Here is a 142020-nt window from a genome sequence, read left to right as displayed (position 1 = left end):
ATTCATTCATTGAATCCAGGCGAAAGATTTATCATCTGGGATTAAATCCCGAGTTATTGTGAAGTAGGAAAAAAAAAGAGATGAGATTATAGAATGGAAAGATTCTCATTTGTGAGCTTGATAAACAAAATCTTATGAAAGATGTAATTACCTCTAGGACTTTCTGCTCAACAGATCTTCCCCCAGTTGAAGCTCTTCCACCCATGTAGGCCAAATAATGCATAAGCTGTTTAGTGCTTTCAGTTTTACCAGCCCCGCTCTCACCACTGACCAAAATCGACTGACTAATACCCTCATTAATCATAACTCTGCATCATGAGATGAGCCTTATTACAGATTTAAACAATACATAACAAAATTAAAAAATAAAAAATAAAAACTGTGTTTGATCATTAAATGGGATATGTTGATCCATTACCTGTATGCAGCATCAGCAACAGCAAATGGGTGGGGACTGAGCTCACCAAAAGCTGCACCTTTATATTGCGCCATCATATGGCTATCATAAAGATGCGGTAATCTTCTAAAAGGGTTTACAGCAATTAATATGTTCCCTGTGTAAGTCTGGGACACAATAACAATAATCAGGTTCATTTACATTTACTTTTTACAGGAAATGACATAGCAGATGCTTTCAGGTAATTAGCCAGATAGTAAGAAGGCCTTTGAACTTACATAAATTTCATTAATATCATATCTAGATTTTAAATTACTTAGAACCCCTGGTTCGTGCAAATAAGCAAGTTTAGTCATATCATCCACTCCGCATGGAGGTGCTTCCGCGTCCTTGGGATAAACATTTGAAGTATTGACAACTACCTATAGTGCAAATTCAACATCAAAAGGTTAGAGAGGGCAAACTTAGAAAAGCTTGTTCCATGCAAGGAAAACAACAATCAAGAACTTTACAAGTCCATCCATTAAAATGACAAAACATCCTACTTTAATTCCATTATAGAAATCATCTACTACACATTAAAAATCAAGATAAAGAGGTCACCCCACCAATCTCACAATAGTCATTATACAATAACACATAATAAGTCCTACATATGATCTGTCACTGTAAGAGTTCTCACCCTCTTCCCTGTAGTACAGAGAACATCAATGTTTTCCCCATTGACTCCAACAACTTCTCCATCAATCCAAGCATCATCTGGGTCCTCCACCCATACAACAGAACCAACCCCTAAGCTTGCCAGAACAACCTACAGATTACAAGCATCAGCAGTCGGCACTTAAGTAATTTTAATTTCGTACAACTAGAAATTCGACAAGTAAATATTGATAGTAAGAGTCTGCTCTTGTTGCAACCATTAACGCATGTAAATGCTACAAGTTCATAAAAATAAAATGGGGACTCAGATTTAATAATACAGCGTATGTTATCAAAGACAAGGAACTTTTGTTTGAAGCTCTACGAGATTAAACTGTCAACCGTTGGCATACATAGTGGACATACTTGATTTAAAATTTGATAGTTAAGAAGAACTAGTCAATGATATCTAGCTAAAATTAATGAAAACCAGCTAAGACACTATTGTAGTTACAATATCCATTATCCACCATACTTGAACTATTCACAGCAGAAAGATTAGCGGCTGCAGTACCCAAAAAAATTCTGACAATATAAAAGTCTAAAAATATATGGGTAGAGAAACTTTAATATGATAAGCAGATAAGTTGTATTTCGCGCAGCCTAAGTTTACCACTACATTTGACTTTCAAAAGTAAATCAAAACTTACTTACACGATGGCAACACATAATTCTTCTCCCCTAATTCTACCCGTGTTATTTTCCCTCATAAATAATAGGGAAAGAGAATTAATCTCCAATTATATGGTGTTAATTCCTATCTTTAGTAAAAGCCGATTTTAGAAAGAATGCCTAGTGATCTAATATATACACCTTGATCCTAAACGTGAAACATAATCAAATCTAAACTTAGTTGAGCTTGTCTTGCTAAATCAACTCTAACAATGCTGCTCGTAATGACTAAAACATATTGAAGTGCACAAATTCAACCCTTGGTCAACTAATATTCACAGTGCTAAACCTAATCAAACTGAATAATCTTCTGCAAAACAGCAGCTAACAATGTGCATCTACAAAATCCTAATATACATACATACTATCGAATCGAACTAAAATCAAGTATAAAACAAACAAACACTAACAAAGTCAGCGACAGTCAATCCAGATTAAACCTAATTACACAACGTATACAAACATATATGACAATAAAAAACTTAAATTAAATCAATAATCAACAAATACAGCAATACAAGAAGAGAACAAATCACCATTTCTCAGCAACTCGAATCGGATCGGAAACTCTCGGAATTTATCAACCAGCTTCCGATTCGATCCGACTACTTCCAGTACTGGCCAAGAACTTAACTCAATCAATTCAATACATCTGCAAACAAAGTGCCTCCCCTCTCTCTCTCTCGTGTTTATGTATGTGAGTAAAGGCTAGTGGGATGAATTGATGGGAGAGATTGATTGATTTCAATTAGTAATTGCTGTTTCTCTCTCGCGCGCGCTCTCTCTCTCTCTCTCTCTCTCTGTCTATATCTCAGCTAAGCTAATGAAGAGATTTCTGTTTTTGCGCGTTTGTTGGTTTCTCGTCTTTTTCTTCTATTTTCCAATTTTTATTTTTTAGTCTTTTGTCATTCCCTCCCACGTTGTTCGGATTTGGTCATGCTTTAGGTTTAGCAACTCATTATGTTAATTAACTCCATTTTTTTTTATTCACTTTACGTGTCCTTTTTTTCACTTTACGTGTCTTTTCTCGCTTGCTTTTCTTTGTTTTCAAATTTTGGATTTAATTAATTTTTTATTAAACTAATTTTTAACATCTCAACGCAGGTAAACCTAATGTTGTTAGCATTATTAAGAACAAAATGTGTGGTAATCGAATATTAGGTTGTTTTTTTTTTTTGGCTAATACACGGGGCAAAATTAAAATCTTCGTTACCTACTGTTGGTGAGGTATAAATAAAGATTAAATACAATTGTGGAATGTAATTTATTGTAATACTCATAATATAATATAGCCAGTCCAGTAATAGTAGGTAAAATCATCATTTATATCTTGGTCCCAGCATAACGTACATGATATGGCTGTATTCTGTAACACAATTTTTTTTTTGAATAGTGATACTAAATCAAAATAAATCAAACGATATATTTTGATACTTTCTCTGGTAATACGCTTTATTCTACATTATGCTCTTCTTTCGAAAAGTAATTTTAAAACCTAGAATTAAACAACTTCCATAAATATTAAGTGAAGTTTAAGGAATAAAATTACGCTGTTAATAACGTGAATTAATCGGACTCACTCCTATATCTCCTCCGTGATTTGGGCATCTGCGAGGAAGATGGTTAAAAATGAATCTGTGTTGAGGGGTCCTCTTATGATTTTTTACAGGACGGGATTACAGGGTGATCCTTGTTACAGCTTGCAATTTACAAGTGACAGCCGACGGCACGGGACAGGGTTCCTTCGGTATCCTGAGAATCTTGAATGCATGCACACTTTAAATAATGTACTTCTCATTTTTTTAAGTTATTATTTTGAAATGTCACTCTCATTTTGAAATGTCCCTCTCATTTTTTACATTAATATAAATAGTAAGTTTTTTTCATTATTACACTCACTATTTTCCCCTACTATATCATATTTAACAATTAACAATTAAAATTACTATTACACTCACTATTTTTTTCCACTATCTCAAATCTATTATTAAATATTAATAAATCTTGATCTCCCTGTCACTCTCCAATGTAAAGAATTGAGAGGGACGGAGGGAGCAGTACCAATTTTGCTGACAATAATAGAAAATTTCAATGTGGCCTGATTATATTTTGATAATTTTAAAATGTGATTTAACTTTTATGATTTATTTTTACAATGTTCATAAAAACTATTTATATTTTAAGTTTATACTCAAAATACGGTCAAAATTACTGAAATTGCAACATAAATATTTGTTTTTTAGGTCATTAAAGTTGCAAAGGACGGTCATAGCATATTGTTTGCAACTTAAAGAATAGTTTTCAAAAAGGCCCATTGTGTTTTTAGTGTTATTTGTTTTTTTAAAGTAAAAAAATGAAGCATCGATGCAAAATAAGATAAATTGTATATAATATTTTATTTTTTGGTGAAACTTTTATCCGAATCAGAAGTATATGATAGACAAGACTACTAATTTTTCGACAAAAAATGTGAGTTTTGTGATAGATAAAACTAACAATTTTTTATAATAATACAACTACACCTTCAAAATAAAAATTATTGTATTATGAATAATCAGTTCAATAGTTTTTATTTAGAGACTTCATTACCTATATACATAATTATATTTATATAAGTTACATGTTTATAAAAACATACTAATAATATAGAAGTTATTGATATATAATTATGACATTATTTTTAAGAGAAATTATCAGACAATGGTATTTAATTGTTGAGACTGTGAAACACAAACATGCGCACTACTTAATGAATATGTTAATACTGAAAGAAAAAAATAGCTCCATAATAAAATTTATATTGAACTAACTGAATATTGGGATAATTCGCAGTGATATTTTTGGCATTTTAGAGTTAACTTTTTCTTATATCTTATATTGAAAATAATTTTAAAAATTATATAGAATAATGAAAGACGATTTAACATATCTCTTCTTGTTATTAATTTTAACATGTTCTATTCATTATCCTCTATCTCTGTTCAGTCATGTCACTTTTCCTACAAATAGAGAAACAAAAATATAACAAATGATTTAACATTTAACAAAAATATAATCATGACTATGTATTGGTTAGTAGAGTGTTTACTTATATTTAACATTTTCTTAACTGGCAGAAACTTAAATGAAACTGATTTATGTGAAATTTGAACTAAATCGTACTCTACTTTTCTAAAAAAAGAAGAAAAGAAAAAAGCAAGATGGGTCGTTTGGTTCGTGGGTTTCTGGAATCAGGTATGGGGTTTGTCCATTCCAAACCCATACTTGTTGTTTGGTTGAGAAAAACAAAATCTGAAACCCATACCTTAAACCCCCCAAGGTATGAGTTTTTGATACCCAAGTGGGGAGGTGGGTATGAGATGGAGGTATGAGATACATTTTTTTTTTTATTTTTTTTATCTCTTTTTAAGTAATGAAATATTAATGTTTGATACAAAATTAAATCAATGATGCAAAAATATATGACAATAATAATTTTGAAAAATATTTTTAATTAATATATATTATTAACTTATTTTTTATAAAAATTGTATATATTGATTCCAGCACTCAACCAAACACATGATATCAGATATGATACCTCAAACTCATACCAGCTTAACCCGATTCCTCATCTCAACCCGATACCACTACTCGAACCAAACGACCCCTAAGAGTTTCCCGGATAAACACTTTCAGCTGACCCATTACTCAATTTATAGGCCTTATAAGTAGACGGGGTGGGTTGATCTTTTGGGCCTCCATGAATCTTACACAATTTGCTTGAAGTTTACAACAATTTTAAGGACATGACACTGATGGAGCAGATATGAACTAAAACCTCTCTCTATCGTCCCTTTCTTTTTTATCAGGCTCCCGTATGCTAGCCCCTACTCCCCTAGTTTGTTTGATTTAATATTTCACGAAAAGATTCTATTTATAAAAAAAAGATATTTATATATTATTTTTTGTATGTAATATATTGATTTATTTTACAATCATATTTTATATGTGAAAACAATAATATATTCACTTATCACAACTGAAAATATTTTAAACCACCTTGTTGTGTTGGAGTACCGCTCCCTCCGTCCCAACTGGTTGTATACAAATAGTTGGGACCCGTAGACCAAGAAAAAGTATAAAAAATAAGTAAAGTTAGGTGAAAAGTAGGTAAAATGGTGGGACCCATTTATTTTTAATTATAGATTTGAGATAGTGGAGGAGAGTAGTGGGTGTAATAGTGTTTTTATTATTATAGAATAGAGATAGTGGAAGAAAGTAGTTGATGTAATAGTATTTTATATTATAAAAAGTTACTATTTTAGATATGTCTATAAATGATGGTAGATCTCAAAAAAGAAACGGTATACAATTGACGGGGACGGAGGGAGTAATAATTTATCTGTTTTTTCACCGGACATTCAACCTTATGTTGATCCAGTAGATTCAAATATTACATAGCTCTGTACATTTTGTTTTCTCGATAAGAGCGGAACCAAAAGTATTCAAATGAGGTACCTGCAAATTTCCCTCCTTTACTTGCACGTCAGAACAAAGACTGCACAGTATCGGCGCGCGTGAAAGAGAATGGATTCTTTAAACTAAAAAAAAATGTCTTGTAAGAACAGAAGTGTTGAAAAGGCTGCACAACCCTCGTAGAGTAACTTTTTGCCACTCTTCGATGTGGAAGACCAAGTGTGTCTTGTTTATACTTCCCAAGTTCAACACACACGCTCACCTATACTCCCTGGTCTTCTCCCTATTATGTCCACAGTTTACGCGCTCATGTCCCATTTTATTATCCGATCACAATCATCGTTTGTTGTTTTATTTTGAATGAATCAAAATTTTAAATTTTAACTTGTTTAAATTTTATAATAGATGGACTTTCTTTGTGAAAAAAATTGCATTATTTAGAAAAGACTTATTGCAGAAATTTCAGCTTAACTTGAGTGTTGATAATAATTTAAGTTTATTTTCTCAATAATTATTGTATAGGAATTTTGGTTTGATTTAATAATAGTATTATTTTTTCATATTCAATGAATGGAAAGTCTAAGACAAATAAATGTTTAATTTAAGACTTTCATTTTAAAGTTAATTTATTTATATATAAAGGGTGGATATAGAATAGAACTTTTGTGGAGGCAAAACTTAAGAATGTACCGTTGAGGTTGCAAATCTGATGGTGCAAAATGCTCGAAAAGAATACGTTTTAATGGTTTACTAAGTATATTATTCACTTATGTTAAGCAAAAGTTTAGAATAAAATACACAATACACAGACAAACAAAACAAGTATTATGTTTAGCTTTTGATGGATAAAGAAGACCATCATTTTGAATAAAATCTACAGAAATTATAGGGGTTGTTGGCACTTTCATCTTTTAAGTGCTTTTGATTTTATTTTTTTAAATTATTTTTATTTTTTACGTAGTGTTTGGTAAAGGAAGGAGAAATGGTCTTTTTGGATTTTGGATTTTTTAAGCGATAAAAGAAAGAGAAGTGTTTTTTTTTCCAAAAGTTGAAAATGAGAAATGTTAGGCTTTTATTGGTCTTTTTAGTGATTTTTATTTTCATATGAAATTTTTAATACGTAATAAATTTTATTTATTAGTTAAATTTTAATAATTTGAATTTTTTAAATTTATAACCTTAAATTACCAAATACTCAACTGACTCATAAATAAAAATTATCCAAACATTTATTACTTAATCAAGTTCATTTATCACTTATAACCCTGTTTTGAGAATTAGCTGTTAGCGGATTGAATTAGATGTTCTGACTAACTGATTGAAATAGTTGTTTTGGCTAGCGGATTGAATTAGCGGTTTCGTGTATAACTGTTTAGTAAATAGTTGTTTTTTTAGCTTTTTATGACACACATCAAAACCACTAACCCAAAAAAAATTTTAAAGTAGTTTTTTGAGACCAAACCTCTGTTTCAACTTTCAATCGCCTAGCTATCAAACACTATGACCCTGTTTGGGAATTAGTGGTTAGCGGACTGAATTAGATATTTTGACTAACTGATTGAATTAGATGTTTTGACTGTAGGATTGGATTAGTTGTTTCCCGTAAAACTGTTTGGTAAATAGCTGATTGATTAGTTTTTTCTCAAACAAACCAAAACCTCTAATCTAAAAAACTCCTCAAAGCAGTTTTTTCAAAATTAGTTTTTTGGACCCAAAGCTCTATTTCAATTCCCTAACTACAAAATACTGAAATTAGCGGATTCTAATAGTCAAACCTCTAAACCACCTTAAATCTCTAATTTTTGGCCAAACCTCTAACTTCTAAACAGGACTTATCATTAGCGGATTGAAATTGTAAAAACTCTAACTCACCCCAAACTTCTAATTTTTACCTAAACCGCTAACTTCCACACACGGCAATAATTATTTTTTTAATTTAACTAGTTAAAAAAGCCGCGCTTCGCGGCGGCGTTATAAATTTTGATAGGATTTAGTATTATAATAGCATAAAAATTATTTTGAGTCATCTTACCGTTAAACATATCACTAATAAAAAAATATTATAATTAGTAAAAAAAAATTGTTTAAGTGGCCATCCTGTCAAACACAATTTAAGAAAAATTAGAAGACTGAATATAGTTTATATCCAAAATTTAAGAAAAATTAGAAGACTGAATCGCGTTTTGCGGCGGCGTTATGAATATAGTATTTCGAGTCACCTTCCCGTTAAACATATCACTAATAAAAAAAATATTATAATTAATATAAAAATTTGTTTAAGTGGCCTCTTGTCAAACACAATACTAATAAAAAAAATTGTTTGAACCGCCCTTCCAAACAATATTAATCAATAATTATATTAAAATTAAATATAATAATATAGATAAAATTTAGTTTGAGCCGCTCCCTTATCAAATACAATACTAATAACAAAATACTATAATATATATATTAATTTGAGTCACCCTACCATCAACACACAATACTAATAAAAAATTATTATTATAATAATAAAGTTGAAAATTATAATCGGATGAAAATTATTTTAAGCCGTGGTCCTGTTTTAATAGAAAAATATATTATAACTTAAATAAAAAATTGTTTTAGCCGTTTTCCCGTCAAAGATAATACTAATTGAAAATTTATTAATGTTTACACAAAAATTAATTTGGGCCGCCCACCCCTTAAGCACGATACTAATGAAGAATCATTTACATTATGATAAAATTATAATTATTATTGGATAAATATATCCAATTTCATAGATTTTAGTTATTATATTTTTCTTTTAATATTCCTGTTTCTTAATGGTTTAGAATTATTACTCTTTTCTTTTACGAATCCTATTTTTTAACTACCTAGAAGTTAAAACTTAATAGATTTTTAGCTATTATATTTTTGTTAGATAACTATTTCTTAACTATTTAGAATTATAATTGTCTTATGATTTAGCTATTTTATTTATTTTCTCTCAAAAATTAGAAAAATTAAATGATGGATTTGTAGAAGCGCCACATAAATATTAAATAAAAACAAAAAATTACAAAAAAATATATTTTAACTTATCACATTACAATTTATATATAAAAAAGTTGATTTATACAGACTTAACGTAACACACAACACATTATTTATTTTTAATATCTTCCCGTGATCGGTCCCAAATCTCGAACGAATCGCAAGAACATCTCGTGACGCATATTTAAATTTGACATAAGACCATGGAAATTGCATAGAAGATTTGGTTTACAGTTTCAATTAAAATCAACAAACGTCGTGGATGTATTCATAATACTGTAAAAGTTTTATAAATCAATAATGTTGGTATCTCTAAATTTTATTTATTTATCAAAATTATTAATTAAAATTATACTACCACCAGAGACGGAATAAGGAGGCATCAGGGCATCATCCCTAAAATCTCCTTTTACTTCAATCTTGTGTATAAAATTAAATTTCAAAATTGAAAGTAAGAATGTACTTCTTTAATAATTTATATATAAATGTATAAACAAAAAATAAGAATTGTATTACTTTTATGATTCCTAAATAAAAAAAAATATTAATTTAAGAATCCTTCTTCAAGATTTTAGAGTATTACTTAAAAATCCAATAAGAAAAGAATTGTATTAACTTTAGAATTGTATTAAATCTTATTTTGTGAATTATAAAAATAATTTTTATCCGAAATTTAAGAAAAATTAGAAGACTGAATCGAACAAACCGCGCTTCGCGGCGGCGTTATAATTTTAATTCGAATTAATATTATAATAGCATAAAAATTATTATTTTTAGAATCCAATAAAAAAAATTGTATTACCTTTAAGATTACTAAATTTGATTTTTTGAATTATAATTTTATTTTCTATTCAAAATTCAATAAAATTATAAGATTGAATCCAACTATTATCGAGATTGGTTGCAAGTCCATGCATACTATTTGAATAAGGTTGTGAAGATCTCATAGATGTTTTCATGATAGAGAAAAATTACAACAAAATTTTAATAAAAAAATATATTATAACTTAGATAAAAAATTATTTTATTCACTTTCCCGTCAAACATAATACTAATAGAAAATTTATTATTATTTAGATAAAAATTAATTTGGGCCCCTCCCCTCAAACACAATACTAATCAAGAATTATTTACATTATGATAATTTTACAATTACAATTGGATAAATATATTCAATTTCATAGATTTTAGCTATTATATTTTTCTTGAAGATTCATATTTCTTAATTGTTTAGAATTATCTCTCTTTTCTTTTAAGATTTCTATTTTCTAACTACTTGGAATTTTATAGATTCTAACTATTATACTTTGTTAAAATTCCTATTTCCTAACTACTTAAAATTATATCTCTTTTACCTTAAAAAAAAAAAGGAATTATATTTCTTTTACAATTACTATTTTTAGCTACTTTACCAATTTTCTCTGGAAAAATTAGCAAAATTAAACGGAAAGTTTCTAGAAACTCCATATAACCTCCCGCGTATCCTCTCAAAAATCATTTATAAAATTAGGGAATCAATTTTAACAGCTTCTTTCAGCACAGTACCAGTAGTAATCACTACTATCAATTGAGTAAAGAAAGGAAATTAGGGACGGGGTTTGACGAAGAAAAGAAAACGGAAGAAGCTCCCGGGGGTGGTGGTGCGCCGGCGGAAGAAAATCGGAGGGCTTACCCTCGATAGGTTAAGCTGTAGAATGGTTAATGGTGAAATTACACGCTTTAAACTTAAAACTTACGTCTCCCAATCAATTCATGCGGCCTTGAAAAAAATTGATTTTTTATACATGTTTGATACAAATTTGTATTATGTATTTGGAAAATTTTAATAAATAAAACTGTAAATTCTATTTTCAAATTTAATAAAATAAAACTATAAATTTGATAATTTTTGAAAATAAGAATTGTGCTTCTTTAATAATTTGTATATTAATGTATAAGAAAAATATTAAAAATAAGAAGAATTGTATTACCTTTATGATATTTAGAAAAAGAATTCTATTACTTTTAGAATCCTTTTTCTAAATTCTAGAGTATTACCTTTAGAATCCAATAAGAAGACTTGTATTATCATTAGAATTCTTGAACCTCATTTTTTTGAATTATAATTATATATTCTATCCGAAATTTAAGAAAAATATTAAGATTTTAACTTATTGCAGCTGCTAAGAATATATTATTTATTAATTATTTACTTTAATTGTAATATCTTTCCCTTGATCAGTCTCAAATCTCGAAGGATCGAATCACAAGAACATCTCGTAACGCATGTTTAAATTTGACCCAAGACCATGGAAATTGTATAGAAGATTTTGTTTAAAATTTCAATTAAAATCAACAAACACGGTGGAAATAAGAATTGTACTTCTTTAATAATTTGTATATTAATGTATCAATAAAAAATTAAAATTGTTTACCTCTCTGACTCTTTTTTGAATCCAATAAGAAAAAAAATTGTATTATCTTTAGAATTTTACTAAACATGATAATTTGAATTATAACTATATTTTCAATCCGAAATTTTAGAAAAATCAGAAGACTGAATCGAACAATTCTAGAGACTTTATATATATATATATATATATATATATATATATATATATATATATTGATTATAACTATAATTGGATAAATATATCAAATTTCCTAACTACTTAGAATTGATTATAAATTTATAACTTCCAGAAATAAGAATTGGATTTATTTTATGATTGTCATTTAGAATAAATTGAATCCTACTCCTTTTATGTTTCATAAATAAGAAAAAAATTGTATTATCTTTGCAATCTTCTAACAAAAAGAATTGTATTATCTTCCCGATCCTTTTACCTTTACTTGAACCAAATATTTAGATTTCAATTTTATTTTCAATTCGAAGTTTAGTTAAAAAAATTATAAGACTGACCTGCAAGAAGGAGTATCTTCGGATTAAAGTTGAGTTAGTGCTTTAGGTTTTATATATAAACAGAAGAACACAGTGATATGTGAAGTTAACTCCATGGACAGTGTGTTGAGTTATAAGACTAAATTAAGAATAAGAATTTTACGTATTAGCTAACAAATTTTAAATATAAATAATATTTTATCTATGATCGGTAGTTGTTGTTAGTTGAGTAAATATAATCTTATCCTTTTTATGATCACTGAATAAGAAAAGAATTGTATTTAGAATCCAATAACAAAAGAATTCTATTACATTTAGAATTCTCTAAACTGATTTTTCGAATTATAATTTATAATTATATTTTATCTCCGAAATTTAAGAAAAATCAGAAGATTAAATCGAACAATTCTAGAGACGCCTACTTTCCTGTCAAACATAATAATAATAAAAAAATATTATTATTTAGGTAAAAATTAATTTGGGCCGCCCTCCCCTTAAACACAATACTAATAAATAATCTTTTTTATAAATTTTGATACGAAATAATATTATAATTCCATAAAAGTTATTTTCAGTCGTGTTCCGGTTAAACATATCTTCAATATATCTTATCGAAAATAAGAATTGTATATATTACTTTACATATCTTAAATATAAATTGTATTTTATTTATTATTATTAGTTTGAATAAATAAGAAAAAAATTGTATCATCTTTAGAATTCAATAAGAAATACTATTGTATCATCTTTAGAATCAATATATATATATAAAGGAGGATGCGAGCGTCTCTAGTTTAATAAGAAATACCAAATAAGAAAAGAACTGTATCATCTTTAGAATTAAATAAGAAAAGAATTGTATTACTTTTAGAATTTTTGGACCTGATTTTTTGAATTATAATTATATTTTATCTCCGAAATTCAAGAAAATTTAGAAGACTGAATCGAACAATCTATCAAGAAGCAAATCTTTTGAACAATCGACATATCGATTCCTTCTTGCTTTCTTATCACAAAAAATAAGATTGTTTTTAAGAGAATGTTATGGTTTGACTGTGCTTATGAATTAGTGTCTCACAATGTGACAGTACTTATTAGTTAGTTATATACATTGATTATACCTAAAATTTTCGTTAGGATGCCACAAGAGACAAAATATTGATTAGTTGAGAAGTTGTTAGCTAGAGTTTTGAGTTCCACATAAATGCTAAAGATCTTGCGAGAAAATTCTAAGGTTGGTTCACTTGTAAGTGAATGGAATGAAATTTATATTCTAAATTAGGATTTATTACAGAAATGTACATAATTTTCATTCATTCAATCATTCAATTTCAAACTATTTGAATTAGAACCTACCCAAATACTCTCATTACACTTTTTCATCATGTTTTCTTATAATCTTCGTCATAAAGAATTTACATTCACTCATATTCGGTCAATATTTTCTCATACATTTTTTCTTTTCCATATAATTTTTTTATAATTTTTCATTTCATTTTTTCCATTTCATCCAATTCAACACAACTCAAGAAAATCTAGTATCCAAGATTTTCAAAATAAGGTTTGCAGTTTGCTTATTTTTACTGGTAGTGCTATTATAAATTGTTAACATAAAAACATATAAAGACTTGTGGCGTTTAATCATCTGACTTTTGTTGGAAAACTATTTATGGGAGAGGGAGGACATTCAAATTTATAGGATATAATCAAGGTCGGTTTTGAAAAGAAAAAAAACGACACACTATATTTCATAAGGGTTTTCGGAAACTCGCTGGAATGTTTAGTTATTCAATGAATACTAGTTTGTAATGAGCTATTTTTAATAATTAGGTCAATTTTATGTTATTCTAATATTAATAGTATAAATAAATTTTAAATTTTAGTTTTATATTAAAAATGTGGTTATATAAGGATAAGGTGTGTCTTTCAATAATAATAATTTTTAGACACCGGGTCTTTTATTTTATTCGAAATAAATAGATTTAAAAATGTTTTTGTATTAATATAATTTTATTTATTTTGTTGAAATAAATTATTAAATTCAGGTTTCTAAAAATAAATACAAATTAAGTAAACTATATAATAAATTTAATATTTAAATTATTTAGTTGGAATATAGTAGATTATGTATTAAATTTAGGTCAAATAACTATCAACAACCAACTAATCAAAATTTAGGTCATCAGTTGCACTCCAACAACCAACTAAACAAAAAATTTAATACATTGACTTTTCTAATTTGGAAAGATATTAAAGACCCGTTAAATTTAGGATATAATCAAATTATGCTTAAAATGTGATGTGAAAGGATTAAATTTTATACCAGATTTTAGAATCTTACCGTTTTTAGCTTTTACCTTCAAGAATGATTAACGTCTTGAATTACATAAAACGATATTTGGATTGATTTAAATTTTTATTTAAAAAATTGAAAAAAAATAATTTGTTTATATAATCGTAAAAGATCTAATTAAAACTTTGATCAATCTTCGAACTCAAAGTCTCTTCCTAGACTACCAATATCAATATAATTTTAATATCCGCTGGCACTAGATTTTTCTTTTTATTGAAACTAGTGAAAAAACAATGTGACAGTACTTATTAGTTAGTTATATACATTGATTATACCTAAAATTTTCGTTAGGATGCCACAAGAGACAAAATATTGATTAGTTGAGAAGTTGTTAGCTAGAGTTTTGAGTTCCACATAAATGCTAAAGATCTTGCGAGAAAATTCTAAGGTTGGTTCACTTGTAAGTGAATGGAATGAAATTTATATTCTAAATTAGGATTTATTACAGAAATGTACATAATTTTCATTCATTCAATCATTCAATTTCAAACTATTTGAATTAGAACCTACCCAAATACTCTCATTACACTTTTTCATCATGTTTTCTTATAATCTTCGTCATAAAGAATTTACATTCACTCATATTCGGTCAATATTTTCTCATACATTTTTTCTTTTCCATATAATTTTTTTATAATTTTTCATTTCATTTTTTCCATTTCATCCAATTCAACACAACTCAAGAAAATCTAGTATCCAAGATTTTCAAAATAAGGTTTGCAGTTTGCTTATTTTTACTGGTAGTGCTAACATAAAAACATATAAAGACTTGTGGCGTTTAATCATCTGACTTTTGTTGGAAAACTATTTATGGGAGAGGGAGGACATTCAAATTTATAGGATATAATCAAGGTCGGTTTTGAAAAGAAAAAAAACGACACACTATATTTCATAAGGGTTTTCGGAAACTCGCTGGAATGTTTAGTTATTCAATGAATACTAGTTTGTAATGAGCTATTTTTAATAATTAGGTCAATTTTATGTTATTCTAATATTAATAGTATAAATAAATTTTAAATTTTAGTTTTATATTAAAAATGTGGTTATATAAGGATAAGGTGTGTCTTTCAATAATAATAATTTTTAGACACCGGGTCTTTTATTTTATTCGAAATAAATAGATTTAAAAATGTTTTTGTATTAATATAATTTTATTTATTTTGTTGAAATAAATTATTAAATTCAGGTTTCTAAAAATAAATACAAATTAAGTAAACTATATAATAAATTTAATATTTAAATTATTTAGTTGGAATATAGTAGATTATGTATTAAATTTAGGTCAAATAACTATCAACAACCAACTAATCAAAATTTAGGTCATCAGTTGCACTCCAACAACCAACTAAACAAAAAATTTAATACATTGACTTTTCTAATTTGGAAAGATATTAAAGACCCGTTAAATTTAGGATATAATCAAATTATGCTTAAAATGTGATGTGAAAGGATTAAATTTTATACCAGATTTTAGAATCTTACCGTTTTTAGCTTTTACCTTCAAGAATGATTAACGTCTTGAATTACATAAAACGATATTTGGATTGATTTAAATTTTTATTTAAAAAATTGAAAAAAAATAATTTGTTTATATAATCGTAAAAGATCTAATTAAAACTTTGATCAATCTTCGAACTCAAAGTCTCTTCCTAGACTACCAATATCAATATAATTTTAATATCCGCTGGCACTAGATTTTTCTTTTTATTGAAACTAGTGAAAAAAGCCGCGCTTCGCGGCGGCGTTATAAATTTTGATGTGAATAGCATTAAAATTATTTTGAGTCATCTTCCCGTTAAACATATCACTAATAAAAAAATATTATAATTAGTACAAAAATTTGTGTAAGTGGACATCATGTCAAACACAATACTAATAATAAAATTAGTTCGAACTTCCCTCCCGTCAAAGACAATATTAATCCATAATTATTATTTTTAAGATAAAATTAAATATTATAATTTAGATCAAAATTAGTTTGAGCCGCTCTCTTGTCAAACACAGTACTAATAAAAAAACATTACAATTTAGATATTAGTTTAAGTCGCTATACTGTCAAACACAACACTAATAAAATTATTCTAATTATGATAAAATTAAAGATTATAACTGGATAAAAATTAATTTGAACCGTGGTACCGTTTTAACAAAAAAAAATATATTATAACATGGACAAAAAATTATTTTAGCCACTTTCCCATCAAACATAATACTAATAGAAAACATAATAATAATACTAATAGATAAAAATTAGTTTGGGCCGCCTCCCGTTCCCGTCAAACACAATACTAATCAAGAATCATTTACATTATTATAAAATCAATATATGATTCCTATTTTATATATCCTATTTTATTTTGTAATTATTTTGAACCGCCGTTTCAACAAAAAAAAATTATAACATAGATAAAAATTATATTAGCCACTTTCTCGTCAAACATAATACTAATTGGAAAATTATTATTATTTAGATAAAAATTAGTTTGGGCCGCCTCCCGTGCACGGCAAACACAATACTAATGAAGAATCATTTACATTATTATAAAATCAATATATGATTCTTATTTTATATATCCTATTTTTTTGTTAATTATTATTATTTTATGATTCCTAATCATTGGTTAAAACCTAATTTTTTAAATATAATTCTATTTCTTTTAGGATTACTAAATAAGAAAAAAATTGTATTATCTTTAGAATTCAATAAGAAATACTAAATAAAAAGAAAAAGAGTTGTATCATTTTTAGAATTCAATAAGAAAGGAGTTGTATTACTTTTAGAATTCTTGAACCTTATTTTTGAATTATAATTATATTTTCTCTCCGAAATTGAAGAAAAATCAGAAGACTGAATCGAACAATTCTAGAGACGCCCGCATCCTCCTTTATATATATATATTCAATAAGAAAAGAGTTGTATTACTTTTAGAATTCTTGAACCTTATTTTTGAATTATAATTATATTTTCTCTCCGAAATTTAAGAAAAATCAGAAGACTGAATCGAACAATTCTAGAGACGCCCGCATCCTCCTTTATATATATACTAGCTTATAGCCCGTGCAAGGCACGGGAGCTTTTTAATTATTTATAAATTTTTAAAATATATTTTAAATGGTGTGAAAATTTAAATTTATAAATAATAAATTAAAATTATATGTATCATGCCAAAGTATTAAATTCTTTCTATCAAATTTTAAAATTTTTTAAGTAGAATATGTGACGCCAACTCCTATTAGATTATATTTATAAATATATATTTTATATTAGAATTATTATACTGTGATTCAAATATTTTTCTAAAAATTTTTATGGTTCGAGATTAAAATTGATAAACACAATTTATTTTGAACTAAGAAGATGAATCATAAACATGCAATAAGATAGTAGAATTTGTTTTGGATTAAGAAAACGTTTTAGTATTCGTTCCTCACATAAATCGGGCATATTAATTTTAAAATATATTAGATAAAAATAATTTTGTGACGGTGCGATTTATACGATTATACAATTAAAATTGGTAGGAAACATTTATTTTGGATTAAAAAAAACCTAAAAGACATGAAAGACAGAATTTGTTTTGGATTTAGAAAAGAATTATAAACATGCAAGTAGATATCAGTTTCCTTATAGAACAGAATTTAATTTTGTTCCAATCTAACGGTGCTTATTTGTTCAATATGAGATCCAACGGATGATAAGCTTTTGGACCAGAGGACCATGCGACCAAATTATCTCCCTTACGCTTATTATATATAAGTATATAATATTGATTGATTGATTGATGATTGATGATTTAAGCATTTAAGCCACTTCAAACGGCCGGTATAACTCGTTTTTATTAAAAAGATAAGCAGAAAAGATGCACAAACTGGGAAGTGAATATATATACGTATGGAGACCGAGTACTCTGTACTCGTCTATTCGAGTAGCATCCAACAGTATTCTTGCTATATTGAAGCTAGCCTACAAAAGGCTGCAACGTCAAGTCAAACTAATTCTTAGCTTAATCTGGATTCTCGCCATTTTCAGTTTCTGATTACTGTATTTTAGAGTAGGGTTTGTCTGGTGTGTGCTGTGGGTACATGTTAAGCATCAAATTCTATAAGTTTTTTATTGGTGTAGTTGGTGAATTTGCAGGGGTTCACCAAGAAGTAGGAGCCAATAAAAATCCATTAAACTTATAGAATTTGGTGCTTAGTGGGTGACTATGAACACACACTATAAAATCCGTTTAGAGTATGTACCAGACAAGAATTCATCTATTATCTATACTATACTATAAAAAGCCAACATAGGTTTAATTTGTAGTCGTACAAAATTTTGGTTAGGTTTTTTTGGTTCAGTCATGTTTTATTGAATTACCCATTTTACCCCTACTAAAAATATAAAGAATACTACTAACAATCGATCTCGTATTAGATTCTAAGCCTTAGTTTTACAATCAGCAGCAAAGAATATCACGGGTCCAAGTATCAGTCTCCCTCTCCATCACCAATACACTCGCATTCGCCTTCTGTCTCTGTCTCCACCTCGGCGGGTGCTTAGTAACTTTATTAAACAGTTGAAGCATCAACAGAAATAATAAATTATCACATATTAATAACAAAACAATATTTATATATAGATAATAAATTATAAAAACTAAATTTTCATGAGAAAATATAATCATTTTTTAAATAAAATTCAATTTATTAATATTAATATTAATATAGTAATAAAATGATGTTAAAATTTAAATTAAAAATAATAAATTACGAATTATATAACCGCCCGTGCTTCGCACGGGTTAAAGGCTAGTATATATAATAGAGCAAACTTAAGTAATATAATTCGAAATGCCTAATTTGCCCTTACTCATTAAACATGTATTTATATATATAAAGGTCATTATTGACTTTGAATGTTAAGGTATTTATTGGACATTAATGTCTAATCATTAATATACATTAAATTACTTCGTAATTAAAACTCCAATACATATGTGTATAATATATTTATATTTATGATTTAATAATAAATAAATAAATATCCAATGTTGTAAAAAGCGGGAATTTGAAAATCGGGAATTATTTAGAATGATTAATACGATCACTATTCAGAATTAATTTTATTTTATATATGTAAAAATAGTAAATATATATAATAGTTTTTCAAAATTTAAATTTCCCCCACAATTTTGTAAATTTTAATATTCAGCCTGAATTTTAATCAATTAATTCAATTTTTCCCCAATTAGTCATCGATTTTAACTGAATTTTGCCCGACTCTATTATATATCTAATAAAACAATAATGAGTAATTTAATTCGAAGAGACTAATCTGTCCTTACTCATTATAAATAGATTTATATACAAAGAGGTTATTATTGATGTTTCATACTAATCTATTTCTTAGACATTAATATTTATTCATTAATATACATTAATTATTTTAAAATTAAAACTCCAATACATAAATGTATATAATATTTATAATTATGATTTAATAAATAAACAAATAAATAAATAGCCAATAAAAAGCGGTAATCAGGAAATCGGTGATTAATCGAAATAGTTAACATGATCATTATTTGAAATTAATTTAATATTATGTATATATAAATAATATGTATCTAATCATTTTTAAAATTTTAAATTTCCACCACAAATTTTATAAATTTTATTATTTTACCCGATTTTCGTCTGATTAATCCGGTTTTGACCAAATAATCATCGATTTAACCGAATTTTACCAAATTAGATTAAAAATATATTATATAACTATATAAAAAATACAACTCAAAATATTAATATTATTTTAAATAGTAATTTTATTCATGCTATAAAAGGCAATGACATGGACACAACGGGAATCAGAAAATCGGCTATTAATCAGAATGATTAATAGGATCATTAGATTTAATAATTTAATTATATCATAAAATTTTAAATAATGTTTATTTTAATATATATCATAATAATGAGGATATGACTATATATAAACATCAACATAATATGACTTAAAATTTAAATAAATATAAAATTTCAATTTGAAAAAGACGAACAAAGATATATAAAATATATTAAAAAATAATTTAAAGCAACCCGTGCTTTGCACGGGTTAAAAAGCTAGTTAAAATAAAGATGTAAACGTGTTTGTTGAAATTAATTATTTCAAAAAATAATCATTTTTTAACTCAAAACCGACAAAGATATAAATTAAAACATATTATTAACGATTTTTAATATACATTTTTTTGTGGATTTTAATATACATTTTAATCATATATCAATCTAAATGAAATTTTATCAACTCAAACATCATTAACAATAATAACACATTTTAAATATAAAAATTCAGTCACGTGTAAATGACACTCCTCTACCATTCTCTTTAGGGGTCGTTTGGTTTAAGAAGTGGTATGAGAATAAAATGAGAAATCGAGTTAAGTTAGTTCGGTTTTGGGATATCATGTGTTTGGTTGAGTGTTGAGATCAATATATATAATTTTTTTAAAAAGTAAGTTATTAATTAAAAATATTAATAAAATTATTATTGTTATATATTTTTGCGTCATTGTTCTAATTATGTATCAAATATTAATATTTTATTATTTAAATAAAAACAACAAAAATAAAAAATGAATGCATGCCATGCCCACCTTCTCACGTAGATATCAAAAACTCATACTCCCTCCGTCCCAAAAAGCTTTTCTCGTTTGATATGTCGGGACTGTTCATAACATCAAACAAATGACTAATTTACGTCTAATCTATAATACTAAATATAGTCATGAGTGATCTTGTTGGGTTCGTATTTACGAGTACTTTAATATAGTGAAATTTTTATATTTAATACTAATATAAAATTAAAGATATTAATGATCAAAAGTGTGTATTGGCAAACGTGAAAAGGAGAAACAGGAAAAGTATTTAGGGACGGAGGGAGTATATTTGAAGATTTAAGGTATCAATTTGAGATTTTATAATACTACGAGTTTGAAATGAACATAACGCAATTCCAGATACCCACAATCAAACGAGCCCTTGAAATGTCTTTTATGTGTCACCTAGTACTCATTTGGGTGGTAAATGGCTAAATGCATTCAAGTGGGTCGGGACAGTGTAAAAAAACAAACATAAAACGTTTATTTCACCTAGAAAACAAAGAATCTAAGGGGTCCACGTATGAAACCTTAATAAAACAACAATAAATCAATAGAGTAACATTAAACAATAAATATATCGAGGGCACACAATAAACACTAAATTCCATAAAAATGGGCTGTTTTGATTGGTGGAGTTGATGTGAATGCAGGGGGCCATTCACATTTATTATTCACCCACCAATCAAAAGGAGCTATTTTTATTGGAGTTAGAGACTATTGTGTGCTCTTGGGCACACCATAAAAAATCCCTAAATATATTTCGAAGCAGCATAAGTTCTGAAATATGGTTGGGCGCGTGTATATTGACTGCAAAAGTGCAAATGGCAATAAATGTATATTCCCTCTCTTCCTTACATGTAGTATCTCCCACACAAAATCTATAACCATTCTCTCTCTCTCTCTCTCTCTCTCCTGCTTCACTTCACTCCCCTCCATCTTCTTGAGCCAAACGTTGTCTCTCATTATCATCTCTTTCTATTTTCTCTCTGGAAAAACACAAAACCAAACAAAACAATGAACAACAACAAACAAAAGCTTGTAGTGGAAGTGATAGGAGCCCATAACTTAATGCCAAAAGATGGTGAAGGATCATCATCGCCATTTGTTGAAATCGAGTTTGAGAATCAGAGACAAAAGACGCAAGTCAAGTACAGAGACTTGGACCCTGTCTGGAATGAAAAGCTTGTGTTTTATGTCAACAATGTGGCAGATCTTCCTTACAGGACTATTGATGTCAATGTTTTTAATGAGAAAAGGTCGAATAATAGTAGAAATTTTCTGGGTAAAGTTAGGGTTTCGGGTTCAAATGTTTGCAGAGAAGGCGAAGAGATTGCACAGCTTTTTACACTGGATAAAAGAAGCTTATTTTCTCATGTTAGAGGTGAGATAAGTTTGAAGATTTTTTTGTCAAGTTCTGAGCAAGTTAAGCATGTTGTTGGTGAAGGAAATGATGGGTTTTCCAAGAAAAACAAGAAGTTGCAGCAACAGCAGCAGCAGCAGCAACAAGGGATGGCTATGGCAGTGAAGCAACAACAAATGGGGCAAGATAATAAGGTTAGTAATCAAAAGATTCAAACTTTGCAAAACCCAAAAGGTGAGAATCAGAATAATGGTGATTTGAAGCCTGTTATTATTACTAATGTGCCTGTTCAAGTTGGCTCCGGCGCCGGAGCCGGTGCCGGAGGTGGGTCCGGTGGTGGTGGGGTTGGTGGGTTTGGGGTAATCTCAAATGGGTCAAGTGAGTTTTTGCTTAAAGAGACTAGACCTCATCTGGGTGGTGGATCTTTGAGTAAAGATTCAACTTATGATCTTGTGGAGCAAATGCAGTATCTTTATGTTAGGGTAGTGAAAGCTAGGGAACTTTTGGGGTTTGGTGGTGGAGAAGTGGTTGCTGAGGTGAAATTAGGGAACTATAGAGGTATTACTAGGAGGGTTGGTCTTAATAATGCTGAATGGGATCAAGTGTTTGCATTTTCAAAAGATTGTATTCAGTCTTCAGCTGTTGAGTTGTTTGTAAAAGAGAGGGATAAAGATGATTTCTTGGGGAGGGTTTTGTTTGATTTGAATGAGGTTCCGAAAAGGGTTCCTCCAGATAGTCAGTTGGCACCACAATGGTATAGAATGGATGATAAGAAAGGTGATAGGTCGAAAGGGGGTGAAGTTATGGTGGCACTTTGGTTTGGAACTCAAGCTGACGAGGCCTTTTCTGAGGCATGGCATTCCAAGTCTGCAAATGTGCATATGGATGGTTTATGTTCGATAAAATCAAAGGTGTATCTTTCTCCTAAGTTGTGGTATTTAAGGGTATCGGTGTTGGAAGCTCAAGATGTTGTTTTGGGAGATAAAGGTTCATCAATGATGAGATATCCGGAGTTGATGGCAAAAGTTCAAGTTGGAAATCAAGTTTTGAGGACTAGAATAGCTCCAGCCACTCCTAACAGGAGCCTACACAACCCATTTTGGAATGAGGATCTGATCTTTGTAGTTGCTGAACCATTTGAGGATTATGTGTTATTTTCTGTTGAGGATCGGGTTGGCCCGAACTGTGATGAGGTTGTGGGGAGAGTTGTTCTCCCACTTACAAATATCGAGAGGAGGTTGGATGATAAACCAGTGGCATCAAGGTGGTACAATCTCGACCTTCGCTATAACAATCCAAATGAGTCTAAAGCTGTGACTAGATTTTCGTCCAGGATACATCTTTGTGCTACACTTGATGGGGGTTACCATGTGCTTGATGAAGCTACAATGTATAGCAGTGATGTTAGGCCCACAGAAAAACGGCTTTGGAAGCCTCACATTGGGGTACTTGAAATGGGGATTCTGGGCGCCTCTAATCTTATGCCGGTGAAGATCAGAGAAGGCAAAGGAGGCTGCACGGATGCTTATTGTGTTGCTAAGTATGGCCAAAAATGGGTGCGAACTCGTACTGTGGTGGACAGTTTAACGCCAAAATGGAATGAGCAATACACTTGGGAAGTGTTTGATCCTTGCACTGTCATCACCATTGGTGTGTTTGATAATGCTCGTGTTGACAAAAATTCTGCCACCGCTGCTGGAATTAGAGATTCTCGCATTGGGAAAGTTAGGATCCGATTATCGACTCTTGAATCTGATAAAGTCTATACTCACTCCTATCCACTGTTAATGTTGCATCCTTCTGGTGTGAAGAAAATGGGGGAGCTTCATTTGGCTGTTAGGTTTACTTGTGCTAATATGCTCAATGTGCTTCAAATCTACACAATGCCTTTACTTCCAAAGATGCACTACGTTCACCCTCTGTCTGTGAATCAGATAGACAGCTTAAGGTATCAAGCACTGAATGCCGTGTCATCAAGGCTCAGTAGAGCCGAGCCACCTCTGGGTAGAGAAGTGGTTGAATACATGCTTGACCATGACTCTCACATGTGGAGCATGAGAAAAAGTAAGGCAAACTTCTTTCGCCTTATGAACGTACTGTCCTGGTTTGTCGCCTTGAACAGGCTAATGGATTCAATGCGGAACTGGCATAAGCCATTGTACTCAACCCTATTTCTCATCAATTTTCTTGTCCTAGTGATGGTCCCTGAACTCATCATACCAACAATATTACTGATCCTGGCTGTTATGGGTCTGTGGCGATACAGAACCAGGCCACGCCAGCCATCTCACATGGATACACGCCTCTCCTATGCTGAAAGTGTCTACCAGGACGAGTTAGACGAGGAGTTTGATTCATTTCCAACAAGCCGAAGTGCAGAGGTGATCCGAATGAGATACGACCGTCTCAGGAGTGTGGCAGGAAGGATCCAAACCGTCGTGGGAGACATGGCTACTCAAGGCGAAAGGCTTCAGGCTTTGATAAGTTGGCGCGACCCAAGAGCCACATTCTTGTTTGTGATCGTCTGCTTATTGGCTGCTTTCGGGTTCTACTTGGTGCCAATCAGATGGGTTGTGGCTCTTTGGGGACTCTATTTCATGAGGCCACCAAGATTCCGGAGCAAGTTGCCCTCAAGAGCTGTTAGCTTCTTCAAGAGGCTGCCAACTAGAGCTGACAGCATGTTATGATGCACAAACCAGTAGGAAGGTTTTAGTTAGTTTATGATCTTTAGTTCATGATGTTTAGGTTATTTCTGTCTAGCTCAGTCTAGTTAAGCCGAGCTATGACATGCTTGTGTATGTTGCAACCTTCCTTGAATTTTAGCATTGCTTGTGATTTCTTCATTTTGCTTGGGCTTTTGTTGTCTAATTTATACAAGTAAAAATGGGTAAATTTAAGCTATAAATGTCCGAGATAAACCAGTAACAAGTTGCGGTCTCTGGACCGGTTTATACTTGCAAATTCCTGATGGTAACCCCATTGCATAATAAACACATGAAAACCAATATAAGAAGCTTTTGCAGGAGCAATGGAGCATCAATGGCAGTTGTCAGCTTGACTGTAAAGACTAGACATATATGAGCTGTTCAGAATTTTACAGAAAGAAGAAGGGCAGTCACGTAAAATCCGATCGACTCGTCAACTCAGAATATACCGACTTTTTTAATCAAATCGGAATTAATAAATGAGTAAAATATTTTTTAATAATTAATTAAAGATTTTTAAAACATCTCAGAGAGCACAATTTTATTTTTGTTTTTGAAATGTACAGACTTTTTCCATCAACTTATTATCCATACTAGCCTTTAACCCGTGCAAAGCACGGACGCGTATATAATTCTTAAATTATTAATTATAATTTAAATCATAACACCATTTTATTAGTATTTTAGTATTAATAAATTGAATTCTAATTAAATTATATTAACCAACTGATTATATCTTCTAACGGAAATTTAGCTTTCACAATTTATTATCTATCTATAAATATTTTTCTAATATTGATATGTGACAGTTTATTATTCAATTAATTTTAAATCAAAATTTTCATATATCATATATCTTCATATGTTATGTGATGGTTCATATTTGTAATGAAATATAACATGTTAGAGTTAAATTTCGAGTAGAATACGTTATAATTAAAAAGTAGCGTTTTCAATTATTTATATGTATTTTAGACAAAAGATATTCAAAATTGTATATTTATAATTAGTTATACATTTATTTATAAGTATTTTTTAATATTAATATATGTTATTAACAATAGTTTCACCTTTTTTCAACTAATTATAAATTATATTTAAAAGATATTAATATACATCAGGAGTGTTTTTAGTATATGAAACTGTTTAATAGATATCTGCATGTTGCAGACTTTTAGTTTTAGAGGAGTGTACCAAACCAAAATTTTGTACGACTACAAATTATACTATTTTTTATAGATAGTATAGATTCCATAGATCACAAACGTATTGAGATGTTTGGCGTGCAGAGCAATTATTACAACTTTGCACAGCTGCACGTAACGTAACTATCTCAAAAATGCTTTCTAAAGTCTTGGCTTCATTCTGTACACTCTACATCATTTTTTAACTTGTTTTGGCAATCAAACTTTACAATGGAGTATACAAATTCTTTATTTCAGTCAGGGACATAAAGGCAACACGTTTTTGAAATGTAACAGAAAATAAAATGATTTTCTTTTCAATTTGATATAATATTATAATTTCAAAATAAAACATAAAGAATAAGATAAAAGAGACAACAAAATATATCAATCTCAGAGGTACTGTTTTTGTTTCTGTGTTGGAATTTGCAGCAGGAATAGATAAAACATGGAACACGAGCAGGCAGGATTAGTTTTGAGTTAATAGAAACAGGAAAAGAAGCATGAGAAGGACACTAGACTGCTGAACTATATTAACCAACCATAAAGAACTGCTCCACATTTTACTTTAACCAACCATAAAGAATGCTACTCCAGCTTTTTTACAGTTGTATCGATCTGACTCTGATTTCTTCACAGTTTTTCAGGGTTTGAGATTTTCCTCCAACTAGTTTTCCCTAGCCTTGAGTATTTATTACAAGAACACTGTTATTGACTTGACTCATTTAAAGTAATCTGAATTTTGAAACAGGGATCCATGTTGTACAGTAGAACCCAGGACTCAAAGCATCAGCATCTGGTTTTGGTATTTATTATACATGTACATTGTTCTATCTGCATTCTGCAGCATGGAGGCTTGATTTATCATTGTTTGATAAAAAAAAATAAAATGCAATGCACCTTGTATAACTAACCAGAAACAAAAGGCATGTCTTAATTGTTCTATATTGATAAAAGTCTATAATGAAAAAAAGGAATGAGAGATTGTGTCAGTCGCTCAGTTAGCGCCCTTTGGAGCTAAAATGAGCCAATTCTTCCGGACATTCTTCGCAGTTTAGCTTCAATTTGTGCTAAAAAGGTCAGGTCTAACATTTTGGGTATTTTAGTTTCAAATTGTGCTATAAAAAAGGGCCTACACCCTAATTTCTGTACACTAACATATTTCACAGGGAAAGAAACTCTCTACATAGAAGTTTTGAGGCTTCCATGCTAGACAAGGTTCGACAGAATACCATGTTCACTTTTGCTTCGCTTTAATCTATGAGATGATGGCTTGCTCCGAACTGTCCTCAGCGGACCTGACATATTCTCATGTCTGATAGGCAAAGAAAATCTGTCTCTGTTAAAACTTGAGGTCGAAAACAGTCGTTTTTCAACTTCTCCAAGTGAACCCGAGCTATACTCCATTGTTACGAAAGGAGTGGCACTGCCATAAGTTAATTGGGGGGACAGTCCACCAGCATTCCACCAACTGCTATCAGAAGTAACAAAATCTCCTTTCAAGTCGGAGCCTATAGCAGAAGAGTCTCTCTGAGTAGATAACTCTCCACCAGTTTCATCTGAATCGTTATAAATCAGCTTTAGAGCTTGCACAACTTCTCCCATGAATGGTCTGTGCGTCACCTCAAGGTGAATACACATGGAAGCAATGGCAGCCACCTTTGCCATGTCATCAAATTCATAAGTTCCGGCTAGGGTGGGATCCATCAATTGCTGCAATCCTTCTTTACTGGTTAGTAGTGTCCGAGCCCAAGTTACAAGGTTCTCTTGTCCTGGAGGCCGAGACATGTCTACAGGTTTTCTTCCAGAAAGAAGCTCCAACAGCACAACTCCATAGCTGTATACATCACTTTTAACAAGTAGATGCCCTGTCATTGCATATTCAGGAGCAACATACCTGCATATAGAGTTACCAATTACCGCAACAGAAATATCATTTTCCAAAATATAAGTGTGTGTGTGTGTGTGTGTGTATTGGAAAATAGCAAACTAATCCATATCAAAACAACTATTTAACTTGTGTAACACAACTACTTGTGAATGTAAATGTACCCGAAAGTTCCCATGACTTGAGTAGAAATATGAAGACTTCCTTCTGTTGCTTCCCTTGCCAGCCCAAAATCTGAGACCTTAGGGGTGAAATCATCTTCTAAGAGAATATTGGCGGTTTTAAAATCTCGGTGGATTACTCGCGGGTTAGAATCTTCATGAAGATAAGCTAATCCTCGTGCTGCACCAAGAGCAATCTTTAAACGTGCATCCCAGTTAAGAGGTCCGGTACTCTTGTCTGCACCTGCAAAATAACAATGAATATGATACTATAGTCATTGTCAAAAGCTCCTATCACAACTAATCCAGAAAATTATGATTCGAAAAACTCTACACATTGTTTACTATGGTGGGAAGAATGGAATTGTTAAGAAAAATGCATAATGTAAGAATTAGCCTCTTTTTTAATAACTTTTTCTTTGTTTTAGTAATTTGAAGCGAAGACAGCAGGAAGCTGTATATTTAACTAGAAACCAGCATAACACAAGTAAGAAGTTAGGGATACGAATAACTAACCATGCAAATGAGACTCAACACTTCCATTTGGAACAACTTCATAAACCAAGCAACGAGTGTGCCGTTCAGTGCATATACCAATTAATTTCACAAGATTGCGGTGATGCAATCTGCTTAGCATCTCAATTTCTGATACAAAATCACGATCTCCATTAAGGTTATCCTTTATTAACAGCTTCACCGCAACTTCAGTCTGATCTTCCAAGACCCCTAAATAAACACACCCAAAACCTCCTTCACCTAAAATCCTTGTTGAGCTGAAATTGTCTGTAGCCTTTACCAGCTCTGCCAATGAAAATTTCTTAACAAAGAGCATAGAAGTAGGCATGCCAGAAACAGGGGAGGATGACGCCGAACTTGTGGCACTACATAGCATAGATTTGATACCTGCAACAAATATAAGCAACTTTTTTATTTTATTTAGACGGATCCAGTTAATGCAATCAAAGCATTTGTAAGGAATTTATCCAGTCTTAGCATATTCTAAACCTGCGATAACTATCACTCAAGAAATCCAAGTTTTGTTGGTTCTATAAGCAACTAAGACCATTCAACATCCCACGATTATATAACATACATACGAAGCATTTAGTATATCCACAAGTAGACACTTAAGACACAAGTAAATATGGTTCAATATACATAAAAAATCGGTAATTAAGGACTTGAGAGTTTATACTGTCAAATCTGGACTCGCTACGTGCATATATGCCCAACTTCCATGCAAGGACGCCGCCAGAAAAACAGCACTTTTGTAGACCCAACTCATTTTTTTTATGAAACTACATATAGAATAGCACAAGGACACAACAATTGGAAGTTTGGGTCTCACTTTTAATTATATGTGTGTGTGTGTGTGTGAGTGAACCTTTTACATTTTGGCCTTCTAATTAATTCACTGTTTTTCAAGTTTTTCCATGTGATTATTAGCAATTATTGTACAAGGATTTGAAACCCATGTATGGTTGTTTGGTTGTATTTTATTCATTATGAGATTCATTAGTCGCTGGCCATTCTCTTATACTGTATAATATGATTCCACCATAAAAAATGCAAATGCACCTGCCAATGGTTGCAACTTGCAACCTAGCAGCAAACACTGGCGTGATTGGAGGAGACTGAAAGAAAACTGGTTTGCTACTATATATTAGACAAATTATAAGAGGAAAGGGTGTCAAGTGCATTGAACAATTCTTTCTTTAAGGCAATATATAATCTGATAGTAATAGACATTAATGACTTGCTAGGATACATGTCACAACAAGCAAATTTCTAGGTGGCTAAGTTATATAGTTGTCAAAGAACTCTCCTAGGTTTTAGTTACTTCCATAAGAAAAATAAATATTTCTGCATCAATTTCTTAACAAATTTCAGATAAATAGTGGCCAAGATTTACTTTATGATATTAAAATCATAAGAGGCAGTACCATTGTTACTAAAACAACAATACAGCTTTTAATATTTCATAAATGAGACTAGAAGGCATACCAGATCTCTTATTAACAGATGAAGTAGTGACCGGACCAATAGAATTTGATGGTCTGCTGCCCTTCCTGTACTTTAATATGATAAAAATGGCTCCTGTGAAGGCTAATACAACAACAAGTGCAGATGAGGAGACGATCCATATAGTCCTTGCATCCATCTTTTGACGTTTGTCGGAAAATTTTGCTGTAAGAGGGAACTCATGTCCAGAACTTACCCCAATTGGTGGCAATGCAGGAAGCCCTGATTTTTAAATCTTTCAGACAACACTGTAAAATACTATGAGTGCATAATCTAACAGAAGAGACATAAGGATGTACCTTGGTATGTAATGGATGCCACATCATAATTACCAAATAGAGTTTGATTCAGAGGAGCTTTATTTTGCCAAAATCTTTCATAAATTAGTGTGGCGGTGGTATTATCAAATCTGTCCCCAAGCGGGACCAAGTTAATATCGATTACAGTTCTTTCCTGATTCTGATGGTCTGCATTAGCTCCTACAATAACCACTTGGCTTTGCAAAAGATATGTAGCTTTGGCGACCTCTATCTCTAGCTCGTTAACTACAGGAAAGATGGCCAAGAGAGATACATAAAAAATGAGCCTGATTTTCATGGGTAGCACACAACTACACGGAGAAATAAAGGGATTCGAGGTGAGCGGCTCCAAACATTTTATATCACAGCCTGCAAGAATTGATATGAACATGATAAGAACTTGAGCAATTTTGAGGATCAATTAAAATGATAGGCAAAATGAGAAGATAAAAAAGAAAACACAAATTATGTGTGTTTATTAAGACAAACCAGATTCACAATATTGTTCTCTTTCAAAGTAATTATACACAGTTTTCTAGGGTGGGATTTTGATCAGTGACTTAGTATATACTTTACTTGGTTTCAATATCACCTAGCACATGTTACTTGGCATGACTTATACATGTACTCTTATATAAGTGTACAATTATAGATACACATAAGCCAGTTTAGTTCAGATTATCTTTCTAATAAATAAACTTAAATATAGTATATTTTTAAAAGAGTCAAATATGTATATATATTAAATTTTCAGATCCCCACACACACACACACTCACTCTATTCCAAAAAAACAGTGGATTTGACTTTTGGTATGTACTTTAAGGTAAAAAGAAGTTATTCCCACAAATTATATTTAAAATTTCTTTTTTTGCTATATAACTATTTTTAGTAAAATCTCTAAAAAAATTGTGAAGGCAACTTTTGTTTGCACCTGAATTAAAGTTACTCAAGATGGAGGTAGTATCTTTCTTAAGCTTATTGTGAACAATCACACATATTCAATTGCATTTTACATGATATTATATTATTTATCATTTTTATATAAACAATCATATACCACTGCTATGAAAATATTATTTTATACAAATAGTAGTTATGCATCCTTATAAGATATTATGATTACATTATTTCTAGAGATAATCTGTGACACTATATATAATTATCTTCCATATGTGTATAATTCATAAACAATCTGTGGCAATTGAGGACTTAAATCAAAAGGTATGAATAGTTCAGTGACTTCAGTTGGTTTTACAAAAGACAAACTCTGGGGGTTTTGGCTAAAATCGGAATAAAAAAGCAATAACTGGGATTTCTTTAGTAAGAAAAAAATAATCACTGTTTCATGAATTGCATCATTTTATGATGCTTGAATGAATCCTGAGTTTTACGTTTCTGATGGGTGAAAAGAACCTTATAAGCTATAAATTTAAAGTGAACTCACATTCTATATAATCTATCTACTTTTTCTATTTCACAAAAAGTCCAATTTATACTTTCTCCAGATTTTAAACAAGAACCCTAACCTGTGTCTCATTTCTCAGAAGTATATAAAGTTAATCAAATGTAATCGCAGAACTAATTATCATTTCATATTCAAGCCCCTGGAACTCCATGTCAGACTACCACATAAGCAAAAGCCTGCTTTTGTCAGTTAAATTTTAACAAAAATCGACGTCTATCAGTTGAATGTCAAAGGAAGGACCAAATGACATTTTAGTGACGTAAAAAATTGCTTTTTTGTTCAGGGACTTGAATAAGAAAATCCTAATAGTTCAGTAACTTATTAAATAAATTTTCCTTTCCTTGAACCTTCATTCTGTGCATCTCCATTCATCAAATTGAGAAAGACCAGTTAGATATACCTCAATATTGTGGATTTTTCTAGATTTAAACACACCAAAACAAAATAAAAAATAAAAAAAATAGCCTCACATACCAATGAATTGCACAAGCCATAGCAAATCAAATTGTTTTTAGGGATTTTTTTTGATGTGGGGAAAGAGATTTGTGATCAATTGTAACAGTAAAAACTACAAATTAATTAATTTGCATCACCTGTATATAATATATAATACCAGATAAAGGGAAAATAAATTGAATCGTCCATGAATTATTGGCGTTTTATTGTCCTGGGTCCATGATTTCGGGTAATTTAACTTTTGAACTTTTCAGGTTCAGGTCCTTTCGTCCAAAAGATTTTAACGCTTATGGGGGCAGGTTGTTTTACATGTCATTTATGATTTGGACAAGTTTCTAACTTCCTATAAAAATACAAATATTACATGGAAAACAAGCATCACAAGCTACGAAAGCTATTCACTTGAGTGTTTTTTATACCTGATACATTATATTTCTAAACATTATTAAAAAGGGGATCTAATGTGAGGATGTGTGTGTATGTACTGGTATCTATATGTATGTGATCTGGTGTGTTTGAGAAGGATGGATGTAGAAAAGGGGGAGAGTACTAAACATTATTAGGAAGGGATTTAGTGTGAAGATGTGTGTGTATGTAGTGGTATCTATATGTATGTGATGTGGTGTGTTAATTTCCCATCCGAAAAAGATATGACATGTATAAATAACTGTCAACAAGATTCTAACATCAGGACCAAATCTCTGGGACCAGACAGTAAAACAGTAATAGTTGAGGGACTATTCAATCTATTTTCCCACAAGGTAAAAGACTGTTTTCACCATGAAGTCTTTATTATTACTAACACCATTTGTGTGTCATACCAAAGATAGTTATGTGGGTATGTGACGGAAAACAAAAAAATACCTAAAAACATATTTTAGTCATCAAAGCGTCCTAATTCAAAACAGGGCTGTCAAAGTGCTACAAAATTATAACAGTCTACTAGACTGCAATTTACTCCAAAGATAAGTTATAAGTTATTTGATTAATGCTGGAAAATGGCATCACAAATACTAGAAAGCACAACAGGGTCATACACAATCATATAATTTTGAATCACGATTCCAACCTTTAAAGGCACTAACTTGATTTTTCTTGTGGTCTAATCTTAAGACTGAACCTTAGCAGCAAGAAAGATTACCTGGAACAACTGATGGAGATGGAGACACTGGTCTAGTATTTGCTCCATGGTGGTGATGGCGGCGTCTTGGCAAGTTCTTATTGCTTGGACCAGCAACAGGTCCTAAAAGTAAGACATTTCGACATATATGAGAATTAAGTGTTATTAAACGCGCATTGCGTGCTGAAGCACAAAGGCCTTCGGGAGCATAATCGCAACACACGTATTGATCAAAGACAAGTAAATCGTAAATTCACACACACACACACATATGGTATATAATGTAAAACAGTATAAATTTAGAGATAATTTTAGATTTATAAGCAAAACGGAATCGTCATTAATGATACACTAACTAAACTCGGCACATTAATTAAATGTCCAAAATAATTTAGATTTGAAGTAACAATGTAGGGCATAGCTAAATAACTATTCTTCATCTTCATACAACACACTCAATTTCTGATATATAATCACAAATCACAATGCTATCAGTATATTTAGCCAATAGCTTAGTATAATCAGTGATATATAACTATGTATAGCTTTGTATATACTGATCAGTGATTAAGGAACAATTGAGAAATAAATATAAGCATGAACAGGGTGTCTAATCAGTATATATAGTATATCAGTGCATGTATGTGTAGTATAAAGTGTGCATATATATATATATATATATATGTATGTATGTATGTATGTATGTATGTAAGAAGAGGTTGGCTGTGTTTTATTCGCGCCGCATCTCGAATAAGCGAGTGCTTATGCGCATTTTTGACAACACTCGTATCAACTAATCAATATTAGATAATGATCGTATAAGTACCTTGAGACGTAGGAGAAGATGATGATGCTAAAGGTACTGGAAAAGGCTTAGCTCGCCATCTGCGAGGAGCTCTTTCTGGAACAGCTGAAGCTCTTACTGATGTCAAGTGCACTGCAATAGTAGTAGGCGGCCTCAGGGTGATTAATATAAAAGATAACATTCGAATCTAAGTCTTATATACAGTTTTTCATTTATTAAAAATAAAACATTTATGAAAGAAATACTATCAAGTACATTGAGCTATATTATTGTCTTCATCAAATGAATGCTTTAGGTTGCAGAATGCAGGTAATATATACTTCTTCTATATGGAAAGAACACTCTTTTTTCTCTTTAAGCTGTCCTCTCATAGTGCATACAGGCGATTTACGAAGGCCCTTGGTGATAGACTTTTATAGTAATGTATTGATAAAGACCGTAGTAGTACTAAGACTGATTACTGAATATTAAAATACCCTAGACAAGATCTTTTAAGTTAGCGGAACAATTGCCCTCAAAACAGAAAGGAAAAAAGGTCCAAGTAGATCTCTCACACTCAGTATATTATTAGCAGTTATAGCTCATAGTTGTTCACAAATTAAATGAAATAAAAAAAGTTTCCTGACACTTCATTAGGGCCAGAAGATCTGGCCAAATGCACAGATAGGTAGGCAGCTCATCTTTTATCAGGTACAAGCATTAAAAATGGAAAGCCTGTAACTAAACGTGGATATTTCATTGTTAAAACTAATTAAGCAAAAGAAAAACAGGGTGAAAGTGTTATATCTAATTCTAAGATGTCATTTCAACATATTGTTCAAACTTCAATGGGCAAAAGCTCCAGAAGTTTTACATAATATAACCGCCACCCATACTGTTATTCAAAGCTTCGCTATGTTGAACTTGCTATTTTCTCCACAATTTGACTCATTCTGAACAATTACATGAAAATAAGATATGCATACATCCAAACAAGGACAATATGCAAGACAGCTATAAGCAGATTCCCCCATCAAGAAAATAAAATTGTTTCAAATTCTTACTTCAAGGTAATAAGCAGATTCCCCCATGAAGAAAATAAAATTGTTTCAAATTCTTACTTCAAGGTATAATGTCATTTAGTAATAGTGATAACAGTTTACTAAATGAGAAAATAATGTTATTTAGCCTGCAGAATATCAACACAACTTTCCACCAAGAATTGTGTGCAGCATTGATTTAGGAGAAATGTTAACTCACATATCAAAGGAAATGGAAGCATAAAGATGTGCAAATATAAATTACTAAGCTTGCAACTTTACCATCTTCAAAAATGAATTCTTTAACATATTCTGATCGCGAAGGCAGTACAGAAGGAGATGAAGTGATGTGATGAAAAGAACGTCCTGTCAAGTGAGATAAAAGAAAGATTTGTGTCAAACGGAAAGTAAGAAAATTATATCTTGTATCAAGAAATAGAGACAATATTTACTTTCATATTTTTGATATAGCATTACAACTACTGTTTTCTTCAATGTTCATATCATGTGGAAAGGTTATTCAAGTCTATTTACAATAGGTTAATTGACAAACCAATATGTTGACCACCTACATGAAAAGCTTACAAGACAAGTCTTTGTAAGAAACAAAAAAACAAACATATTTATGCAGGATGGAAGCAAACTGACTAATACAATGTGCACTCTGTTAAAAACTACAGATAAAACATAGACCTGTATAATTGACAATATCAATAGAGCAAGTCCAAGAGTGTCCTAAACTAGTGTCATAAACTAGAATTTAAGGCATTTTATATAAATGAGTCCTCCAACAATGTCCTAGTGGTGCCTTAAAACACTAGGACATCCACCAAGTGCCTCATTTTTAAGACATCACTAGGCATGCCCTATTTCACTCCAATCAATGAAAATTTTCTTTCCCTCACTTAACAGTCAAGCTTTCAATAATCGTATCTCAAATTAATGGGTTTAAGGGTCTCTTTACCTCAAAATGACAATTGCCTCACAAAAATACCATAAGTCAAAACTTAAGCCTAAATTAACACTTGGCACATTGTAATATCGGATAGACAGTTGAGACTCAAGAGACTTGCATATCACGTAAAGTGATACAATTGATAATTATTATTTTCTATCGGAAAGATACACATATCATATATGTACATTTCCCAAATCTGCATCTACCACGTTATGTGCATCTCTCATATAGGCAAGTGGGAAATGCATAGCTATGCGCAATGCACAATGTTTTTTTACCTTTGTATCAAATTTACAATCCTATCACGCGTAATTAATATATCATCTGACACCCTCCCTCCCAGATTGTAATCTTTTGCTCACCATGGGTTCAAATTACGTTAATTAGGTCATTTTTTCATATCAAAACTCCAATTCCAAAATTAAAACAAACCAAAAAAACATATTAACACAAAACGAAAACACATCAATTACCAAAACTAGTACAAGGCAGAGAAAGCACAAAAACAATGAACAACAGCAGCAGCATTGGAGTAATCAACATTTCTTTCCTCCACACCATAATTCACACACACCATTCTTCTCAAAACATTCCAAACTCAAAACCCTTTCGCCGGAATTTTCTAGGGTTCCGGCAAGACTCGATTTTTCCGACAATTAGCTCATAAAAATCAAACCTTTCCTATCAACAACTGGAAAAAAGTGAAAACCCAGGTGAAAAAACAAGAATGCCAGAAGGGTTTTACGGATCCATCTAATGTGGGTAAGATCTGATACGCAAAAAATACTATAAACTGTAAGATCTCAGGGGGGGTTTAGAGAGAGAAAACGTAGAGTGAGATCTTGAAGTAGAGCTAGGGAGTGAGATTTTACAGCTGTTGGAAAGCGGGAAGTAGAGACAGGAAATGAAATATAATATTATATTCTTTATTTTAATTTAGTATATTTGGATACTTTTTTATATTCTATGGACTATCTTAGACCCACATAATCCAAATCTTTGTTGCCAATTTTTCAAATTTGGTGAGATCATGCTCTTTTCGAAATTATTTAATATAGCAGTTGCGAACAATGATCAGATTTACTTGTGATTTTAAAACATGGTGAATTAGTTGATTTATCTGATTAATTGTTGGTGGTTTAATTTCTAAAATTGTTTAATTATATATTAATATTGTTTTCGAATAAAAATTCATATTTTATATTTTTTAATATATTTAATCAATATCTTAATTGGTTATTTTGATTATTTGCTTAATATTAATGTTGTGTTCGGTTGGGGTAAATGGAATTAAATGAAATATAATGAGTATAAATAAAGGAAAATAATAGAGTGCAGAAGGGAGGATTTTGGAAAAATGAGTTAGTGCAAAATTTATATGATAAGATTTGGATAGAAAATAAGTATGATAAAGAATAATACATTTTCTTACAAAATGAAAAGTTTGAGCTCTGATAAAAAATGATGGGAATGGAATGGTGAAATGCAGTGTTAACGGAGGAATTTGGTAGTTAACAAAATTCGAGGTTTGTGACCGGAAACAAGATCTATGACGGTGGCTAAGTGGTGGTGATGAAATTTGGGGTGGCTGAGATTAGAGTTTCGAGTTGCCTCCACGTGCTCTCAACTCGTGTCCTCTTTTTTTTTTTTTTTTACAGATCAACTCGTGTCCTCCTGATTTGCCTACGTACCCCTATATTTATAGAATTATAAGGGATCAAACATGTACATAGTTCTTTTCTCCTAAAAAATCTAATAGGATTAGGACTCCCTTTCTGTTGTCTTCCTCCTGAAAACGGCCCAATACGATGAGGCTTAGACTTGAGCCTTGTAGACTCTCGAGCACCCAAGACTTACCCCAAATGCAAGGACGCTTCTCTTACCCCAACAGGGACAACCCGCCAGACTACAAAAATAGCGTCTTGTAGGGCGTATCTTCGAGAAGGTTTCACAAGCTCCCCGACAAGGACAACTCGCCAGACTACAGAGCAAAACCTCCTCCAATCTTCATTCTCTATCTCTCAAGAAGAGCAACTCCTCAGACTATAAGGTAGAGTACTCGACAAGTTAACAGTAGAGCCCATATACATCTAAGGGCGTCCCCAGGCATAATATGTCTCCTTCACCCTTCAATCATTGATTTTGTTCATGGTTAAAAATGTCTTCAATATCTTGGTCCGCCCAAATTTTACGGCGTGAACACTTGGAGCCTGCTCTAATTTCAAAGTTGTCAGTTCATTATGGTCTTCTTTCATGGCCGAATCTTGATGATTAAAGTTCATATTTTTGCGTATATATTTTTGCGTATATACTAGTTCAAATCTCATTGCATTCGCTTCATTTTCATTTCCGAGCCAAACACAACATAACATGACGGTGCATCAATCTATTGATTAAGCTGGTTCTTGCCTTTCAGATATAGTATTGAATTTAATATTTTAATATAGCTTACTAAATAATGCAAAAATTTAGACTTTCGAATACTTGATATGTTAAAAAATTGATTTGGCGTATTAAGAGCATCTCCAACGGCGTTGGTTATAATCGTTGGCTAAATTGAACCTGTAAGACATTATGTAAAATTTGCTGAATCTGTAAGACATTGTACCTCAATGGTATTGTCTATATTGGTTGGCTATAATGTAAAAATAGAATGTTATTAATATTTTAGTTTGTTAAAATAAAATATATCAGTTTAATATGGTAATAAATGATGTGCAATCATCCTACAGATTTCTTACAGATCTGTAGAGGTTCGACAAATATAGCCATCCATAGGAGGTTGGCTAAAATTATAGACAACAGGTCCACGTGGTTGGAGTATGATTTTTTCAGTAGATTGGCTAAATTTTTTATATTTGGAATGCCAACTCATTTTTTAGCTAAGGGGTTTGTATGGTTGGAGATGCTCTTAACGCAGTGTGCACTTTACTGTCCAGGCCCGAATGTGATATGCTATAACATGTTTTTTGATTTTTCTTAAATAGTATTGTTACTAAAACATACTCCCTCCGTCCCACCCAATTCTTTACATTGGGTGTGGGCACGGAGGTTAAGAAATATGTATAAAGTAGTGGAAAAGAGAAGGAAAAGTGGGTGAAGTGGTGGGACCTATTGATTTTTAATATATAAAAGGGAGTTGGTGGAGTAAAAGTAGTGTAAAGGGAGTTGGTGGAGTAAAAGTAGTGTGAAAAGGAAGAAAAAGTTAGAAAGTGATGGGACCCATTAACTATTTTAGGAAAGTTTTGTGATGTAAAGAAATGGGTGGGACGGCCAAATAAGGAAACGGTAAAGAATCTGGTGGGACGGAGGGAGTATGTATTTAGGTTAATTTTTCTGTTCAATTTAATTTTTTTAATTTTAAAAATTTAATTAATATATTTAACAAAAACTATATTTAACAAATCTACAAAAAATATACAATCCAAACACCATTTATTTAAAGTCTATACTATATTATTAATATTAAAATATCAAAAATTTTGATTAAAAAGTACATATCATTTTTACATAATTTTATCATCACAATAAAAATAAATATTAATATATATATATATATATATATGTATGTATGATAAAATAAAAATTATTATTGTATAATTTAACAGTGCATAGTATGTACGGATTTAAACGTATACTATTTTTTAACTCGTGCCATGCATGAGTAATTTATAATATTTATTATTTTATCATATGTATTTTAGTTTTAATTATTTTTATCATTAATATAAATTTATGTTATAATAATACATGTTTTTAATTAAAATAACTTTTAAATAATTTATAAACATGTCTGTGCTAATATATTTCTTTAGATGTTATAAATAAGTTTCAATCAACATGTTGAGTAAGGTTTTTAATAGTTTAACTGAATACTTAAATTTGTTTAGATCATACATTAAAACATGTTTTAAGTCAAGAATGACGCGTGCGCAAATATCCACTAACCAAATTTTTAATAATAACATCGACTAACCAATTTTTTAATAATATATATTTAATAGTCATAACTTTAAACCTGTGAGAAGCAAGCTAGAACATAATTTAAAACTTTTTATTTATAAAATGTCATTATATGCATTTAAAATCCAACAATAGCAGACGGCTTAATGTCTAGTTTGAATAAATCACAATTGAAGTTCATGACTAGGTCTCTGGGATCAATTTCTACTCCTTAAAAAACTACTACCAGGAGTAAAGACTTTGGTCAAAATTTTGCGTTATAGGCAACCTCAATGAGGGGAGCTGGCGAAGTTGACAGGTTCCTTTGACTATCAAAAATTATTCACTTCTAACCGCTGTTCAACTTTTTAACGAGTACTTCAACAACTAGTATCAATTTAAGCCTCTCGTTTGTACAACAATTTTTAATATTAATATTATTGACAAAAGAAAATGTTATATATGACATTCCAACAATGTGGACGGCCCTCTGAGAAAAAAACAAGCCACGGACAAAATGAAATATAAAATGTAAAATGTATTATGTAGGGAGTAAAAAATAAAAATGCCATGACTTTAATCTTTTAAATGCAATTTAGAAGAAATTGCACAGTCCAATTGTGCCAAACTGATGGTCCATTCATAAGTTCTAATGTAACAGACTAACAGATCATTAAAAACTGCTGATTGAAATAATTTGATATAAACAATGAACTGTAGATAATGGTCAAGATATAGAAACTTCACCATAAAAAGACAAGAAAAAACCTCAGTGGTATACCTTGCTTTGTGCAATTAAAACTCAAGAGCTATCTAAACAATACTATCTAGCAATAAGAAGATTACCAGGGAATTACAATAATTGAAGTAGCTAGAGCTGGTTTACTGGTTCTGAAGAAAGACCTGCATTCTATAGCAGAAAATCAAATGAACCATCATTCGAGCTTCCGTCAAAGTAGGAGTCAAATTCACCAAAAGGCTCAGACTCATCTAAATAGCCCGTGCCTTCAGGTTGGAAGTTTTCTGCTTCGGGCTGTTGGCTGATGTCGTGACTTTTGTTTGGAACCCAATTTAAGTCTACACCTGAAATACCAGTATCCACAAAATTGCTAGTTTGATATTGTTGCTGAGAAACATCCTGGAAACCATCTGCAGCATGGTTAGTAGGACTATAGACCGGAGATTCTGAAGATGCTCTATTTCCAAAGCTGTTAGTTCTGATGAGCTGTGAGGAAACTCTGGATTGGACTGAATTTTGCCTCGAAACCATTCCTCCAGCATATGCCTGATGATATGGTTTTTGAGGTTGTGAAGTTGAATTCACTAAGACATTGCTTGTTTTTAACTGGCAAGGCAACAGAGGTTGCTTAGGCACTGGATTCATATAAGGGGTGCCCACATCTGGCTGGGAGGATAAATGGGGTTGTAGTGGAGGCTGAGAAGCTATGAACTTTGAAGGTATTTTCTGCACATATTGTTGAGAGGAATGCTGGCAATTGCTTGACTCTGTATACTTTTCAGCAGATCTCATTGTAATGCTCTTACAAGGTGCTGCCACCAGAGCAGGATTTCTTCTGTATTTATATCCATGGGCGTTGTTTAAATAACCACTTTGTTGAGCGGCTGCCAAAGCAACCCCAGATGATCCTCTCCTCTTGAAAACAGCAGCAGGAACATTAACTCGAGGACCTAAACTACCAACAGTCTGTCTTCTATCGCTTACAAGAACGTTGTTGGCAATGTTGTGTAACTGCAGCGATGTCAAATTCGGTTGGAAATTATCTATAGGCATAACACTCCCAGATCTTTGGCCTCTGATACTTGGCATCTTATTAGTTGTTGAGCATGGCTGGATTGGTGCCAGCCTTGGGGCCTGAGCTTGGGATGTGCGGCATTGTAACTGTGATATTGGTGCTGGCTTGGGGACCTGATTCTGGTATGTACTATATTGTATAGTTGAAACTGGTGCTGACACGGGGACCTGAGCCTGGGGTATGTGGTATTCTATCTGGGGAGTTGATGCTGGAGACTGGTTTGTTGGCATTGGGGTACAAGGAACTTTAGGAACAGGCAAGTTAGTTTGGTGACTTTTCTTTAAGCTATCTCTCTGTTGGTTCCAGAAATCCTCCTTCGCGGTGGCATGACAATGGTCACTAAAGGAATTGCCAGTGCCCCATTGGAGACATGGAGCCAGTGAATCACAAACATAACAATGACACTGTAATTATAAGAATGTCAGATTTCATATGCAAACTGAAAATGATATAAGTGTAATAACTCAAGACTATATTGAGAAAGATATAATTACCTGGTTGCAGTACTGTTCATGAGGCGTTGCCGTGAAAGAAAATTTAGCACAGAGATGTCGTGGATGAGGATAGTCTCTACATGCAACCTGTGATCAGTTCATTGTTAAGGCACGAAACCATTATCTGGACACATCATAGATTATAAATATTGAATAATCCTCAAGAATGGACAATTCTACGAGCTAAACAACAATATGAACATCAAAAAGCTGCCAAGAAAAAAAAAGAATATACAATTTCTGACAGATATGCAATGCCAGAACTAGAACTAAACAAAGTCATTGACTTGTAACAATCAAACAACAAACTAAGGACTAATATCAGAAAACAAAAATACATCAATGGTTGTGGACAAGGTATCATTCCTTTCCAACGTGCAAGTCTCCAATATGCTATTCAATCAAGAGAATAATCGATCATAATTCTAGACATGTAAGAACAGTAAAAATTCGATATGCATCGATATACAAGCTGGAGTACTAAGTTGTTGACACCAGCATTAACATGTATATAAGATGATGAAGTAGAACAAAAAACAACAAAATAAAAGTAATACTAGTTGTTTACACTACAGCCCTTGGCATTTGAGAACAAACTATACTTTCTTCAAGTTCCGTTTCCCATTTTATCACTCCCGAATCCCCCATATCCTAAAACATTCCACTTTCTAAGGCCAGCATTATTCTATGACCATCAATGTTTTCGAAACTCTAATCGAAAACCTAGATGAGAACTAACAAGGCACTGTTTCGATACCCCCTGCCCTTCACTCTGAATTGCTAAACACTCACAAAACATTCATACATAAATTAACACATGAAGCAAAAACAAAATCAACAACATAAACATTCATAGTAAGACCATATAAACTACACATGATTTCGACAAAAAAAAGACCATAGTATACCTGCCCCGTCTCCCCAACAACAATCAGCTCATCAGAATCACTTTGGGTTGCATCATCCTGAGTCTTCAAGCCTTCAACAGCCTCAACTTCCTTATCAGGATCACCATCCAAAATCACACAATCATCATCATCATCCCCATGATTGAAATCTTTGACATAATTATTAGTAACAATTTTCAACTTCCTGTCCTTTGGCTTCACCACAACCTCACTAACAAAAACCACATCATCGGAATCATCATTGAAAAAGTCCTGAATCCATTTACAATCCTCAACTCTATCACAATCATCATCATCAGCCCCTATGTTCTTTCCCCACCCCACATCATCATCAGAACTCAAATCAAAAACCACAGCGTTTGGGTCCATCAAGAATCATAAAGTTGTGACCGTTAGCCCTTTATCACTCTGTCTACACTGAAACAAAAATAAACGAACAAAAACCACCCCAATTAGATTAAACCCCAAAATCTCCAAATGGGCATCTCTAAATTGGATAATAGATCATTTTAATATCAATCCCATAAGAATATCAAGCAAACAATTTCATATGATAGAGAGAGAGAGAGAGAGGTGTCTGAGGAATGTAACGGTTGAACACTAAAAATGAGTTTGTTAAAAACAGATGAGAAGCCCCAAAAGAACAATGGGGTGTTTGAGTCGGTGTTCATACATACAATACATGTATGTATGTATCTAATAACCTACGTATGTGTTTTTTTTCTTTGTATAAGCTGTTGAGGTTGTACTATTTTATTATTCTACTTATTCCTGCTAATGGTGGGGACCCCACTGTTTGCTTACGTCTGACTTTTTTGTGGTCAGAAGACTCGTAAATACGCTGAGAAATAATAAAAGGCCTTGTATATAGGGGAGAGCATGGGCCGGTTCGGCTCGGTTTTTGGATAAAACCGGAACCGCAACCATATGTCTTCGGTTTTTAAAATCCAAAACCGCAACCGCCGGTTCGGATTCGGTTTCGGTTCTAAAAGTCCCGGTTCGGTTTTAATCGGCTCGGTTTCGGTTACAAAACCGACAATTATAAAATCTCTCAAGTTTGCTTTTGATATAGCTAGGCAACTCAATTTATAACTTTTATTAATAATTATTTAAACTCAGAGCAATTTTAAGATGAAGTGTTTTATAACAGATCATGGCGACAGAAAGAAATTACAATTCTTTCTGCTCTGAGCACTGGACTACAGAAACATAAATGTTCTCTTAAGGCAGAATCATATAATGCTTGTAAATTGGACCTAAAACAAGGAAGAACCTCCCTGTGCTAATCACTTTTAAGAAATGCAGGGGAAAAAAAGAGTAGACCAACCATCTAGCTTGTTAATTTCAGAATTCAATCATCAAGGTCCAACAGAATTTTTAAATTTGATATTTTAAGTAATATTATATATATATATATATATAATATTTATTATTTAATTATTATTTTCATAATCGGTTCGGTTCGGTTTTTATCGGTTCGGTTGGAAGGTATAACCGGAACCCAACCATGTAAATCGGTTCGGTTTTTAATTTTTCGGTTTCGGTTTCGGATCGGTTATATTCGGATCGGTTTTCTCCGGTTTTCCCCGGTTTCGGTTCGGTTTCGGTTTCAAATCGGTTTTTTGCTCAGCCCTACTTGTATATACATGTTAGTATTCTACTAGTTTTTCGGAAATAAACATTAATCAAATGGATTCTGTCAAAAAAACATTAATTATATGGATAAATATGTTGAGATCCTATACTTTGCTAGAGCTAGGCTCCACCCGGTAGCGGGAAAAAACTGATTTAGACAAAAAAAAAAATAAAGTTATTTGAACAAAAAGAAACGAGATGTTTTAGATAAAAAAAAAATTCGATAACCTTCTCATATGAATCAATCGAATATTCATTACGTAGTATCTTGAAAAAGGCTTTTCCGGTTTGAAATGAAATGGTTCAAACGATTCTGGAAATTATTGTTCTCATTAGATTATTCGTATCTATATGCAACCGGATCCAAATCTCTGGATCTCTCGGTTCGAAAATGTATTTGCACTACACATTTTCAAATAAAGTATTTTATACAATAGCTAGATAAATAGCGCATAACAAAACAATACCTAATACTCCTCCGATTCCCATCACATGCATTTCCAATTATGAAATTCTTGAAAAAAGAAGATGAATTAAAATATAGCTGTTACACCAAAACTTGGCATAAAAAATCAATTAGATTGTCCGAGTGAATAAATCATCCGATAAAACCTGATCCAATGACTTTTTGTGCATCTCTGATCGAATGTATAAGAAACCCTAACAAAAAAAATTTATAAAAAACAATAAGATAAACCGGGTATCTTGAAAGTTTACACTTTACAGTTTACACAAGCATCGTGAATGAGTTGGATGGCAAAATGTTAACCTAATTATTCGTCGTTAAGTTATAAAAAGAAATTTACCCTTTGGATATCCTTTGGAGGTAGTATAAGGCTGAGTAAAGGTAGTTGGGTTTGAAATAAAGAAAAGTGTAGGTTGTGTTTCAGCGATCAAATGTTATATTCGCAGACTACACAAAAACAGGCTTCCAGTTTCCAGCACTGGAAGTCTGGAACCGGACGTTTGCTCCTTTAATATCCCTCTCAGTAGCGGTATTATGTTTAGATATTCTGTTCTGAAGATGCACAACAATAGACTCTGCAACATTACCCTGAGATTTTAGGCTGAATTTTACGAGTCTCCTTTTAAACATCTTCGAGAGTTTGCAGCTCCTAACCTTGTGTTTCTCCATGCATTCCAAGTGACATACCTGCGCTGTAATCAAAACAATTCAAATATGATACATAAAATATCAATGATATACCGACGCCAGCAAGAACTCTTGTATGCATTACTTCTTTTTAAACTAATATATTTTTACAAAAGTGAAAGGAACAGAAATTATAAGTTTACTCTCGTGCACTTGTGTTTATCCTGGTGAATTTACTTACAAAATTCAGACTTCAGAGACACAAACATGATCCGAGTGTACAGAATTCAGACACATAAATTGCTTGTTACAAATAGATTACAAAATTCCATAAATATAACTTCTGACTAACTTGCTATAAGTAAACTGTTTGTCTATAGAGCAATTCAGTGCAAGGCAGAACTAAACTCGACACGTTACAACAAATCTTGAATTATCTGGATATGAATAGGTAATAACTCTCCTGAGAAAACTCAACAGTACCAAGCCATGTACGCTAAAGAACGAGGATATTATACCAAGATTATTTCTCATCTTCTTCAGAGTCCGACTTTGCGAAAACTGGCTCAGGCTGCGTTTGAGAATATGCTGGAGCTATAAATTTAGGATCTTTCTCGGCTGCATCAGCATATTTCAGGATAGCTTCTCTTGGATCTTCGTCCATCCATGTCTCTTTAATAAGGCCACCTTGCTGCAATAGCAACTTTATGTAAGTCCATTTACCAGATTCAAAAATAGTATCTATTACAGCAAGGAAACTATGGATATTACCTTGAGAAGATACTGAGTTAACAAGCTTCCCTTGGTTGTACCAACCCTGCCACCATGCCCAGGCCCGTTCATGGGAACTTCAGGTTTATGAGACTTAAGTGGGTCCTTCAATATCTTCTCACGCTGACGTTTCCGGCTTGGCTGGTCTCTAAATAAAGGTAGTGCATGCGGGTTGTGGATCTGAGGCTCAGGCTGAAAATCATCGATAGATTTTTTCCTAGGTGCACGTGCTACACTAACAAGAGCTCCTCTCTCGCTGAGGGATGGATCATATAATACATGAGTTGCCCCATTGTGTTTGTCACCTACAGTGGCAAATACCTGTAAAACGAATGAAGAGACCCTAAGTTAAAATATATTCATCCGAGTATGTTTCTTAGAAGATCTTCGGTGATAAAAGGGAAGCAAAATAACTTAAATGACTTCTCTAAATTTGATAAGATGCATTATAATTTATATTTAATTTCACAGTGAAAATGTAAGTGATGTTCAGGGTTTTGTGCATCTCACCTGGTTTAACTTCGGGTGCCAAGCACATTGCACAACACTATATGTTGGAGATATTCCGACCTTAGATACGAGTTCAAGTTTTGCACGATCATAAAAGCATAGCAAGCCTCCTGTAGTGCTATCCCTTTCAATAGATGTTCCAGTCAAGAAAAGTTGTTCATCAGGACTAAAAGCAACATTACATTGTGGATAATTATTGGGAAGATCCTCTATTACACGGACATGCTCCTTCATTTGGCGCAGATCCCAGACCTACAATGGTCAACAGATAATGCCAAAAGAAAAAGAATTGAGATCCCCCTCAACTAAATGAAGATTGTAAAGAAGTAAAACCTGCTTCGCAACTATATTACATTAAACATACCTTTAGTGTACAATCGAAGCTTCTTGACAGCAGAGTTTTACCATCACTAGAAAACTTAAGACAAGTAATATCATCTGAGTGAGCTGCAGCGACATAGATATCCGGCCTGCTTCCCCACCCAGGCTTAAGATTCCATATCTGAAGAATGTAAAATACAAATTTTAGAAAACTTAATAGCATATATAGTCAAGTCAAATAGAAATGCATTGAGTAGTACCTGTATTGATCCATCTCCAATACCACCAGCAATACACTTTCCGTCACGATTCCAAGCACAGGTTGTAACAGGAGTTCTACCAGGTTTTGAAAGTCTTGGTTTAATAACCTAAAACATAGTTCGTCATTTTGAAGTTAAATTTTCTGCACACTTCACCGATGCTATAAGGCCTTTTGTAATTTGCAAATACACAAGAGTAATGGTATCAGTTCCACTTCCAAAATACTACCACTTTAAAAATATATATTTAAATTTTCATATATAACCCACTTACAAAATATTTGTGAGAAGATCCACAAAAAATACTACTCAACATAATAAGAAGTGCATAATTTGCTACTGAAACTGAGCTCGAATAGGACCAAGAGCAAATAAGACACTATACATTACAGGAGACAATTTTTTTAAATTGGAAATCCATATTATTAACCTTGACATTATGGCATGTTATCGATGCATTTTTCAGCATGATTTCTATGAACTCTCCACCCAAAACCTCCCTAATTAGCATATACTGCTTACTGATAGTGATTGAAGGTAAGGAAGCCAACAAAAACTTCTGATTGGTCAATAAAAATCGATTTCAATGCTCTCTTTTTTCCCTCCTTCCAATTATAATCCACAGAAGATATCCATTGTGCTACTCCCCTCTCTAAACTCCACGCTTGTTTACAACAGTTGTTATGAACAAACGTTATAAATTTCATTGGACTTTGATGTAATTAGCATAAGCCTTTACATGTGAGTGATGGAGAAGTGATTGAGGTGGAGAGCATGTGATCATCACATGCTCTCCACCTCAATCACTTCTCCATCATATTGTATGTGAGACATCACATCATACAATATAATCCTGGTAAACCGCCTCCTAAAACCTTGAGATTTTAGGAGAACTGGTCACTCAACATGGTATTAGAGCTTAGGTTGGCGGGCGCGAGACGAGTTCGACTCCCTGCCACCCCCGATGTTCTCATAATTTATATGGATATGAAAAAGCAAATTTATTCCTAAAAGACGAGCGTCCGTGATCCACTTGAGGTTTTTGGAGAACTGGTCATTAATGTGTCTAAAACGTAAGCAATCCAAACATAACAGACAAATAAAATTTATTGTGGCCGATCCACTAATTCTGAGCTAGCTTGCAGGAAACTAAAAGTACACACAAATCGGAAAAGACAAACGGATACCTGCTTTTGGGTCTTAAACTCATTTACATCCCATATACGCAATGAACCATCCTCCGATGATGTCAAGATAGTCTCTCTTTCTTTGGGATGCCATTCCCCACAAGTCAGTCCAGATATGTGGCCCTTTGTGTTTTTCAGGTCACGAATATACATGTCCCCTTTCACAAACTCGCCCAATGTTAATCCATCCCGGTCATAAATCTGAAATAATATAATAAAATATAATTTAATCTCCAGCAATCTGAAACTGAAATCAAACAATTCATATCTCCCCCATACGCCATACCCAAAATAATCTGTTTATAATAATGAATATCAATATAAAAATTATCACACAGAGAAGTAAATTTACCTTTGCCACCGCTGAACCACTAACACACAAAAACCGATCAGCAGTAGGACTCCAACTTAGACTACGTACTTGGTGGCCTTCAAATGGCTCAAGCTGTCTAAATGATTCCAAACGAGCATTCATCCCTTGAAAGTCATACATTCTAACTGTGTAATCGTAACTACCTGATAGAACTCTGGAACCTGAATGATCAATAGCAAGTGCAGAAACAACCTGGCAAAAACATAAATCCAAGATTACACACAATATACTCATGACGTGTGTATTGTACACACAACAATATCAGAATCCCTTAAAAAAAATCAACATAAACACCTCAACTGTATCCCTAACTTTTAACAACTTATATTTCTAAATTACTCCCTCTGGTCCACAATATAAGTCGTTAGACTTTTTTCACACATCTCAATATGCTTTTAACTACACAGCTAAAATTTTTATTGAAAGTTTTCTTCTTCTTCTTTTTTTTTTTTAATATAAGTGCACAAAATTTTAATTCAAAAAAGGGAAAGACGATATAATATTAGTTTTTTCTATTTAGTCAGAGCATGCTAAATGTGTGCAAAAATTCAAGAGACTTACATTGCGGACCAGAGGGAGTACGTCTATTAATCTAGCCTAGCTTCTTTACACCTATTTATAATTTTTTTTATCCTAAAAGAACTCTAGATCCTGAATCATAACTAGCAACACCACAATTATGCACAATCATGGATGACCAACATAAGCTCAATCTATCCGCTAACAATGGCACCTTAAATTGAATTCTTAATCTTTTTACCCACCAAAAATTTCTAAAGTTGATCTTTTATTCGTATCACGTAAACTACTACATTTACTTTTTTCACATCAACTCATACAATATATACATAATGCTAAGAAAGTACAGAACTGAATACCAATCCTAGCGTGACCTATTAACACAAAATCCACGAAGTCATTGCCTCTTAATTTAAGCGCAAACACAAACACCTTTAAAAACCCTTGCATTCCTAAATTGCGGTTCGTAAAATTCGCATTACATTAAATTATACTGTTAATTACTTTTATCAACTAATATACACACACAAACACACATGTACACATAACGAGAAATACTCACTTTAGTGTGACCTTTCAAGACAATCTCATTGTTCAACGGAATCCGATACCGATTCACTCCACCTTGATCCCCATCTAAATCATCATCTTTATCACTATCCGATTCCATCACACCTACCGGAGGCCTCGGAGGCCCAATCTCCACCTCCTCCTCCACCTGACTAATCACCGGAGGCCTCGGCGGCCCAATCATCTCACCATCCTCCTCATCCCCATCCTCATCCTCCTCCACCACAGTCCCTAAACTACGCCTCCCTGGGCCAACAACCACATCATCACCACCACTCACACTCCCCCTAGGGTTAGGGTTAGGTTTCTTTTTGAGCGAATCAAGCCATGACTTGGAGGAAGAGGACAGAGAGGGGAACGGATTAGCCTCTTTCGAAACATTTTTCGATACGTCGACGGAGCGGAGAGTGGATTTGTGGATGGTTTCCAGAGGGGTTTGTGATTTGGATTGTTTGCCGAATGAAACAGGAAAGCTAGCTCGCATCCCGGAGTATATTTCTTCGTCGTCTGGTTCGTTTTGCGACATATTCGCCTTTGGGATTCGAGTAATTGATTTAGTTGGAGGGAAAATTGAGGGGTTTGATTTGAATTTATAGGTTTTGATGAGGAGAGATTGGCGAAGATGAAGATGATGAGGATTTGGGGGTGGGCTCTTTGGGCTCTGGAGAGTTCGGGTATTTTCTTTGGGCCTGGTAAGTGGTATATTTGTTTTTTTTTGCATTGTCACTGAAATCTGGGCCGGTTTGACTCAAGTTAAAGAGTGATTTTTACTTGATTATATATAAAACTTATAAGTGAAAGAATTTTAATTTATATATATAGATAAATTATTTGATATTTATCAATTTTTCTGATATAAAAATTATCAAAATAATATAATATAATAATTATTTTTTAAAATAATTATTGAAAATTGACTTATAAGTTGCTTACATAAACGATATGAATAAGTGATTTATAAATCCAGCCAGACATCTTTTTTATAAGTAAATAGTCTACTAAACTCATCCATTTACCTTATTTAAAAAAAATAATTTATCTCAAGTGATTTATAAGAAAAAAGGGCCCAAATAACATAATTTTGGAGTTTAATGCCCTGAATAACAGATTTTGTGAAAATGGCCCTCAATAACCAATAAAGACGTTTTACCAGTAGCGTTTTATATATATATGGGGGAACGCTAATGCGTTAAGCGTTCAGAACTTTTATATATAAGGTTGAACGCTAATGTATTTAGCGTTTATCACTTTAAGGCCCAAGCCCAAGACTAAATCTAATTAATTAATTTACAATCGTTAATATTTAGGGTTTATGTTTGATTAATACGTACTGTATATTAAATTAGCCGACGGTTAGGGTTTAGGATTGAGGGTGTAGGGCCGGTGGGCCCTACTCCCTCGAGCCTAAACCCTAATTAATGCGAGGCTGAAGGGCCGAAGGTCCTAAAACCGAGAAACCGGCGGAATAAATTAGTTTACAAAAGTTAACATTTAGGGTTTAGGTTTGGGTTGTAGAATGATTAATTCGTACTGTATATTAAATTGGCCGACGGTTAGGGTTTAGGATTGAGGGTGTAGGGCCGATAGGCCCTACTCCCTCGAGCCTAAACCCTAATTAATGCGAGGCTGCAGGGCCGAAGACCCTAAAGCCGAGAAACCGGCGGAATAAATTAATTTACAATCGTTAACATTTAGGGTTTAGGTTTGGGTTGCAGAATGATTAATTCGTAATGTATATTAAATTGGCCGACGGTTAGGGTTTAGGATTGAGGGTGTAGGGCCGGTAGGCCCTACTCCTCGAGCCTAAACCCTAATTAATGCGAGGCTTCAGGGCCGAAGGCCCTAAAGCCGAGAAACCGACGGAATAAATTAATTTACAATCGTTAACATTTAGGATTTAATTTAATAAAATAATAATTAGAAGGTAAATTAGCCGTCGTTAATATTTTAGGGTATATATTTCAATTTTAGAATGATTTATTTATACTTAGAAAATATTTTAAAGAGACCACAAAAACTAAGTCTATCAAGAAAAAGGGGGGGAGGGCACTAGGTTATAAGTTAAAACGCTTGACTAACTAGCGTTTGTATAAGCAAAATAAAAGGCCCAACAGGCCCACCAAATTCAAACGCCAATGTAAGTCGCGTTTGTTTATTTTTTTAAAAAAGATAAGAACCTTAAACGCTATTAGGTGTAGCGTTTTAAGGGTTTGGAAAAATTTAAATTGCTAAGACGCTACACGATGTAGCGTTTTGGTTAAAAAAACCAAAACGCTACACCAGTAGCGTCGCTAAATGTTAGTGAGGGCCATTTATCGGGTATTTTGTTATTTGGGGCATTACCACCTCAAATTTGGTTATTTGGGGCCAAAACCCGATTTATAAATTTAGCCAAACATCTCTTTTGTATGTTGTAAAATATAAAATAGTTTACACAAGCTCACCCAATATTTTATCTTTCAAAAATAATTTATTAAATTTTTCAGAAATAAGCTATTTTTTCGGTATCATACATGATCATATGTTCTGTAGACTGAGCACATAGTAGCCAGTGTACTGAATTCTCATGCACACAATCCCACCCTACTCTGATTGCCAAACAGGGTTAAAGTAGTAGAACAGGATTCTTACAATTGTTTAACTAAATATTTAAAATCATTTTAGTTGATCGAATATATATTTCCAAATTCCAAACCGACTTTTTGGTAACTAAATTTACTGAATCAAATATAAACAAACAGCAAGAACTGGAAGCTATAGAATTAATATTCAGAATCATTCATCCACCGCAGTATGGTAATTGGTAATTAAGCAAACACATGAGGTAACAATAGAAGCCTAGTTACATCAGAACACAGCATTAATAACAGTATCAAAAGAAACACAGCATTAATAACAGTACCAAAAGAACTAAGTAACAAATCAACTACATTCACAAACTCATCCTAGTGCATAATGTCCTACCACCTGGTCCTTGAATCTTGATCTTGGAACTCCACAAATTTTCGAAAACAAACATCGATCTTAAATCCCCCCGTGCATGTTCTTGTGTGTAGAATCTTCTCAACCGCAAACAAAGTTTATAAGCTGCTTTCATTTTGTCGTTTCAAGAATGGATATGTGCAGAATATATGGTTTATCTAAATGTAGGCCAAGAATCTTGAATCTTGAATCTCGAAAATCAAACTTGTGGAGCAGGGTTCCCAGCGCCTGCATTGTTAGCAGCCCGGGGCGATCTGAACAGCGAAGTGAGCCGGCTAACTCTTGCTTCAAGCAGGTTGGCGAAATGAGGGACCTGACGGAGCTCATGGGTGTGGAGCCTAAGGTGGATACTCAACTGAGTAACTGACCCACGGTGATTTGATCGGCCACGAATCGGTTCACCTCATTGGACAATACCATATACGAGTACGACTGAAAGGGGAAGCGTTGGCGATGAAGTTCCAGGAGTTGAATGCACACGCACGCCTTGGCGATTTTGATGAGGGCAGAGAGTCGTTCTACGGGGGAGTTGTGAGGTTCGTATTGGTCTAGCACGAGACGGTTGTAGACTTGGAATAAGTCGTGGTGGCGGTCATCGAAGGTTTCGCGGATCATCTGCCTTCGTTGAAGACGAGGGAGATTGGGGTGGTTGTTGAAGTGGAGTGCCATTTCGCGAACTGCGTCGAGCCTTCTTGGGTCGTTGAAGAGTCTTTCTTCCACGAGGCGATTGACATACGAGATCACGTCCCTCCTGAAATCTTCCAAGTTAAAATCTTCCATTTTACGTACCCGAAGATCGATCAATGCTCAAGAATGTGTGTGTATTTGTCGTATAAAACGAGACTAAGAGAGAGATAAAGATATATATAGAGCGGGGAGAGTGGGAGAGAGAGAGAGCAGAGAGAGATGGAGAGAGAGAGAGAGCGCGGGGAGAGAGTGGAAGAGGGAGAGAGAGAGAGAGAGAGAGAGGGAGAGCGCGAAGATATGAAATTACAAGAACCCAAGAACCCAACGCTATGCAGAGTATGTGTTATGAAGCGGTGTAGAAACAGAGAAAGAAGAGACCGAGAGGAGGAGAGTGGAGATATGAGATGCCAAAACTAATAACAGCCCATAATATATAGAGGAGTCAAATTATATATCCACGCGTGTGTGTATTGTGACATCCAACTGAAACAGTTTCTTCGTAACGACTAACGGGTACCAGAAGGCGGTAATATGAATATTTTATATTGATGAGGCTCTGATCACTCGAAAATGAACTATCACGTGGATTTAATTTGTATTTTTTTTTTTTTTTTTGACAAATGCAAGAAGATTTCATTAACTTGAATATAATACAGCCGGGACAAATCCCCAACTGCCGATACAACCAGGTGGTAAAACAAATAACATACTAAAAACAATTAGATGATTTGTTTCCTGATCGTTTAACACATAGAATTTAAAAATTCTTGAAACTAAAAACGAAATCAAAGACATCCCAAATGATCCAAACTGCACCAACATCTCTGGAAATAGTACCATCGCAATTGACCGTATCACGTAAAACCCATTGTTAGCCCAATGTTCAAAAACAACAATCGTATGAATTGAGATTGGAGAAACGGCACCACAGCTATCTACATGCCGGACACCAGCTATAGACATGCCGAAGGCACCCCAGCTATCTACATGCCGGATACCAGCTATAGACATGCCGAAAGTGTAACCCCGTGAAGAATGAACAATCTTTGATTGTGAAAGGTGAGCTCTTGCAATAATCACCACCGTCTCAGAATCAATACAGTCTTTGCAGATCACCAAAAATATCAATAAACTCGTTTTCAATAGATCCAACACCAAATGAACCCAATCACAACCAGACAAAAACATAACAAAACACTCCAAAAGGAGAGACAAGACACACACTCCAAGAGGAGAGACACACAAACACCCAAAAGATTGGGTTTTATTGAAAGGAAATTAACGAGAATAAAGAAAAAATGAAGGGGTTGGGGCTTTCCACCGGAGAAAACCAGTGGAAGCCCCTTGATTTACTTGAAAATGCACAAACCCTAGATGAGAGGAGGAGAGGAGGGAGGCCACTGATGTTAGATGATAAAGGTCAGATGGATTTAATTTGTATTTTAATTATATCAATAATAACTTATAAATTAATATACTGCAGTGTGACTTTTGATCTTATAACCTAGGTAAAATATCAAAAAGCTGGCGTAAAACATCTTAGAATTTAAGGAAAAAGTAATTTTGAAGTTGTTGGGCTCAACTGAAAAGTAATAACTTTATATGTATAACAAATAAGTATCTAATAAAAATGGTAGTATGTGATTTTAAATTATTTAACGATAGTTAACTTTTATACAAAATTTGTATATTGATTGGAAAGGAGGGAGTATCATTTAACACCGATGCGATTAGCCTCTTGAAATAGCCGATCATCACGGTTTTCATTATAAAGAGTAACAAGATAACCAAACCGCTAGAGTTAATACATATACACTCCGTTTTGCATCAGTTTATTTTCAATTATAATATATTTATCAATATTTAGTTTTTACATACATGTAAAAAACAATAAAAAAAAAAAAATCTCCCTAAATCCAAACTTGAATAGGATTTTGGGTTCCAACCTGATTTGCACCAATTTCTTCTCTAACGCTTTCAACCTTGCAGTCCGTGTAAGTGATGGTTCTTGATTTCTTCATTCGTTTCTTTCAACCGTGTCAAACATCACCGATAATCGAGGAATGTTTAGATAAGTCCCTGATAAGAAAGCCACGAGCTAATGTATTATATTTATATTATATCACACACCATTTTATATATTGTGCACTAAGCCGGGGTCTCACGGAGACAGCCTCTCTACTTAAAGATAGAGACATGGTTTGCGTACATTTACCCTGCTCTAATCCCGAGTTCGTTTGATTTAAAAATAAAATAAGAGTAATTGACACTTTGCACCCCACAAGTTTAAGCGCTTTTACGATTTAGTCCCAAACAAAATTTCTTGTCAATACGCACCCTAATGTTTAAAAAGCGATTCAATATGCACCATTTTGACCATTTTCCGTCAAATTGACTAAAAAAAATAACGACTGTAGGGATAAAATAATAATTTTATATGGAAAAGCAGTAGAAGGAAGTCAACAAAATTACAATTTTACCCCTGCGGCATTTAATTTTAGCAGTCAACTTGAGGAAAAATGGTCAAAATGGTGCACATTGAAGCGTTTTTAAACATTAGAGTGCATATTGACAAAAAATTTCCTTTAAGACCAAATCGAAAAGCTCTTAAACAGGGTGCAAAGTGTAAATTACTCGTAAAATAAAATCGTTAGCATTAGTTAATCATTAAAATGCATCTAATAAGCTTTCTAATATTCCATTCTATCTATAAACTAGTTCAGAAACCGCGTGTTGCGGCGGCCTATAAAAATTATATTAATGATTTAAAATTAGTATTTGTAAGATAACATAATTGTGTGGCAGTCTATAAAAATTATATTAATGATTTAAAATTGATATGTGTAGAATAAAATAAATTTTATACTATAAACATCTCGATGCAATACAATTATTAATATATAAATTACAAAATCGGACTATAATTCATGAGTGAAAAAATGAAAATAAATTTTTACATATAATTAACGATTTGAGGCATGACGAATCTTAATTTTAGTTGTGTGTTTTTTTTAAAGTAAGCATGTTTTTCACTGACATTGTCATTAATTTTCAAACACTACTTTTTAGACATATACACCATGCCCTACATGTAAAAAGCATACGGCTTTTTAACAGAACTGATGATTGATGACATCTAGCCATATACATTGATTGATCAATAAAATAGACAGTAAACTTGTAAAAACATAAGTGCGTAAAAGTCAAAAAGATATTGAGATGAAAATCCGAAACCATCCCTAGTTTTAATAGGGATAAACATTATGTTCTAGTTATACGAACATTAATCATGTCGGGACGTATGAAATCCAATCCATGCAGGTGTATATTAGTGACTTCTTCCTCCAAATTCTTTGGATTGATTATCCATAAAAACATCAATTTAAATTAATAAGATAACAGTCTACTCCCACATCCGAAAAACTCTTACTATTGTCAATGAATCATCTCTATCGCCATTCAAAACATCGTATAACTCATTATTGTATTAGATGGAGAAGATAAATAGGCAAAAAAAAATTGTTATAAAACATATTCGCCCCCTCATTATATGTGTGGAACGATAGCTTCACAGGATAAAACGGGTTACGATGTCGTTGCATAAGAATCACACCACATTGAGATAGAGAGAGAAGGTTGTGTTTAGATGATCCAAAACCCTACAACTTATAGGGGTATTTATAAGTGCAGAGAGACTTGCGTGCTAATCTTTTCCAAAATTAAATAATCTGAAACAGAATCAAATTAAAAAACTTACAAACTACTATATTCTATAAATAATCTGACAGAGAGACTTGAGTGCTAATCTTATACATAATTAAATAATCTGAAGCAGATCAGATTATAAAATTGCAAGTTACTATATTCCATAAATAATCTGAAATAGAATCAGATTAATTTATGCCAGGATATATACCATATCAATTAATCTGCAACAGAAAAAGATAGTTTTTATTTTTGATATTTTTCATACAAAAATTCCAGAAAATTAGAAAAATAGAACGGAGCTATCTGAGAGGCGACACCTACACGCCCCTCGCTTCTCCTTTATATAAGTATATTGATGATTTATTATATAAGCACATACTCCCTCCGTCCCTCCCATTTCTTCACACTTTCCTTTTTGGGATGTCCCATCCAATTATTTACATTTCAAAACTTCCCCAAAATAGTTAATGGGTCCCACCACTTCTTCACTTTTCTTTTCTTTTCACACTACTTTTACTCCACTATCTTCTTTTTATACATTAAAAATCAATGGGTCCCACCACTTCACCTATTTTTCTTTCTCTTTTCCACTACTTTATACATATTTCTTAACCTCCGTGCCCAACCCAAACGATAAGAAATGGGAGGGACGGAGGGAGTATATAATTAACTAAGAGGTCGTTTGGTTGACAGGATTTTATGCAGCTATTCAAAATACCTGGGAAGTGATGACCTACCTTGTTGTTTGGTTTACCAAATACACGTGAAATACAATTCATCAGGAAGTTCTAATACCTAAATTATACAGGAAGTAACTTACCCACTCCCCCCTGGTAAGTCACATTTCCTGCATCCACTTATATTTAATTTATATGTAATATACAAGTAAAAATACATATCCTATATTAAAATAATAAAGTAATATATTTAATAATTATAATTAGTTAAATTTTAATTATTATATTTATTATTATGTCCTAATATATTATTATGCTTACACACAATAATAATAATAATAATAATAATAATAATAATTTATTATTATATTTATTATTATTATTATTATTATTTATTATATCCTGATAAATTATTATGTTTATGCATAATAATAATAATAATTAGTTAACTAGATTTAATTTATTATTATTATTATGTTTAACTGAGAATATTATTGTTGAATTATACTTCTTCGCCCTATAAAAATATAGAATATGTTTTTTTAGTTTAACAAAAAAATGTTGAGAAAATTAAAATGTGTTAATAATATTTTTGTCAGAATTTTATAAATATAATCTAATGTAGAGTGAGGAATAAGTTTAAATAATTAGTTTGTTTAATATTTTTATATACAAATTTTTATATAAAATATGTCGTAGACCAATATTATAATAAAAAGGAGGAATATAGAGAATTTTGTAATAAACAAAAGGATATAATAATTATTTAAAATGTGTTAAATAATAAATTTATGATTTAGTTAAAAAAATATGATGGAGGAAGTACAAAATGCCCTTTCTGTCAACCAAACAAGTTTGCTGGACTTCCCATATAGTTTCACTGGAGGGGAAGTATAACTTTCTTAGGTAACTTACTTCCCCCGTTCAACCAAACAAGCACTAAATAACTTGAAAAACATTCCTCAGATCCAAATTCCAAACTCAAAGTCCTATTCTATTCTCAATCGAATACATAAATGAACAATTATAAATAGCACTGCCTAAACATATTCCTCCTAACTCTTCCCCTCTTTGGTTCCACAGCTCTGAACACACACAAACACACACTACACTTAAAAATGGCTAACGACGATTTCTCCGGCGCGTCACTCCCATCCCCAGGCACAGACGCATCCAGACGGCGCGTGGTATACTTCTACGAACCCACAATCGGCGACTACTACTACGGCCAAGGCCACCCAATGAAACCCCACCGTATTCGCATGACCCACAATCTCATCGTTCACTACAATCTCCACCACAGGATGGAGATCATCAATCCTTTTCCGGCGGGCCCCGCTGACATCGGGAAGTTCCATTCGGCCGATTACGTGGACTTTTTAGAGTCAGTGACGCCGGAGTCATTACATGATCATGAGCATGCTAGACACTTGAAGAAGTTTAATGTGGGGGAAGATTGTCCCGTGTTTGATGGGATGTTTAGTTTTTGTCAGGCGAGTGCTGGTGGGTCGATTGGAGCTGCGGTCAAGTTGAATTTGCGGGATGCGGATATTGCGATTAATTGGGCTGGGGGGCTTCATCATGCGAAAAAGTCGGAGGCTTCTGGGTTTTGCTATGTTAATGATATTGTTCTGGGAATTCTTGAGCTGCTTAAGATACATAAGGTAATCTCTCTCTCTCTCTCTCTCCCCTCTCTATCTCTCTCTCTCTCCAGGGTTTGATTTAAGTTGGGATTTTTAGGGTTTTTGAGTTCGGAGTTTTGGATATATTTTTAAATATTAGATTCATGGTTGACAAAACGGGTCATCGATTAGGGATCTGTCAGCAGGTAATCGGGAGCAATAATTGGATACATTTTAATATGTAATAATCAATATGCTAACCTTATTTATTATAATACATGTCATTTGAGAACAATTCATAGGGATTGATTGGACTTTTAACGATCAAATTGGCGATTAACTTTTTAGGGATGACTTGGGGATTTTTCGAACACGGTTAATATTGTTTTATTTGATATCTTAATGATATTGATCTTGGTATTTTGAGCTTATCAATGTGTATCGGGTAATTTGTGTGTATGTGTGCATGGTGCTCTTGTGTTTGTGTGCTTCAATCCTGCTTATCTGTCGGTTAAAGGTTTTATTACGAGGGTTTTGAGTTTGAGCTTTTGAAGTCTTGGTAGTGTGTGGCAAGTTAAATTGCTGATTATATGTGAATTAAAATAAGAAAATAAAAATAAAAATTGGGGTAGGAGTATTTGATGTGGTCTAGTCTGTTTATTTGTTGCTCTGATTTTTCTTAGGGTTTTACTTTCTAGGGATTTTGAAATTGTAAACTTGGCTTAATGTTCATACAGTTTTCATTATATAGTGAAGAAGTATGAGCCATTTGGAACATCGGATTTGAACCTGATCAGTAGAAATGGGAATGACTAATGAGACTGCGCAACGATGTATTAATATTTCATTTCCATTTCCATTAGCCGGCTTCAAATGCCATGATCCAAATTCCCCCTAAATGAGATGGAAGTTGTGTGTCTGCATGCTCCCCTGTCTCCTTCCCTTCTGAACTGACAAGGATGAGCGGAATACCATTAAATAGTTTGCTAATATTGTTTTTCTTGTGAATATATATACTTTACTATTGATAATGCATCATGGAATCATGATTAGATTCTGCTCCTTGCTAGTCAAAAAACAAAGAACAGTTTTTTTACAAAACGCCTGTTTGCATCTTCTAATTTATCTTTAGATGTTCAATTGCCATGAAAGTTTGCTCCAACTTATTTTCTAAAGAGCATCTTGTAAGATTCTAGCATGCATGCCTTCCAATCTGTCAATCATATTCATGCCATTGGTAATAGCTTGATCTATTTGTTCTGTAACTGTATATATGATTACTACTGTCTGACACACTTGGTTCTTTTGCGCAGCGTGTGTTGTATATAGATATTGACATTCACCATGGAGATGGTGTAGAAGAGGCATTTTATACAACAGATAGAGTAATGACTGTGTCTTTCCATAAATATGGGGATTTCTTTCCTGGAACCGGGCACATTAAAGACGTTGGCCATGGTCAGGGCAAGAATTATTCCCTTAATGTGCCACTGAATGATGGCATTGATGATGACAGTTTTCGGGAACTATTTCGACCAGTAATTCGTAAAGTCATGGATGCTTACCAACCGGAAGCAGTTGTTCTGCAATGTGGAGCTGATTCATTGGCTGGTGACAGGTTGGGATGCTTCAACTTGTCCGTAAAAGGTCATGCTGATTGTCTACGATTCCTCAGATCTTTTAATGTTCCTCTAATGGTTCTGGGTGGGGGTGGGTATACAATGCGGAATGTGGCCCGATGCTGGTGCTACGAGGTTCTCTCTCTCTCTCTCCGTCTCTCTCCCCCTTACACACACACTCACACACCCACAAAATTGCTTTTGAATCTTAGCCATTGAACCCATGTGTTCTTTCAGACAGCAGTTGCAGTTGGGGTGGAACCTGACAATAAATTGCCTTTCAATGAATACTTCGAGTACTTTGGCCCAGATTACACACTTCATGTGCGACCGACTCCTGTTGAGAACCACAACTCACCCGCTGATCTGGAGAAAATCAGGTATTTATAGATGCCGTATTTATTGATGTTTATTTAATTTGAGTTTGTACTAGTAATTGTACTTCTAGAATGTGTCGTTTGGTATAATGTGTTATTATTATTATTCAATACTCTCTACAGCTAAACAACAGGCGTAATAGTATTGTTTATAGACTGAATCTTTAAAAATTAGAATTAGTGCTTCGTGGAATAATTGTTCTTGGAGCACTGTTTTTCCTGTTATTTCACTTTTGATTTTGATGCAGTATTCCCCCTCTTCAAGTGTTTATTATATGTATACAGTTTCTTCTCCAGTTCTTCCTTCTCCACGTGCTTGTCCACCAAGGATAGGATTTCATGATGTCAGTTTAATCATTTTGTATTACATTGCCACTGCAGGAATCTTCTCCTTGAACAGATTTCTAGATTAACTCACACGCCCAGTGTACAGTTTCAGACAGCACCACCGGTCACCAGAGTTCCAGAACAGGTTAGTAGCACATGTTTGTGCTTAAACGTTTTACTTCAATTTTAGAGCAACACTTGCACTGTCTTTAGGTTTAGATATTTTAAATTCTACTTAACTTTTTGTTTTTAACTTTGTATAGCCGGAACAGGGGATGGATATTAGACCTAAACCCCGTATATGGACCGGGGCCAGCGAGGACTGTGAATCTGATGCTGAAGCTTGAATGCTGATCCAAGTTTAGGTCATATGTTGACGCGAGGTGCGCCGTTTACTTTTATATTGTTTATTGTTTTAGCTGTTCCTGTTGCAAGCATAAGCTCCAGATATTGTGAGGTGATTTTGTATGTGCGTTAATGTTCTATAAATGCTATGTGGTATAGCAACCTTGGTTAGGCGTCTTTATTAATAGAAGACTAGTCATATGACATGGGGGATACATTAAGACATTAAAAATTAAATTAAATTTGCATAATAATATGTATAATTATAATTTAATATTTTCTACCCCAGTGTTAATAACATAATTATGATAATAAGTCTCGACTTGTGTATTGTTATATAAGTTCAACTTGTTACTTGTTAGAATCATAAATAATAAAAGTATATATTATAAACCTTCTAAAAAAAGGAAATAGAAGACCTAACTTGCCTATGCAGATTGCCTATCAAAAAAACATCTGTATTTCAATTAGTGGCCTTAATCGGAAATTAGAATAATGCTGTGGATAAACGGAGTTCATAGAATTTCACAGTTTAGATGTTGTTACTCATCATGCCTGAAAAGAATATTAAAATTGAGCGTATTTAAATTTATTCCCTCAATTGGTGCAATTCTAACAAATAAACTATGTAAATTTATTATTGATTTCTACCAATGCAAAAGGAAACTGGACATCAATTTGCGAACTTATATGAAATGGAATCAAGCAACTCTTTCGTGAAATTGACTTTTCTTTTCGACACATGTCTATGTGATTCACAATGTTGTGGAACACTTCTGTCCATATTCAGTGTTCTTTTGTAATTTTCATGTTTTTTCTTTTTTGGATTTAGGGATGTTGCAGCTGCATGTGAGGAAATGCTATATAACGCGCATCCACATTGCTAAATCTTTAAATCTGAATCGCATCCTGCAAAGAAATTTTAAATCACAAGATATTAATATTTGCAGCAGCCGTGTCATCAGTTATACTTGTGATGTTCTTAATCCTTCTGTAGAATTTCGTTAAGAGGTGGAAATTTCACTTGCACATGCCATGTAAAAATCTTTTGTAGCCAGCAAGGGTTAGACAACTAATATTTAGAACATAGGCATCTTAACTTGCAAGGTTACTGAGATCTATGGAGTTCTATCTCCTGGAAGTTCTATTCATTAGTGCAATATACAAAGAGTTGTAGGTTCAATTGTAGTAGGCCAATTATTTGCACACAATTACTCTTATTCTTCCAATTTAAAAAATGCTGGGATTTGATATCATGCAATTACTGGTAAGTGGTAACTCATATTATAAGCTAATTTATCATGACAGATCTTCTGCATGGTCAGTTATTAAACTTATCACTGAAGTCATTTAATATTATCAAGTTGGTCACACTTTTTTATGAGGTCTTAATAGGTTAGCTAAAATGAATTAATGACTAAAATGAATTATTACTACTAGATTTAATAAAATAAATTAATGATTTAATAATATGCAAGCACTCACTCTATCACACGCACCAAGCCATCACAATCCACCTTCACTATCTTCCATTCTCCACTAGCTAAAAGTAGAACCAATTATGCATTCAACATCATCATCGCTTTTTGTTTTTTCTCTAAAGGAACAAGTACAATGTGCAAATCCCACAACCCCATGAATTTACCATGTTTACCACCACTTGTTTAATCCTGTCCAAGATCCCCTTTTCTGTATGACATGATAATGTTATAATATTGGCTTTAATCTCTGCGTTACATTGGAAATATGCTATTCCACCTAAGCATGTCCCTCGCATTCTATTTTTCATTTTAAAACCATTTCATGATTCCATTCCATAGACTAACCAAAAAATTACTCCACAATTCAACGAATCTCGCTATGACATTTTGTGTTCAATTCATCACAAAAATTTATCATCTAACCGAACACATTTCAAACCTCTAACATGTATTAAACCGAAATGAAATAAACACGAATTTAAAAGAAAAACATGTAATTGTGATATTCATACCTCTAGCACGTATAAACCGAACCGGAAAATACTCAAACCGAAACTGAATAACTCGATCCGAAATTCGAAACTTGAAGGAAAACATGTAATTGTATTCATGTCCGCAGTCGAATGGGAAATCAGTGGTTTAAACAGCTGCAATCAACTAGTTTCCAAAAAGGCCACCTTTTTATTACAAGAAGATTTGTTTAGATGTCCGTGATATTAAGGTACCCCATTAGAGTTAACACTCACACGGCACCTTCCAACAAACTCATCTCACAAACCAATGTACATAGTTTAAATTTGGTACTGTTACTTTCTTTTTTTATTTCCCATATTTTATATATTTCCATATAAAATGAGTACGTATTTTGTTTGTTTCTTTAGATTATGCAGGTTTATTTACTCTCATCACTGAAATTTGTAGTAGGGTAGCAGGTTCTCAGTGAACGCTTGTAAATTTGTGTGTCCATGTTATTACAATTTACACTCGTGTGTGTCTCATTATTTGCCTCGGCATTCTACATGGCTCACTAAACGATTTTCCAGGGAAAAGCAATATAAACCCAGGTCAGGTTTTTGGATTTTATGTAATGGGTTTCTGTTAGATTTTGATTTTATGCAATCAGTGTTTGTCACTTTATGTAGTGTGTGTAAAGATGGCATGGAGAGAGGAGAGAAAAATAGACATGGGCTTGCAGTGATATAATTTGAACAATTGTACTTTTTTGAATTGGTGATGAAATTTGTGTTTTTGTTTGCATATGTTTTTTGCAGATTATCTTTCCACTAGGGTGTTTATGTGTTTGCCACAATATATGTAATCAAGTACACAGATGTTGAAATGCTCTCATGAGATTGGATCTTTCTTGCTTCAACAATATTATATCTGTATATATGCTGAACCAGCTTACCAATATCAATCACTTCATTGACATCAAGATTGATATCTGTAATGGGTATCAGTCTTTTGCTTGATACAATAGCTGATATATCATCCAAGAATAGAAAATATTCGGCGAAGATCAGCCCTTTGGAGACTCTTGAAAGATTGCCTCTATTGGAACTATCATCAATCTGCATCAACTTGACACTGGTCCTAGTGTTACTTTTCATTGTGTCAGCGAGACAGATAGTTGTGTGCCTTGGTCGAATTCGAGTTGATAAAGAGGTTTCTAATGGGAATCCAGTCCCAATTAGACGCAGTCCTGATGCTGATATTCAGAAAATAGTAATTGGTAGATGGTATAAAGCTGCGGCCTTTTGTTGCTTCTATGTTTTGTTTCTGCAAGTATTGGTATTAGGTTTTGACAGCATTGGTTTGATAAGGGAGTCCACAAGAGGGAAGAGTATAAGTTGGACTCTGGTGCTCTCACCGGCAGCTCACAGTTTAGCTTGGTTTTTGCTGAGCTTTTCAACACTTCACTGTAAATTCAGTTTCTCTGAGAAATTTCCATTGTTGTTAAGGGTTTGGTGGGGATCATCCTTTGTCATATGTCTCTTTACATTGTATGTTGATGGGAACAAATTCTTGAAGGAACGCTCAGAACATTTGAATTCTCATGCCATAACGAATTTTGCGTTAACCCCTGCTCTTGCTTTCTTAAGTTTTGTTGCAGCCAGGGGTGACACCGGTATTCAAGTATATAGAAACTGTGATCTTGAAGAGCCATTGCTGGTTGAAGAAGAAGAAGCAGGGTGCCTTAAGGTTACGCCTTATAGTGAAGCTGGTATATTTAGTTTGGCCACATTGTCCTGGTTAAATCCGGTTCTTTCTTTGGGTGCAAAAAGACCACTTGAACTAAAAGACATTCCACTTCTTGCCCCAAAGGACCGTACTAAGACAAATTATAAAGGTTTAAATTCCAACTGGGAGAAGCTAAAGGCTGAAAATCCTACAGGGCAGCCTTCTTTAGCTTGGGCTATCCTCAAAACGTTCTGGAAAGAGGCTGCATGTAATGCAATTTTTGCAGGGTTAAACACCTTAGTTTCATATGTCGGTCCATACTTGGTTAGTTACTTTGTGGATTACTTGGGAGGGATAGAGACTTTCCCTCATGAGGGGTATATTCTCGCAGGAATTTTTTTTGCAGCTAAGTTGGTGGAGACCGTCACTACACGACAGTGGTATATCGGGGTAGACATTTTAGGGATGCATGTCAGGTCAGCTCTCACAGCAATGGTTTACAGAAAAGGGCTCAGGCTCTCGAGTGCAGCGAAGCAAGGTCATTCCAGTGGAGAGATTGTTAACTACATGGCAGTGGATGTTCAAAGAGTTGGGGACTATTCCTGGTATTTACATGACATATGGATGCTTCCTATGCAGATTATACTTGCGCTTGCTATTCTCTACAAAAATGTTGGGATTGCTACCATTGCAACATTGATTGCCACCATAATTTCCATTGTTGCCACTATCCCATTGGCAAGGTTTCAGGAAACTTACCAAGACAATTTAATGTCTGCTAAAGATGAAAGAATGAGAAAGACTTCTGAATGTCTTAGAAACATGAGGATCCTCAAGCTACAAGCTTGGGAGGATAGGTACCGCCTGAAGCTTGAAGAGATGCGGTCTGTGGAATTCAAATGGTTGCGTAAGGCTCTATACTCGCAGGCATTTATTACGTTTATCTTTTGGAGCTCTCCTATATTTGTTTCAGCTGTCACTTTTGGAACTGCAATATTGTTAGGGGACGAACTTACAGCAGGTGCTGTTCTTTCTGCTCTGGCTACCTTCAGGATTCTACAGGAGCCTTTAAGGAATTTCCCAGACTTGGTTTCAATGATGGCTCAAACAAAAGTTTCCCTTGATCGAATCACTGGATTCCTACAGGATGAGGAGTTGCAGGATGATGCCATCACATGCTTACCACGAGGAACTACGGATGTGGCAATAGAGATAAAAGATGGTGATTTCTGCTGGGATGTTTTTTCTTCAAGCCTAACATTGTCAGGCATACAAATGAAGGTGGAAAAGGGGATGTGTGTGGCTGTGTGTGGCATGGTTGGCTCGGGGAAATCAAGTTTTCTTTCTTGCATTCTTGGTGAGATTCCCAAAATTTCTGGTGAAGTAAGTCAAATATCTGTAATGTGGTTTTATCATTTTTGAGTCTGATTTGCTGTCTTGTTGCTTCTGTGTGATTTTTGGTGCTGTTTGTATTCATAATCCAAATTTTATGTGTTTTTCTCTTTCAGGTTAGAGTTTGCGGATCTTCTGCTTATGTCTCACAGTCAGCTTGGATACAATCTGGAAATATAGAAGAAAATATTCTATTTGGTAGCCCAATGGACAAGGCAAGATATAAGAGTGTTATATATGCTTGTTCGCTGAAAAAAGATTTGGAGCTTCTTTCTCATGGAGATCAGACAATTATCGGTGACAGAGGCATAAATTTGAGTGGTGGCCAGAAGCAACGTGTGCAGCTTGCCAGGGCACTATATCAAGATGCGGACATCTATTTGCTTGATGATCCCTTCAGTGCTGTTGACGCACACACAGGTTCAGAATTATTTAAGGTTAGAGTTCCTGTTCCTTATCTGCAGTCAGTTTTTCAGTTCAACAAAATAGGTTGCTAACTGTTTGAATTGGACTTGCAGGAATACATCATGACAGCATTAGCAACCAAGACTGTAGTTTACGTAACCCATCAAGTTGAATTTCTGCCAGCAGCTGATCTGATACTGGTACATTATTTTGTTTCCGCTATATTCTGTATATAGCCTTAAATGTTATGACCAACACTGCGTATAACATAACCTAATTCTTTTATGATTGATGAATGCCTTGTCCTTCATGACATTGATTTGTTGTGTTGACCACTGGTATGTAATATCAGAATTGGACACAGAACGGTGGGAAGAAACCATACAAATTTTAGGTAAGATAAACTTTGTGAACTTTTTTTCAAAATTATAAAATGACTTTTAAAATTCTAAAAATACTATATCATCACAAAACTGTAAAAGTTAGGAAATAGACATGTTGGAGAGAGTGTAAACCCTAAAAAGTGAATTTGAACATAGACATGTTAAAGGAGAATCTTAGCTTCTTGAATACAGTGTCGACCATCTTCTATACACAATAAAAACTTATGAAATATGAAGTGTAGAAGGAGAGTAATAGTTTGCAGGATAGTTAACCACAAAAAAAGTATGTGAAAGGAAAACAAAAATGCACATATTATTACAATTATTTCAGGCTTATTGACATCGTTTTGGTTCCTGGAATTACTTTTATTTAATTTATTTCACTTGAATTTATTGTAGCAGTGCACTGGTTGCTACTCCTAACATTTTTATCTAGATAAGTATTGATTGTCATGCCTAATGTAGTCACCATTGGCATCAATCCTATAATGCAGGTAATTAAGGAAGGCCGTGTCATTCAAGCTGGCAAATATGATGAACTACTTCAAGCAGGGACTGATTTCGATGCCCTGGTTTCAGCTCATCACGAAGCTATAGATGCCATGGATATTCCCAATCAATCCTGTGAAGATTTCGATGATGATCATCCACTTGAAGGTTCTATCCTCTTAAGTAAGAAGTGTGAATCAATAGGAGGTAATTTGGAGAGTTTGGGAAAGGAAGTTCAAGAGGTTGGGTCGACCTCGGGTCTAAAACCGATCAAAGAGAAAAAGAAAGTGAAACGGTCAAGGAAAAAGCAGCTTGTTCAGGAAGAGGAAAGAGAAAGAGGGAAAATCAGCATGACGGTGTACTTGTCATATATGGCTGCGGCATATAAGGGCTTACTGATTCCTCTTATTATCCTGGCCCAGACATTATTCCAGCTTCTTCAGATAGCTAGTAATTGGTGGATGGCTTGGGCTAATCCCCAAACCAAAGGGGACCAACCAAAAACTAGTAACATGGTGCTTATTGTTGTTTATATGGCCCTTGCTTTTGGGAGTTCTTGGTTTATATTTGTCAGGGCCGTACTAGTGGCTACATTTGGTCTTGCAGCTGCACAAAAATTGTTCCTACAAATGCTCAGAAATGTGTTCCGAGCACCAATGTCTTTCTTTGACTCAACTCCATCTGGTCGAATTTTGAATCGCGTGCGTATTACTTGCTTCCTTTTCATCTGTTTAAGTTACCATACCTGGTACCAAACTACTTGAGATTTTTTCTTAAAAGCTTGAAGCTCAGTTTTACACTTCTTGTTAACATACTCAACAGTGGTTCGGTAATCCAGTTACCATAGTTGTGTCATAATCAAGCCTGTTTCTTTGTGCTTTCTTTATACTTCTTATTGTCAGCTCACTCTCCCGCTTCTCGATTAATTAAATTTTCCTTTTTCTTTAGTAATTTGGTTCTACTCTTTGTTTTTTAATTATCAGGTATCAGTTGATCAAAGTGTAGTGGACCTTGATATTCCGTTTAGACTAGGCAGCTTTGCATCAACAACAATTCAACTTATTGGTATTGTTGGTGTCATGACTCAAGTTACTTGGCAAATTCTGCTTCTTGTTATTCCAATGGCGATTGCTTGTTTGTGGATGCAGGTAAAATTTTAGTCTTTGTGAAGTTTATTCCATCAGTTCACTTAATGTCTGTCGCCACATATATGCATATATAATAAAATGTTCTAATGCAATTTCGAGAATCCATTATTTTACGCTAATGCATTTGCGGTATTTTTTATATAATTGTTTTCCGAAATGGGGTAGTAGTTAAAACAAGAAACTATGTTCAAGCCGAATTTATTCATGCCATCGACATTGTTCTGTTGGATGTATTGTAAAACATTAATAAGGATAATGAAAATAATATAGGTAGAGGCGTTTTTTTTACCATCATATGCTTTCAGCTGTAATAAGCAAATTAACTATATAGGCCCAAATTCCAAAATTATCTTTCTTTTACTTCAAAAATTTTCAGGATATTCACTTGCCGCAGTAATCCAAATTATTTAGGGGTTGCTTATATAAGGAATATAGACCCAGCTAGTCTGTTAATTTATCCTCCACTATTTTGGTGATCTGGTCTACTTTATAAAAACAGAGGTCTGCCCTTTACAAGTTCCTTTTATCTTGCGTATTTTGCATCTCACTATCTAATATTAAATCATAACTTGTCTGGAACCATTTAAATTTAATGTATATTGTATGTGTGCAGAAATACTATATGGCTTCTTCAAGAGAACTGGTCCGCATTGTCAGCATCCAAAAATCGCCAGTAATCCACCTATTTTCCGAGTCAATTGCTGGAGCAGCAACAATAAGAGGGTTTGGGCAAGAAAAGCGATTTATAAAGAGGAACTTATATCTTCTTGATTGTTTTGCCCGTCCATTTTTCTACAGCCTATCAGCTATTGAGTGGCTTTGCCTACGTATGGAGCTTTTGTCAACGTTTGTGTTTGCATTCTGTATGGTTATACTAGTGACTATTCCACATGGGAGTATCGATCCAAGTATGTTCTCCATTTCAGATGAATTTTTTGCTATCCAAGTTTCAAAGAAATCCTACCTGTTTAACTTGACCAGTCATGAAATATATATAACTTATATAAGCTGTTACCAGTTGAAATATTTAGATACAAAAGCTAATTAATTGCATGTATACTTGATGATAGTTCTGAATTCTAATGATAGGTGTTTGCTATGCAGGTATGGCAGGCCTGGCTGTGACATATGGGCTCAATCTGAATGCACGCTTATCTCGGTGGATCCTTAGTTTTTGTAAACTTGAAAATAAAATTATTTCTATTGAAAGGATTCATCAGTATTGTCACATCCCTAGTGAGGCTCCACTAGTTATCGAGGATAATCAGCCCCCAACCTTGTGGCCGCAAGAAGGAACAATCGAATTGATAGACTTAAAGGTATCTTTTTTTACTGAGTACATACATAATTAAAGTGAAAGATGTATGCACTTTAAGCTTGATTAATGTTATTGCAAAATCAGTTCTTTCTAGAGTTCAGAGTCCTTTGGTGCTTTTTTAATGTCTGAGGTTTCTTTGTTTATTCTCTACCCGAAAGACATCTGTTCCTGTTTTGAGATATAGTTCTAAGGTAGTTTTGTAATATTTGAACCACCATATTAATTCTCTACCTGGAAGACAACTTTCCTGTCTTGAGATAGTTAAAACAATGATACCTCTAATCACTCCGGGGACAAGAATTTTATGAACGTGAAGAGGTTTCCTTGGCTCTTGTTGAATTTTATTTAAATGAGAAGCATTGTAAGTATCATTCTTATTCTGCCAGAGTAAAAGGAGTTACTGGAACTGTTGAACAAGCACAAACCAACTACAGTGACGCAGTAACAAATTTTCACTTTTTGGTGACATTACGAATTCTGTGAACGGATAAATAGTCACCTATTTAATTAAGTCACCAATATATTTAGAGGTTTTCCACAGTGGTCTTTGGCTGAAGGTTGGGAAGCGGGGGGGGGGGGGGGGGGGGGGATAGAGAGCTGGCATGTGAAGAGGATAATTAGTTGGGCTTAAATTGGTGGATGTAACCGCAATGTGGTTGAAAGCCTCCTTTGGCAATTGAGTTAGAAGTAATCTAGCGGATTCTGTAATTTCAGGGTTTGCAGCTTGATTCTTCCTATGTTTGTCTTGGGTAAGGGAGATAAGCATTCCATGGAAGATGATTCAGAAATTCACGTCCAGTGGAAGATTTCTTTTACTCTTTCTTGGAATCGTAGGGAGTTCTCGAACTTTTGGAATGGGGGTTATGTGCCAGAAGAATCTGGGAATTGGCACATGTGTTGGTTATATTTTGACTTGTTAGCAGAGCTTTTGCGACGATCTTCTGGTGTAGTTGTATAACTGTATACAATGGGTGATATTATAGCAAAAGTTTTTACAATTATAGCAGGTTAGAATTCATAGATAGGGTGGTATGAGACCGTATGCATTAGGTGGGCCTTATGCTTCGAAAGGAAAAGTTAGTTGTGATCATATAAGAGTTGTGCACTTGTACTTCTGAGCTTACTGTACTTATGGCAAAGAAGCATTCACAGGTTATGTTATGCCATTTTTTGATTTCAGAGTTAATTTTGGTGCTTCTTTTGAGGTTTGGTGGTGGCTGCCCATAGAGTTTTCTCTGTTACTGCAGGTCCCGCTGGGTGAGTTCTTCCGGAATCTGGACTCACCTGCACTTTAGTATACTTTGCTTACACTTGGATGCCTGCCTTTTAAATAAAGTTAATATCATTTTTCAATTTTGTGAATACATGTTTATTGATTTCTTAAAGTCATCGTATTTGATATAGATACAGTACCCAGCGATGCATGATTTTATCATTATTTATGTATATAAAAATTTGAAGGATAAATTAAGAAAAAAAGGTAAGAAAGATGAATTAAGGTGCAAGGGAGAGAAATAGTAAAATGTCATAGATATGAGAGGAAAGACTATGCTAATAGTGTTTGGCAAATTGAGGAGAGCTTAAATGATATTTTAATCTAAATTTTGTTTGGTTATAATTGCTTCAATATAATATTTTATATAATATATATTTAATTTAAAAAATTATATATCAGCTAGATATTGAATATTTTATCTATCAAATATACATTTTATTACATCTTTTGAAATATTGATATATTTGAAAAATGAATTAAGAAAAAGTAAGTAAGATAAATGCAGAGTAGCAAGAGAGAGACTTGGTGAAATGTCATAAACAGGGAAAGAGAATATTATAAGAGATATTGGAATGTGGAATGTGATGTCAGCAATTGAAGAAAAACTGCTATGCAGCAGAAATGATGCGAGCTGGTCTTTGTTTTAGTTATATATGTATATAAATTATAACGGAATCATCTAAGAACTCTATTTGTCAGGGTTTTAATATTAAATTTCGCTCAGACAACAGCTTATCTTTGGGATTGGGGTTGAGCTAGAAACTCTATATGGATAAATGTATCTAGTCACTGCAGAATAGTCAGTCAACATGATAATAAGCAAGAGGGCAAGAGGGTATTTGGGTAAGCTAGTTATATTTTGACAAGGCTACTACAAAGTATTGAAGTAGGCTATTTGTTTTCTGCTCATTGTTCATGTTTTGTTGAACAACTATTCTTACCCTGATGTCACCACGCTTAATGCTTCTCTGCTTGTATGGTTCCACTATGCCCTAAAAGAGGAGGGAAGGTATAATAATGATTCTTTGAGACGACATAAGTAGTGTACAATTAAAACAAAATAACAATTGCAAGTCTTGTAGCAGTTCATTTAAGTTAATAATTTTAAAGAAAGTTAAAAGTTGATTGCAATGACTTTGATATTATAACTGAGATATTCTTTTTATTATTCTCTTCATATTTTAAATTTATTCCAAGGTATAAAGTTCATTCAGTGTCAGTATATCACAAAGACCTAGCTATATGAATTATGATTCTCAATTTTTTTTCAGAAATCTTGCACTCTTACATATGTATGTTTTTTTTTGTTGAAGTGTGTTTATAGTTAAAGATTTTCTACAAATGTATTAAGAAAGTTTATTATCAGATGATATATAAGTATGTCATGTTCATGTAGGTTCGTTACAAAGAGAATCTTCCTGTGGTGCTTCATGGTGTGAGTTGCAAATTTCCTGGTGGGATGAAGATTGGAATTGTTGGACGTACTGGAAGTGGTAAATCAACATTGATTCAGGCACTATTTCGCATGATTGTACCAGAAGCGGGCAGTATTGTGATAGACAATATCAATATATCAACAATAGGTCTTCATGATCTTCGTAGTCGACTGAGCATAATACCTCAAGATCCAACCCTGTTTGAAGGGACCATTAGGGCGAACCTTGATCCTCTAGGCGAGCATTCAGATCCAGAAATTTGGCAGGTACCCACATATGTATATATATGTTGTTTGTTATATTTAGCTTTATTCTGTGTATTTATCTGAGCATCACTCACATCCATGAGGTCAGGAAAAATTATTACTAACCAAAAAGAATCATTTCCAGCATAAACATGGGTATTTTGAAAATTTGTAACCTATTTTGTATATTAGTGGTATAATTTTAGATTGTTTACTGTTGCATGAGTAATTATTTGTTACAGTGTCCCCTATAAAGTCTTTGATTTTGATTAGGCACTTGATAAGTCCCAGCTTGGAGAGATAGTTCGACACAAGGAGCAAAAGCTTGACTCGCCAGGTAACCCATCTGCATATATATGTCTTTCTAAGTTTTCCTTAAAGGTCAGACCTTTTCATGTTGCATTTCAGACTTCATGACTTTGTTCAGCTAACTTGTCTTTTAATTTAACATAAAATGCAGTTTTAGAAAATGGAGATAACTGGAGCGTAGGACAGCGCCAGCTTGTTTCTCTTGGCCGAGCCTTACTCAAGCAGGCAAGAATTCTGGTTCTTGATGAAGCAACTGCATCCGTTGATTCAGCTACAGATAATCTCATCCAGAAGATTATTAGGACTGAATTTAAGGACTGTACAGTGTGTACAATTGCTCACCGTATCCCAACTGTTATCGATAGTGATTTGGTTCTGGTTCTCAGTGATGGTACACATTGTTTTTCCGTCATTCTCCCTTCTCTCTTGTAGCTATTAAACTCTATTCAACACAAGCTTACTGAAAATTGTGCAAAAATTTCCTCGTGGCCATGTTGTTAAAGTTGAAAGTCACTTGTCACAAATTTCTCCACAAGATATAGTGGCTGGCTAACCACCTTTTTCATTGCATATACCTTGCAGGCCGAGTTGCAGAGTTTGACGTTCCAGCTCGATTGTTAGAGGACAAGTATTCCATGTTTTTTAAATTAGTTTCTGAATATTCGACAAGATCTAGCGGAATCCCTGAATTTTGATTTAGACAGTGTGCAACCTAAATCCAAAGCATCAAGAGCAGACTCCAAGTGAGGTATGGGAAGGAAAGTACAGCTTCTGCATGCTGCTTCATCTGGTTTACTGAAAATCTAGGAAAAGGCATATTGCAACGTCAAAAACCTTACAAGAGGAATGTAGTTTCATCAGTCTGACATGACACGGAGATATAACACAGTCGGGCATTTCTGCTGCATATGTAACATAAATAAGTAGGAGGTTGATATGGGGTTGGTAACAAATACAGAAAAGTAGACGAGGGACACTACAATCTGTATTGTAACTCTCCAAATCATGTCTTTGTACTAATAGTATGCAGTATGGTAAATTTTGTAACGAGCCTAGGCATTTTAGATGTTTATCTCATGTCTTTCTTTTAGTGAACTTATTTCCTCTATCTGTAAGCAAAGAATCAGCTTACAGATTATATAACTTTTGTTCCGAACCCCAATTTAAAGTTTTACATATTAGTCACTTAAGTCTTGTACTTTTCTTTGAAGTTTCATGAAATGTAAATTGTTAAGTTTGTCAACTTTTTCTCAGTGTGTTGAGCTTATATCTGAGTGCTTTATTAAACCTAGAGGGAAAAGTAGTACTTTATACAACACCATGGGATCTCTTCATGCTCACTGGTCTTATTTCCAGAAAGGCCTTCTTTTTCAAAAACTCCTACTTTCAGATGATCAAGAAAACTTCATTCAGGGCTTTCTCGACAGGCTTAAGGATTTCCTTAGTTATTCTTGCTCTTTTTTTCCACTCGCAGGTCGTCTTGATATCAAAATAAATTCTTAAAAATAAATTATAAAACTATACTTTGTAGTAGCATTAGAGTGCGTGCTGCCTTCCGGTGACTTCTGGTAAACTATACTTTGTAGTAGCATTAAAGTGCGTGCTGCCTTCCGGTGACTTCTGGTTCTCAGTACCAGTATGTATTATCTTATATCATCTCCCTTCCCTCTGGTAGCTATAAGTATTCAACATTTGTTTACCGAAACTTTCAAAATTTTTGTCTGGTGGCTGTGTTTTTAGAATTAAAAAATTTCACTTGTCACAATTTTCTCCAATGTGGGTCTGGCTAACCACCTTTTTCATTGTATGCACATTGCAGCTCCAGTTGCAGAGCTTGACTTTCCAGTTCGATTACTAGAGGATGAACATAATCCATGTTTCTTAAATTAGTTTCTCAATATTCGACAAGATGGCGCAGAACCCCTGAATTTTGATTTGAACATATGAGACCTGTAATGAAAAAGCATCAAGAGTAGACTCCAGGTGAGGTACAGAAAACTACAGCTTCCGGATGCTGTAAAGCAAGTAGTATTTCTTACAAAACTTTATGGATCCGGATATTAGTAGCATACGTTCAATAGAAAGAAACCGTTGGATAGTTTAGCCATAAGTTTTCGATGTATATGCAGCTACAATATCATTTCGCGAAAAATTGACTCTTTCTAGAGTTGTTCATTTAGCGGAAAAATGACTCTTTCTAGAATTTTTCACGTCCAACGCTTTTTTTTTCCGCTGGTGTGTATGCTGGTATATTAGTATGTTCAAAATTTATTAATGCAATTCAGTTTTTGTGATAAGATCAGTTTCATATAGTAACAATAGTCAATAAGGTCACCATCATGTCTTTGCATCATTGGTGAATCATTTTGGCCTTACTCTGACCCCCTACAAACCAACAAATCACAGTGCCCAGATATACCAATCTCTCTACGTTTTTTAACATTATCACCATCACCTACTGGCCTGCATTTTTTACAATTTTTCTTACAGCACCACCAAGTTCAACATAAACAACAGTCAAGAAACTCAACTCATTCTTAAACAATAGTATCCATTATGGATCCTCAAGTTGAGCTTATTTCTGAGTGCTTCATCAAACCATCAAATATAGAGGGAAAAGAACAAGTACTTCATAGAACACCCTGGGATCTTTGCTTGCTAAATGGTCATTACATCCAGAAAGGCCTTCTTTTTCGAAAAACCCCTCTTTCAGATGATCAAGAAAGCTCAATTCCAGGTTTCCTTGAGAGGCTTAAGCACTCCCTCTCTGTTACTCTTGCTCATTTCTATCCACTTGCAGGCCGCCTTGCTACCCAAACACGCGAAAATCCACATTTGTATGAGGTGTACATAGATTGCAGCAACAGCCCTGGAGCTAAATTTGTACATTCCAAATTGAATTTATCCGTGTCTGATATCTTATCACCGGCCTACGTGCCTTCCATTGTCCAGCATTTCTTTGATCATTACAAGGCTGTCAACCACGACGGTCACACCCTGTCCTTGCTAACAGTCCAAGTGACTGAGCTAACTGATGGTATCTTCATCGGGTTCTCATCGAACCACTGTGTGGCCGATGGCACCTCTTATTGGCACTTCATCAACACTCTATCAGAAGTGTTTGAGAAGAAAATTGACAGTGAAGCAGCAAAAATCTCGCGGCCGCCTGTTCTTGAAAGCTGGTTCCCTGATGGACAAGGCCCTTTCTACAACCTCCCTTTTACTCATCATGATCAATTCATTAACAGATACGAACGTCCCGAGCTCAAAGAAAGAATATTCCATTTCTCAGTCGCTTCATTAGCAAGGATCAAAGCAAGAGCCAATGCTGATTGTAAAAACAGAGGCATCACTGTCTCTAGTTTACAAGCATTGTCTGCCTTGTTCTGGAGATGTGTTATACGTGCTCGAGGTTTACCACAGAATCATATTAGTATCTGTAAAACATCGGTGAATATCAGGTCACGGCTAGAGCCAGCCCTGCCACAAAATTATTTTGGCAACGGCATTCAGACAACTGGAGCCGTGACTACAGCTGGTGAGCTGCTGGAGAATGATTTAGGCTGGGCTGCCATGCTATTAACGGAAGCTATATCTAAACACGACGACAAGGCTATACGAGAGGGCCTTAAGAGCTGGATGCAGAATCCTGTTATTTACCAATTCCAGCGTTTAGTTGATCCTGGCCTGGTTATGTTTGGGAGCTCCCCGCGGTTTGATATGTATGGAAATGAGTTCGGGTTGGGAAAGGCTGTGGCGGTTTTGAGTGGACATGATAACAAGTTTGATGGCAAGGGGACTTTGTATCCGGGGAATCGAGGTGGAGGAAGCATAGATGTGGATTTGTGCCTGCTTCCGCATTCCATGAGTGCATTGGAAAGAGATGCTGAGTTCTTGGATGCTCTCAATTTTTCATGATGATCAAACCTTGTAGTGATAAAATTTCATGTACTGGCAGTCTGCACACTGTTCTAGTCTAGCCAATGCTGTAATTTCGAGTTGGAATCCGAGGTTGTATTCACTTGGATAGAACCGTTTATTACGTGCAACACTTAGAAACATTTCGATATTAGTTTGTAGTTGCAGGGGTGATAATTAAACCAGAGCCATGTCCATGAATTTCCTGCTTTAGAGCAAGTCCAATGCTAGATGCTATATATCTATTGCTATTGCTATAATATAGCACCAAAAAGTGTTTTTTGTTTCTAAAATAAAATTTGCACTCCAATACTAAGTTCTAGTTTCAAATTTAACCAACTCATTAACTTTTACCTAACTTCCATAAATTTTATTAACGGTTTTTCTAGTGTGTGCCCACTAAGCACCAAATTTTATAAGTTTGGTGGATTTTGATTGGCTTATACTTCTTTATAATGATGGACCCCCTGCAAATTCACCAACCACACCCATCAAAATCCACTAAAATTATAGATTTTGACGCTTAGCATATGCTGATAGGCACACACTAGACAAAGCCTTTTATTAAATAACTCAACAAATTCTCCCCATTTTCACAAATTGTCACCATTTTCTTTTGTCTGTTTTTTCCCAGACTACTCCAATGAGCAACTTAAAAAAAAAAGAGTTCAGCGAGGAGATTTCAATGATTCTTCAGATGGAGAGGAGTATGTCATGTTGCAAGCATTGATGATCAACTACCACCACCTAAACACTTCTACTCAACAACAAGGAGGTCATAGTCAGGCGCGGATGCAGATATAGGCGGGTGGGGGCACTCGACCCCACTAGGTTTTAGAATTTTTTAATACATTTATATATAACATATAGCTGGCTGACTAAATAGGTATTATTTTAATCTTTGGAATTAAAAATGTCTTAAAAAAAATATTCACTCCGTACTTTTTTAGTTGTCACATTTCTATTTTTATTGGTCAAACAGATTGATTTTTTTACCAAATATTACAATCGCTCTTACATTATTTTAAAAAAAATTCTTTTGATCAATTAGACTTGTCAAAATTAAATGTGACAACTAATAAGATAGTGAGGGAGTATTTTGGCCCCACTTAAATTTTTGGCTAGCTCCGCCGCTGGTCATAGTAGTTGAAATAATGTACAACTAAGATAGCAGCTGAAATAGTAGTTGAACATAAATATAGTGCAATAATTAATATAACTACATTGCCTCCAATTTCTAGTTATTAATGATGTGGCAATATGAATGGATCCATCCTTGATTTCAAATATAGAACCAAGGATGCATCTATGCATAGATGCATCCAAATATAGCACCCTTTAGAGTTTTTTTTTTCTTTACTTTTGATGTTATAATATAGCAACCAAGTATAACATTGCATTGGAATTACTCTTTCAACCAAAAACCAGTTCTTCATGAAACAAGAATAGACAAAATTGGGCTTTTTAAGCAAGCCCACTCGAGGAGTAGTTCATATCTTTAGTTAGTTCATTAACACACTTGGTTTTGGGCTACCAATTCGAAAGCCAGTCTATATCCGAGCTTGAGCCAGACGGCCCAGACCACACGTCTACATCCAACGTGCTCCATTTTTGACTTTTCAATAAATCACCCAACAAATTTTGATTGAAATTATATGTACTATATATTTAAAGAATAAGAAAATTTGTATCAATAAAAATATATTTAGTCTATATTAATATGTAATTTTCAATTTTCGAAATATTAAATATAAATTATAGATTTTGATAAAAAAATTGGTCAATGTGGTTATTGAAAAGTCAAAAAAGACATCTACATAATTGCTAATTTTTATTTATTTGATTATTTTTTTAACTTCGTCCCTTAATGGTATTTTAGACTGGATATAAATGACTATATAAAGGGGTAGCCAAAATTTTCCTCCAATAAATCAAATATTATACTCCCTCCGTCCCATTTAGATGTATACATTTGTATCGGGCACGGAGACTAAGAAAAGTGTATAAAGTAATGTAAAGTAATAAGAAAGAGAAAGAAAAGTAGGTAAAGTGGTGGGACCCATTAATATTTAAGTGATAGATTTAGAAAAGTAGATGAAGTTAGTGGATGAGTGAGATTTTTATATTATAAAAATTTACTATTTTAGGAAAGTTTTGAAATGTATAGAATTAAATGGGACATCCAGAAAAAGAAAGTGTATAGAAATCAGAGGGACGGAGGGAGTACTATACTATCAAAACCGAAACATTAAAAGTTTGGTCGGCCGGTACCTGGGCGGAGTTATGGACCTATTTATATAATCAAGCATTCTTTTGAACTAAAACTATTATCTTTTTTATATTTTGCGTTGCACATGTTATAAGCTAATATTTATAACACCCAAAACACAAAAGATTTCCGATGCAGTAATGTCAGAATTAAAATGTAATATAGTTATTTTTCCTAAAAATATAAATTTAAATATATTTTTTTAGTTTCAATAAGCGCATACCAATACATTGCTACCGCAACATTTTGCCTCGACTCCAATTGTTTCGAATAAGAATTTGTTAATAATCTGTGTTTATACAATCTATCACTCTTTTGAACAATGATATCCTAAATATTTCAATCGAATATAAAGGTCTCAAGTATTATTTTATAATCAAAAACACTAGACCGTTATAGTATTCATTATTCATCTCTCTTTCACTTTTTAATGTATTAACTTTTAACATCTAAACGCTATTTCATGTAATATCTTCTTAAAAATCAAAATATTGGATCGTTCAACATTAGTGAATTGTATTTCGTGTCATTTTTCATCCTCAAATTTTGAACATTAATCTAACAAATTATGATATATGTGAACTCCAAACTTTTGTGGGGTATGTGTTTTGGGGTAGACTGAAAAAAAAAATGTCCCACAAGTGGTGCATGTGCAATCAGCACTCAGTATGATTCCCCACAGAATCCCCATGTGCACCACGTAATCATTCATCATTCATGCCCCTCTGCTCTCCCTTCAATTATCCATTTCAGATACTCTCTCTCTCTCTCTCTCTCTCTCTCTCTCTCTCAGGCAGAGGGGAGCTTCCCTACGAAGCTGCGGCTTCACATGGTCTCCAATCCATCACAACACAGCACAGAACCGCATACAATTTATAGTTTTATCTTTTTCCACATGGAAACATGTGAAAGAGTTTGCATCTTCTTTTCTGTTTTTACACAGAGATCCTCTTGCTGCATGACAATAATTCCATGAAACAATAACTGAATAACAATAACATTATCCTTGAATCCCTTCATAGTTGCATTATGCAATTTTACATATAACTAAACTTTTTCTGTTTCTATATGCATTCTACCTTAATATTACAAATTACCAAGTTAATGACAAGGCAAAAGTTTATCATTTAAAATCTGAATGCTAGTTTACTTATATATTATGACTAGCATAATATTTGTTTGATTGTGGACCTAAAGATGAACATTGAGTAGTCTTAACTCATAAACCAAACATCTTTGTCATTCTTGGAAGCTACACTAAATTGGGCTACTACAAGGATTAGTATTCTAGGAATGTTTTAACAACTGAGTTTAGCTTATGCAGCTTTTGGGTACCACTAAAAGTGCACAGTGCACCACCTTTTAAGAATACATGTACTAATTCAATCTACTCTGTCAAAAAGCACAATCACAGTTTGCTAGCTAAATGGCCAAGATATATAAAAACAACAATTTAATTATTGTAATCCAATCAAAATTATCAAATTGACTAATTGAAGGAGAAGAAACAATGTACCAGTATGGAACAACACATTCTCTCCATGTTTCATGTCGGAAGTCATTTGAATAGTCCAAACCTTACAGCATTACTTGCACATTAACAGCTCCTGCAAAACCCAGGATCTCATCAGCTTTTACACAATTAACTAATCCATAATTATTTCTGCTTAAATCAAACAGAACCAACACTCACACAAGTATATTAACAACTCACTCCCCAATCTTCACTTCATTACTTCTTTTTCAACTCAGTACTTTCTGTATCCTCAAAAAAAACTCACCTGGGATTTCTTCTGAGAGATGGTCAGTGATCAGTTAATGATACAAGGAAATAAGCTGATAATTTGAATTTATTGGCAATATGAAGTGGCAATTTACCTGTCTCTTCTTGTTATTCAACTGTTACATTTTCTGCAACAGTTTTAGTCATGCTGAGGTGGTTGGGAAGGTTGAGGTTGATAGTGAAGTGTCAATTTTACTATCGATAAAAGAGAAGCTGATTGATCCGTTAGATCAGCTGAAAGATTGGATATCACCAGACAAAGGTATACAGAACAGTTCAGTTCACTGTAAGTGGACTGGAGTGAGCTGCAACTCTATTGGTGTGGTTGAAAAGCTTGATCTTTCCAACAAGAATCTTAGTGGCATTGTATCGAGTGACATTCAGAAACTGCAAAGTCTCGCTTTTCTTGACTTGAGCTGCAACGGGTTCTCATCACCATTGCCAAAATCTTTATCCAGTTTTAATGCACTCAAGATCATTGATCTCAGCCAGAACAGTTTTGTAGAAAGCTTTCCACTCGGGCTAGGGAATGTTGTTGGCTTGACTGCGCTGAATGCTTCTAGTAATAATTTCTCAGGCTATCTTCCTGAGGATCTTGGAAATGCAACCTCCCTTGAAAGCCTTGATCTCAGAGGAAACTTTTTCGAAGGTTCCATCCCAAAGTCTTTCAAGAACTTGGGTAAACTGAAGTTTCTTGGTCTTTCAGGTAATAATATCTCTGGCAATATACCTCCAGAGCTAGGCCAACTTTCTTCATTGGAGAGTATTGTCATCGGATACAATGATCTTAGAGGCGAAATCCCAGCAGAGTTTGGAAATCTAACTAATCTCAAGTACCTTGACTTGGCCGTTGGTAATCTTCAAGGTGCAATTCCACCTGAATTGGGGAGGCTGGAGCTACTTGATACAGTTTACCTGTACAACAATAATCTTGAGGGTAAAATTCCACCAGAAATAGGCAACATTTCATCGCTAATGTTCTTAGATCTCTCTGATAACATGTTATCAGGAGAAATTCCAGCAGAGATAGCTGATTTGAAGAAGTTGCAGCTCTTGAACCTGATGTGCAACCACTTGTCTGGCTCAGTCCCTTCTGGACTAGGAGGAATGCCTGCTTTAGAGGTCCTAGAGTTATGGAACAACTCCATTTCAGGTACTTTGCCAAGTGATCTTGGCAGGAATTCACCATTACAATGGTTAGACATATCGTCTAATTCATTTTCAGGTCCAATTCCAGAAAGTTTGTGCCATAATGGCAATCTTACTAAGCTTATTCTTTTCAACAACGGTTTATCTGGTCCAATTCCAGCAGGTTTATCAGGTTGTATGTCCTTGATTCGTGTGCGGATTCAAAATAATAACCTCTCTGGAACAATACCAGTGGGATTTGGGAAACTCCCAAAATTTCAAAGACTAGAATTAGCTAATAATAGTCTCACTGGACAAATCCCAAATGATATTGTCTCTTCAACATCAATTTCTTTCATCGACTTATCACATAACCATCTTCAAAACTCTCTTCCTTTCTCCATTCTCTCAATACCCAATCTTCAAAATCTATTGGTATCTAACAATGAATTGGTAGGCGAAATCCCGGACCAGTTTCAGGACTCTCCTTCACTTTCAATACTCGACCTGTCCTCAAATCATTTTACTGGAAGCATTCCAGCTAGTATTGCTTCATCTGAGAAACTAGTCACTCTTGATCTTGGAAACAATCAATTATCAGGACCAATTCCGAAAGCAATCGCAATGATGCCCACATTGGCAATTCTTGATCTATCAAACAATTCACTGACTGGCGGGATACCTGGAACTTTTGGGAATTCTCCGGCTCTAGAAGTGCTGAATGTATCCTACAATAAGCTAGAGGGTCCTGTTCCGGAAAATGGAATGCTCAGAACAGCCAATCCAAATGATCTTGTGGGCAATGCTGGTCTCTGCGGTAGCATACTACCTCCATGCTCACATGACATGGCATATACATCCGGGCAGGGAAGATTTCACGCAAAACACATCATTGGTGGATGGGTCATCGGAATCTCAACTCTACTAGCTCTTGTAATAGCAGCTTTTGGCGCAAAAACTCTTTACAACAAATGGTACACAAACGGAAGTTGCTTTGAAGAGAAATATGAATTGGGCAAAGGAGAATGGCCTTGGAGACTAATGGCATTCCAGAGGCTTGATTTCAAAAGCAATGACATTTTGGCATCCATAACCGAATCAAATGTGGTTGGAATGGGGGCAACAGGAATAGTATACAAGGCCGAAATGCAAAGGCTTAACACTGTTGTTGCAGTAAAGAAGCTTTGGAGAACTACAACAGATATTGAAATGGGAGGTAGTGATGATCTAGTGGGAGAGGTGAATTTGCTAGGAAGGTTGAGGCATCGAAACATTGTTAGGTTACTAGGGTTTCTTCATAACAACGGCAATGCCATGATTATATATGAGTACATGCAGAATGGAAGCCTCGGAGAAGCTTTGCATGGAAAAGAAGCAGGGACGTTGCTCGTAGACTGGGTTTTGCGCTATAATATAGCTGTTGGAGTTGCTCAAGGACTCGCTTACCTGCACCATGACTGTCACCCCTTGGTGATTCACCGAGATGTCAAGTCAAATAACATATTACTGGATGCAAATTTGGAGGCCAGAATTGCTGATTTCGGATTAGCAAAGATGATGCCTAAGAAGAATGAAACGGTGTCAATGGTTGCAGGATCTTACGGATATATAGCCCCAGGTGAGCTTTCTATTACCAACTATATTAACCTCGATAATTTATATTTTCTATCTCCCCTGAGAATCAAGTTAAAAACAGTCAGACAGTCACAATATCTTGGTGTGTCCCCGCCCGTGTATCCTGATGATTACAAAAAAATGTAAAGGATCATATATTTACTTATATCACAAATAGATGAAATGAATTAATACAATGATGTCAGATAGGCGACAGATATTATAGGCGTATCTAGTTCAAGATTAATTACAAAACAAACAATAATGTTTTCGTCTGACGTGATTACCTGCAGAATATGGGTACACATTGAAAGTGGATGAGAAAAGCGATATCTACAGCTACGGGGTGGTTCTGATGGAACTTCTAACTGGAAAACGACCATTGGATCCAGGATTTGGTGAATCTGTTGATATAGTTGAATGGATACGGAGGAAGAGGCTAGACAATAAAGCATTAGAAGAAACACTAGACCCCAATGTAGGTAACTGCCAACATGTACAAGAGGAGATGCTTTTAGTGCTCAGAATTGCTATCCTTTGTACAGCCAAGTTTCCTAAAGACAGGCCTTCCATGAGAGATGTTATAACCATGCTCGGAGAGGCGAAACCTCGGAGAAAAAGTAGTAGCAATACTTCAGGAAATGCAGCTAACAAAGATAAACCAATTTTTAGCACCTCACCTGTAAATGGCCTTCTTTAACGAAGCTACCAGATGTTCATTTAGTCATTTGTTCGCCAATGTAGATATTTTTTATCTTTTTTTTTTTTCCAATTGTCTCCCAGTTAGGGGATTATTTTTTTAAGTTGAAGCTGATTCATCTAGAGTTAGGGACCATAGAATTCTTCTTGCAAATAATGTTGTGCATTTTCTTATATAATCTAAAATCTCAATCAAAAAATTCAAGAACCACACTCTATTTTCAACTGTAGTCTTAACTTTCAAATGTCTTGACCTTTCTTTCTATTAGCTAATCAAGAGGACAACTTTCTGATCTTACCTTTCCTTTATTATATTCTAAAATTGCAAGCTGACTTTACCTATCTAAGAAGATGCTAATTTTACGGGCCTTGTTTTTGCAGAACACCGACTTTTCAGAGACGTGTTTCATGACATAATTACATAACTTACCTCCAAATAAAATCAGTAACAAGCTTCCAGTAGCCTTTTCTGCAGAGGCAAGCACTAGTCCTGATGATCCATCTCCTAAAAATTAATCATGCACTTCTGCCATACATTGTGCACCTCAAAGCTTCACTTTATCTTGTTGACCAGAAATTTATTCTGTCATGGAAAGACAAACATTATTGCATTCCAGAAATCGACTATATGGATTCAGAAACAGAAGTCTAATTATCTTATGTGCACCTCAAGCTTGGTAGACACTTTGGAAGAGGGCTGGTTGGTATACCTGCAAATTTCCTATTTTCCCAATGACAATCCAAATTCTTGAAGAGAAATTAGTTCACACTTCTCATATAAGGTAAAAATGCCCAACCATATATTACTTCAAAAAATTCAGTAACTCCTAGCCTTCTCAGTAATAGCAACCAACACCCCTACTTAGATGTACTTTTGTCAAAACTCGAAAATTTCCAGCTTCCTTGGGATTCAGGCCTCAGGGCTTTGCCCTATTGAACGATCTTAGATCCTCCCTGCGAAGCTTAGTCTCATCCATATAGGTTCATGACCATCTGAGTATTGCAGAAGAAGAGACTGTAAAGGCCTCTAGTTCTTCAATACTACTTGAACTAAAAACTTTAGCTCTTCGGAGTGTGTATAATTGTAATCATCCACTGTTTCTATGCTTGAATCCTTCTTTACCAATAACCTTTGCAGGAGCAACACCCATTCTTAAAATGATGGAAGCGACTTGAATCCCGAATAATAACTTCGTGATCAATTATCTTAGAAATGTAAGTGATGGCAGTATGGCAATCGCCACACACCCGCAAATTCTTTGTGATCCTAATGGGCATCCCTGGAGCTGATGTAAGGATCCCGTACGCAAGAGCCAACTTCTCGCTGTGTTCAAAAAGAAGATCACCTTTCTCCTCATCATCTACATCGTGAAGTGCAAATCTAGTATCTGGAACGTAACCAAGAGCTGTAATTCGATGGATTAGATCTGCCAGCAGATCATATATCTCACCAGACCTTGGATGAGTTTTGTCACCCACATAAAAGGTAGTTGTACCCTTCTTTCCCTGGACCCAACTGCAGCCAGGTCTTTTCCTGATCCCTGAATATTTCATCAAAGATCTTATCCTAGCGACATCTTTCCAACGCCTGGCATTTGCATATATGTTTGACAGAAGAGTATAAGATCCATCATTTTCTGCCTCCAAATTTAACAATTCACCAGCAGCAAATTCCCCAAGTTCCACATTTGTATGAAGCCTGCATGCGCTAAGCAAAGCCACCCACACAATTGGGCTGGGATCCATGGGCATTTCTTTGATGAATTTCAGTGCTTCATTCAAGCGACCAGCGCGACCCAACAGGTCAACCATACAAGCATAATGTTCAACCTCGGGTACAACACCATATTCCGTATTCATCCCATTGAAATATTCCATTCCCTGGTCAACCATCCCTGAGTGGCTACAAGCATAAAGCACGACGACAAAAGTTACACCATCAATTGGCATGCCTGCCCTCCTCATGCCTTCAAAAACCTTAATAGCTTCCTCACCACGACCATGCATGCCGTATCCTGTCATTAGAGATGTCCAAGAGACAGAGTTTTTGTTGTCCATATTATCAAAGATAATTCTAGCGGTATCAACATCCCCAGATTTAACATACATGTCAATAAGACAGTTGGCAACGAAAGTTGATGATCCAAAATGATTACGAATTCCATAAGCATGGATTTGTCTACCAAATCTCAGAGCAGCCAAACGAGCACAAGCCATCAGGGCACAAGATATAGTAAATTCATTTGGCATTACATATTTATAATTTGTTAGCATTTCACCAAAAAGTTGTAAAGCATCGTTCGCTTCCCCATGCTGTGCATATCCACCAATTATGACAGTCCATGTGACAACATCTCTTTCCTCTAGGGCTATGGAATCAAATATTGCACGAGCAGTATCAGCACTTTTGCACTTGGCATACATATCGATAATACCACTTATCACCATCATATTATCCCGGGGATCATTCACAGATACATTTAAAACTTCTTTCACAGCGTAGCAATGAATTTCTTTCCCTTGAAGTAAAGCTCCCACTGATGCACAACCTGACAAAAGAGAGAAAAGGGTAATAACATTTGGTTTTGATCCAGCAAGCTGCATTTGCCTGAACACATCAAGAGCTTCGTAACCAAGCGCCCTCTGTGCATAAGCACCAATTACAGCACTCCATGTAACCACGTTCAATTCAATCTTCGCCATTTTCATCCGCTCAAACAAGCTCAAAGCATCTTCAAACCTCCCGATCTGAGAATACCCGGTAACCATAATATTCCAAGAAACAACATCCTTAATCTTCATCCTTTCAAATACCTTACTCGCCTCATCCATCAACTCACACTTGGCATACATATCCACAACAGCATTCCCCACAAACACATCCTCAAAAAGCCCACTCCGAACTGCATACCCATGAACCTGCTTCCCTCTCCTCCACGATTTCCCAACCCCACAAGCCGGAAGAATATTAACAAGACTAACCGCATCAGCCCTTACCCCAAACTCCCCCCTTTTCCCCATCCTACCAAACAACCCCAATGCACTCCTCACATCCCCACTCTGAACATACACAGCCACAATCGAATTCCACGATACCACATCCTCCACCCCTCTCTCACACATTTCATCAAACACCCTACGCGCATCCCTCAAAACCCCACTCATAAAATACATCTTCACAAGTGCATTACAAACAAACACATTACACTCCACAAGCCCATACTTAACCACAACCCCATGAACACAAAACCCCACCAACTCAGCACTCCCCCTAATCTCCCCACAAGCCTTAAGCACAAACGGAAACGTGTACCCATCAGGCCTCCACCCACACCTCACCATCCTCACAAACATCTCCACCGACTCTTTCGGCGAAAAGGGCAGCCGCATTTTAATCACCTCATTCCACCAATACACAGCAGACGAAGACGGCTCGATTCTTTCGAGAACTCTAACCGCGTCACAATGTGATTCGGAGGCTGTGTACATGGAGATGATGGTGATGGGGTCTGTGCTTATGAGGCCTCTGACAATGTGTTGTTGGTGGGTCTGTTTGGCGTTGAGTAATGAATTGGGGGAGCATTTTTTGGGGGTGAGAGATGAGGTAGAGAAGGAACGAAAGGGGGTTTTAGCGAGGGTTTTGAGTAGAGTGTGGTGCTGTGGCATTGGGAACAATTGAGAGAAATGGCGGCAATGTTTTTGATTTTTAAGTATTTATAGGTTTCGGTAGAGGGGAAATTTTTGGAGATGCTTATTTCCTCTTGTTTCGGTTTCAATTAGGTTACTAATTTTTTTTGTTAGGTGCGGTTTTAATTAAATACATTTTTTTTTTCCCGACTAGTCTATATCTTTCGAGTTCGATTAGATATTCATTTATTTTTCTAAATGTGGTTTGATTGAATATTTATTTGATTTTTGAGTTGTTTATTTTTTGTGATTTGTTGAGACATTTATCTCGTACGATTTTAATTATATATCCATTTACACTTATCTCACTTTCGACTATATACCAATTTATAAAATATAAATATCTGATTATTAAAAATATGTCAATTTATTATTGGGGTAAAAAAAAGATTTCTTACTAGACAGGTTTAGGATTAGTCTTTTATTTGAACTAACACTTGAAAAAATATACATTGTTCAAGGTAAAAGCGATTGGTTCAAAATTAATGAATCTAGTAAACCAAATCTCAAACTTGTGAAACTCGTGGGATAGCAAAATTTGACTTATATTTATGATTTGAGTAATTTCTTTCTTTCCAATGAATTCACAAAGCATAGCAAAATTTGACTTAGATTTATGATTTGAATAATTTCTTTCTTTCTAGTGAATTCACAAAGCAAAACATTATTATGAGTCCAAAGAAGGGAAAGACAAGTAGACAACTCAAAAGCCATACACACAAATGACAAGATGGTGTAGATAATAATGGTGAGAATTAGCCCGTATTGTCTCGTTGCCTTCCATATAAATGACCTGTCTGTCTGATTACTATTTTATGATCCCATCGTATAAGGTCCTTAACAAAGCTCTTAACCCCAAATATATATTCACCGATAAAATCCAGCTACATGCTACAATTCTCAGCCAAATGGAAACCCCATGGACGAAATATAAGCACCTATATCTAGAAGGATGAAAGTATTTTATTGCACGAAAAAATGCCAGCCTCTTAATTAAGTACTCTTTGCTCAGTCAAGAATGTTCTCCTTTGTATAATTGTTGCTGATGAGAATGTTCGGTAGTTTTCTAATTTAAGTATTTTCTCACGGGCCTCCTAAACCCAAATGTGCTGGTGCCACAAACTCTCATCTCTGCAAGAATCCCATTGCCTGGTACACATTCTTGAGAGTCGTATCTGCTATGTTTGCAGCTTTCTCAGCACCCTCCGCCAAAACTCCATCCAGATAACCTGTATCAGAGATGATTTCCTCATAGCGTACCTGAAAAGTTAAAACCCAATTGACAATGGAGACGATGGAACTCATAAACATTGCCTAGTCAAATTTAAGTTAACTAGAATATATATTATATATACATAGCTCACAAGGGAATCAGATAAATAAGTAGAAACCTGGATTGGATTTAGATGAGCAACAAGAGCATCAGTAAGAACGACTTTGAATGTCCCCCAGTTCATATTTTGACATTCTTGGGCAACTTCCTGCCATGACAGTCATTTAAATCATAAATATCTGCCTAGAGGATGTGAATGTTAGGCAATGCATTAAAACATAGGAAACAAATCATTGATACTAAAATAAATTGATTAGCATAGAAGAGGTTCAACCATTTAAAACTTATCTATAAAATCCTTCTGGAGTGGAAGGGATCCAAATACTAAAATTTCAATTACAGAAGACATCATCTAAAATTTTTTTATCAAGGCAAAGACAGATTTAAGTGCAGCAATAGATTCAAAGCATTGCAATTGTCGACATCAAATGAAGGTAGATCATGTTACCTCCTTAGTTTTCCCTGTAACAAGCTGATACACTGAAAGGAGGTTGTTACATTCAGGTCTATCTGGATTGTCAAACTCCAATCTGTAAAGCGCATAGTTCATTTTACACTCAAGAGCATAAATCTTCTCAATAGAAAAGACTGAAAATAAATAATTGAAATTGGCAAATTATTTTAATGTGAACCTGTAATCAGTTTTCAGTAGAACAAAAAAAAAGTTAAATACTTACCCAGGAAAAGAGTCAGTCTTGCAACGTTTTATTTTATTAGCAATCACCTACAGCACAACAAGTTGGTTGAAATTGTAAAATTGAAGATATATTGAGCAGTGTCAGAATGAATGAGGACACATCAGTGCTATATACCTTTATAAGTAATGATATGAACAATCTAATAGTCAAAGTACTGAAAGGGACCTTTTTGGAGGAAATAAGAGGACCCGAGTATGAACACATAAGATACAAGATATTCATAATCAGCCTCTAACAACATTCTACATATTCAAAATGGTAAAAGAGCCCCACTTACATCTTTTGAGTCGAGCAAGTTAATTCGAGATTGATCAGATGGTGCTGACTTGGACATCTAAAAAGGCATGAATAAAACAAAGTCAGCAGTTACCTAGCCTGCCCCAACTTCATGAAAATTTCAAAAATGCAGTAGACCTGAAATAGTGAAATCCATATACTGATATGCAATTATCTGCTTTTAGAATAGACATGTATTTTGCTAGAAGATTTAGACCATTATTTCTGAACTCCCGGTGAATATATATAAATATATTAGTGCTGGAAACAGGGTTTTTTGAGCAAATGACATGCACAAAAAATGTGGTTACTTTTGGCACCACCTCACAGAATAAATATCGCAATCTTTACTTTTTTTTTTACAGAGCAATACCATTTTACTTTTAAAATTATTATAAAACTATTCCACCAATAAATACCTTAGACAAACCATCTGTAAGGGACATCACCCGGGCACCAGCAGGTGGAATAAGGGGCTCGGGAACCTACAAGATTAAACATTAGTGAGTTTCTTAAACTGATTATGCTATTCTGTGAGTTGGACCAACATGGCACCAATTCGGCATCGTTGGAAAGTTATATTTCACCTTAAATAGGGAACCACCTCGCCTGCAAGAAAAACAAAATATTACAAAAATGACAAGGACATACTGTAGCAGGTCAACATTGTCATAATAAAAAAAGAAAGATTTGCAATATAATACAGAATATTATCCAAATTTGCTTATAATTATGTTATGTGTTACCCTCCCAGTTTCTTCCACTTCCTTCCTCCATATAAATGATTAACACGATCGGCCAGCTCTCTGGTTAACTCTAGATGCTGTTTCTGATCCTCACCAACTGGGACCAAGTCAGACTGCAACAAGATAACAAGTGTGAGAACAGTGAAAACTAAAGAAAGCTCATATTATACTCCTAACATTACAAGCTTACAAGTAACAACCGTGTCGGACACATAATTTAATTCACAACTTTATGTTATTAGCATGTCCATGTACATATGTTGCACAAATATACCTGATACAAGAGTATATCAGAAGCCATCAGAACAGGATAGGTAAGGAGAGCAACTCCAACATTCTCATCGCCCTAACCAAACCAAGAAAGACAAATAGCAAAATTAGGTGGTGTCATGGAAAAATAAAAAAACAAATGCATGGCTATTAAGAACAGTTAGCAGTTGACTAGCAAAACAAAGGAAAAATAAGCAGTAGATGTGCTAGAAATTAATGTAGCGCAATATAAATTCCGAACACATGGACACAAAGAACAATGATTGAGATTGAGCCTCATACAGTAGAGACGCACCGCCTTGCGGGATTTTTCTTTGAATTGAATCATTCTGTTCAACCAACCGATTGGGGTGGCAGAACTTAACAGCCACAACAGTTCCACATGTGCGCGAACATGAGACTGCACGAATACTGAAGCCTGTGTAAAGAAACTAAAGTTAGTATCTTAGTTACACATGCGCAGGGAAGTGATTGTGCCAAACAAGAAATATAGGACATTGATGATACCTTTGAGGTGTCTATACCACATGCCAAATAAATTGCTGCAGTATCTTTTGTTGCTTTTGACAGTTCTCGGGTATCATAGGGCAGAGTTATCTGAGAGTGACATCTTGTCATGCTTACGAATACTTGTTAAAATAAATGAAGATGTGAGGGATTTGGCAACAAACTATTTTTAACAATTTTAAACATAAAAAATGTTTTAAGAAAACTAAGAATACACTCTATTTTTGTCTTGACACAAAATTTGAAATTTTTTCTCTCTTTCACCTTTTTTTTTGTTGCTAAATTCACTTTCACCTTTTTAAAGCCATCTCCTTCTAATATTATTCTCACCCTCTTAAAGCATTAAAGACTTTTTTATACTTTCTTTATTTAGGCCTGACAAGTGGCAACCGTAAAGTGCTCCAAATACTTTTTGATGTTAATAATATATACCAGATGTCTGGAATAACTTATGTAGAAATAGTCTAACAGCATGGTGATATATGGACATACCGCATGGAGATCAACTATGAAGAAAAGTGTATCATATTTATCCTGCACAGATTAAAGAGTGTAAAGGATAAATAGAGATGATTATTAAAACCTATATATACCAGGACATACAATACAAAATGTCATTCATGCATCTGAACAGAGCTACATTATATCAAAATGCTTACAGCCTAAGCGGGCCTCAATTAATACCTTTTCCAGACAACTCTTCCTTCAAACAAAATGTAATAATTTATAAACATAAATTCCATTGCTCACAGTCCAAATGGCTGCGCGATATCATTCGATATGGAATGTCATAACAGAGAATATTTAGAACAGAATAAAAGAGTCAGTTAGTAGCTCAGTTGGTTTTCCGCGAAGTCAGGATGTATATGTATGCCAAACACCATGTGTTCCAATACTCATTATTTGACTATTTGAGCATAACAAATGCATTTCTTCGAAAGCTTCATGAACTTCAATAATATATTAAAGTGATGATATATTAGGCTGATAGAAACTTTTCATTTCCTGGTCACACTTTACAGTATGAGAGAGCCAGATCTAGATTATTCTAGAGTATTCAAACTAGACTGGGTCCACCTTCCTTAATTTTTCAGAAGGTTGAAAGAAACAAAAGCTACAATATAAATATGAAAATTTACAGATCTACATCGGGCTAATTAATGCACTCCAATCGTCAAATGTCCCTTTTTATATAGTAATTTGCAGGGAATACTGACCTGCAACGAAACCCAATTTTTAATTGCGCCAAGATAATTTCCGAGGTGTATAGATCCTGTGGGTTGAACACCAGAAACTATCCTCTTCCTATAGTTTAGATGCATTGTTAGAAGGAGCAACCATCCAGAAACTTAAAAACATATACGTCAAGTAATAATACATACTAACGACATGTAGCTTGCTGATAGTCCTCAGCACTGTCAAATAAACAAGTAACAAATACCCGATTCATTTATATTTATAACTTTGATAAAGTCAGTCCAGCATAGTTGCCTCTAATGTTTGTAGATTTTTGGTTAAAAGAGTTAGAAACGGATATAGACTTTGGATCATAAAATTAATCACAGGACTTCTCAGGTGATATTTACTCATGAAGTTATTCATTGGGCTTTATAAAGTAAAATCCACTATAAGTGCTGAAGGGGCAAAGACATAAACCATACTGATAAAACTTCAGTGTCCCAAGCAAAACATACCCAGTGTATCCCACTCTTATAGCAGGGTCTGCAGTGAACTGTCAAAATTCTAGAAAAGAGCCTCCCCACTTCCCAGTCACTGGGAAGCTCTCCCAGGGAAATCGTGTTCAAAAGAAGTTACCCAACTGCTCTATTAGGTTTTCCGGCTTTAACAATAACAATGTAGGTAAATTCAACATATCACAACTTCCCCTGGATGTCAACAACACTAATACCCTAGAAACCACAGTGAACACCAATAACCAAAGGCATCATTCCAAGTACCCATTGTTTAGAAAGCCAATAAGTGCGCAAAAAAAAAACATAGGACTTAACAACATAACCAAAAATATCACAACAGCTTAACCAACATTAACTAATACAAAGTCACCCACATCCAAAACTAACAAAATTTCACCATAAAAATCAAAACTTTAGTATTTCAACACTGACTAAACCAAGTAATTACCTGACAGAAGTAGCAGAATCATCTGAAACATTTGAATCAGGTACAGATAAAGTACAAAAGCAACGACCCCGGCTCGCATAATCACCAAACAATTCAGCCCTTTTCAAGAATCTACTCTGAATTCTACATGACCTGTCAAATTCACAAGCAAAATAAGCAAAATGATAGACACAAGAATGTATGTATGAATGGAAAGAAAAGGGTTGAGGGTAGAAGAAGTACAAGTGGGGGGAAGAAGTGTTGGAGAGGTTTAGAAAGTGAGAGAGGATTGAAGTGCGGCTCATCTTCTTGGCTGCCCAAGGTCGCAACTTTGGCTTTGGTTCTATTTTATTATTTTCTTTGAGAAAATTTATTAATTTATTATCTATATGAATATTTTGTTTTCTTTCATTTGTATAAGAGTTTAAAAGAAAGTTTGATTTTTAAATATTTAAGATAACGGTTTTTCTATGGTGTGCCCAAGGGCACACACTAAGCACTAAATTTTATGAGTTTGGTGCATTCTTATTGGTCATGTAATCATAAATATGGATGCCCCCTGCATTTACACCAAACTCCACCAATCAAAATCCACTAAACCCATCAAATTTAGTGCTTAATGTGTGCCCTTGGGCACACACTAGAAAGACCCTTGAGATAAAGATGTCCTCAGTTCAAAAAAAAGTCCTGGAAAAATACTCATAAATATATATATCAAAGTTTTCGAAGCATAAAGGAATTAGTGTTTTATATGTTTAGTAACAAGTTCAGTTTCAATTTGAGTTATATAATCCTAATTTTTTAACATTATTTTGTGCTGTATTTTTTATATTTGATAATATTGACGTTATGTAATTTCGTATGGTGTCTTTTTTCTTCTTTTCATGATTTATAATTTTATGAGTACGTCGTAATTTTATTTTGTGTCTGATTTATATATTTATTCTATAGATAATTTATGATATATTTGTTTTATAATTTTTTAATACTGTAAATTTTAAATATTTTATATAAGCTTTTAGTGTTCAGAACAATATTTTATATTTTTCCCGCAATAGCGGCGAGCGAAATGAGAGCAGTTTAAGCCGTCAAAAACTAGGTTGTGGAAAATCAATACAAGCGTCGTGTTGCAAAGCGATACTGCGCCACATGGCGAGAGTCCAAATATAACAAATATACATCGCACTGAAATTAATAGCACATAATATAAAACATTAACATTTTTTTTCCGAACACATTGGTCACAAACTCACAGTCCTTCCATGGTTTATTGAAGTTGCAAATTCATTCAAGCCAACAGCCTGGTTCACAGATGCTATTGGTTTTAGCCATACTTCCTAGGCTGTTAATATGGAGTATTATTTTTAGCCTTATTTGGGAGGCTGTTAATGCTGGATGTCTTGTTTCTGGTAAATACCCTGGGTTGGGAGGTTCACTGGAAAAGGTTCTTGGTTTCTTTGATCTACTGTCATCTTTTGTAAAACTGGTGCATGAGGCCTTTATGTTTAGTTTATGCAGAAGAGAAGTGTTTCATTGTAAACAAAATACAGAATATTAGCTCTATAAGAATTAAACTGAACAAAGATATACCTTATAAACAGAGTTATTCATCTACATATCTACCGGACATAGGGTTTCCACATAATTACAGAAACCTAATAAATCCCAAGTCTCTGTAGCAGGAATTTTCATCTTATTTCCGGTACAGAGATCATATAAATAGCGGGTGCTTGTTGGATCGGTTATGATCAAGTAATCTTTCCAATAGCTCGACGAGGTTAAATGATGTGACATGTTAACTTGGAGCCTGAGACACCAAGAATCATCAAAATCATAGTCAGTCCTGACCCATATTTGCAATTTATCATCACCCATTCTCCAGTACATTAATGATTTTTCCTCCTCCTCCACCGCAAGTTTGTCTACTCCAGGATCAGCATCAGGTCGATATTCATCAAGATATGGGGGAAGACTGATCAGCCCCAACTCCTCGTCTTTCAGATTAAAAGAAACAATATATTTCCAGGAGCCCCAGTGAAAGGATCCATTCAAAAACACAGGAGACTCATCTCCAAATAAACTACATAGAAAAACCGTATTCCTTCCAGCAAATGAAGTGCAATCAATAACTGTCCAGGAATCTGTACTCATCTTGTATAGATCAGCTCGGATCCTGTGGTCCAAAGCATCTGAAATTCTTACAACCATATGATCGTTAGTTTCCGAGACAAAACCAAATTCAAAAAAAGGATCATGCACACCATTATAATACCGCGGCTTTGGCAGATATCTAGTTTGTCTAGTAACAGGGTTCCATAATAAAATGCTGAACTTATGAACAAAATCATCACCATCTTCATTATCATACTGAATAGCAGCACAAATCAATCCATTACAAGAACCAACAATTTTAACTTCCCCAACATACGGAACTGGAGGACTAAAAGGCTTATATACATTAATCATCGCATTATCAATAGATAACATCACATGATCATAGTGAATGCAGCCTAGTTGCTTTCTCTTGATATACTTCCTTCCTCTGTACTTGCTCTTTCCAAAATGCAAAATGAGTGCTTCTGATTTATCACGCCCAACGTCCTTAACACGATTGAGATGGGTGTTTACAAAATCGGGATGTCTGATGATACGCAAAAAGGGCTTACAGACACATTTACAGATTAAAACAGACCTTGCAGGCATCCTCAGAAAGATCTCGTTTAGAATTTCTTCTGGTAGTTCCATTAAGGTTCTGTGCCGCGGCCTCATGGTCTGTGCATACAAGCATGTAAGATCGAAATGAAGCAGAAGTACACAATTCAAGAGAAAAAGATGTTGGATTACCGACAAGGGTTTCAACTTTCAACTTATGTGTATGTACTAATAAATAGAAATAGACATATGCAATAAATTTCGGATAGTTCAAAGTAACTAAGAAATGGAGGACTTGCAGACAAAAGTTAATAAGTTTATTCACCGAAACATATTAAGCAACAAATGGATCAAACAAAAACGTATAATACGACTTCCGGATGAGTCTGGTAGCAGCTCAGCACTGATTTTGCGAAGTCAGAACAGCAGATTCCATCATTTAAAATAGATTTTTTGGTACAGATAATCTGTCCTGGAACACGCAAATCAAAAATAGCACAATCGGTCATTCAAAGAAATCCTAATTCTATTAACACATCATTCGTCTCCATTTTGAGCAAGTTTAAAATGGTCATGATGACGCGAAACTCCATGAAAATAGCAGTTGGTTGACGCAAGACACCCCCGGCCCCCTCACCCAAGAACTTGGCACCCATGACATGAACAAAATGAGGTGCACCATGAGCCGGACTCCACTATAGGACCACTGATGCATCAACGAATCCTTTTTAGCACGAAAATTTTTCTGCCACCTTAAGTTGGACTTTAAATGCTCGTTATAGGACGACTGACGCGTCAAAGGAATTATTTTTAGCACGAAAACTTTTCTATCACCTTAAGAGCAAGTCCAATAGGTTACCTATCCTATTAATTATAAATAATATAAAATAATGAGTGCTAGTATGTCTTAGTGATTTAGGTAATCTATTTTTAGTGTCAACTCCAATAGTAATCCCTATATTTGTTCTCCTAAGATTATTTTAATAATAAATTTGAGAGAGAGAAGAAGAAAAGGAGAGAATAGACAAAGAAAGAAGGAGAGAGATGATTATTTTATTCATAAATATTAAATAGATAATGGCTAGGGGTTGCTTATAAATAGGTAATGGCTAGGAGAACTAAGGTTGTGCTAGTGATTTAGGATAACACTAGGATAGTGTTGGAGTGCATTTTTTTGACACATTACCTAAATGTGAGTTTATGACATCATATAGGTAACCTATTGGACTTGCTCTAAGTTGGACGTTGGATGCTCGGTATATTGTTGACACTCCACTAAGTCTTTATTTTCTTAATTATACAGCTCCTAACTTTTCTATCACTCTGTATATATGATCAAATGGTTAAACATCTTTGCATGAGTATGGCTGCATCATTTATTCAGACGAGCTTCGTATTGTTGCTCCTCACTCTTCTGCTTGGGGCAGCCTATTTACCGCACCTCACTGCTCTTCACTCTGAATCATCAGCTTCCCCTGTCTATGCTAACTACCACGCACGCCGCCTATCCACCCACCACTTCTACGGTATTTTCATCCTCTGGTGCTCCCTATGTCCCATCCGCGTGTTAACACTTTCTTTTTCGGAATTTTCATCCATTTGTTAGCATATTTCAATACAACATACTTTAACTTAACCTCCGTGTCCCACCCAAATACAAAATAATGATGGGAGGGAGGGAGAATTATATTTAAACTCAGGATAAAGTTATGAAATTATATACAATAAGGATATAAATATAGTTTTAAAGCAATCCCCGTGAACTGAATCTCTTATTGTTTGTGCAGGAGCTTACAGGAGTGAACCACACCCTGCCCACGGTGCAAGCGTTAATGATTGAAGAGATTTCTTGTAACAAATCGTCTGCCTCCACTGCATCTTATGGTTATTCGACTAGTAGAGGAAGTTGAATCCCAGTGCTTGCATAATAATTATGTATGTGATGCAGATATCATATGTACAGGGAATCTTCTTTCTGTTCTGTTTCTTATATATGCAGATGTACACCTGATTATAACTGAATGCAGCCTATTTTGAAGTTTGAACAATAATCTTGGGTAACCCAATGTTAAAAACAGATATGATAAGATTTGGGTAGAAAATAGATATTATAAGGAATGCAGCATTCTTTCACAAAATGGAGGCTTTAAACTAGTTAAGGGTGATATGAATGGAATGATGGAAGGAATGAAATTATTATATATTCAACTAAATTATAGTTCAAATCTCATTCCATTCCCTTCGTTTTCGTTCACCCCAACCAAACACAACATTACATATTAAAAGAGACCTTGCAGGCATCCTCAGAAAGATCTCATTTAGCAGTTCTTCTGGTAGTTCCATTAAGGTTCTCTGACGCGGCCTCATGAAGATCGAAATGAAGCAGAGGTAAGCAATTCAAGAGATGAAGATGTTGGATTACAGACAAGGGTTTCAGCTTATGTGTATGTACTAATGGATAGAAATAGACATATGCAACAAAATTTCGGATAGCTTTAAGTAACTAAGAAATGAAAGACATGCTGACAAAAGTTAACAAAATGCACATAAGTTTATTCACCGAAGCATGTTTAACAACAAACGGATCAAACAAAAGTGTATATTACGACTTTTAGATGAGAGTGGTAGCTGCTTAACACTGATTCGATCATTCAAAAAAATCCAAAAATATACCGTTGATATCCATATTTGTCCATGTAATGGCCTAATGGGCAATAACAAGAGGTGATACACATTTAGAATCCACATGGAGCAAGTTTTGACGCTTGTGTTGGGATCTGTTCCTGAATTTCTTAATAAGTGAAGAATCCTAATTGAAGAAGATATTTTAGAGAATTTGGATAATCGGATTCTTCATAAAATATTAATTGTGGAACTCTATCCAAAATAAGAGAAGATGGTAATTATCAAGTTGAGGTGTTTGTATATAAGGTTGAGGTGTTTGTATACAAGAGCGTTGGGTGCCTCGCAACATCCACTAACTCCACGCTCACACCTTGTGAAAGGTTTATACTGATGGAGTTGTTTGATTGCTTATATTCAAAACAAATTTTTTTTATCTTTTTCATGCGGGAATTGGGTTGACAACCCCGCTAACAGGTCGATTATGAGTTAGTTTAAAATCATCATAATAACGTTGAACTCCGTAAAATAGCAGTTGGTTCCGAGAACTTGGCCGCATTACACAGACAAAATGAAGTGCAACATAAGTTGGACTTCTGTAAGCGTGTGAGGCTGAGATTAAAAGAAGTGACTTGTTAATTAAAATAAAAAAATAGAGTATAAGTGAGAAGCAAGTTTAAGATTTATAAATTATTAAAATTTTTGGAAAAAAAGTAGAAAAAAAACCCAAGATTCCAACTTTTTATAAATATTTCTAATTTATTTATACAAATGGGTCAAGAAAAACATGTTATTTTTTCCATAAAAAAAGTGGAAGCAAGGTGGTGCCAAACAGGCGCTGTGTATGACACTAATGCGGCAAAGAAATCATTTTGAACACAAAGTTTTCTAAACCTTTTGGATTTTTAATTCCCGGCTCACACTCCATTTACTCAAAGTAAATGGATCTTCCCCGCAACCTTTTGAAAATTTTCTACACTCCATTTTCTACAACCTTTTATTTTATAGTTATACGCAAGATATACTTGGGGGGATATGATGAAATGGTTAAACATCTTTGTATGAGTATGGCTGCATCATTTATTCAGATGAGCTTCGTATTGTTGCTCCTCACTCTTGTGCTTGGGGCAGCCTATTTACCACACTTCACTGCTCTTCACTCTCAATCATCAGCTTCCCCTGTCGACTATGCTAACTACCATGCACGCCGCTTATGCAACCATCATGAATACGGTATTTTCATCCTCTCGTACTTCCTCAATAACCATCCGCTTGCTAACACTTTCGTACCCTTGTTGTTTGTTAGTTACATTTTTTAGAAAAAACATATTTGTTTTTACTAATTTTGTGAGGCACACCAACTCGCTTGGTGGGAGGAATGGAGAATCATATTTAAGGTCACCAAATACTTATGAAATTTATACTATATTTTAATAATTGTAGATAGAGATAATTGGGAGTGACAAATTGTTTTTGATACTTTTTATCATTCCAGCATGACTTAATTCCCTATCATTTTGTAAATATATATATAATTATATTGATGATGAGAGTCATTTTTTTCAACTATAAATCTATAACATGTTTTACGGGAAATTCACCACAAACTATAGAGCGTTACTCTAATGTATTCTACTACAAGACAAACTACTCTCAAACAAAGATAGATTTATTATAAAAATTTTTTTATTCAAAATTATCTACTCGAAAACAAACTCACAGAAAGTCAATATGAGAAATAATATCTTTTTTTATGAATGAAAAATATAATTTAAAATAAATCAAAAAACGCATGATCACATATTATTATTTGAAAAGCATTTACAAACATGTTTGTTGATAAATGTACACTTCCTCCGTTTCAATTTATATGACCACGTGGGTAAACATCTTTGTATGAGTATGGCTGCATCATTTATTCAGACGAGCTTTGTATAGTTGCTCCTCGCTCTTGTGCTTGGGGCAGCCTATTTACCGCACCTCACTGCTCTTCACTCTCAATCATCAGCTTCACCTGTCTTAGTCTAGGTATTTTCAGTCTCTCGTGCTTCCTATGTCTCATCCTCGTGTTAACACTTTCTTTTTCGAAATTTTCATCCATTTGTTAACATATTTCAACATAGCATACTTTTACTAATTTTATCAAGTCCCATTGACTCACTCACGTCCGATTTTTAATTTTGCTTAACCTCAGTGTTCCACTCAAATATAAAATAGTTACGAAATTATATGTAATAAAAAATAAATATAGTTACGAATTAATTATATACAATAAGGAAATAAATATAGTTTTATAGCATCCCGTGTAGGTGCGGTTAACCCGAGTGAACCACGCCCTGCCCACGGAGCAAGCATTAATGATTGAAGAGATTTCACATCACCTTGCATCAATGGCTTCTTCTCATGTTTCTGCATTTCAAACAATTTCTTGTAACAAATTGTCTGCCTATATATAATTTGAGGTCTGCAGTGTAATTGCATCCCAGTGCTTGCATAATAATTCTCTATATCATATGTACAGGGGTCTGCTTGCTTTCTGTTCTATTTCTTATGCACATATATAACTCATTAACTGAATGCAGCCTATTTTGAATAATAATCTTGGGTAACCCAATATTAAAAATGATCACAAATAACCTTATATGTTACTCCCTCTTTACCTTACTTTTCGACACACATTTTTCATATAACTTTTTTTTAAAAGAAAAATACTGAAAAAAAGTTTGAAATTTAAACTTTCATTCAAAAAAAGAAAAAATTAAAAATACGTTATAGAACTATATTTTATGAGAGCGTCAACGGAGGGAGTATAATAAAGAGATGTACATGAGATTTCAAGATTTTTATTATAAACTAAACATGAACACGTAAATAATTAAGATTATGAATCAGAGAGAGCACATCTAATTTATGCGAAAGAACGTTCAAGATTTCCGCGATTCATCCTCTTCTGTGATGGATGATCATGACGTAACGTCATTTCACAAGCCGTTCTATTTCGATAACTCTTGATATTGGATTTTAAGTCGTCCATGTTCTTGTTAAGAACATACATCCTGATCTAATTTTTTTGCACACATATTAATATTGAGGAAATGTGAAGTAAAATACACAATTTTTTTTAATATAAAGATACACGGTGTTTTTAACATTCTTTTCATGAGAAGAATTTCCCAGTAACATGGCATTACAATTCAAGCAAGTTACCAATATGTGTAATCGAAAGAGATAACACAGAAGAGAGCAGACTCGAGAGTTCAGAACGATGAATAAAACCTTAATCATGAACTGCCCTTGACTGAGAGACTCCTGTGCCTTGAGGTCTAGAAACAGGAATAGTACACGTGTAAAATCCGGTGATTTTATTTATTTATTTATTTTTATTTAATTAGTATTGTTATTATGTTTTGGATATTAGATTTAGATTGTTTGTATTTATTTATATTAATTAGAACCTTCTAGAATTTTATTGTGTTAGTTAATTTGAAAAAAAAAAAAGATTCTTTATTGATGGGAAGGATTGTAGGAATATTTTTGAAAATCAAAATTTCCGTAAGAATGCCTTTTATTTTAGAAACTAGTTTAAGAGGAGGGCAAAGTTTAGGACTAAATTTCGTAACTTCCTACTTTAAAATTAGGTGTTTTTGCTTTTGCTTGCCTATATAAGATCATCTTATGGTACATTAAAAAGTGTACATGGAACTCGTCGTAGAGGTACATAACAATTTCTTTACTCTTGTAATTGTTTGTGTAATTTTTGTGCTCCTGTAATGTGAATCTGTGTCTTTCTCTTTTAACTGTATCACTACATGTCGCAAGCTTTAATTGAGCCCACCAATAATATTACTTGATGTGCAGAAGCATGTTAATTATTTTCCGAAAAGTATAAGTTCATATTTTAGTCTGTATATTCGTGATAACAAGATATGATGATGGTTCTTGCTTTATTCACAGGTATTTGATCTTAATATATATTATAGATTTGTTATGCGTGCTATTATTATTTAATTAATTTTTTTTTAAAAATAATAATAATAATAATAATTTATATTTACATCTTTGAGCTTAAATGTGTGAATTCATGCTTTAATTTTAATTTGTTATTTGTCTTTTAGAATTTTAGTAATTATGTGTATGGATTATAAAATTTACGTGATTTTGTTATTAAATAAATTGTCGATATATTCAATTTAATTGGTGAGGCTACGCGATTTTGCATGCTATACTGTAATTGTCGATATATGCAAGTTAATCCTTCACAATATTTCACTAAAGTTATGATGCCCTGTACATAGTTTTTATACACCTGTTTTGTCAACACATGCTGAGAATTGTATCAGATAGTATATTATTTGATTTATGTGCACAGTCGTGTCTAATATGATTTTACTTGTGTACTAGTTAATTTAAAGGATTTGCGTACTTGTTAACCGTGGATTGAATATTTTTAGGATTTGCTCGTGTGTTAATTTCACTGTCAGTCGCTTTTCAAGTAAGTACTTTTGACTTACTTTTAAATTTTGAAAAGATATTTTGATTCTGTTTTTAATTTCGTATTAGATATAAGAGTTTTGATTTCAAATTTATAAGATATAAGTATTTGTGAATTTAGAACACAGTCTCTACGTTTCGAACCCGTTCGTAGTCTACGCTATAGTTCCGGAACTAGCCTTGGAAACCCTTAGTAGGCGCACAAGTGTGCAAATTTAGATACCTGCTAAGGGCGCGTGATTATTGAACTTTAGATCCCGGTCACTGGGTAAGTGTGGCGAAAGAATAAGAATAAGATCCCGGTCACTGGGTAAGTGTGGCCGTAGAGCAAGACTATGATATTTATAAGATTTTCGTTTTATTTTATTCTGTACTGCCCTGTTCTATTTAAATTCTGAAATTGTTTTTAAAACATAAACTTTGGGTTGGATTTAACTTTGCAAATATTTAACAAATTATTGTTGTTTTTCAGAAACAATGTTTTATAAAACTGCCCATTGATTTTGAAATTTATTTAATGTCAAATTGTTACTTGCTGAGCTGTGTAGCTCATCCGTTTTTCTATATTTCAGGTTCTTTTATGTGGAAAGATTTTGAGAATAAGAATGAGGCTTTTGGATTTTATGCTTCGTGATTATATGCATTAGTGAATAAAGACTTAGTGTAATTTGATGAATTTATTAATTATTGGTTTTGGATAATTATGGAGCTGCGTCTCCAATTTATGACTTTTGATAATTGGGTTAGACCGCTGCTTTGACATATATATTATTTGAGGATTTGATTTAAGTAATGGTATTATTTATGTCGTGAAATTAGTTTTTAATATTCCGAAAATTCGGGATGTTACAACACGACACAGAATGCCTCCTGTGAGTTGCTGCAAGTGCAGCATTATACCACGGACCCCTCACAATAGAATCTTTAATAGCATATATCACTGTTTCGTCCGTGCTGGCTTTCTCAAGGGCCTCAGTCCTCACTACAAGAATGTCAACAATAGGATAAAAGGTCAGGCAATAATACACAATTTTTTTTAATATAAAGATACACGGTGTTTTTAACATTCGCTATCCACTAACATTTCTATCACTCTGTATATATGAGATCGCATTGTGCAACATCTCCGTATGTGTATGGCTGCATCATTTATTCAGACGAGCTTCGTATTGCTGCTCCTCACTCTTCTGCTTGGCGCAGCCTATTTACCACAACTCACTGCTCTTCACTCTGAATCATCAGCTTCAGCTATCTATGATGATGACTACCACGGATACAGCCACCATCAAGGTATTTTCATTCTCTCGTGCTCCCTATGTCCCATCCGCGTGTGAACACTTTCTTTTTTAGAATTTTCATCCATTTGTTAACATATTTCAAAATAACATACTTTTACTAATTTTATCAAGTCCCACCGACTCACTCACGTTTTGTTAACATATTTCATAATAACATACTTTTACTAATTTTATCAAGTCCCACAGACTCACTCACGTTTTCTTCTAATTTTTTATTTTTATTTTGCTTAACCTCCATGTCCCACCCAAATACAAAATAATGATGGGAGGGAGGGAGAATTATATTTAAACTCACGAAATAGTTACGAAATTATATACAATAAGGAAATAAATATAGTTTTAAAGCATCCCCGTGAACTGAATCTCTTATTGTATGTGCTGTAGCTCGCAGGAGTGAACCACGCCCTGCCCACGGTGCAAGCATTAATGATTGAAGAGATCTCACATCAGCATGCATGAATCCCAGTGCTTGCATAATAATTATGTATGTGATGCAGATATCATATGTGATATGTACAGGGAACCTTCTATCTGTTCTATTTCTTATGCAGATGTACAACTGATTAACTCAATGCGGCATATTTTGGACAATAATCTTGGGTAACCCAATGTTAAAGATGATCACAAATAACGTTATTCCATGGGTAACTTCATATTATCAGCTATCACTGCGAGTCTGCAATTTTTTTTCCAAACATCCTTGTAGAATATTATACTAAGCGAGTGTATTCAACTCTGATTTTAATTATTTAATATAGTTTATGAATTTTTATGAATCTTATATGCTTTTGATTTTACACCTATTTTAGATAAACAGAGTTGATGTAAGTGTTTATGATTTAACCACATTACTTCAAAATTTATGAATTTTGTTGGGATTTCGTAATATCGCAAAATAAGATGGATAACCTCACAAATTCCATCATTTTACGAAGTCCAACAAAATTCATCAGCACTTAATATCATCATATGTTTATATTAATAGCATCGAATTTTTAAGCATAATTTAAAATTTTCATTGAATACCAACCAGATTTTTGGGAAAAATCTCAAATTGGTCACCGAAGTGAGCCTGTAATATCAAAAATTATATCGAACTCAACGGGGTTTCATCCGTACCACTTTAGTAACGGATAATGACATATCCGTTAGTTTGACTGTTTGACCAAACGGAAAGCTGACATGACAAACGTTTCTTGGACACAGTGGCTGACAACATCCCAGTCTGCATCTGCGTGGATTGTAATATTACAAAATTACAAAATAATTAAATACCCCCATCCCGGTTTCACTCCTCTCCCCCAGGTCATTTTCTTTAAAACTGCTTCTTAATTCTTTCAATTGCACCTTCTTTTACTTTATAATAATTACGAGTACTTCTTCCTTGATCAACTGTACCTACACTGCGGAAACCGTTTGAAGAACCTTGAAAGTTTAACTCTTGAAAGTTTAACTCGAACTTAAAATAAAATAACAATTCTGCTCATTTGATTCATAGATCGTAGTCAATGCAAAGATTTATACGTTCAAATCAGCTTATTATACTGTTGTGTAAAAAATTTATACGTTTTAATTATTGAAAACTTTTTTATTATTGAAAACTTTTTTAGTGACATGTTTTATTTTTGAAATTTGATTTTATAAAAATATAATTGATAAATTTAAAAAATATTTTATAATATTTTATTATTAAATTAATAAATTTTATATATTTGATAATTTATTACTATCAAAGGTTCCAAATACATTAAAAAATTAATAATTAAATTTTTATTCTGAAAAAAAATTAAAATCATTTATGAAAATATATTTTATAAAAAAAATTAAAATCATTTATGAAAATATATTTTATGAAAATGTATTTTATTTTTCAGATTTTCTTTTTAAAAATAGATTTAACATTTAAATTTTTTCAAAAAATACAAAATTTTAGAAATAAATTATAAAATTATATATTAAAATTATAATATATGTTAAATTATAGAAAAAAATACAAAAAGAAGTGGGATGGATCACGATTCAGCTGAAGCCGGGGAATAGTACATACAAATGCTTTTTACAATTAAACAAAGAGTAGATGGATTATACAGTGACAGCTTTTATAATAATTAATCTTATTTGTTTTTTTATCTTTCATCCTCACACCGTTGTAATGCGAGTCGCAAGCCACGTAAGCCGCTCTGTCAGTCACTCTGTTTGCCATGTCAGCTTTCTGTTAGGTCAACAAGTCAAACTAACATTTTTGTCATTATTCGTTACTAGAGTGGTACGAGTGAGATCCCGTTAAGTTTGATAAAATTTTTGATACTACACCCTCACTTCAGTGACCAATTTGAGATTTTTCCCCCAGATTTTTTAATATAATTTAAAAAATTAATTGAATATCCCGGAATTGTGATACATTTTAAAATTCGAATTGAATATCCTCGGATTTAACAAATGAGAAAAATCATTTAAAATCTCAATTGAATACACCCTAATATTCCGGACTTATTTTTTATGATCAGTGGTCACGGATAGGAGGATCATCATCACCACCATCAATATCAAACTGAATAACAGCACAAATCAATCCATTACAAGAACCAACTTTAACTAATTCCCCAACTTACGGAACTGGAGGACTTAATGGCTTATATACATTAATCAACGCATTATCGATAGATAACATCACATGATCATAGTGAATGCAGCCTAGTTGCTTTCTCTTGATATACTTCCTTCCTCTGTACTTACTCTTTCCAAAATGTAGAATGAGTGCTTCTGATTTATCGTGCCCAACGTCCTTAACACAATGGAGATGGGTGTTTACAAAATCAGGATGTCTGATGATACGCAAGAATTACAGACACATTTACAGATTAAAAGAGGCCTTGCAGGCATCCTCAGAAAGATCTCATTTAGTAGTTCTTCTGGTAGTTCCATTAAGGTTCTGTGCCGCGGCCTTATGGTCTGTGCATACAAGCATGTAAGATCGAAATGAAGCAGAAGTAGACAATTCATGAGATGAAGATGTTGGATTACAGACAAGGGTTTTAACTTATGTGTATATACTAATGGATAGAAATAGACATATGCAATAAATTTCGGATAGCTCAAAGTAACTAAGAAATGAAAGACTTGCAGACAAAAGTTAATAAGTTTATTCACCGAAACATATTAAGCAACAAATAGATCAAACAAAAACGTATAATACGACTTCCAGATGAGTCTGGTAGCAGCTCAGCACTGATTCTGCCAAGTCAGAACAACAGATTCGATCATTCAAAATAATTTCTTGGCACAGATAATCTGTCCTGGAACACGCAAATCAAAATAGCATAATCAGTCACTCAAAGAAATCTTAATTCTATATACAAATCATTCGTCTCGATTTTGAGTAAGTTTAAAATCGTCATGATGATGCAAAACTCCATCAAATAGCAGTTGTTTGATGTAAGACAAACCCCGGCCCCCTCAAACAAGAACTTGGGACGCATTACACGAACAAAATGAAGTGCACCATAAGCTGGACTCCACTATATAGGACCAGTGATGCATCAACGAATCCTTTCAAGCACGGAAGCTTTTCTACCACCTTAAGTTGGACTAATGCTCGTTATACGACGACTGACGCTTCAAATGAATCATGTTTAGCACGAAAACTTTTCTACCACCTTAAGTGGACTTCATTTTCTTAATTATACAGCTCCTAACTTTAGAACAGAATTGGAAATAAAAAAGTTGGCCTCTATCCACTAACTTTTCTATCACTCTGTATATATGATCAGATTGTGCAACATCTTTGTATGAGTATGGCTGCATCATTTATTCAGATGAGCTTCGTATTGTTGCTCCTCAATCTTCTGCTTGGGGCAGCCTATTTACCACACCTCACTGCTCTTCCCTCTCAATCATCAGCTTCCCCTGTCTATGCTAACTACCATGGACGCCGCCTATCCAACCACCATCAAGGTATTTTCATTCTCTCGTGCTCCCTATGTCCCATCAGCGTGTTAACACTTTCTTTTTCGGAATTTTCATCCATTTGTTAACATATTTTAAAATAACATACTTTTACTAATTTTATCAAGCCCCGCCAGACTCACTCGCGTTTTCTTCCAATTTTATATTTTGCTTAACCTCCGTGTCCCACCCAAATACAAAATAATGATGGGAGGGAGGGAGAATTATATTTAAACTCACGAAATAGTTAGGAAACTATATACAATAAGGAAATGAATATAGTTTTAAAGCATCCCCGTGAACTGAATCTCTTATTGTATGTGCTGTAGTTTACAGGAGTGATCCACGCCCTGCCCACGGTGGAAGCATTAATGATTGAAGAGATTTCACATCAGCATGCATGAATGGCTTCTTCTCAACTTTCTGCATTCCAAACAATTCTTGTAACAAATCGTCTGCCTCCACCGCATCCTCAAGTGTTTGTGTACCATACCATATGATTTGAGGTCTGCAGTCCCAGTGCTTGCATAATAATTATGTATGTGATGCAGATATCATATGTACAGGATCACAAATAACGTTATTCCATGGGTAACTTCATATTATTAGCGAGTCTGCAATTTTTTATCAAACATCTTTGTATTCAATTGGAATTTTAATGAATTTTATATAGTTTGTGGAATGTGGATTGATATGATTTCGATTTTATACCTATTTTAGATAAAATATTGCAGAGTTGATGCAAGTCTTTATGAATTAAGCACGATGATTTCAAATGTTACGTATTTTGTTGGAATTTCAAATATCTTAAAATACACTCAATAATTAATTTTACAAAATCCATCATTCTATGAAGTCTGACAAAAGAATACCAACATATTTTAATATTAATAGCATCAAATTTTCAAGCATAATTTAAAATCCACATTGAATACCAACCAGATTTTGTAACATAATTTAAAAAATTCGGGTTAATATCCGGGAAATGTTATTTCCAGAGCTATTTTTTAATTTCCAGAGCTGAAAAGGCATGAAAAGACGAAATTATCCCTCGTTGGTTTTTTTTCTTTTGTGTTAGTGTGTATGCACAGGGGCAGTTTCGTCTTTTCATATTTTGTTTGCTCTGGAAATTAAAAATCAGCTCTGAAAATAGCATTTTCCTAATATCCTCGGATTTTTAACAAATTAAAAAAATCTTTTAATATCTCAACTGAATACTAAAATTCAAGGACTTATTTTTATGATCACGGAGAGGAGGATCATCATCACCATCATCATCATCAAACTGAATAACAGCACAAATCAGTCCATACAAGAACCAATAACTTTAAGTTCCCCAACATACGAAACTGGAGGACTTAATGGCATATATACATTAATCATCGCATTATCAATAGATAACATAACATGATCATAGTGAATGCAGCCTAGTTGCTTTCTCTTGACATACTTCCTTCCTCTGTACTTACTCTTTCCAAAATGTAAAATTAGTGCTTCTGATCTATCACGCCCAACTTCCTTAACACGATTGAGATGGGCGTTTACAAAATCGGGATGTCTGATGATACGCAAGAAGGGCTTACTGACACATTTACAGATTAAAACAGACCTTGCAGGCGTCCTCAGAAAGATCTCATTTAGTAGTTCTTCTGGTAGTTCCATTAAGGTTCTCTGCCGCGGCCTCATGGTCTGTGCATACAGGCATGTAAGATCAAAATGAAGCAGAAGTACGCAATTCAAGAGATGAAGATGTTGGATTACAGACAAGGGTTTCAACTTATGTGTATGTACTAATGGATAGTGTTAAAAACATATAACATCACTGTCATGACATCACAGCCATGACCACATAAACCTTGGTCCCCAAGCTCGGTTACTGTAACAACACTGTACATGTACCATCCTACTGTAGCAACCTTAGGGAGCAAGTTGTTATTCTGTATATATAGAACCTCATACTATGTAAATTACCAAGCTTCTTAACAGCAATACAAGAGTTTCTTTTTCTCTTACATTGTTCTTGCTTCATCTAATCATATTATTCTAACTTATTCACATAAGTTTATCATGGTATCAGAACGAGGTTCAATCCTGACATACCTCAACTAAGCTTCCCAGTTCCCACAACTTCATATCAAATCCTCCGTCAAAACCCAGTTTTCTGCCGGAGCATCTTGTTGCCTTTTCGTCATTTCCGCACCATTAAATCACCGAGTCACCCTCTTTCGAGTTATCATTCTCTGAGTACAATCACTCACCCATGTCGACTCACTGATTCGCCTGGCCAATCCACCAACAGTCTCTGCGACATTAAATCAAACAGCTTGTATGCCAAATTGTTTAGTTATACAAACTACCTGTATTTATGCCCAAACCAGCCACAATACAAACCACTAACACCTTCAGCCATTTTCATTTGAATCATACTCGCTACAGAGCATTCACCGAGTCAACTCACTCATCTCCTCCGGCCAGCCACCATTTCTGTCCGGCAAATCCATTTCCGACAGGCGACACTCATCCCTGTAAGTATCATCATTATCCACCATTGTTTACATCTAAGCACTCGGTGTGTTTGTTTTATCCTGTCTTAGCCGCATAAGTTCACTCGGCTTTTCTATATACACGCTGCTGCGTATTTTTAGGGCTACAGTCTTGTTATTTTATTTGGGTGTTGCTAAATACAGTTCATTTTTGCTTTGTGCAGTTTGCAGAGATTACATATATGACCTTTAGCTTATTAAATGTGTGAGACCTAATAAATAGGCGTTGATTACGGCGTGTTTACATGTGACCTAAAAGACTGCGCTACAACATCACATTTCAAACAGTTTCTTATTTTTTTAATTTTAAATTTTAGAATATATAGATTTTAATTCTTAAACACACGTTCTTTTCAAAAATATATTATAAAATATGATTATCACATTTTTTAGTAATTATTAGTTTGGCAAATTTTATATTCTTCATTTTTATAAATTTTAAATACATTCAAATTTTTGTGCAAAAAGTAAATTTTATTCACAAGAAAAATAATTAAAATCACAAGAAAATTATTAAAAAATACTTTCACAATATTTTGTAATCGTTATTTTTGGATGGATTATTATATATATATATATATATATATATATATTAAAGTTTTTATTTAAATAAAAGAATTGGAAATTAAAGAAGGGAAGAAACATTTAACACATTAAAATGCATTTAAAATTTATATTTAACAATGTATTTTAAAAATATATTAAAATACGTGACAATATTCAATATTAAAAATAAAAACATTCAGCCACTTCCATTCCCCGACTCTAGCTTTTATAGGAGGATCCATAATCTTCATGAAATTTGAACCAAAACCCGACAATTTTTGTTCAAAGGGATCTAAAATAATGATTATAATATTTAAAAAGTATGATATGAATTAATAATTCAATTATGATAAACTGTGCATACATATATACATATCGAAACAAAGTGAACATAAATTCAAATAAAAATTATATATAACAAATTATCTTTCTAAATTCTTAATACTTAATAAAAGTTTTAGCCCAGCTAATGATTATTTTATAAAAAAAAATCAAGTATTTTTTATTTTGACTAAAATATTATATCAAACACTAGTGTTAACTTTTTAATATTTTATATTATTGGAAATTGGCCGTGATAATATAGTTTCAAAATTTTAAGTTGTTTTGATTAAATGAGAATGAACAAAGTAAAAAAATTAAACACATCGATAAAAAAAATAAAGACATTGATAAAATTATATATAAAGTCAAGTATTTAAATTATATGATTATACATAAAGTTAAAATGAAAATTATACGAATAAAGATTATTTATACAATTAAATTATTTTTCTAAATTCTTAATACATATTAAAAAGTTTAGGCCAACTAAAAGTTATATTAAAAAAAAAAATCCAAGCACTTTTTATTTTGACTAAAATAATATATCAAATATTAGTGTTAACTTTGTAATATTTTAAGTTACGGGGATTTTAACCCATTAGAGCCTGATAATTTAAATAATATTCATGTATCACTTAATAGTTGAAAAAAGATAATTAAATGGAGTAATTAGTTAGTGCGCCTACATTAATCCTGTTCAAAGTGCACAAAAAATTAGGGTTGACTTTGTTTTGTATCATAGTATTACACAGAAGTTTAGGAAGGCCACAACTGTAATCTCTGCGAACTGCACAAAGCAAATATGAAGTGTATTTAGCAACTATGTTTTATTTTTGGGCTGGCACTACAATATAGCTTCTGTGCTTCTTTTGGTTATTTGGGCCACACCAATCAGCCCACTTAAATAAACGGGTAGGTTTTCTTTTTCAAGCCAAACACTCTAATAGGTGCCTGATCTTTTTCAATATTCTGAGTTACACCTTCCAGTTTTTTTTTAACTTACATATAAGTCCCCATATTTCCAAATCTTTACAATATAGTTCCTGAAAGTTGTAAAATTTTCACTTTAACCCCTTTGCTAGCAAACATGGAAAGAGAAAATAGTTCTCCGATTCAAACAATTTTGAATGGCTCCAACTACTTGTCTTGGTCCCAAGCTATGCGTAGCTTTCTTAAGGGAAAAAGAATTTGGCGGTACGTAAATGGGGATTTTCCGATTCCGACTAAGGAAAATGATGAAACTGAGTCAAAATTCAAAGATCGGATTGAAGAATGGGATGTCAAAAATCATCAGGCTATTACATTCTTTAGAAACTCTTCGGTTTCTAAAATAAATCTTCAATTCGGGAACTACGAGACTGCTAAAGAAATTTGGGATTTATTAGCATCTCGATATACTACATCTGATCTTTCTCACCAATATCAAATCATGAGCTCTTTAAGCAAGGAGAAACAAGCATCGGGTCAACCTGTAGCTGATTTCCTATCTCAAATACAAGCACTTTGGGATCAACTTACATTATCTGAACCAAAGTGGCTACATGCGGAGGATGCTACACTTTATCAGGCGTATCGTGATCAGCAAAGACTCATCCAGTTTCTAATGGCTCTCACTCAGGATTTTGAACCAGTTAGAGCCGCTCTTCTTCATCGTGTTCCGCTGCCTTCTTTGGAGAGTGCCCTCACTGAACTTATTTCTGAGGAAACTCGACTTGGGATCGGTAAAATCAGTCAGGTGGCTGATACTGTCCTTGCGGTACCTACTTCTGACAAACCCTTTTGCAGATTCTGTCGTCAAAATGGACATGTGACCAAGGATTGTGTAGCTCTTCGCAGTCATACATGCCAACATTGCCATCAAAAGGGGAATTACTCAATTCAATTTTGCAAGAAAAAGTCATCAATCCGTCCAAACAAATTTTCTCAGTCTTCCGTTACTACAACCTCTGGACCTACATCTGGAACTGCACCAGCTATGTCTGCTCTCGAGCTCGAATCCTTGCTTAGGCAATTTTTACAAAAAGATAACTCTCCTTCTACCGCATTCTCTATCACTCCAGGTATTTCTTGGTATTTTGATTCTGCATGTTGCAATCACATGACAAATGATTCATCCATATTTACCACGAAAACGGAGAGTTCTTGCCTTCCTAATATTCAAACAGCTGATGGTTCAACCATGAAAGTGACACATATTGGAACTGTATCCATGGAGGATCTTTCTCTTCCTGACACATATTTCGTTCCTAATCTTTCACTCAATCTTATTTCTATTGGTCAATTATGTGATCTGGGACTTAACATAACTTTTACCTCTTCCGGTTGTCATGTACAGGATCCTCAGACAGGACAAACTCTTGGGACAGGCCGTAGATGTGGAAGGTTGTTTGAGCTCACTTCCCTTCACCTACCTACCCCAATAACATCATCCACTCATCTTGTTGGTTCTGTTTCATCTACAACCAGTATCTGGCATTCACGGTTAGGTCATCCTTCACCTTCTCGTTTACGAAGTCTAGTTTCTAATGGTCATCTAGGTAGTGTTGATGTAGACACAGTAGATTGTATTTCATGCAAACTGGCAAAACAACATGTACTTCCCTTCCCTATCCATTATCAAAAATCATTAGCTACTTTTGATCTTATACATTCCGATATTTGGGGACCATCTCCAACTCCAACTATGGGGGGGTCAAGGTACTATGTGATATTTGTTGATGATTATTCTCGATATACTTGGATATATATTTTGAAAAATCGTTCAGAATTAAGGGATACTTACAAAAATTTTGCCACCATGGTTGACACACAATTCAAAAAGAAAATCAAACTCTTTCGTGCCGATAATGCAAAAGAATACAAAGAATCTGAACTTACAAAGTTTTTGGCAACTCATGGTACTCTTGCTCAAAGTTCTTGTCCTTACACATCACAACAAAATGGTCGTGCCGAACGAAAACATAGACACATCCTAGATACCATTCGAGCTCTTCTCATTTCTTCTTCTTGTCCAGAACTCTTTTGGGGGGAAGCTGCATTAACTGCTGTTCATACAATAAATATGATTCCATCTCCTGTTATAGATAACTTGTCTCCTTATGAAAAATTATATAAAGAATCACCTTTATATCATTCTCTTAAGGTTTTCGGTTCTGCATGTTTTGTTCTTCTTCCTCCCCATGAAAGAACAAAACTAGAGCCACGTTCCCGTCTTTGTTGCTTCATTGGTTATGGTAGTGGTCAAAAAGGATATCGTTGTTGGGATCCTATCTCCCAACGTCTACGTGTGTCTCGTAATGTGACATTTTGGGAACACAAAATGTTCTCATCTATGTCAGATTTTAAAATTGACACTTCTACCAGCATATCTCATTTTACAGATCCTTTTGTTGATCTACATCCCAATTATGAATATTCAGAACCTTTGACATCCACAAACACATCTCCGACAAATCCACCAGTTGAGCTCACTCAACCATCCCCAACTACTAATGTTCCTCTGACAGAAGTTCAGTCTGAGGATTCTGATGCAGAGCCACCTATCATTCCATCAACTCCACAAGAACCTGTTCATCGCTCTACTCGGGTAAGGCAACCTTCTATTCGTCTTACTGATTATCATGTTTATTCTGCTATACAGTCTTTACACGAGCCTCAAACATATAGAGAGGCTAGTGTTAATCCACTTTGGCAGAAAGCAATGGAAGAAGAACTCCAAGCTTTGGACAGAACTCACACATGGGATTTGGTTGATCTGCCTCTGGGAAAAACAGCAGTTAGTTGTCGATGGATTTACAAAATCAAAACAAAATTTGATGGCTCTATTGAAAGATATAAAGCTCGTCTTGTTGCTAGAGGTTTTACTCAAGAGTATGGCATTGACTATGAGGAAACTTTTGCACCGGTTGCTCGTCTCACATTTGTTCGTAGTTTACTTGCTGTTGGGGCAGCAAAACACTGGGATATGTGGCAAATGGATGTCAAGAATGCTTTTCTTAATGGAGACCTTCATGAGGAAGTTTATCTCAAACCTCCTCCAGGTTTCTCACATTCTCCAAATCAAGTGTTCAGGCTTAACAAGGCTCTTTATGGTCTTAAACAAGCTCCACGAGCATGGTTTGAGAAATTTAGCAAAGTAGTTCAACAACTGGGATTCTCTTCGAGTCCATATGATCATGCACTCTTTCTTCGACGATCGGAACGAGGAATTGTTTTACTTCTCTTATATGTGGATGATATGATCATCACTGGAGATGATATCACGGGTATTTCTGAACTCAAACAATTCCTCAGTCAACAGTTTGAAATGAAAGATCTTGGTTCATTAAGCTACTTCTTGGGTCTTGAAGTTTCTTCAGTCCCAACTGGCTACACTCTTTCCCAAGTCAAGTATGCATCTGATCTTTTATTAAAATCTGGAATTAGTGACACTAAGATTGCTTCTACTCCGTTAGAGTACGAGGTTAAACTCAATGTCGAGGATGGGGAACTACTTTCAAATCCTACATTGTATCGGCCGTTAGTTGGGAGCCTAATTTATCTCACTGTCACTCGTCCTGATATTGCTCACGCAGTTCACATTGTCAGTCAGTTCATGGCTGCTCCTCGCACTCCACACTATACTGCTGTCCTCCACATACTCCGTTATGTCAAAGGCACCATATTTCAAGGTTTACACTATTCACATAACTCTTCACTCGAGTTGTATGGATACTCAGACGCTGACTGGGCTGGTGATCCTACTACTAGATGTTCTACCACGGGATTCTGTTTCTTTCTTGGCGACTCTCTCATTTCTTGGCGAAGTAAGAAGCAACCCCTTGCATCTAAATCTAGTGCTGAATCTGAATATCGAGCCCTTGCAGATACCACACAAGAATTAATCTGGTTGCGTTGGTTACTTGAAGATATGAGTGTAACTCACTCTCCAGCAACTACTATATTTTGTGATAGTAAAAGTGCAATGGACATAGCTCATAATGACGTTTTTCATGAACGCACTAAACACATCGAGATCGATTGTCATTTCACTCGTCAGCAAGTTGCTAAAGGCACAGTTCACCTTTGTGCTGTCTCCGGTCTTGATAATGCTGCAGATATATTCACCAAATTACATCCTCCGGGAAGTTTCCGAACTTTTGTTTCCAAACTCAAGTTAGTTCTACAACCATCTTCAGTTTGAGGGGGGGTGTTAAAAACATATAACATCACTGTCATGACATCACAGCCATGACCACATAAACCTTGGTCCCCAAGCTCGGTTACTGTAACAACACTGTACATGTACCATCCTACTGTAGCAACCTTAGGGAGCAAGTTGTTATTCTGTATATATAGAACCTCATACTATGTAAATTACCAAGCTTCTTAACAGCAATACAAGAGTTTCTTTTTCTCTTACATTGTTCTTGCTTCATCTAATCATATTATTCTAACTTATTCACATAAGTTTATCAGATAGAAATAGACATATGCAAAAAAAATTCGGATAGCTCCAAGTAACTAAGAAATGGAAGACAAAAGTTAACAAGATGCACATAAGTTCATTCACCGAAACATATTACTCGCAACAAATGGATCAAACAAAAACGTACAATAGATTCTATCATTTAAAAAAATTTCTTGTTACAGATAAATAGATAATCTGTCCTGGAACACGCAAATGAAAATAGCACAATCGGTCATTCAAAGAAATCTTAATTCTATTAACAAATCGTTCGTCTCCATTTTGAGTAAGTTTAAAATCGTCATGATGATGCAAAACTCCATGAAATAGCAGTTTGTTGATGTAAGCTAGACATCCCCGGCCCCCTCACCCAAGAACTTGGCAAGCATTACACAAACAAAATGAAGTGCACCATAAGCTGGACTCCACTATTACCACTGATGCATCAAAGAATCCTTTTTAGCACGAAAACTTTTCTACCACCTTAAGTTGGACTAATGCTCGTTATAGGACGACTGTCGCGTCAAACGAATCATGTTTATCACGAAAACTTTTCTACCACCTTAAGTTGGACTTCATTATCTTAATTATACAGCTCCTAATTTTAGAATAGAATTGGAAATAAAAGGTTGGCGCTATCCACTAACTTTTCCATCACTCTGTATATATGATGAGATTGTGCAACATCTTCGTATGAGTATGGCTGTATCATTTATTCAGATGAGCTTCGTATGGTTGCTCCTCACTCTTGTGCTTGGGGCAGCCTATTTACCACACCTCACTGCTCTTCACTCTCAATCATCAGCTTCAGCTATCCATGATGATGACTACCACGCACGCCGCCTATCCAACCACCATTTCTACGGTATTTTCATCCTCTGGTGCTCCCTATGTCCCATCCGCGTGTTAACACTTTCTTTTTCGGAATTTTCATCCATTTGTTAGCATATTTCAAAATAACATACTTTTACTTAACCTCCGTGTCCCGCCCAAATACAAAATAATGATGGGAGGGAGGGAGGAATTATATTTAAACTCGCGAAATAGTTACAAAATTATGTACAATAAGGAAATAAATATAGTTTTAAAGCATCCCCGTCAACTGAATCTCTTATTGTCTGTGCTGTAGCTTACAGGAGTGAACCACAACCTGCCCACGGTGCAAGCGTTAATGATTGAAGAGATTTCTTATAACAAATCGTCTGCCTCCACTGCGTCTTATGGTTATTCGACTACTAGAGGAAGTTAAATCCCAGTGCTTGCATAATAATTATGTATGTGATGCAGATATCATATGTACAGGGAATCTTCTATTTCTTATGCAGATGTACACCTGATTATAACTGAATGCAGCCTATTTTGAACAATAATCTTGGGTAACCCAATGTTAAAAATAGATATGATAAGATTTGGGTAAAAAATGGATATGATAAGGAATGGAGCATATTCCTCGACAAAATGGAGGATTTAAGCTCTAGTTAAGGGTGATAGTAATGGAATGGTGGAAATGAATGAATTATTATATATTCAACTAAATTATAGTTCAAACCTCATTCCATTCCCTCCAGTTTCATTTACCCCAACCAAACACAACATTACATATTAAAAGAGACCTTGCGGGCATCCTCAGAAAGATCTCATTTAGCAGTTCTTCTGGTAGTTCCATTAGGGCCTCATGGTCTGTGCATACACGCATGTAAGATCGAAATGAAGCGGAGAGGTAAGCAATTCAAGAGATGAAGATGTTGGATTACAGACAAGGGTTTCAGCTTATGTGTATGTACTAATGGATAGAAATAGACATATGCAACAAAATTTCGGATAGCTTCAAGTAACTAAGAAATGAAAGACATGCTGACAAAAGTTAACAAAATGCACATAAGTTTATGGACCGAAGCATGTTTAACAACAAACGGATCAAACAAAAGCGTATAATACGACTTTTAGATGAGAGTGGTAGCTGCTTAACACTGATTCGATCATTCAAAAAAAATCCTAGTTCTGCAACACGAGAATCAAAACAGCACACAATCTTGCAAGTTGCAAGTGAATAAAGAGAACAACGGATTCAGTCGTTCAAAGAAATCCTTATTCTATTTACAGATCATTTGTTCGAAATTATGCGAATTTGCGCCACCTTTTGTTATCCGCGCGTATTAGAGAACTTCACTTGAAAAATGCCTAGTTTAAATATAATTTTATATTATATGTGACTTATTAAAAGATTATATATCTAGTTTCAAAAAAAAAGATTATTTATCTGAGTATTGAAATTATAAAAATAAGGGCTTAAAAAATTTCTTACTATCAGCTTCGTTTCAATTAAGTTTCTGTCTCATTTTCTAACTTAAATCTGTCTTATTATACAAACAAATATTTTATGTTTTAAAGTTCAAAATGACTCTATGTACCGGAATTAAAACCCGAACGAGAAGATTTTCGTGATCAAGTTGAGGTGAAGAGGGTTGATCTGGAATCGTTGAGAATTGATGCACCAAACACCCGACGCAACAAGTGGTATCAGAGCCCCGCAACACTCATTAACTCCGCATATTTTCCGCTTTGGGCCGTGGCCAAACCCGCATGATTTTGTTTTTGGACACCTCCTGAAAGCCTTATACTAATCGAGTTGTTTGATTGCTTATATTCGGGATAAATTTTTTTTATCTTTCCGACGATGGAGGACTTGGATTGACACACTCAGCAACTCGATTACGAGTTAGTTCATCGTGATGACGTAGAACTCCATAAATAGCTGTCGGTTCCAAGAACTTGGCCGCATTACACAAACAAAATGAAGTGCAACATGAGTTGGACTGGACTCCCGTAAGGCTTTTGCAGTGAGATTAAAAAAGTGATTTTTTGTTTAAAATAAAAAAATGTAGTAAATGTGAGAAACAATTTAAAACTTATAAGTTACTAGAAAAAATCTGTGGAAAAGAAGTAGAAGCCGTAAAAAAATTAACATTCTCAACTTATTATAAATGTTTCTAGCTTTTTTACACAACCGGATTAAGAAAAGTAGAAGTTATTTTTTTTATATAAAAAAAAGTGGAAGCATGGTGGTGCCAAACAGGCTCTGTGTACGATCAGTTGATCACTAATGCGTCAAAGAAATATTTCTACACTCCATTTTCTACAACCTTTTGTTTTTTAATTATGCACAAAAGATATACTTGGGGGTGTCTTCCCAATCCCCTATATATATGATGAAATGGTTAAACATCTTTGTATGAGTATGGCTGCATCATTTATTCAGATGAGCTTCGTATTGTTGCTCCTTACTCTTCTGCTTGGCACAGCCTCTTTACCACACCTCACTGCTCTTCACTCTCAATCATCAGCTTCCCCTGTCGTCTATGCTAACTACCAGGCACGCCGCCTATCCACCCATGGGTTTTACCATTTCGGCGGTATTTTCATCCTCTCGTACGCAATTCCCATCCGCTTGTTAACATTTTCTTAAAAAAGACATATTTGTTTCTACTAATTTTGTGAGGCACACCAACTCGCTCACCGAAATTTATTCTAAATAAACTACTCCTTTACAGAATCAAAATGTTAAGTTAAGGTTTGTTAGACGATCCGCAAACAGACTAGCTCACTATTTAGCGAGGTATAACTGTTTAGTAGCTGATCGTAGATGGGAGGTGGGGATGTCCACCCAGATTTTAATCTTGTAAGGATTTGATTCAGTAATATAATCTATCCTTTCTGTGGCAAAAAAAAAACAAACAAACATAAACTCTTTTTATTCAAAGCTATTTACGAGATAAATAATATCTTTTCTTATGAATGAATAAATATAAAATATGATTAAAATTAATCAAAAAACCCATTATTAACCATTTTGCTAATTTCACACTCTCTCATCGTTGTCTGTGCTGTAGCAAGTAGGAGCCAATCCCTCCCTGCCCACGGAGCAAGCAGTAATGATTGAAGAGATTTCACATCACCATGCATCAATGGCTTCTTCTCATGTTTCTGCGTTCCAAACAATTTCTTGTAACAAATCGTCTGCCTATATATAATTTGAGGTCTGCAGTGTAATTGCATCACAGTGCTTGCATAATAATTCTCTATATCATGCAGATATCATATGTACAGGGAATCTTCTTTCTTTCTGTTCTATTTCTTTTGCACATATTTAACTAATCAACTGAACGCAGCCTATTTTGAATAATAATCTTGGGTAACCCAATATTAAAAATGATCACAAATAACCTTATATGTTACTCCCTCTTTACCTTACTTTTCGACACGCAATTTTCATGTAACTTTTTTTTTAAAGAAAAATACTGAAAAAAATTTTGAAATTTAAACTTTCATTCAAAAAAAGAAAAAATTAAAAATACGTTATAGAATTATACTTTATGAGAGCATCAAAATACGCGCAAACAGTGCACGTAAGCTTCCTGGCGGGACGGAGGGAGTATAATAAAGAGATGTACATGAGATTTCAAGATTTTTATTATAAACTAAACATGAACACGTAAATAATTAAGATTATGAATCAGAGAGAGCACATCTAATTTATGCGAAAGAACGTTCAAGATTTCCGCGATTCATCCTCTTCTGTGATGGATGATCATGACGTAACGTCATTTCACAAGCCGTTCTATTTCGATAACTCTTGATATTGGATTTTAAGTCGTCCATGTTCTTGTTAAGAACATACATCCTGATCTAATTTTTTGCACACATATTAATATTCAGGAAACGTGAAGTAAAATACACAATTTTTTTAAGGGAAAAATATCAAATTCGTGATTCGTTCCATTCAAATATATCAAGTAAGTTACCACTTTCGAGTTTGACTCAAAATGGTCACCAAAGTGACTCTTTTGTTCAAACAAACGGACCAGTCATTTTTAACGTTAAACGTTAAAATAAATATTAAATTAGCATAATACCACCACGTGAAGATGAGTTGACATGCTTACTAGATAAAGACAAAATAAAACCCAAATCAGACAAATATACACATATACATAATGCGCAGGAACTGAAGGACATATACATATATACATGTATATGTATATATTTGTCTGAGATTCTTTGCGTTTTATATTGTCTTAATCTAATCATTATGACAACTCATCTCCATGTGGCGATCTTCCGCTGATTTTACGTTTATTTTAACGTTTGGCGTTGAAAACGACCGTTCCGCTTGTTTGACTCTAACGGACTGAACAAAAGAGGTACTCCAGTGACCAATTTGAGTCAAACTGGAAAGTGGTGACTTACTTGATATATTTGAATGGAACGAGTCACTAATTTGATATTTTTCCCTTTTTTTTAATATAAAGATACACGGTGTTTTTAACATTCTTTTCATGATAAGAATTTCCCAGTAACACGGCATTACAATTCAAGCAAGTTACCAATATGTGTAAACTGTAATCGAAAGAGATAACACAGAAGAGAGCAGACTCGAGAGTTCAGAATGATGAATAAAACCTTTATCATGAACTGCCCTTAACGGAAAGACTCCTGTGCCTTGAGGTCCATAAACAGGAATAGTACGCGACACAGAATGCCTCCTGTGAGTTACTGCAAGTGCAGCATTATACCACGGACCCCTCACAATAGGATCTCCAATAGCATTTATCACTGTTTCGTCCGTGCTGGCTTTCTCAAGGGCCTCACTACAAGAACGTCAACAATAGGATAACAGGTCAGGCTATTTATACACAAATTTTTTTAATATAAAGATACACGGTGTTTTTAACATTCTCTTCCTAAAAGACCATCTACAAACTATATAATCACAGATTAATGATTAAAATATGAAGTAAAATTTCTATATCTTACTTCCACAGTGTAATTATGTGATACTATGAAGCTATAAAACAGGAAGAAGGAAGCGGTATTTCAGCAAAAGACCAAAAATAGTCAAAGTCTTGAAGACCAGAAATATAGTTGAATTTTGGCCTGTTTGTGCTCTAGGTTTGCATATACCAAGTCTTAAATGTCATATCAAAGCAAATCTATGGCACTTGGGCTTGCATGTTACTGATGAAATATTAAAAATACAGAATTTTCCACTCATTTCCCTTCTTTGTATATCAAATCATCCCCCAGCTAAAAAAATTCTCTTTTTCTAGGGGTGACTATTATACAAAACATTGAAATAGTCTTGCACATTATGTTTCCTAATAATTTTTCAATACTACAGTCTACAGGTCACAGTTTTATGGACTTGCCTCTTTGTGATCATTAACAAAACAACCAGTTGCCCGTCTAGCTCAGTTGGTAGAGCGCAAGGCTCTTAACCTTGTGGTCGTGGGTTCGAGCCCCATGGTGGGCGATGTCCTTTTTATGGTTAAAATTTTTACATTTTGTTTCCTGTTGCAAGTTGCAACCCATAAAATCAGAGACTAAGAAATTTTAGAGATGTAAGTTTAACTTTTTGATATAATTCAATGTTAAATACGGAGTATACCACTATCATAAAGTTTTAAGATAAGATCCTCTGATACAAAGTACAGATATTTCCACCTAAATCATCCTAACAGGACTCTGCATTTCAACAGCCAAGAAACTGGATCGAGGGAAAAGAAAGGCACAGGTGTCTAAAGCAGCATTAGGTCTGGATACATACTGATTCAAAGACTCAAGTAACCCTATTAATGCATCAATAATGCACCAATAGGTATTGACCTATATCTCGAAGATCTAGCTTATGAACACTAAAACAGTAAAACGTCAAACAGCAGGAAATTCCATTAACAAGTTAATATGAATTTCTACACTCTTATAAATGATATATTGTTCTGGTGCTGGATGAGAAATTACGAGTCTAGATCCCGTCATTATGTTCAATAATTTAACTAAATATCACTACTCCGTATTCAGTCACAAAAATTCCTAAACAAGAAACAAGTTGTTTTGTCAACACTATTACATCTATTAGCAAATCGCAATAACTAGAGTTCAGCAGTCTGCACAATATGGGGGAACAATGAAAATCTATCAACTAGCAAAAGTTGCAACCATTTGATAAAAACGCAACAAGTCAACAACGGAAAAATACATCTTAAAGACTAAAGAGAGAGTTATAAGTAGTAAAACATTTCGCGGAACCACTTAAATATAATAATTTTCATACATATAGATCTATCTATAAACATGCACAAGTATCTCGAAGGCATATAATCAACTTTATACCAAATTCAAACCTGCTACAACCATGATTAATTGCAAGGTCATCAAGAGCACTAAATACCAATTCCACGGAGACCAATCTTCTTCCCCATTTCTTCCCCTTACTTCCATTAACCAACTTACTGAAACTATCATAGTATCATTGCATAATACACACAAAGTTAGAAACTTCAATTCAAATGTACAAAATTCTTGGCTTATAAATTGGTGGGCATTCAAGAATTATAACTACGCACACAAAGTTAGAAACTATCATCTAAATTGACAAGATTCTTGGCAAATGAAGTAGTGGGCATTCAAGAATTACTATGACTAAACCAAAGATTAACTCAGGTGTTCAATGTAAAAGAAATTACTTACATTGGGGATTGTGAAGGTGGGGTTTTCCTAAGAAGGAGATGAATCTTCTTCCTGACGTCTTTCTTTATCGTATCTTTCAACTGTATCTGATTCCAAGGTTTGGTTATGCTAAATTATGGTTTTATTTCTTCAAGTTATATGTACATTCCAATTTGCACCTTCAAAAACTTGTGTTTTTGCTTGGGTACTCGAAGGTGGAACCAATGTAATTTTGCATTACTTATTCTATGCATAATTTCAACAAAGACCAGTGGGTATTCACATCACAACTGGAAAATTTTAAGCAGGGGAGTGGTATCTAGTATCTACATCAAAACTGGAAATAGAAAATCGGGGAGGAAATAAAATGCCCGTGATATCAAGAATTTTCTTTTACATTGTTTGATATTAATCACTGTACAAACTATGTTATCTTTCACAACTTACAAATTCTCGGCTATTTCACAGTCACAAGGCAAAAATTGCTCATACCAGAACATTTTTACTGCAATTTCTCAAACTGTACTTGTAGAGAATATGTACCTGTCTCGAGCAATTATAATCCAAATGCTTCAACACAATCCGAATGCTTTAACACACTTTGTTCTCTTGCTAGCATTCAGTATCCCATCACTTAAATCAGCTTGGTGCTTCAATTCCTGGCGACAATGAGGCATTAACTCTGTCCAAACAAAGATACAATAGTTACACACATCTACAACATATACGCGTCGATGTACAATCTCCTGTACGTGTTATTGACACAACCAACTCACGGACAAACTTAGCATCGTTCGTCTCCAATCCAATTATTTTTTTCCTTTGGCCCAGTTGGACCTTCCTCCCCAGAAAGCTCATTGGGGAACTTGGCAAAAACATTTTTCAAAGAATTTCTATACTTTGAAGGCAAACGATTGATAATCTTATCAAGCTCAATTTTGGAATTATATGTTATCTTTGGTCCCCACTCTCTCATATATTGCAACCAATCGGGCTCAGTAACAGCTCCATCACCAAGATACTCCGCAGCAACGATTACATACTGGTTATTTGATTCCACATAATAATCACTTTGAGCTGCATCATTCCTTATTCCAATTCCTATCTTTGAGGATCCTTGAAGGTAAGTCCCTGGATGATGAAAGCATGCATGCCCATATTTTGATGAATAAATGATTGCTTTATTCCCCTCTATGAATTCCAAATCTGTGGCTTCCACCCAACGGCCACCACTGTGCTGCGAAAGATAAATACTCCAAAGTTCACCAGTAAAATTGCTTATTCGGAGAGTAAAATGCTCCCAGTCACCCACATGCTGCCCGATCTTCCCAAGACTAACATTCATAAACTCAAATTTCAGAATGCCTGGTCCATTGAATGGGCAAAACACCCACATCACAATATCAGTGAATGTACCACCAAGAGCTGGCTTCACATGGACATAAAGTTTTGCACTTGCTAAATTTCCACGCATGACAGTTTCTCGTCGAGCGTCGTTTGGCAAATCTATCCAATACTCCCCATCATTTGTTTCACCAGAGGGCAAGTTGGAGCCTTCATTATCAATGTGCTCGCTATGTGAATCATTTTTCCTATACAACAGAGCTCCATTTTGGAAAAACCAAGAAACAGATGAAGGCATGTAAACTTCACTAGGATGAAAGAAAACAGTGGGACCATACTGTTTAATGAGTGCATGAACCTGACTGAGATCTGGCATTGCATGCAGATTGAAATTTAAGTTTCTCAAACATGCAATTGTTTCTCCAGAATTGCAATCACTTCGGCAGAAAAATGTGCCGACGGCTACACCTTTCTCGTACATTCCACGTAAACAGGGTCTTGTGCTCCAGACTTCTAATGGTAACTGTAAGTTTGTAGGAACAATTTTGAGTATTTGATGGTGAGTCTCACAGTTGTCTGTCAGGTCAGCTCGGACACATCTAACTTCCTCTATATTGGGCATTTCGAGCTTGTTAGTGACTATATATCCTAGAGATTTATAACCATCAGGTGGTTGAGGAAGCCAGATGTAAACACCACCGTTAAGGTCATCCTCTCTCCTTTCATCTATACACCAAACTAGTGAATAACTAAGGGGCTTAATAAGAGCTGGTATATAATCTGGGTTGTTACTACAGGAATCCTCTTTTCTACGTGTAACCGCTTCCCGAGCCGCTAGAACAAACCCTCGTATAGGCTTCCTGTTGGACTGGCAGTAGTAACCAAGGATGAAATAACCATTCGGCACTATGCAGGGCTTATAGAAGCTAATACCACTTTTGCTATCTGATGTCAATTTGCATCCCCAAATGAATTCAAAATTTGTGACTTGACAAACTTCTATTTCTCCCAGATTGATTTTTCCTGTGGCAAATCCTTGACCTGATCATTCAAGACCAAAGAGATAGATCAGAACCAGACGATTAAATGGAACCTAGCGTAGTTTGGACTTTAGGCATTGAATGAAATCAATGGCATATGTGGTTCACATCTGTTTCTATAAAGATTAGAGAGATGTAAGATAGTTGGAACCCCCAAAGCATTTGGTATCAAATTTAGTATTATACAGACAAACTGTATAGGTGATTAGATTAATATAGGTAAAATGGCATTATGCTAATCATCAACTACTCATATAGCAAAACATAAAAAAAAATACTCCACTATGAAGTGACACCGAGTACCTAGTTACGACCGTAACAGTGCAATAGCCAACATGTGATGTTCCAATGCCATTCTTCATTAAGATTTAATTCATTGACGAGGTTATTAAGGAAGGAGGAAAAGAACAAGATAAATTATATAATTCTGTAGACTTGGGTGATAATTAGTCAGTGTGGTTTAGAACAGAACTTAAATGCATTGGGAAAACTAGAACAGCAACTTTATCCTAGATTATATGGCCAGCATATTAACTATAGTAGCATAAACTGTAAATACAGGGACAGCAGGCACTTGATAGCTATAGCTGTTGGTAGGGAGAGATCTTCAAAGGTAACCCTGCTAATAAAATCTTTTCTAGAGCTGACTTAATACCAAAAAGCTACACAATTTGAGCAATTACATATACCCAAATCTTGACATCATGTTCACCAGTTAAGTAACCTTATATAGCTAGTCACTGACATGATCGCTACATCATTAGCTTGAACATCACAAGAAGCAGAGCCACTAAGGAGTTCTCAACTCACTGACAACAACTCAAATGCTAAATCATCACCTCGAATATTGCAATGCCATTGAAAGCATGAACAATTAAAACCTAAACAATCAACCCAAACAGTTACAAGCTAAAGGATACTGTCTCAAGAATATATAACTGTGTGTCTGCTGTGTAGAAGTGTTTTTATTATGCAAACACGAAAAACAGCAGCTCAGATATACAAAATCTAAGCTCTAACTTTCAACATAAAACGAAGATTAAACTATACATATTAAAAAGACCCTAAAGATCAATACTTGCTGCAGAAAAAGAAAGACAAATCCCTATTACCCTATAAACACATATAAAAGAACATTAATCCAAGCCCTGAAAATCAACTCAACTTGAAACCAAAATATGAAAAGCCAATTGGTCCAAACAGCCACTCAAACAAAAACATCCATCATGAACATACAACCATGTCTTATAACTCAAAATTACACTAGAAAAGTAAATTTCACACACACACACACAAGAAAAACAACAGCATACCTTGAGGCCATTGTGGGATAGGAGCAGGAAGAGAAAAAGATGGAGAATGGGAATGGGGATGGGAATGCAAAGAATGAACCCCTCTCTTCCAATAACACAATTTATATACATTCATCTTGATCATAAAGATACAATCTTTAGCCAAATTAATCAAAACCCAACAAAATTTAAGAACAAAATCAGGTAAAAGCATCAGCTTTTGCCAAACAGTTTTATCAGGGATTGAAAAAGACATGAAATCTAATCAATATTCATCCTCCTCCCCATCTACAAGAGAATTGCAAAGAAAGTGAATATATATGTATACATGTATATACACAGCTACATTTATTGATTATAGAAAAATAAATTGTATGTTTATAGTTCTTGTTCCACCAGCTGCATATACACATTCAGCCTACACCTGTCTTTTGTTTTATACAGAGGTGAGACTTTATTTTATTACTTTTTTTATTTCCATTTCAAGAATTTAGGTAACTGGACCTGATTCATTTAAATAATATATATTAAATAAAATCACCAAAAATAATTATTGTGTTATTAGCCAAAACGTTATTGATGTTTTGAGAATATTGTGATATTAGGACTTGTTTTTCCTGGTTCCTTGCGGATCATTCCATGTTCATTAGTAAAATTAAATTAAAACTTGGTTCTTAATTTTTTTATCAAATTCATATTTACTGATATTTGGCATACCATTTTTCAAAGAAATGTAAAAAGCACATAATTTGAAATAAGTAAATTATTTTTCGTGTTTGCTTTAATATTTTAATGTAGATGAAGAAGTTATAGTCAAAAAAAAAATTATACAAATCTCATGAAAAATCGGGAATAAGAATTTAACCGCAAATAAACCTCTTCAGCATAATATAGAGGAAAATCACATTAAAAATATATAAATTTTTGGTTTAAAATATATATATATATATATATATATATATATTTTGAAAATACATGTATAAATAATGACAGTCCATGGATGCATAATAGACCTTCAAAACTTTGTTTTTGTTTTTTGAAACTTTGTTTTTATTAACCAAGACAAGGAACCAAAGAAATATATATAACATGTGGGAAACATGGCCATAATTAAATAACACCACCCAAATAGCCAGTATGATGAATGCACCAAGCAAATGCTATCCAAGAGAATGAGGCTCACAAATACTAAAACGTGTTCTCTTTTTCAATAAAGGTTTCATACATATTGTTCTAAACCGATTCTTCAGAGATAATATTTTGGGTATATATCCGTCTATAGGTAATTATGGATCCTAACGAATAAAAATCGGCTCTTAATGTATTATATAAGTAAATATTTTTTAATTTGAAGTCGAAAATAGTTAAAATCCAACTTATTTAAAAACAATTATCAAAAGTGATATTAGATTTATATAAAAGATACATTATTACATAATATTACATATTAATCGAAGCAATACAAATTTTACTAAATCAGTTTTGAAGTACAGATATTCCCATATAATAACTTCGTGTACAAGTTTGAGTTGCTACAAGCATAAAATGATTAAATATATTAGCAAACGTGAAAAGGGAAACAAGAAATAATATGGGAAATTCTCAATGATACACTTCTAGTTTTGGCTTTTTCAAATGGTACGCAAAATATTTTTGACTTCTGGTTGGTACACTTGTACAATTCTAACATTCTGTGCCATATCCCTCCCGTCAACATCTGTTAATCAAACGTTAAATTCTCCTCAATTAAACCTTAAATAAAATTAAAAAAACCTAAAAACAGAAGAAATTACAGCCGAAATGGGTTCGAACTCAAATGGATAACAACGACACATACACGCGGGTTTACAGAAAATTGGGAATTAGGGTTTTGAGATACAAAGGTCACGACGACTTGAAATCAAAAGAAAATCGAAGGTCGATTCTCTTGATTGGGTGCGGACTGATGAAGGCAGGAGATTGTGGGGTGGTGCGTTTCGTCACTGCGGGGGGATATTGAGGCGTACACGCGGCAGAAGGATGAAGTGGAGTACGGGTGATAAAGGAAGAGATGGTGGGCAGAGGTTGGAGGTTGCAGTCATTGATGGGTCTGTTGTGGGGTGAGGGGTTTCACCGTTGGTAACCGGTGATAAAGGAGTTAGATTGCTGGGAGAGAAAGGCCGACGGCGGCGATGGTGGTAAGGAGGCTATGTTGCTGCCGTAATACGAAGCAGAGTGGTGGCAATTTCAATAGGCCATAATTTCTTTTGTTTCTAATTTTTTTTATTTTATTCAAGGTTAATTGATGAAAAGTTAACGTTTGGTTAACGGATGTTGACGGGAGGGGTATGGCATAGAACATTTGAATAATATAAGTGTACCAACCAGAAGCCAAAAACATTTTGTGTACCATTTGGAAAAGTCAAAACTAAAAGTGTACCATTGAGAATTTCCCAAATAATATTAAACGAAGAAAAATATTGGACGACCAGCGTTGAACATTGAGATGCAAGAAAACACCAAATCAAACTCGTGAGATATTTTCCTGTCTGCTTGTAATAATGCAGACAGCTATAGCCTGCCCGTCCTGCGGTTCATTCATTTTACACCATTCAAATCCTAACTTTATAAACTTATTATTATTTCACGTAATACACACATATACATCAATACAGCTATATAAAAAGTGCCCCTCATGTCTTCACATGTTATTCTTCAATTTTCAGTTCTCTTGTTATAGTCTCCCTTTCTACCCCCTTCTTCATTGCTCTGTCAAAGGTTTTTCATCTCAAAGCTTTTTACCTTCAGAGGTATCCCTCTCTCTCTCTCTCCCCCTCCCTCCCCATCTCCCTCTCTCTCTCTCTCTCCCTCTCCCTCTCCCTCTCTCCCCCTCCCTCCCCATCTCTCTCTCTCTCCCTCCCTCCCTCCCCATCTCTCTCTCTCTCTCTCACACACACACACACACAATTTTATCAATGACTTTGAGCTAAACTTTAAGAAACCCACCTAAAGATATGAAAAAGGTTGCAACTTGTTTGTCAATGACTTTAAGCTGAACTTGTAGCCTTAAAATTCTTATCTGCAGGAACATAACCAGTAAAAGAGCTAGCAAGATGTTATTGAGAAGCTCTTCAACTCCAGTTCTTGGATCCCTCATCTCATCCATCTCAGATCAGAGTCCTAACCACCACCATTTCCAGCCTGAATTAGCAAACAAACACCAGCCAACAACTACTGTTCCTCAATGTCTCAATAAATTCCCATTTAACCAAGGAGGGTCTCAGAGCCTCACCTTCTCATGCAATTCTTCTCCAATCTCACCTTCTGTCTCCGAGCTCTCGTTTGGTCGATGCTCAAGCAGTGGATTTCGAAGGGCTCAGTCTGAAGGAAATTTGGAAGGGTTAGCTAATGCCTCTGGCGATATTGATGAGTTTAGTTTCTCAAAGCCAATGAAGAAGTTTGCAGGGAGGTCTAGTGGTTCCTTCCTGGAGACAATCCCGTCCTTTTCCTTCCACAAATCCTCGGGCAAGTATGAAGATGACAGTGAATATGAAGAAGATGATAACGAAGAAGACAGTTTTGAAGATCAAGATCAGCAATTCAATAAATTTACAAGTTATGGAACCAATGAAGAAATGAAATATGTCAATGCATATGCAAATGTCGGGTTACAAAAGGAGCGTAATGAAAATTCACAGATGTATCTTGCAAGGGGGCTTGGAATCTCCGGAGTTGATATGAACTTTGGTGGTAATAATGGATCTTATGGTGGATTCGGAGGGGGCAACAGATCTGGAGATGATGATGATGATAAGGATGTCGAGAAGCACTATAAAAAGATGGTTCAAGATAACCCTGGAAACCCATTATGTTTGAGGAATTATGCTCAGTTTCTGTATCAGGTGATCTTTTCTATTCCAAGCTAGTTTTACTCCCTACTTTATAACATAAATTGTGTTACTAATATTATCAACATATTGCTTATTTTGCAGACTAAGCACGATCTTCAGGGAGCAGAGGAATATTACTCCAGGGCAATTCTTATAGATCCCAATGATGGTGAAATACTTTCACAATATGCTAAACTAGTATGGGAGCTTCATAATGACAGAGAAAGGGCTACAGGATACTTCGAAAGAGCAGTTCATGCTGCTTCTGAAGACAGGTTTGTGATGCATACCTCTGTGTGTGTAATGTTAATTCTCATCAGCTAATAACAGAAAACTTACATCGACATTGTTTTGCTTCTTCAGCCATGTTCATGCAGCATACGCTAGCTTCCTTTGGGAAACAGAAGACGAGGATGAAGATGACACCTTGAATGAATCCCAAATTCTGCAACCAATTGTTCAGAGAGGACCCATGGCTTCTGCAACCGCTTAATATTAGCAAGTATAGCATATAATCTATAACTAGGATTGCAGTAAAATATTAGTATCAAAATAGGGGTATTCTACTATTCTTCAATAATGATATATGAAGATTTTCAGGTCTCCTCCATTCTAGTTACATATATTGTACACATGTATGCAAACAAAGTTGTTTAAACATGTGATATATTTGACGATTATTTGTTTGCTGCGAACCAAAATCACTACTATAACGCAACAAAAGTTGATTTGACCAGGATATTAGTATTAACCATCAAATATCTTAGCCCATGTACCCTTTTCAATGCTAAATTACATTTACCCTCAAAAAACAGCCCTATTAAAAACCACAACTGCACATTAAGAAAATGAAATAGAAACTGTCTTGCAATATTCCTAGTAAAAACACTCAAATTCAACAATTGTTTCCTTAAAACACGAGGGTAACTGTTTAGATTTCAAAACAACCGAACTGAATCACTTTTCTGCCAAAACCAGGGTGGAAATATAGGGCCTTTCTTGAACAACCATGTCTTCTTGCAACAGTAGTGACAGTTGCCAGTTTTCCAGGCTATTCATGTCAATAAGAACCACGGCCACTGTTGCCTCTACCGTACGATCGTCCACCAAAACGCCCACGTACATCATTTTGATAACTTCCTCGACCCCTTCCTCTTCCTGATCAAGACAATTTAAGTTAAACATGAGCTATTCTTTAATTTCAATAGCTAGCTGATGCAGTACCAAATTTAGGGCAGAGTAGATAATCCAAATATCTACCATTCATTTTCTAGCTAATTAAACAAAACAAAAGTATAAATAAAAAAGGTTAAATATGAACTTTAATGTTTCTGTTTTATTAGCTCCAAGCAATAGACATGTTTTCATATGGCCAGAAAGATGAAACCATAAACCTAAAGCTAGAAGTGTGCAAACAGCAACTTGTAACAAAATCTCACATGAAGTCTCTGTAATGTTCAAAAGCCGTTGCTAACAACGTTCAAAAGCTGTTGCTAACAATGAACCAGTATAACATAGGTCCAAGTGAATATAATTGGGCCAAGTACATTCAGAACTCTCAATCAGTAGCAAAATGAGGTAAACAATACAAAATGATAACAGATTTTTAAACAAAATTAAGATGTATAAAGAAACGATCGAAATGCTGAATTGCATTATGCTTTCATATTCCCTCATGATTCTAACAAATAGGTAACCAAGAATAATTTTCTCAATTTAATTTAAAATGTTTTTACTGTAATCACATATGGCACTTGCTTAAAGTGTTCAAACTAACTTGAGCTTAACTTTGTAATCATAATCAGCATGGAAATAAGAATCTAGATAAAAAAATTTAAAGCCAAATCTAAGCAATCCAATAGCTACCTCAACTTAGCTAGTCTACTGCAAGACAAATGTATTTCAAAACATGTGGATCGTGGAAGGGAGGTCACCGGAAGGCAAGAGCAATCAAGGAATGTTGTAAAATTAAGAATGTAAAAGATAAAAGATTGCATATCAAAAAAGTGTAAGAAACATACTCCCTCCACGTGACATGGTGCTGCTGCTATTGCTGCTTGGTCTCCTCTCCTCGATGTAAATTTGTCTTCCGACCAGCTGTAATGGAGATGCCTGTAGAAAAGACAAGTATTATAAAAGAAAGCATATCAAACAAAGCCCATATACAAGCTCATGTTTTTTTAACATCAACAACCAGTTTATTATAACTCGAGAAGAAACTAATAAATCTTAAATAAATTAGACAAATAGCATATCCGCAACTCCAAAATTCATGTTATAAATGCTGAATTTAGCAAGGACAAGTTAGCAAGTGGCATATAATATAAAACTACAGAAGTACATTATTGATCACATGAGAGCTGCTGGATTATGGAAAACTAAAATATACATAAGCAAATTATATATACTTGTGATAGAAGCTGATACCTTGACTGCATTTTGAACACTTTCGACATCTTCAAATTCGACAAAGGCAAAGCAGACACCAACTTCCTGTACATATCCTCTAATAATTAGAACTTCCACAGGCTAAATAAACAAACTGGAGATGGTTAGTGCTCCCTACCTTGCGATTCTTTATAAAAACACCATCAGGCTTGATCCTCCCGAAGTTCTCAAATTCTTGTTGGATATCAAAAGTAGTGACAGTTGGCGGCAAATTCTTTACATATACTGATTTAGATTCCCCTGAAGAAAAAAGTATGTATGGGAGGTTAAAGACATGCTCCTTTAAATGATAACTAAAAACAATTACCATAAATGCCTTGTTCTCAATACATATAAAGGAAGTAAAATAGCTAACTGATCAAAAGGCCACTTGTTCACAACTGAATGGAATTAAATAAGATATTGAAGAATCATTCGTTCATCAAATAAGACTCTTTAGATACAGGCGTATCTGGACTAAATAAAACAATTGATGTCTTAGAAAAAGGAGCCGGAATGGCTTGAACAAATATTTCTAGCTAAATGTCTGTATGATATTAATATTTAGATCATCCAAAATGTACCACTACTACTTAACGACACCAAACTCTGTTAATAACACACTTAATTTGTTTATGTGGAAGATAGATATAGGAGCAAGTCTACAACTATAGTGCTAGAAAACAATAAACCAAATACTATGTTAAGTCATGAACAATTGTTTAGCCATCCTAAAGAGGATAGTAGATAAATTATTCATATATCCACTATAGATGTACCTCTGATCCTCATATTCCACAGTCATCTATTTATGATAATTGGAAGTCATATTTGCAAGGCACACAGTGTATAATATAACTACTACGTCAAGAATACAAGGTCAACTTCCCCAATATGAAGAGACAAATATCTCCAGCTGTAAAAATTCGATCATTTCTTGGTTAAAGCTAGATTAAAAATGTAAAAACATGTAATTCGTAGTTCTACCGAAGAGCATTCCATGATAGAATCTGGTCAAGCAATTAAATGTCGCGTTGAAGAAATATCATAGGAAACTATCACCAGAAAAAGTGGTATGCAAAAATAGCTAACCTTCTTGAGAGAATGCATCTTCAGCTACTTCTGCACTAGAATCAGGCAAATAAGACGATACAAAGTTTGATTGTTGACTATCAGATTGCGGTGGCGAGTCCCACTCAGTAACAGGAGCTGGCGTTTTTTTTGGATACGCATTTACAGTAATTGATGGAGCAGGTTTTCCCGTCGAAGCTTGTAACTTCATATATAAAAGGTTTTGATATATATACAAAGCAACAGTAGTGTTAGCACGAATAAACCTTCGACTAAATCATAGTTCTATATTTAAGAGATGTAGTCTAAACATAAGGGCACAATGAAAACGACTGGCAGAAAAGTAGAACAAAAGGTAGAGATACATACTATTGAAGCATAAGTAAATTTCCTTGGCTCGACAATGGGTTCCTCAGCAACAACCGGTGAAGACTCTTGTTGCTGATTCACCACATACTGGGAAGCAGACAAAAAATCTTCTTCAGGAGCTGCTTTAACATATTCATATTCCACGACTGGCTCCTCTGGTTGTTGATCATAATGATTGTATTCATCTACGGGGCCGCCTCCTTCAATATGAACTGAATTAAAATGTTCACTAGCCTCCACCTCGTAGTTAGAAATATCTGGCATAGAAATATTTTCATAACCACACATTTCTACTAGTAGCATTTCATAAGTTTTCTTCACAATAAAAATCGGTAATCTATATTTAGTATTATTGCACACTAATTTATTAACTTGACGAAAACACACTTAAGTATAAAACTACCAACAAAGAGTAAGTAACTTAATCTTCTGGAATTAAATAGGCCTATCTTTTTATGGTTGGCACTCAAATATATCATGTACTACACTCAACTACCATCAAACAGGAAACAAGTTATTAAAGTTGTGACACCAAGACAAAGCCGCAATACCTTGTGACTCCAAAAGTGCACTATGATTAGTCAGCTGGGAATCAACTCCATTGTCGTAATATACAGGTGCTGCATGCTGATAGTCTCTGTCATCATGCATTGTCTGTCCTGGATGATGCTGGTAATCAACTATGTGCTCTGGATATGCAGGTGTTGAGTGTTGGTAATCAACATTGTTCTCCGAATATAAGGGTGCTGAATGCTGGTAGTCCACTCTGTTCTCTGAATATGTGGGTGCTGAATGCTGGTAGTCAACTACATTCTCCTGTGACATGGGTGCCAAAGGCTGTTGTACGACCTCCTCACCAAGATGAAAGACATCATTCAATACAAAGAAACCTTTCTCTTGAGGAGCAAGGAGAAAAGTCTGCACAAAGTTCCTTCGGCCAGCGAACTCCTTGGCTTTCACAGAGCCAGAAACGACTACTAATACACCTCCGCTCAAAGAATCAAGAGAATTTATGGTCTTGATCTCAATTCCCGTAAAGTTCAGTGATGTGATAAGTTCATGAATATGCTGCACATAGATAAATGTAGATTAGTAAATAAAATCACCTAATTCAGCCTTCTGGATTATAAAAGACCCATCAGACATGATGGTTGCATTAAAAAAGTAACTAAAAGAGCGCCGGGGGGGGGGGGGGGGGGGGGGGGGGTTGTACAAAACTCAGTTCACATATAAGTTTACACAAAAACATATATATAAATGACACGAAAAATATACAGAGCTTGCATAGCTCAAATAAAATTACATTTTAGGTTGTCTACAGTCAATACATAAATCTTGTATCATTACAAATATGAAATACCAATAAAATCAGCCTGCAAAAATTAGGACAAACTGTACAGAAATTTATACGGTCTGTAACACCTATTGCTAAATGATACATATAAACAACTTTAATAGCCAAAAGGATAACAAACAAACAAAAAGTTGTTCAGGGAAATAAAACCAGTAATTACCATGATTTCGGAAGCCTTCTCAACTGATTCTCCATCAACCCGAATAACAGAACTTGACCCATCGTAAAACTGATAAACCAAATCAGGTTTTTGTTTAAGAACATGATAGTACTGACTAGCAAAAGAAGCACCCACCTGCAAAAATATCAACCAAGGAATATCAATCAACTACATACACCAATACAAATCAGCAAATCAAGATATGGGCATAGAAAAAATTGAATCTTCCGATAAAATTTCCATTAAACAAGTAAAAATCTTGAAACCCACTAGCAAAAGATGAACCAAGCATATCCATAAACTATACTCACCAATAAAAATCAACAAATTAAGACATGGGCATAAAAAAGACTGAATCTTTAGATTAAATTCACAACAGAGAGTGAAATCTTGAGTACCTTAACAGCCCCCGGGTACGAATTAGCCATTGCCGCAGTGGACGATCCCCAAAATACGAAAGGCCAGAAGATAAAGAAGTAGCTTAGGGTTTAGAAAGAAAGGGTATAGTAAAATTTTGGGTTTTATAGATGGGGTGTAAGGAGAATTAAAGATTGGAGATACGTAGATCTGTATCTCTTATGCATATATTCATTTTTCCGCAGCAATTTTTAAACTTTTTCTGCTACAACTATATTATACTCCTATAAATTTTATTCTAAATTTTATTATATCATATTACTTCACATTTTTTTACATTCACACTTTTGATTTTATATTATTATTATATTAAATCATATAACGCATTCCATTTGATATTCAAAACTAACATTAAAAAAAATACAATCTTTTATTGAAATCATCATTATAGCGTGTTATTCAAATACGACAATAAACGGAAATTTTTACTTGTCGTTATATATATATAATATATATAATCAGCACACCTTACACTCGTCAATAATAGCTCCAAAACGTATTCAATTACCGTTTAGCAAAAGAGAAAAAACATATTCAATTACTATATTTAAAAGTATCAACAACTAATTTGTACGTCTCAAATCTTTTAAACGAATTCCTTTAATTGTGTAATAATATGTCCAATCCATACGGACATTTTAGCTGAATCCTAATTCGCAATTCATATAGCTAACGGATATACATAATTGTCTTTACAATCATAATTTGTTAATAATAAAACATTTTAGCTGACATTAATTGATCTTCTATATTTGTTGATCCATTCTTCTTATCGATGTCCACCTCAACTTCTTCCAACTTTATATTAATAATTTATTTATTGCATATCCAACTCATCTCCTTTCTACAGTTAAATAATAAGATATTAATTTTGATATTTAG

At 34.3% G+C, this 142020-nt stretch overlaps 17 protein-coding genes, 2 long non-coding RNA genes and 1 other non-coding gene across 29 annotated transcripts in view; 10 read left to right on the top strand and 10 right to left on the bottom strand.

Moving 5' to 3' along the window:
* Nucleotides 1-2630, bottom strand: part of LOC108222804 (myosin-6) — a 16044-nt gene extending 13414 nt beyond the window's left edge. The window contains exons 1-5 of the mRNA XM_017396717.2: nucleotides 2305-2630; nucleotides 1080-1208; nucleotides 676-819; nucleotides 419-564; nucleotides 152-308 (exon numbers count right to left, since the gene is read on the bottom strand). Coding sequence (XP_017252206.1) covers nucleotides 152-308; nucleotides 419-564; nucleotides 676-819; nucleotides 1080-1208; nucleotides 2305-2307 — 579 coding nt within the window. The 5' untranslated portion in view covers nucleotides 2308-2630. The remainder of the gene's footprint in view (nucleotides 1-151; nucleotides 309-418; nucleotides 565-675; nucleotides 820-1079; nucleotides 1209-2304) is intronic.
* A 19292-nt stretch (nucleotides 2631-21922) lies between these two features.
* LOC108220838 (multiple C2 domain and transmembrane region protein 10) lies at nucleotides 21923-25328 on the top strand. The gene has a single exon (XM_017394707.2). The coding sequence runs from the start codon at nucleotides 22140-22142 to the stop codon at nucleotides 25170-25172; it is 3033 nt and encodes a 1010-aa protein (XP_017250196.1). The 5' UTR covers nucleotides 21923-22139; the 3' UTR covers nucleotides 25173-25328.
* Nucleotides 25329-27303: 1975 nt separating this feature from the next.
* On the bottom strand, nucleotides 27304-37458 carry LOC108220534 (receptor-like serine/threonine-protein kinase ALE2). The gene is made up of 9 exons (XM_017394332.2): nucleotides 37043-37458; nucleotides 35894-35977; nucleotides 34614-34724; nucleotides 33809-33910; nucleotides 30745-31113; nucleotides 30428-30667; nucleotides 28940-29326; nucleotides 28427-28667; nucleotides 27304-28271 (listed from the first exon to the last, which is right to left on the bottom strand). Exons 1-9 carry the CDS (start codon nucleotides 37128-37130, stop codon nucleotides 27584-27586), a joined length of 2310 nt encoding a protein of 769 aa, XP_017249821.1. The 5' UTR covers nucleotides 37131-37458; the 3' UTR covers nucleotides 27304-27583.
* Nucleotides 37459-41179: 3721 nt separating this feature from the next.
* On the bottom strand, nucleotides 41180-44458 carry LOC108219952 (uncharacterized). Its single transcript, XM_017393555.2, has 3 exons — nucleotides 43728-44458; nucleotides 42820-42906; nucleotides 41180-42729 (listed from the first exon to the last, which is right to left on the bottom strand). The coding sequence occupies exons 1-3, from the start codon at nucleotides 44094-44096 to the stop codon at nucleotides 41422-41424; spliced, it is 1764 nt and encodes a 587-aa protein (XP_017249044.1). The 5' UTR covers nucleotides 44097-44458; the 3' UTR covers nucleotides 41180-41421.
* Nucleotides 44459-46380: 1922 nt separating this feature from the next.
* Nucleotides 46381-51639, bottom strand: LOC108223613 (uncharacterized). Of its 3 annotated transcripts, none has more exons than XM_017397952.2 (9): nucleotides 50959-51639; nucleotides 49857-50069; nucleotides 49505-49705; nucleotides 48318-48425; nucleotides 48101-48238; nucleotides 47737-47988; nucleotides 47227-47547; nucleotides 46974-47146; nucleotides 46381-46520 (listed from the first exon to the last, which is right to left on the bottom strand). In XM_017397952.2, exons 1-8 carry the CDS (start codon nucleotides 51490-51492, stop codon nucleotides 46979-46981), a joined length of 1935 nt encoding a protein of 644 aa, XP_017253441.1. In that variant the 5' UTR covers nucleotides 51493-51639; the 3' UTR covers nucleotides 46381-46520; nucleotides 46974-46978. The 3 variants fall into 3 exon arrangements, with proteins under 3 accessions (XP_017253441.1, XP_063949801.1, XP_017253440.1); XM_064093731.1 differs by having other exon boundaries at nucleotides 46497-46515; XM_017397951.2 differs by lacking the exon at nucleotides 46381-46520 and having other exon boundaries at nucleotides 46708-47146; nucleotides 50959-51638.
* An 8292-nt stretch (nucleotides 51640-59931) lies between these two features.
* Nucleotides 59932-66202, top strand: LOC108222875 (histone deacetylase 6). 2 transcript variants are annotated; one of them, XM_017396834.2, is made up of 6 exons: nucleotides 59932-60684; nucleotides 61956-62396; nucleotides 62499-62641; nucleotides 63020-63110; nucleotides 63229-63348; nucleotides 66063-66202. In XM_017396834.2, exons 1-5 carry the CDS (start codon nucleotides 60139-60141, stop codon nucleotides 63310-63312), a joined length of 1305 nt encoding a protein of 434 aa, XP_017252323.1. In that variant the 5' UTR covers nucleotides 59932-60138; the 3' UTR covers nucleotides 63313-63348; nucleotides 66063-66202. The 2 variants fall into 2 exon arrangements, with proteins under 2 accessions (XP_017252323.1, XP_017252322.1); XM_017396833.2 differs by lacking the exon at nucleotides 66063-66202 and adding an exon at nucleotides 64143-64493 and having other exon boundaries at nucleotides 59933-60684.
* A 36-nt stretch (nucleotides 66203-66238) lies between these two features.
* On the top strand, nucleotides 66239-76558 carry LOC108222874 (ABC transporter C family member 5). Its single transcript, XM_017396832.2, has 11 exons — nucleotides 66239-68355; nucleotides 68481-68801; nucleotides 68883-68969; nucleotides 69647-70342; nucleotides 70625-70789; nucleotides 71403-71697; nucleotides 71894-72108; nucleotides 74780-75085; nucleotides 75338-75401; nucleotides 75525-75764; nucleotides 75956-76558. The coding sequence occupies exons 1-11, from the start codon at nucleotides 66241-66243 to the stop codon at nucleotides 76066-76068; spliced, it is 4617 nt and encodes a 1538-aa protein (XP_017252321.1). The 5' UTR covers nucleotides 66239-66240; the 3' UTR covers nucleotides 76069-76558.
* A 1201-nt stretch (nucleotides 76559-77759) lies between these two features.
* On the top strand, nucleotides 77760-79511 carry LOC108223655 (uncharacterized acetyltransferase At3g50280). Its single transcript, XM_017398009.2, has one exon. It carries the CDS (start codon nucleotides 77930-77932, stop codon nucleotides 79289-79291), a length of 1362 nt encoding a protein of 453 aa, XP_017253498.1. The 5' UTR covers nucleotides 77760-77929; the 3' UTR covers nucleotides 79292-79511.
* Nucleotides 79512-82549: 3038 nt separating this feature from the next.
* On the top strand, nucleotides 82550-86844 carry LOC108223652 (MDIS1-interacting receptor like kinase 1). Its single transcript, XM_017398007.2, has 2 exons — nucleotides 82550-86089; nucleotides 86379-86844. The coding sequence occupies exons 1-2, from the start codon at nucleotides 83422-83424 to the stop codon at nucleotides 86783-86785; spliced, it is 3075 nt and encodes a 1024-aa protein (XP_017253496.1). The 5' UTR covers nucleotides 82550-83421; the 3' UTR covers nucleotides 86786-86844.
* Nucleotides 86845-87017: 173 nt separating this feature from the next.
* On the bottom strand, nucleotides 87018-90571 carry LOC108223654 (pentatricopeptide repeat-containing protein At5g16860). Its single transcript, XM_064094284.1, has 2 exons — nucleotides 87495-90571; nucleotides 87018-87367 (listed from the first exon to the last, which is right to left on the bottom strand). Exon 1 carries the CDS (start codon nucleotides 90448-90450, stop codon nucleotides 87904-87906), a length of 2547 nt encoding a protein of 848 aa, XP_063950354.1. The 5' UTR covers nucleotides 90451-90571; the 3' UTR covers nucleotides 87018-87367; nucleotides 87495-87903.
* A 613-nt stretch (nucleotides 90572-91184) lies between these two features.
* LOC108220041 (tryptophan--tRNA ligase, chloroplastic/mitochondrial) lies at nucleotides 91185-96802 on the bottom strand. Its single transcript, XM_017393681.2, has 15 exons — nucleotides 96666-96802; nucleotides 96444-96575; nucleotides 95519-95606; nucleotides 94794-94835; nucleotides 94302-94391; nucleotides 94090-94212; nucleotides 93799-93870; nucleotides 93525-93637; nucleotides 93366-93387; nucleotides 93198-93263; nucleotides 92780-92836; nucleotides 92482-92528; nucleotides 92253-92334; nucleotides 91863-91952; nucleotides 91185-91731 (listed from the first exon to the last, which is right to left on the bottom strand). The coding sequence occupies exons 1-15, from the start codon at nucleotides 96725-96727 to the stop codon at nucleotides 91597-91599; spliced, it is 1221 nt and encodes a 406-aa protein (XP_017249170.1). The 5' UTR covers nucleotides 96728-96802; the 3' UTR covers nucleotides 91185-91596.
* Nucleotides 96803-97957: 1155 nt separating this feature from the next.
* On the bottom strand, nucleotides 97958-99857 carry LOC108222318 (F-box protein CPR1). The gene is made up of 2 exons (XM_017396236.2): nucleotides 99400-99857; nucleotides 97958-99194 (listed from the first exon to the last, which is right to left on the bottom strand). Exon 2 carries the CDS (start codon nucleotides 99189-99191, stop codon nucleotides 98034-98036), a length of 1158 nt encoding a protein of 385 aa, XP_017251725.1. The 5' UTR covers nucleotides 99192-99194; nucleotides 99400-99857; the 3' UTR covers nucleotides 97958-98033.
* A 458-nt stretch (nucleotides 99858-100315) lies between these two features.
* On the top strand, nucleotides 100316-101125 carry LOC108222321 (uncharacterized). Its single transcript, XR_001806950.2, has 2 exons — nucleotides 100316-100600; nucleotides 100862-101125. It is a non-coding gene; the product is annotated as an uncharacterized LOC108222321 (long non-coding RNA).
* A 1443-nt stretch (nucleotides 101126-102568) lies between these two features.
* Nucleotides 102569-108255, top strand: LOC108223005 (uncharacterized). Of its 6 annotated transcripts, none has more exons than XR_010291781.1 (4): nucleotides 102572-102929; nucleotides 106148-106188; nucleotides 106760-107477; nucleotides 107870-108255. XR_010291781.1 is itself a non-coding variant. In XM_017397034.2 (4 exons), exons 1-4 carry the CDS (start codon nucleotides 102638-102640, stop codon nucleotides 107942-107944), a joined length of 498 nt encoding a protein of 165 aa, XP_017252523.1. In that variant the 5' UTR covers nucleotides 102579-102637; the 3' UTR covers nucleotides 107945-108247. The 6 variants fall into 6 exon arrangements, 1 of the variants encoding a protein (XP_017252523.1); XM_017397034.2 differs by having other exon boundaries at nucleotides 102579-102929; nucleotides 107388-107477; nucleotides 107870-108247; XR_010291782.1 differs by lacking the exon at nucleotides 106148-106188.
* Nucleotides 108256-110812: 2557 nt separating this feature from the next.
* Nucleotides 110813-112112, top strand: LOC108223007 (uncharacterized). The gene is made up of 2 exons (XR_001807123.2): nucleotides 110813-111439; nucleotides 111760-112112. It is a non-coding gene; the product is annotated as an uncharacterized LOC108223007 (long non-coding RNA).
* An 11242-nt stretch (nucleotides 112113-123354) lies between these two features.
* Nucleotides 123355-128510, bottom strand: LOC108220006 (uncharacterized). Its single transcript, XM_064094021.1, has 5 exons — nucleotides 128488-128510; nucleotides 128339-128384; nucleotides 127817-127896; nucleotides 127471-127584; nucleotides 123355-125937 (listed from the first exon to the last, which is right to left on the bottom strand). The coding sequence occupies exons 1-5, from the start codon at nucleotides 128508-128510 to the stop codon at nucleotides 125670-125672; spliced, it is 531 nt and encodes a 176-aa protein (XP_063950091.1). The 3' UTR covers nucleotides 123355-125669.
* On the top strand, nucleotides 126527-126599 carry TRNAK-CUU (transfer RNA lysine (anticodon CUU)). Its single transcript has one exon. It is a non-coding gene; the product is annotated as a tRNA-Lys (tRNA).
* Nucleotides 128152-131875, bottom strand: LOC108220004 (hypothetical protein At1g04090). The gene is made up of 2 exons (XM_017393634.2): nucleotides 131493-131875; nucleotides 128152-130180 (listed from the first exon to the last, which is right to left on the bottom strand). Exons 1-2 carry the CDS (start codon nucleotides 131725-131727, stop codon nucleotides 128580-128582), a joined length of 1836 nt encoding a protein of 611 aa, XP_017249123.1. The 5' UTR covers nucleotides 131728-131875; the 3' UTR covers nucleotides 128152-128579.
* Nucleotides 131876-134113: 2238 nt separating this feature from the next.
* On the top strand, nucleotides 134114-136020 carry LOC108223131 (uncharacterized). The gene is made up of 4 exons (XM_017397232.2): nucleotides 134114-134260; nucleotides 134536-135352; nucleotides 135443-135615; nucleotides 135704-136020. Exons 2-4 carry the CDS (start codon nucleotides 134564-134566, stop codon nucleotides 135831-135833), a joined length of 1092 nt encoding a protein of 363 aa, XP_017252721.1. The 5' UTR covers nucleotides 134114-134260; nucleotides 134536-134563; the 3' UTR covers nucleotides 135834-136020.
* Nucleotides 136021-136160: 140 nt separating this feature from the next.
* On the bottom strand, nucleotides 136161-141301 carry LOC108223130 (nuclear transport factor 2). Of its 2 annotated transcripts, none has more exons than XM_017397229.2 (9): nucleotides 141120-141301; nucleotides 140722-140856; nucleotides 139759-140275; nucleotides 139208-139464; nucleotides 138860-139043; nucleotides 137907-138028; nucleotides 137768-137833; nucleotides 137362-137452; nucleotides 136161-136498 (listed from the first exon to the last, which is right to left on the bottom strand). In XM_017397229.2, exons 1-9 carry the CDS (start codon nucleotides 141147-141149, stop codon nucleotides 136401-136403), a joined length of 1500 nt encoding a protein of 499 aa, XP_017252718.1. In that variant the 5' UTR covers nucleotides 141150-141301; the 3' UTR covers nucleotides 136161-136400. The 2 variants fall into 2 exon arrangements, with proteins under 2 accessions (XP_017252718.1, XP_017252720.1); XM_017397231.2 differs by having other exon boundaries at nucleotides 139208-139407; nucleotides 141120-141281.
* Between the last annotated feature and the right edge of the window lie 719 nt (nucleotides 141302-142020).

The sequence above is a fragment of the Daucus carota genome, chromosome 5 (genome assembly GCF_001625215.2).
Source record: "Daucus carota subsp. sativus chromosome 5, DH1 v3.0, whole genome shotgun sequence".
Classification (NCBI taxonomy): domain Eukaryota; kingdom Viridiplantae; phylum Streptophyta; class Magnoliopsida; order Apiales; family Apiaceae; genus Daucus; species Daucus carota.
This window is presented reverse-complemented; position numbering and strand designations above follow the sequence as displayed.

What these genes read in the sequence shown, in the direction of transcription:
- LOC108219952 (XM_017393555.2), bottom strand. Translation starts at nt 44,096, where the DNA reads ATGGACCCAAACGCTGTGGTTTTTGATTTGAGTTCTGATGATGATGTG. An exon ending in TTGTTGGGGAGACGGGGCAG is followed by an intron (nt 42,907 to 43,727) that starts GTATACTATGGT and finishes AACTGATCACAG; the next exon opens with GTTGCATGTAGAGACTATCC. An exon ending in ATGAACAGTACTGCAACCAG is followed by an intron (nt 42,730 to 42,819) that starts GTAATTATATCT and finishes TTATAATTACAG; the next exon opens with TGTCATTGTTATGTTTGTGA.
- LOC108223130 (XM_017397229.2), bottom strand. Translation starts at nt 141,149, where the DNA reads ATGGCTAATTCGTACCCGGGGGCTGTTAAG. An exon ending in AGAAGGCTTCCGAAATCATG is followed by an intron (nt 140,276 to 140,721) that starts GTAATTACTGGT and finishes ATCTATGTGCAG; the next exon opens with CATATTCATGAACTTATCAC. An exon ending in AATTTACTTATGCTTCAATA is followed by an intron (nt 139,044 to 139,207) that starts GTATGTATCTCT and finishes TTATATATGAAG; the next exon opens with TTACAAGCTTCGACGGGAAA.
- LOC108220534 (XM_017394332.2), bottom strand. Translation starts at nt 37,130, where the DNA reads ATGGTGTGGAGGAAAGAAATGTTGATTACTCCAATGCTGCTGCTGTTG. An exon ending in AGAATTCATTTTTGAAGATG is followed by an intron (nt 34,725 to 35,893) that starts GTAAAGTTGCAA and finishes CTACTATTGCAG; the next exon opens with TGCACTTGACATCAGTAAGA. An exon ending in CAAGTCATGGGAACTTTCGG is followed by an intron (nt 28,272 to 28,426) that starts GTACATTTACAT and finishes CTCTATATGCAG; the next exon opens with GTATGTTGCTCCTGAATATG.
- LOC108222874 (XM_017396832.2), top strand. Translation starts at nt 66,241, where the DNA reads ATGGGTATCAGTCTTTTGCTTGATACAATAGCTGATATATCATCCAAG. An exon ending in ACATGGGAGTATCGATCCAA is followed by an intron (nt 71,698 to 71,893) that starts GTATGTTCTCCA and finishes TTTGCTATGCAG; the next exon opens with GTATGGCAGGCCTGGCTGTG. An exon ending in GCAAAAGCTTGACTCGCCAG is followed by an intron (nt 75,402 to 75,524) that starts GTAACCCATCTG and finishes CATAAAATGCAG; the next exon opens with TTTTAGAAAATGGAGATAAC.
- LOC108223655 (XM_017398009.2), top strand. Translation starts at nt 77,930, where the DNA reads ATGGATCCTCAAGTTGAGCTTATTTCTGAGTGCTTCATCAAACCATCA.
- LOC108223131 (XM_017397232.2), top strand. Translation starts at nt 134,564, where the DNA reads ATGTTATTGAGAAGCTCTTCAACTCCAGTTCTTGGATCCCTCATCTCA. An exon ending in ATGCTCAGTTTCTGTATCAG is followed by an intron (nt 135,353 to 135,442) that starts GTGATCTTTTCT and finishes CTTATTTTGCAG; the next exon opens with ACTAAGCACGATCTTCAGGG. An exon ending in CATGCTGCTTCTGAAGACAG is followed by an intron (nt 135,616 to 135,703) that starts GTTTGTGATGCA and finishes TTGCTTCTTCAG; the next exon opens with CCATGTTCATGCAGCATACG.
- LOC108220004 (XM_017393634.2), bottom strand. Translation starts at nt 131,727, where the DNA reads ATGTCTTTTTCAATCCCTGATAAAACTGTTTGGCAAAAGCTGATGCTT. An exon ending in TATCCCACAATGGCCTCAAG is followed by an intron (nt 130,181 to 131,492) that starts GTATGCTGTTGT and finishes TTGAATGATCAG; the next exon opens with GTCAAGGATTTGCCACAGGA.
- LOC108220838 (XM_017394707.2), top strand. Translation starts at nt 22,140, where the DNA reads ATGAACAACAACAAACAAAAGCTTGTAGTGGAAGTGATAGGAGCCCAT.
- LOC108222318 (XM_017396236.2), bottom strand. Translation starts at nt 99,191, where the DNA reads ATGAGGCCGCGGCACAGAACCTTAATGGAACTACCAGAAGAAATTCTA.
- LOC108223654 (XM_064094284.1), bottom strand. Translation starts at nt 90,450, where the DNA reads ATGCCACAGCACCACACTCTACTCAAAACCCTCGCTAAAACCCCCTTT.
- LOC108223005 (XM_017397034.2), top strand. Translation starts at nt 102,638, where the DNA reads ATGGATCTTCCCCGCAACCTTTTGAAAATTTTCTACACTCCATTTTCT. An exon ending in ATGCAACCATCATGAATACG is followed by an intron (nt 102,930 to 106,147) that starts GTATTTTCATCC and finishes GAATATTTTTAG; the next exon opens with GATTTGCTCGTGTGTTAATT. An exon ending in CACTGTCAGTCGCTTTTCAA is followed by an intron (nt 106,189 to 107,387) that starts GTAAGTACTTTT and finishes TGCTTGGCGCAG; the next exon opens with CCTATTTACCACAACTCACT.
- LOC108223613 (XM_017397952.2), bottom strand. Translation starts at nt 51,492, where the DNA reads ATGTCGCAAAACGAACCAGACGACGAAGAAATATACTCCGGGATGCGA. An exon ending in TCTTGAAAGGTCACACTAAA is followed by an intron (nt 50,070 to 50,958) that starts GTGAGTATTTCT and finishes TGTTTTTGCCAG; the next exon opens with GTTGTTTCTGCACTTGCTAT. An exon ending in GTGGTTCAGCGGTGGCAAAG is followed by an intron (nt 49,706 to 49,856) that starts GTAAATTTACTT and finishes ATATTATTTCAG; the next exon opens with ATTTATGACCGGGATGGATT.
- LOC108220006 (XM_064094021.1), bottom strand. Translation starts at nt 128,510, where the DNA reads ATGTGTGTAACTATTGTATCTTT. An exon ending in CCACCTTCACAATCCCCAAT is followed by an intron (nt 127,585 to 127,816) that starts GTAAGTAATTTC and finishes ATACTATGATAG; the next exon opens with TTTCAGTAAGTTGGTTAATG. An exon ending in ATTAATCATGGTTGTAGCAG is followed by an intron (nt 125,938 to 127,470) that starts GTTTGAATTTGG and finishes ACGTTCTTGTAG; the next exon opens with TGAGGCCCTTGAGAAAGCCA.
- LOC108220041 (XM_017393681.2), bottom strand. Translation starts at nt 96,727, where the DNA reads ATGAGCCGCACTTCAATCCTCTCTCACTTTCTAAACCTCTCCAACACT. An exon ending in TTACAGATGGTTTGTCTAAG is followed by an intron (nt 92,837 to 93,197) that starts GTATTTATTGGT and finishes ATGCCTTTTTAG; the next exon opens with ATGTCCAAGTCAGCACCATC. An exon ending in TTACAGGGAAAACTAAGGAG is followed by an intron (nt 91,953 to 92,252) that starts GTAACATGATCT and finishes CTGTCATGGCAG; the next exon opens with GAAGTTGCCCAAGAATGTCA.
- LOC108222875 (XM_017396834.2), top strand. Translation starts at nt 60,139, where the DNA reads ATGGCTAACGACGATTTCTCCGGCGCGTCACTCCCATCCCCAGGCACA. An exon ending in AGCTGCTTAAGATACATAAG is followed by an intron (nt 60,685 to 61,955) that starts GTAATCTCTCTC and finishes TCTTTTGCGCAG; the next exon opens with CGTGTGTTGTATATAGATAT. An exon ending in GCTGATCTGGAGAAAATCAG is followed by an intron (nt 62,642 to 63,019) that starts GTATTTATAGAT and finishes TTGCCACTGCAG; the next exon opens with GAATCTTCTCCTTGAACAGA.
- LOC108223652 (XM_017398007.2), top strand. Translation starts at nt 83,422, where the DNA reads ATGAAGTGGCAATTTACCTGTCTCTTCTTGTTATTCAACTGTTACATT. An exon ending in TTACGGATATATAGCCCCAG is followed by an intron (nt 86,090 to 86,378) that starts GTGAGCTTTCTA and finishes GATTACCTGCAG; the next exon opens with AATATGGGTACACATTGAAA.